The following is a 144179-nucleotide window of genomic DNA, read 5'->3' on the forward strand; positions in this document are numbered from 1 at the left end:
CCAATTGGGAGTCACTGAAGATATCAATTCGTTTAACCCCAAGGTATTTGGCCAAACGTAAGTCTGCTAGGAGGGCTTCATATTCGGTCTCATTGTTCGACACCTTGAATTTGAAACGAAAAGCATACTCTATCGCCATTTTGTTAGGGGTCGTAAGGACTAGTCCTGCTCTACAACTCTGTTGGTTGAACGAGCCATTAACATATAGACTCCATGTTGGGGCTGTTGGTTCTATTTTCTGAGCTTCCGAAGGTAATGAAACCACTTCTTTAGGCATAGAAACAATGTCAACAAGATATGTGAAGTCGGCGATGAAGTCTACCACTGCTTGGCCCTTCTCAGCTGGCTTTGGTTGGTAGGAGATGTCAAACTTACCCAATGCTATCACCCATTTGATCATTCGCTTGGAAGTGTCAGGACTTTGGAGTATCTATCGAAGGATGATTGGTAAGCATAATGATAGAGTATGCTTGGAAGTAAAGGCAAAGTTTTCGAGCATACATGACCAGTGCTAAAGCCAATTTCTCAATGTCAGAGTATTATGTCTCTGCATCTTGTAAAGCCTTGCTAGCATAGTAGACAAATCGTTTGACATTACCATCTTTTCGAATAAGAACGGAACTTACTGCTGAAGCTGATACCGATAGATAGATAATGAGAATGTCACCAACCTCAGGTTTGGAAAGCAAATGGGCTTTACTCACGTAGTCCTTGAGGTTCTTGAATGCCTCAGCACATTCATCAGTTCATGTAATGTACTTCTTACTTCCCTTAAGTGCTTTGAAGAAAAGAGCACATCTATCTGTGGCCTTAGAGATGAACCTAGTTAAGGCTGTCACCTTGCCAGTAAGGCTTTGGATGTCTTTTGAAGTTACCGGTTCCTTCATGTCGAGGATTTCTTTGATCTTCTCAGGATTAGCCTCAATGTCTCGTTGGCTTATCATAAAGCCTAAGAATTTTCCAAAGCCTACGCCGAAGGCACATTTGTTGAGGTTCAACCTCATTCGATACCTCTTCAGAATGATGAAAGTTTCAGATAGGTTGGTGATGTGTTGGTCAGCATGTTTGCTCTTGACTAGCATATCATCATCATAAACTTCCATGCTCTTCCCAATCTGTTCAGCAAACATTGAATTGACTAGTCTCTGATAAGTCGCTTCTGCATTCTTTAGGCCGAAGGGCATGACTTTATAGCAATATAGTCCCCTGTCAGTAGTGAAGGCTGTGTGTTCTTAGTCCGAAAGGTTCATGAGGATTTTGTTGTATCCTGAGTAAATATCCATGAAGTTCAGGAGTTCACACCCTGTCGTAGAGTCTATAAGTCTGTCAATAAGAGGAAGATGAAAGCTATCATTCGGGCATCTTTTGTTTAAGTTGGTGTAGTTGAAACACATTCTTCACAAGACCTTTTGGAGCTGAAGACTTTCTTTGGTTAGATTTTTCTTAACAAAGACTACATTTGCTATCAGGAAAGATGTCTGGAATATCCTTGTATGACCAGGCGAAGACCTCAGTGTTCTCTTGCAAAAAAGACATCAATGTCAACCGAATGAGTGGTGACAAGGTGGTGCCAATCTTCACCATGCGATCTGGATAATCTTTTAAGATAGAAACCTTCTCCAACTTTTCAGCGGGTTATGCTTGTTGGGTGAAAGAGTCGTCTCGAGGATCGTCAGGTTGAGTGTTGCCACCATGAAGATCCAAGTTGGCTTCGTCCGGGCTGGTCTTTATGACTTGGTCATGTATAGAAAGGGTTTCCTTGGGCACAGGCAGGTGTTGTTGCTTGACCGAAGTTTTGTAGCATGAACGTGCACTAAGTTGATCTTCTCTGATGTAACCATTGCCATAGGGGGTTGGAAATTTCATCAACAACATATATGTGGGTACCATGGCCTTGAGATCATTGATGTCTTTGCGTCCAAAGATGACATTGTATGCCATTGGGCAATCAACCACCAGGAAGTTAGTGGTAATGGTAGTTGTGTAAGGGCATGTACCAATGGTGAAAGGTAAGTGTATGTTCCCTAAAGGTTGCACGATATTACCGGAAAAGCTTATCAGAGGAGAAATCGAGCGATCGAGCAAGTGTTCAGCTACATTAAGTGCCCTGAAAGCTTCAGCAAACATGATATTGATCGAAGCCCCCATGTCTACTAGGATTCGTCGTACTTCAAAGTTGGCTATGTGAGCTTCCACAATCAGTGAGTCATTGTGAGGGTAGATGATACCACTTTCTTCCTCAGGGTAGAAACATATTGGATCCCAGTTAGGCTTTTGACACTTGCCTCCCCTGATGTCTTCTACGTGAAACACTTGGTGACCAGGCCTTAAAGCTCGTTCGCTGTTTTTCATGGCTCTGTTGGAAGATTCAGATATGGGTGTGCTGCCGCTTATGGAATATATCACATTCACTTGGTGTTGGTTATGGTTATCCCTTAAAGGGTGAAGGAGGAATTGATCAATTTTTTCTTCACGCGCCAAAGCTTCAATATGATCACGAAAGGTGATACATTTCTCACCGTCATGGCCGTTATGTTCGTGGTAACAGCAAAACGTGCATGTGTTCTTCGTGGGCTTGTAACCCGAATGCCTCGGCATTGGCTTCGATATCAGATGTGCTATGCTGGGGTAAATGACCACGCATGTGGTGTTCAAAGGTGTGTATGTCTCATACATCGGGGTAGGGCCTGTCTTGACACGTGTTTGGCCTACTATGTTGACTATCTGGGGATGGGCATTATCATGGCGATACCCTTGGTTATCACGATAGTGTCCCTTATTCCTTTTACTAAAATGAGACTGGTGATGATGGAAATCTTTCATTTTTCCCTAAGATTGATATGTCTTTTGACTTGGCAAAGTATTAAGTAAGGCAGGGGGAGGCACCGCTGCCGTTTAGAAGGTTGAAGTATTCTCATTTGGTTGAATCTGGCTTCCACTCCTTACTTGCTGATAAGGGGTGGCTGTGGGGGGTTTCCCTTGATATGTCCTTGCCTCGGTGGAGGCATGGTTGTAAGCATGTACCATCACCTCAGAGTAAGTCTTCCAATTGTTGGCATTGATTATGTACTTGAAGAAACAATCACGTAGGCCTTGAGGGTAGTCTTGTCATCTGCCTGAGCGCAGCAAGAATACTCATGGCTGAAGCGACCGACATACTCTCGTAGTGACTCATCCTGCTTCTGGCGAATAGTGTACAAGTCATCTGCAGAATGCAAGCGATCGATCTGGAAGATGTGTTGAGAGATAAACAGTTTCCTTAGTTCCTCAAATAAGTCTACTGTCTCAGGTGGAAGACTGCAATACCAGTTTAGAGCTCCGGCAGAGAGGGTAGAGGGGAAGAAAAGACATCACTCTTCGTCGGTGTGCATCTGATATGCCATGGTGGACTCAAAGAGGTTAAGGTGTTCAATTGGGTCATCCCTTCCAGTATAGAGTTGTAAACCAAGCTTTTGTTTTGTCTTCGCTTGAAGAGGGTGTCGAGAATCCTCCTTGTGAGAGGGCCAGGCCTGGGTTGGTTCCAGTTAGGTATCTCGGCCTGACGTTCGACCTTCAACTTGTTTACTTCCTCAAAGAGCTATAGGATAAGGAGGTCCTGAGTGGAGTCATGTACCACTGGAATTTTATTTCGTAAGTCTCCATCGCCTTTTGGAAGTAGGAAAGTTTGAGCAAAAGCGTGTGGTTTTTCTTTGGGCTCACCGTACTGACTTCTAGGGCGAGTCTATCGGAATACCTCAAAGTCCTTTGTACCTTCATGTTCCTCTGGGACCTGTCATTCATTTCCTATATTGGCAGCTGGCCTGGGTCATGGGAGGGGACCGAGTCTTTCAGAAACCCTTGGGTCATTGATCTTCGAGCATATGTGGAGGGGATTCTCTCGATGTTGCGTTAGGAAGTCTCAGCAGTCACGATAAACGACTTTTGATCCTTCCAACCCTTCTGCAAGGAGGTGTTTTCCTCCACTTCTCCTGCTTCGGGTCGAAGCAGCTGGGTTGAGAGAATTCTCATGTTAATCAATGTTTTGATGATTAGCTCGCTCTTCATTAGGGATACCCACGTCGAAAGAAGATTACCCTTCGTGTTGGGGGGCACCCAGATGATGGTTGATGTCCACAGGGGCAACGAGCTCATGTGTTTGAGTATGACTAGTTTCGTGGAGCGTCTCAAAGAGCTTCTCATACTGCTACTGAAGGACCTCATTTTTCATTGCTATCTTGTTGTTCTAAGCTTCTAGCTCATCGACTTTAGCTTGAAGAGCAACCCTTTTTCCTTCATTCTTTCGTTGCTTCGCACTAGGTGTAAGATGGGTGTCATTATGTGTGATGTGGCTTCCTTCGCTCCCCATGTTGGAGAGGGATGCCTGGTCAAAAGAGAGTGTACGAATAGTGAAAACCAGCTTGGCAAAGCTGAAGAGAGTGGAAATAAGTGTCGTTCCCACAGATAGCATCAAATGTTGATGTACAAAATCAGTGAGGACTTTGGTACAACAGAAAGTGTTAAGTTTGTGACCTTCACTAGATTGCTACGGTCACTAGTGTGGATAAGTATGTAAATGGATAAGGACAAGAAAGCAAACACAAGATGTACGTGGTTCACCTAGATTGGTTACGTCCACGGAATAGAGGAGTTCTCATTAATTGTGAAGGGTTTACACAAATACATAGGTTCAAGCTCTCCTTTAGTGAGTACTAGTGAATGATTTAGTACAAATGACATTAGGAAATATTGTGAGAGAATGATCTCTATTTATAGAAGAGAGTTTCTAATTTCATTCTGACATTGACACGTGTCGTGTTGTGATTGGCTTCTGATGTTGACACGTGTCGTGCTATGATTAGCTTCTGATGTCGACACGTGTCGCGTTGTGATTGGCCTTTTGGTTGGAGGGAAACTCTTCTGAGTCCTTGACGGTATAACGTTAATCGGTGCTTAGTAGTTTCGGAATTGGTCAAGTATGGTACAAACAAAACTAAATACATAATAATGATACTAATATTCAATTCTCTGGACGCATGTGCTTCTTTTTGTGATATAGCACATTCGATAAATAATAAAGTTGTAGATTTGCACATTAGATAAAACATCCCTTCTTCCTTTTGCCGACAAGCCGAATGATTATGAACTAACAATCCTTTTAGCAATATTTTTGCCAATTATTTTTTGCTTTTTCAGTTTTCTAATTTAGATTAAAAATTTAAGGATCTGTTTGGTATTTGATTTGGGTCTTATTTTTTAACTCAAAAACAAGTTTTGAGTCATGAATTTAAAGTTCTTGTTTGGTATTTGATTTGGATCCAATTCTCAAACCCACAACTCAATTTTTTTTCAAAACAAAGCCTTTTCGTTGAACAAAAAGTGTGTTTTTAGACTTTTTGGATCTTCTCTCACGTCTGTCTCTCTCCCAATCTCCTACGTCTGTCTCTCTCCCAATCTCCTATCTTCCCTTTTGCTTCTTAGATCCTCTCTCTGATCTCTCGTCTCAATTGGATCCCCCATACCAACCACCAGTGGTGCAGCCACGTCGAACGTTGGAACCTGCACGGAGAATCTCCGCCATTGATTTCGACTACCAAGTCCTGGAATCCAACCCAAAGCCATCCTCTATTTACAGGACCAATATCGTTTGTTGGGCGAGAATGTTGCCAAGATCAGAACCGATTTCATGAAGGAGCATCTTACCATTTTCCGAACCCACTTGGAAGCTTTCGCTCGAAAGCAGTAGGTCCCATTTTTCTTCTCAGTCAATCAATTTCAGTACGAAATAACCCAACTTTCAGATCAAAATTTCATATATGCACGAAGGTGGAGTGAGAGAGATGATAACAATGAGTTCATCAATGTTGGGCCTGGGTGTTCAAATTTGTTTCTTTTTTGAAAGAGCATGGTAGAAATTTTGATTAGTTTGAGACGCAAAAATTGCATACCAAACAAGATTTTGGATTTAAAATTTTTAAATCAAAACATGAGTTTTTAGAAGAAAAAAAATAAAAATTTTGAGTTCAGTTTTCAATTAAGATACCAAACGGGTCCTAACATTCTTGAGTGAGTTTCAATCATAAAACATACTTAATTTAGGTCTTCAATTAAGTGAAATATTAACATGTTTCTGTACTCCCATTGTCGAAAATGCAGTGTTGACGACCTGAATTTGTATGGCATTGAAAGCCTTTAGTGTCGTAATTTAGTCACATGTTCAGCAGATCATTCTTCAGATAACTTTGTTAAACTTTGTCATCAGTAAATTTATTCTGAATAGAGAATCATTTTGATCTTAAGGATGACATTTAGATATCCCTTGCAGCATTTTCCTTTAGTAGCTCAAATAATCTCATATCATCAAGTGGAGTTGCATGTTTGACGAGGCATATTTATAGTTATTAAGGACATAAGTTTAGTTATGCCTTTCCAGTAAAGACCGTACCGAGCTTTCATGATTCTTGATTTTCTTTTTACATCCTTTCAGATTAGATTGGTTTAGCCTTCCAATGTAAAGAGGGCAATGCCATGCCCTAATTGTCTAAAAATCGAGAAAGCTCAGTGGCTTTATTCTAATGGATGGAGTTCATTTCCGGAATTTAGCATGGATGAGCGGACACATGATGAGGATCTCTATGGTCTAAGTGATTCTGAAATGGTAAATGGTTTAGATCCTTTTTTTTAATTTTGAACTTCTAATGTTCTGTTACTTTTGTGGACATTCAATTTTTGCTGCATTTGACCGGATATCATTCAGCATTTAGATGCAGGGTCATACATACATTTTTACATGCCATATATTTTTGTGGAATACGCATATATGATAATGCCTCCTTTCACACAGTATGAACGAAAATAGATGAACGAAGATTTATTTATATTAAGTGTTAATGTATTTATTGAAATGTTTTTTTTTTCAAATTTTTTTAGACTGAGGAGGCCGAACAGTGGCTAAAGTACCTCTAATCTGTTCAAATGGCTACAGCTCATGTCTCTAAGCTTTGCTTCCACACAATACATTTAATGTCACAGCCCGTTCCGGGATTTTATATATCGGGGACGTAAAATGACGAAATTACCCTTGACGGGTATTAAGGTATGTGTATGTGTGACATATCTTTTGGACTAAATACATTTATTCATAAGTTTTTATAAAACTATTAAGTGGGATTAAAATGTTGGTTTGTAATTTATGTGGTTAGGGAGTTAGGAAAAAGAAATGGATGGTGAGGGGTTGTGATGGACCACACACACACTTCCTTCCATCTCTCATTCCCCCGTGTCTCTCTCTCTCCTCCCTCACGGCTTCCTCTCTCTCTCCCTCTCGAATTGTACAGACAAGCTAGGAACCTCCTATTTCTTCACGGATCGAAGGTTCTAAGGTAAGATTTGAACTCCTAGTAAGCTTGTGAGTTCGTATATGTGATTTGTGGAAGTTAAAACCCTCAGAATCGTCGTGAAACCCTAACCCCGAAAATGTGCATTGTTCATGCACATGTAAAATCTTGCATTTCAGGGAATTTCAAGCTCATAGTGAGCTTAAGGAGATCCTCACGAGCTTCGGGGTACTTCGTTGGTAGAATTTGGACGTCGGAGGACTTAGAACAGAGTTTTTCAAATTTGGCCGGATTATCGAGCTTTCTCAGGTAAAATCTAGTGGATTTTAGACCTTGAAACTAGCCTATCATGATTCTACATGTTGAGGGCTTCAAATTGATATGAAATACGAAGAAAACGGTTGAGAAATGAGGGAGAACAAGGGGATTGAAAAATCCCTAGTTTTCCGGCCACCGGAAAACACAGTCCTGCGAACCAAGGAAGAAGACGCGCTTGGGGGGCGCGTGTACCCGTGCCTGCCCTGGCGCGTGGGGGTGCGTGCCACGTCAAAAAAAAAATCTAAAAATTTCACGACGTCCGTGACGTCGAGTAGGTCGATGTGGTATATTCATATACCCAAATTGAGCACCGTATGAGAAGTTATTTCGAATTGTTGGTTATGTGCATTAATTAACGTTTTTATAGTTGTTTCGCATATAGGTGACACCTATCCCGAGGACGAGCGCATCCAGAGACGTCACGGGGGCTACGACCCATCGACTTAACAGTGAGTAGGCAGTTTTGTTTTCGTATATACCTATATACTATTAATTTTCCCAGAAATTGAATTTATATGAAAGTATGTTTTCAATTGCCATGCATGCATATTATGAATTGATATTAATGCATATATATGTGTGAAATGGTGTTTTGGACGCACAGATGAGTATCAGGTGAGTTTTATGTTAATCATGGGAATCATTGATAATGTGAATTGTGTTGAGAACTCATAATCTGCACCCTTGGAGTTAGTGCTTATATTATTCACCGCACCGCACGCTCACCTTGGATCCAAGTAGGTGCATGTCGTACAGACCCCGAGAGGGTTCCGACATGCTAGTCGTACAGACCACTAGAGGTGATTCCGACTAGTAGGTGACCTTAGATTACGCACGCAGATGATTGATGAGAGAAGCACTAGAGCGTATTATTTCACCATCATAGTCGTACAGACTACTATAGGTAGTTCCGACTTATGTGCAGTGTAGTGCCGTACAGGTCACAGTTGGTGACTCCGGCAGGGCCGTACAGGTCACAATGGGTGACTCCAGCTGGATGGGATATTGAGCTATAGAATCAGCCGTACAGGACCATTGTAGGGTCTCCGGTTGATTTATTATTTCACCTGATTTATATTGATGCATTCATATTATATTTTGGCATGGCGTGGCATCTTCTTTCTGAAAAGCGGTGAAGGATTGTGAGTTGAGCTTTTGATGATATATATATGTTTATATACTATTTTTCTGGGAAAGTATACAGGTTTTACAGTGAGAGGTTAGAAATGTTTTAAATGAAATGTTTTGGAAAGCTTTGGTTTTACTGACCCACTCAATTTTGTTTTTGCGCCCCTCCAGGTTCTAGCTAGCAGTTGGTGGCTCACGAGGTTCTCTTCGGCATTCTGACAGACACCCTGCATGTAGGACTCACCTACGGGTGTTGTAATTTAATTATAGTCCTACTTGACTGCACCTAATACCTACGCTCTGAATTGTGTGTTTTACTATATAACTCACTCTAGCACGCTAGTTGGTTTTACTGTTAGTAGTTGGTTTTTATTGCTTCGTATTTATTATATCCTTTGCTTTCGTATCGCACTTTTGGTTACGTCACACTCACGTGACGGCCAGCATGCCCTGATTTCTGGGTCGGGATGTGTCAGTTTGGTATCAAAGCCTAGGTTGCAGTCCTGTATAATTGTTAATGCTCTCATGATCTTTTGATGTTTTCTGTTAGAATTATGCCGCCTCGTAAGGAGTCACGCCGTGCTTCTAAACCTAATTTCCCTGATATAACTCAGTTGGGGGAAGCGATAGCCTAGGCCTTTCAGAATGCAATCCGCCCTCCTCCTCCTCCTCAGAGGACACCCCTGGAGACTATGTATAATCTGAAATTGGATCGTTTCATGGGTAATGAAGGTCATGAAGGGGCAGAAAAATGGCTAGACCATATTGAGATGACTTTTCAGGTGATGCAAAGTCAAGGAAATTTTCCTGCTAATAGATGGGTTGAGACCACTACTTGGTTTTTGGGACGAGAACCTGCAAGTTGGTGGAAAAATCAAACTCAGTTTATGCCCCCTGAGATGGCAGTTGATTGGGAAGTATTCAAGGAACATTTTAAGAAAAGATTTGTCCCTCTAGAGTACATTGATCGCAAGAAGCAGGAGTTCACTCGATTGAAGCAAAAGAATATGTCAGCACATGAGTATTACAGGAAGTTTATAGACTTGTCTCGTTATGATCCTGATACAGCTGGTAATCAGGTAGAGATGCTTCGCCGTTTTAAGCTGGGAACTAAGAGGAAATGGCGGACTTTTGCTAGTGCACTTCCTTGCAATGATTATCACGAGTTTTTCAAGATCTTGGTTCGGATGGAGGATTCTGACAACCTTCCTAGTGACAGTGAGGATGATAAGGACAAGAATGATGGTTAGAAGAAAGATGATAAGGGCAAGGGTATCTCCTCTCAGAAACCCCGTAAGACACAGAATTTTAAGAAAAGTGGAGCGAGTTCGAGTTCTTCCAGTGGAGGATTCAGTGTCACAGGCCCGAGAAGAGGTGGAAGATTTGCTGGCGGGCCCAGATTTCAGAGACAGAGAGATTTTAGTGGTGCTGGTGGTTCTGGTGCCGCCGTTGTAACTTCAGACATCATGGAGAGTGTAGGAGGAATAGTGGGGCGTGCTACACTTGTGGACAAATGGGACATAGAGCGGCACAGTGTCCCCAGAGTCAGCAGAGGCCTCAGTAGCCTGTTATGCCACCTCTAGCACCGACTCAGCAGAGCTTTGGTTCAGGCAGTTATAGTCAGACGGGTCGTGGTGGTGCTTACCACTACCAAGGTGATGCTACTCCTTATGCTCTAGGACAATATCAGTATTCCCTGGATCCTTATTCTCAGAGTGGATATTCCCAAGACCCTGGGGGTTATCCTTCGTATTCTTCTATGCCAGCTAGTGGATCTCAGTGGCACCAGGGAGATCAGCCCCGACAAGGAGAGGTTGCTGCCAATGGTGCAGCATCATCTAGGCAGTCTAATCAGTCATGGTAGGGACGTACTTCTCAGGGGTGAGGTAACCAAGGCAACAGAGGTCGTGGTGAACGACAACAAACTCAGGAACGTGTTAATCACATATCACTGCAAAATGCTCAAAACCATCCAGATTTGATTATGGGTACGTTAAATATTCTTGGTCATTTTGCTAGAGTTTTGATTGATTGTGGTGCGACACATTCTGTGATTTCTCATACGTTTGCTCAAATGACTCAACCTCACCATTCGCCTCTAGGATTTGATTTAGAGTTTGCCATGCTTAGAGGGGATAAATGTTATGTTGATAGTGTCTATCTTGGATGTCCAGTGATGGTAGAGGGTGTAGTTATGCCAGCTAATCTTATCCCGTTAGATATTGTGGATTTTGTGTGATTCTAGGGGCAGATTGGTTACATTATAATCGTGCCCATATTGATTGTTACGGGAAATCTGTTACCTTTTATCATCCTGGATTACCAGAGGTTACTTTTGTGGGTGAAAGAAGTGGGGTGAGACATGATGTTATTTCTGCCATGAGAGCAAAGAAGTTATTATCGAAGGGTTGTCAAGGATACTTAGCCCATGTGGTATTAAATGATGTTGTTCCTAGCATTGTAGAGGAAGTTGGAGTAGTCAGGCACTATCCTAATGTATTTCCAGATGATTTACCGGGATTACCGCCAGACAGAGATGTGGAATTTTCTATTGATTTGCTTCCAGGTACAGATCCTGTATCTTTAACTCCTTACAGAATGGCTCCAGCTGAACTGAGAGAGTTGAAAATTCAGTTACAAGAATTACTTGATAAAGGTTTCATTCAACCTAGTACGTCACCTTGGGGAGCTCCAGTATTATTTGTAAGAAAGAGAGATGGGACTCTGAGATTATGCATCGATTATAGGTAATTGAATCGGGTGACAATTAAAAATCTTTATCCATTGCCTCGCATCGATGATTTGTTTGATCAGCTGAAAGGTGCGTGTGTGTTCTCAAAGATTGATTTGAGATCTGGTTATTATCAGTTGAAGATTAAAGATGAAGATGTACCTAAGATGGCTTTCAGGACCTGTTACGGACATTATGAATTTCTGGTTATGCCATTTGGATTGACTAATGCACCTGCAGCTTTCATGAGGTTAATGAATGAAGTATTCCAGCAATATCTTGATAAATTTGTTATTGTTTTTATCGATGATATTCTGGTATACTCTAAGTCTAAAGCAGACCATATTCGACATCTTAACTTGGTATTAAAGAAATTGAGGGAGCACCAGTTGTATGCCAAGTTCAGTAAATGTCAGTTTTGGTTAAATGAAGTGGCATTTTTGGGGCATGTAGTGTCGGCACAAGGAATTCAAGTAGATCCTCAAAAGATAGCAGCAGTGGAAAATTGGGAACAACCGCGAACCGTCACTGAGGTACGGAGTTTTCTTGGTCTAGCAGGTTATTATCGACGGTTTGTTCAAGATTTTTCTATGATTGCTTTGCCATTAACGAAGTTAACCAGAAAGGATGTTAAGTTTGAGTGGGATGAGAATTGTGAGCAAAGTTTCCAGCAATTGAAATATTGTCTCACTCATGCTCCAGTATTGGTACTTTCTGATGATAGTGGTAACTTTGAAATTTACAGTGATGCCTCTTTGAATGGTTTGGGATGTGTTTTGATGCAGCATAATAGAGTGATCGCCTATGCCTCTCGACAGTTGAAGATTCATGAAAGGAATTATCCTACTCACGATCTTGAATTGGCAGCCATTGTTTTTGCTTTGAAGATTTGGAGGCATTATCTCTATGGTGAGAAGCGTAAGATCTTCACAGATCATAAGAGTCTTCAGTATTTATTTACTCAGCATGATCTTAATCTTCGTCAACGAATGTGGATGGAATTGCTAAGTGATTATGACTGCACTATTGAGTATCATCCGGGTCACGCGAATGTAGTAGCTGATACACTGAGTAGGAAACCTCAAGGTCGCCTCTATGCTTTGTATGCTTGCCGTGTTCCTCTTCTTGCAGAACTGAGGGCTACTGGAGTAAAGTTGGAGTTAGAAGATCAAAGAGAAACTTTTCTTGCCAGTTTCCAAGTCAAGCCAGTTTTGGTTGATCGTGTACTTGAAGCTCAAATGGTTGATGAAGAAATTCAAGAAATGATTCAATTAAGAAATGAAGGGAAAAAGAAAGACCTCAGAATTCGAGAATCAGATGGCATGCTTATGCAGGAGAACATAATGTATGTGTCGAATAATGAGGCATTAAAGAAAGAAATTTTGGATGAAGCACATTGTTCAACTTATGCGATGTACCCAGAAGCAACTAAGATGTACCATACCATTCGACCATTTTATTATTGGCCGGGTATGAAGAGAGAAATTGCTGAATATGTAAGTAGGTGTATTGTTTGTCAGCAAGTTAAAGCTGAAAGAAAGAAGTCTTTTGGGCGAATGCAACCACTTCCTGTTCCTCAGTGGAAATGGGAAAATATAACTATGGATTTCGTGTATAAGCTCCCTCATACACGAAATGGATTTGATGGTGTTTGGGTGATTGTGGATCGCCTTACCAAGTCAGCGCACTTCATTCCAGTGAGGGAAAAGTATCCCCTAAATAAATTGGCTCAGTTGTTCATCACGAAGATTGTGAAGTATTATGGAGTTCCAGTGAATATTATTTCTGATCGAGATCCAAGATTTACTTCTAAGTTTTGGGTAGCTTTTCAGGAAGCTCTTAGTACGAAACTGCTTTACAGCACTGCTTATCATTCTCAAACCGATGGTTAATCAGAAATGACTATTCAGACGTTGGAGGATATGTTGAGATCTTCAGTGTTACAGTTTGGTGATTCTTGGCATGACCGCCTAGACTTGATGGAATTTGCCTATAATAATAGTTTTCATTCGAGCATTGGTATGTCACCATTTGAGGCACTTTATGGTAGAGCTTGTCGTACACCATTGTGTTGGTCAGAGGTTGGCGAAAGAGTGTTTCAATCAATGCTAGCATATAAGTCAGAGTCACCTATAGTGACCTGTATGACTCATAGGCAACCTGTACGACAGTGTCAAAGTTGCCAATATAGCTCATCTACCAATTTCTACATACAAGTTGGAACCACTTAATGTGGTTTGTACGATAGGCTAGGTGTAACTAAATACGCTCAAGTGTTACAATCACATAAAGGCTGTGCGAAGTATTGCAAGTCACCTACGAGTCGAAACCACCTAATGTGGTCTGTACGACAGGTTGGCACCTACCTTGGATCCAAAGTGAGCGTGTGGTGCGGGAGGTGACCGATCGCGTGAACGCTAGGCCCTATCCTCGAGCGAAGCACTAACATTGAGGTGCAAGATAATGAGCATTAAATGCATAAAAACATAACCATATGCACTGAAATCACTATCAACAACATGTACTCACCTGTAGCTTATTTGGGCAACCGCATCGTCATTTGGCATAACCACCTTAACGTCCCAACATTTTTAATTGGAACTAAACCCAGTGATAGACCAGAATAAAATCATGGTTAATCTCTACGTTGTTAACCATCATAACTTCTTTCCTTAAAGAAATCAAGTACCATGTTAAATTTGGATTGTTTTATGGCTGCATCTAACTGTCTTGTTAAACTGCCTACGTACCCTCAAACGGGATCAAGTCATTCATAGTTCAACTTAATACTTCAAAGCATTCACAGTAACTATATGCCGATAATATGAATATAGATATACCATAATGCAATCTAAAACTCAACCATACCATAATATTTTAACATATATATATATATATGTATATAACATGGCATAATATGCATAGAACAATTTAAAAACATTTATGAAATTATCAGTCATATCTATATACGATAAAAGGAAAAGACCCACACACCTGAGGTCCGTGCTACGACTCCCTAGCACGAACATCGAGATGTCACGAACGATCCTCACCTAGAATAATTATTCAGTCAAGTCTCAGAACTCTTATCGATAGAACACATAACCTACATAAAACACATCTCAAGGACATTCTAGAATGATTTGAGACCCATTGACCAAAAGTCAACCGTCGGTCAAAGATCAATGGTAGGGTCCTCAACCCTACATAATTAAATCCGGATGATCTGCATCTCAAATTTCTGATTCGTAACTTCTAAAGATCGACATTATACTTCTAGGACATCATACTAAAGTTTCATTACAATCCAACGGTTGGATCTCCGCCAATTGCCAATTCAAGTGGCGGTCAACATTTTATTTTACGAATTTTCAAATCTACTTCGGGAAGATCCGTATGTCAAATTCCCAATCCGTAAGTTTCTAATATCCTAAATATTACATACTATAATGTACTAAAGTTTGGTGACGATCCAACACTCGAATCGTTAATTCACATAATGATCAAGTAGCGGTCTTTATCGAAACTATGTTCAAACGATGAGATTTCAACAATCGGACTACACATATGGAAAATGGGGTGTCAAACTTAGCTTAGGGAGGTCAGGGGGTGACTCGGCTCACACGCCACCGCACACGGCGGTCGGTTGCCCCGATTCGTCGGAAAATTCAACTATCTCAAAAAATTCTTAGATTTTACAGAAATGAAGATCTCAAAAAGTAGAGCAAATTGTATACTTGTGGCCAAGTCCAATTTGGCCAGGAAAAGCTCCAATTTCACTCAAACCCACCGGAACCCTAAACTTTGGGTGTTCTTGATTCGTCTTCAAATCAACTCCGACGCTCCAACCACCGATTGGGCATTTTTCTAGGCATCAAGGGAAGTCTAATGATAGTGATAATTGAAAGAAAACATTTTAGAATTGGTGGATTTCGAGCATGTCTTCTGTAGCATCCACGAGGTATTATTCGTGAATTCTCCACCATTTCATGTCAATTTTGGCTAGAATTAGATGTTAAGATATAGTGATGAGGTTTGGTGATGGTGAATGGGTGAAAATTGCCTGAAAAATGGGTGAGAATCGTTGAAAATTGCTTCTAACCCAGTGGCACCGCCTGTCGGGTACGTGGGTATACGGGTGAAAGGTATGGAGGTCTGGGTTGGGTGCCACTCATCTCTCTCCTTTCCCTCCTTGATCTCTCCCTGATTCGTCCCTCACTTCTCCATCTGCTTCGATTGGTCCTTCTCCTTACTTCCAGGTTGGGCAGCCAATGCCCATTCTTCTTTCTCCTTTGTTTCTCTTCCTCCCCGATTCATTTCTTTCCCCCACTTAGCCACACACATGTGGCCGAATAATTTAATAGTATAAAATAATATAATATAATTAAAATAGTTATTTCTTCAAAATACTTTCGGGTTCGTAGCTCCATAAAACTTTAACCGTAACTCCAAATTCATTTTTGCTTGCTCTTACGCATTCGTATCGTCGAGTACTTCAGGAACACGCTAAAAACAATTAGTACGTCTCACTATACGTTGGTCAACGAAAGTCAAAACCTTCACCTCTAGGGCATTTTCATAAATTCACACTTTTAAAATTCATAAAATCATAGAACTAGGGACAGGTTGTCACATTACCAATGAATACTATGCAGTGTTTCCTTCTTCCAAAATCTTTTTGTGAGGAATTGAATATGATGATAGCCAAGTTTTGGTGGAGCGGAGAACCTGGGAAACGCAAAATTCATTGGGTGAACTAGCGAACCTTATGTAAATCAAAAGAGGAAGGGGGTTTGGGTTTCAGAGATCTCTATGATTTTAACATTGTTATTCTTGCGAAAGAGGCGTGAAGATTTATCATGCAGCCTCATTCGTTAGCTTTCACTCTTTTCAAAGCACGGTATTTTCCTTCCATAGATTTCTTGAATGCATCGGTGAAGACAAACGCATCATTTGTATGTTGTAGTATTGCAGCCACTCATCCAGTGATCTTGAAAGGTCTACGTTGGCAAGTGGGAGATGGTTCGTGTATAAAAATTTGGGGCGATAATTTGTTGTCGAGAGAGAATTATTTCAAAGTTTTCACTCCCCCTTCGTTGCCGCAACTACTTGAGGCCACGGTGGAGAGTTTGTTTTTGGATGGGACATGAACTTGGAACAAAAACCTGCTTCATCGATTGTTTAGCTTAGAAGAAGTGGAAGTTATTCAGAGCATTTCTCTCAGTATTCGACGTATGTTTGATAGACAAGTTTGGCATTATGAACGAATTGGTATTTTCTCAATGAAGAGTGTTTATTACTTGGCAAAAAAAGAGGTGGATGCTAGAACGTCGAGTTTGAATTCTCAAGATTCGTTAATCTGGAAGAGACTATGGTATGCTTGTGTTCATGGTAAGGTAAAAATATGTGTTTGGAAGGGGTGCTTGGATTCTTTACCTACTAGAACAAAATTTGCTAGAAAACGTATTGTCAAGGAAACAGAGTGTTTATTTTGCTCTGGGCATCCAGAAAATCATCGAGCATGTGTTGAGAGATTGCTCGATGGCTCGGGCAATATGGTTCGCAAGTTTAGGCATTAAAGGCCGAAATAATTCATTAGTATGTTTCAAAGATTGGGTAACTAAACTTGTTCATGATTCATCCAAGTTGACTTTTGACTTGGTGTTGACAACTATTTGGAGTATTTGGAGAGCTCGCAATGATATTTTGTGGAAAGGTACAATCTCTCATCCGCGTGATGTGGCTTTAAGAACCGAGGAATAGATGCTTGCTTTTAGGCACTATCACTCCCCTAGCAAAATGGTATCGATGCAAACCATACAAAAGTGGTCTCCTATTGACACATGTTGCTTAAAGTGTAACTTTGACGACGCTTGGGATGATAGATCGAGGAAATGTGGCATTTGAGTGATTATTCGCAACTGTAGTGCTGAATTTTTGGCGGGCCTCACGGCTGTTGAGGAAGATGTCGGTTTGGCGCTACAAGCAGAGCTCTTAGCAGCTCAGCGAGCCTTGCAATTTGCTTATGAAATAGTTTCATGCAGCTCATGGATCTCTTTTAAAAGGGATTCCAGCTTGACCCTTGTAGCAATGAATAGGGAGGGCGAAGATCACTCCATTTTGGGTCCTATCATCAATGATAATCGTATTCTTCTGCGTAGTTTTGTTCATACAACGACAAGCTTCATTCGATGTGAGGGGAACAATGCTGCCCATCGTTTGGCTTGGGCAGGTTTACGAGGAACATGAGAGTTGATCTGGGCTAAGAACCATCCTGATATGCTTGCTAATGTCCTAATTGATGAGAGTTCTCATCGCAACCTTAGTTGATGTTGATGTAATTTTAATGGTTTCTAAGGATAGCTAACTATAATTAAGTTGTTTGGTGTGGGACAATATTTTTCCTTTGACCGGGTTGAAATTCCCAACAAGGTTTTTTATCGATGCCCTTTTATGCACACTATCCTTTGCATTGTACGTTTTCTCATCTTTAATGAATATTGTACTTCTTAAAAAAAAAGCATAAATTTAAAGTCAAATTAAGCTTAGGAATTTTTCAATAATTTCAAATAATGGCATATTATTTGAACTCCATTAAATATGGTATTTATTGTGATACAGTAGTTTATCAATGTGTGACAAGGACATAATAACAGTAATAATTTTATGAGGTATGTAAACATGGATCATGTTTGTAATTATGCATTGAATTTGTTAAAATACATTAATATTTACATTATTAGGACAAAATGATCTAAAAAGTTAAGGAAAAATTATAAGAAACACGCATAGCTGAATGGTTTACAACTACCAACTTAAGATTAGTGAACCTTCTAAGAAGTCTTATTAATTCGATATTTAGAGAAGTAATTTGAAGAATTAAGCGTAATTTGCAAAAATATCTTCCTTAAAACATGTTTTTTTCTTCAAGTCATTAAGAGTATGTTTGGTACTCTATTTGAATCCAATTTTTTAAACTCAAAAACAATTTTCAAGTTTTAGGCCTTAAAAACTTGTTTAGTAGGACTATTTTAAAAAACTGAACTCAAGACTAACTCAAAAATATAGTCTATTATCTAAAAACATAAAAAGTGAGTTTTTAGAGTTTTTAAACTTAAACTCACTCATTTCTTTTCTTTCCCTCCTCCACTCTCACTCCAAATCTATCTCTCTTTTCTTCTTTCTCTCCTATCTTTTTTTTACCTTTTTGTCTCTCCTTCAATCCGCTCTCTTCATTCTCTTGGTTATTTCTCTCTCCTCTTCCTCTCTATCTCGTCCGATCCTCTCTCTTATTTCTCTTTCCTTCAATCATCTCTTACTTTATTTCCTCATCTCTCTTCTTTTTCTCTCTCTCATGTGACCCCCTCTTTTTAGATCTATTTGTTTAGTTTAAGTTGTAAGATTTAAAAAAATTAAATTGCAAACCAATCAAGTTTTTGAATCTTAAAAGAAAATTGTTTTCAAGAAATCTTCTTAAGAAATGTTTTGAGAAATGATAAAATTTTTCAAATAGGATACCAAACAGACCCTAAACTTTCTCCTAATTTTATGGCTGAAATTTTGAACTCTTCTAGAGGACATAAATTTTTGAGTGTGCTTGAATTAGAGAGTGGTACATCACGTTTCACTATATAAATGGTGAAATAGTGTTAAAAATTTAACAACTTAAAACTTAAAACTTTTCTACACTTATATAACGTAGTACATATTTGTGTTCCGTGCACAAAAGAAAATTTCTTTCAAAGAGGGACTTTAGCTGCCAATAGTAACGCACATCATTTATTTCATCTTTGACAAAAAAAAAATCAATTATTGTTATAAATAGGCAAAATTTATAGAGAGATAACCTTTACTCGGTGAAGGAACGAATCAGTTGCAGAGTAATATACCGACACAAGCTGTTGCAGAGGAAGTAATGTATATTATTGCTATTAGATATATTTCTCTTTTCTTTCTTCTTCTCATTCACTACCCTTTGCACAATTGAAGTGCTCTATTTATAGAGCTACTTCAATGGAAAATTACAAAACATTACTATTTAGCTTATGAGTATATAGTATACACATGTGATACTTTACTATACACATTACTATACACATGTGGGCAAACATACCCATTATTTACAACACTCCCCCTTAGATGCCCACATATCAACATCAGTTGCCTCATTAAAACCTTGCTTGGAAAAACCCTGTGGGAAAAAACCATAGCGAAGGAAAAAGAGTACAACTATACCCGGATGGTGTTGAGCATGCTTAGGTTGCCTCGTTAAAACCTTGATAGGAAAAACCCAGTGGGAAAAATCCTAAGCGAAGGAAAAAGAGTACAACATGCATGTATCATGGATGCTCCCCTGAATTGTATCTCCCCCTGATTCCGCATTCTTCAAATATGTAAGCCGACGTAATCCGATTCCCTGTACCAACTTCTGAAATGTGCACTTTGGTAGAGATTTGGTGAACAAGTCTGCTAAATTTTCATTAGAACGGATTTGTCTGACTTCAATAACTTTAGCCTTCTGAAGCTCATGTGCGCTGAAAAATCTTGGAGATATGTGTTTAGTCTTATCACCTTTGATAAATCCTTCCTTCTTCTGGGTGACACAGGCTGCATTATCTTCATGGATGACAGTTGGAGCGTCTGTCTTTGAAGGTAGACCACATGAATTCCGGATGTGATGGATCATTAATCTTAACCAAGAACATTCACGACTTGCTTCATGTAAAGCAATTATTTCCGAATGATTGGAAGATGTTGCAACTAGCGTTTGCTTTGTTGATCGCCATGAAATTGCAGTATCTCCATTAGTGAACACATATCCATTTTGTGAGCGGGCTTTATGCGGATCGGAGAGAAAACCAGCATCTGCGTATCCAACAAGGATTTGTTCATTTGTGGGCTTGTCTGAGTATAAGAGACCTATATCTGTTGTCCCACGAAGGTATCGTAGAACATCTTTGACTCCCTTCCAATGACGAATTGTTGGAGCAGAGCTATACCTGGCTAACAAGTTAACTGAAAAAACTATATCTGGTCTAGTACATTGTGCTAAATACAATAAAGCACCTATTGCGCTCAAATATGGTACTTCTGGACCAAGGACCAGTTCATCATCTTCTTTTGGACGAAATGGATCTTTCTTAATGTCCAAAGAACGAATGACCATTGGGGTGCTAAGTGGATAAGCCTTGTCCATGCCAAATCGCTTCAGTATTTTTTCAATGTAAGCTGATTGATGGACCAAATTCCACTAACACAATGCTCAATCTGCAGGCCTAGACAATATTTGGTTTTCCCAAGGTCTTTCATTTCAAATTCGCTTTTCAGATATTCAGCAGTTTTGTTGAGCTCTTCAGGGGTTCCAACTAGGTTCATATCATCAACATATACTGCCACTATAGCAAATCCAGTATTTGATTTCTTAATGAACACACAAGGGCAGATGACATTGTTGGCATATCCTTCTTTAATCAAATACTCACTGAGACGATTATACCACATTCGCCCAGATTGTTTTAGCCCATATAGTGATCGCCTTAATTTGATTGAGAACATACCCCGTGGTTTGTTAGTTGCTTCAGGCAACTTAAGTCCTTCTGGGACTTTCATATATATGTCAGTATCTAATTCTCCATATAGATACGCGGTGATGACATCCATAAGTCGCATGTCAAGTTTTTCTGAAATCACCAAACTTATTAAGTAACGGAACATAATTGTGTCCATTACAGGAGAGTATGTCTCTTCATAATCAACTCCAGGTCTTTGTGAAAAACCTTGTGCAACGAGTCGTGCTTTATATCTTGCAATCTCGTTTTTCTCATTGCGTTTCCTTGTGAACACCCATTTGTAACCTACGGGGTTTACATCAGTTGGGGTTTGGACTACTGGTCCAAAAACACTTCGCCTTTCCAAGGAATTTAATTCTGCCTGGATTGCATCTTTCCACTTAGGCCAATCTTGTCTCTGTTTGCATTCATCAACAGAGCGGGGCTCAATATCATCACTTAATATAATTTCAGTGGCTATTGCAAATGCAAACATGTCATCGATGATTATTTCATTTCGATCCCACAATTCATTAGTACATGCATAATTTATGGATATTTCTTTGCTTTCATGTACTTCTGTCTCTTCAGGGACATGTGTCTCATCAAGGACATTTTCTTTTTCTGGAAGTACAGAGTCACGAATTGTGGATTTATCATTCAATTCCTTTTCTTGAATGATATCATTTGGGTTCAATTGGGCCCTCATCTTTCTCTTTCGAGGGGCTGAATCTTTTGAACCTAGGGGTCTACCACGCTTCAGGCGTGCATTGGATGAATCATTCGCTGCCACTTTATTTTGTCCAACAGGGACATCAATTCTTGCAGGTGCGTTTGCAGCCGGTATATATGACTGTGTCACTTTCGAAGCATCATTAAATGCATCTGGCATTTGATTAGCAATACCTTGAAGATGAACGATCATTTTTACTTCATTTTCACATTGAGTGCTTCTTGGATCAAAATGAGATAAGGTGGGAACAACTCATGTTAGCTCTTGTCGTTCTTCTGGAACGGTCTTTTCTCCCCCTAACGACGGGAAAACTATCTCATCAAAATGACAATCAGCAAAACGAGCTGTAAACACATCACCAGTCAAAGGTTCCAAATATCTAATGATAGATGGTGAATCAAAACCCACATAAATTCCCAATCTGCGCTGAGGTCCCATTTTAGTTCGTTGTGGTGGTGCAATAGGCACATAAACAGCACAACCAAAAACTCGTAAATGTGAAATATTTGGCTGATGTCCAAACACGAGTTGTATTGATGAGTATTGGTGGTTGGTTATGGGTCTCAATCTAACCAATGATGCAACATGTAATATGGCATGTCCCCATGTAGAAACTGGCAATTTTGTTTTCATGAGCAGAGTGCGGGCTATTAATTGAAGCCGCTTGATAAATGCCTCTGCTAAACCATTTTAAGTATGGACATGAGGAACAGGGTGTTCAACATTAATGCCCAGTGCCATACAGTAATCATCAAAGGTTTGAGACGTAAATTCACCAGCGTTATCAAGTCGAATGGACTTAATGGGATGATCTGGGAACTGTGCTCGCAACTTAATTATCTGAGCAAGAAGTCTCGCAAAAGCTACATTTCGAGTAGACAATAGGCAAACATGTGACCATCGGGTAGATGCATCAACCAAAACCATAAAATATCGAAATGGTCCACAAGGTGGTTGAATAGGTCCACAAATATCCCCTTGAATTCTTTGCAAAAATGATGGGGATTCATCATCAACCTTTAGTTGTGATGGTCTAATTACCAACTTCCCTTGGGAACAAGCCTTGCAAGGATTATCATTCGAGACATTAATGTGTATGCTCAGTAATGGATGTCCATTAGAGTTGGTAATGATTCTACGCATCATGGTAGATCCTGGATGACCTAGACGGTCATGCCAAAGCATATAAACTTTTGAATCAATGAACTTCTGGTTCATGACAGTATATGCCTCAACTGTCTTTATGTATGTACAATACAATCCACTCGATAAACCATGCAACTTCTCCAATATACGCTTCTGGGTATCGTTGGAGGTAATGCATAAATATTCCACATTTTCTACACTTTTCGTTTCAAGGTGGTATCCATTTAGACGTATGTCTTTAAAACTCAACAAATTTCGAATGGACCGAGTAGCATATAATGCATTCTTTATAGACAATATTGTTCCATTTGGTAACATAATCTGGGCTTTTCCTGAGCCTTCAATTACATCTGATGGTCCTGATATTGTTGTTACCTTTACTTTTGCAAGTACCAAATTCGAGAAATACTTTCGGTCTCGAAGTATTGAATGCGTGGTTGCGCTATCCGCAAGACAAAAGTCTCCGCCATTGATCTTGTTTTGAGAACAACCATAATTTTTATCCATGATCTCTGAGTAAAGAAAAAGCAGTTTATTCGTACTGGAATACTACTTTTATTGAATTGAAAATGCGAGCATTAAACCACAGGTACAAATAACATGAGTACATTAAACATAAATAATTCAATCGGACCCATAAACTTCATTCCCTCTTTCATTAATAAAGTCTGTAGCATCCAGGTGGGTTGTGTTTAACTGTCCTGATAAATTGGTCACTGGATCAGGGGTTTCCATTGGTTTAGCCTGGTCAAGGAAATTGATCTCGACACCCTTTTCCTTGAAGGAGGCTTGATATAGTTCTACTAGATACTTTGGGGTGCGACAAGTACGCGCCCAATGTCCGTTGCCACCACACCTATGGCAACCTCCTTCATGACTTCTAGGAGTGTTCACATGAGCTTTTCCTTTCTGGCGATTGGTATTTTTAAAGCTCGGGCCTGGATTATACCTTGGAACCTGGTTGTGAAACTGGACACCATGGTTCTTGCTTTTCCCTTTCCACCGACCTTGCTTGTGGCCACGTCCTCGTTTGTAATTATTGCCACGGGAGGATATGGTATTTCTTTCAATGGAAGCAACATTCACTTCTGGGAACGGTGCTGATCCAGTAGGTCGGGAATTACGGTTTTTCATGAGAAGCTCATTGTTCTGTTCAGCTACCAGGAGCACAGATATAAGCTGGTTGTATTCAGTGAAGCCTCGCGCTCTATACTGTTGTTGCAGTACCATGTTAGAGGCGTGGAATGTGCTGAAAGTCTTTTCCAATAACATCTCCTCAGTGATAGTATCCCCACAGAGTTTCATCTGAGAGGTAATTCTGAACAACGCCGAATTGTACTCAGCCACTGATTTGAAATCTTGGATCCTCAGGTGTGTCCAGTCATAGCGAGCTTTTGGAAGAATCACCGTTGTCTGGTGATTGTATCTGCTTCTCAAGGCATTCCAAAGGGCTAACGGATCTTCAACCGTTAAGTACTCGCTCTTTAGTGCCTCATCAAGATGGCGACGAATAAAAATCATGGTCTTTGCCCGATCTTGAGAGGATGAGCTGCTTTCTTCCTTGATGGTATCTCCAAGATTTGCTGCTTCCAGATGGATCTTGGTATCCAGTACCCATGTAAGGTAATTCTTTCCAGTAATGTCCAGGGCAGCAAAATCAAGCTTTGCCAAGTTTGCCATTTTCTTTTCTGAAAGAAAAATGAGGTGTGTAAGAACTTGCAATAATATGTGTACTGGAGAAATATATTGTTAGAACTTCTGGTTTTTACAAATTTTTGATCTTCAGGCCAAAATGATAAGTACTCGAAACTTCAGGCTCGAGATTTACACAATTAATGAGAAGGGCAATTGTACCGCTCCATTCTCATCGAAATAAGTATAGGATGGGTGATTATTTCGCACTACTTTAAACAGCAAGAAAATTTAAATATGTAGAGCAAGGTGGACGATTATACCGCACCACCTAAAATTGCGATAAAATTTAAATATGCAAAGCAGGGTGGACGATTATACCGCACCACCTAAAATTGCGATAAAATTTAAATATGCAAACCAGGGTGGACGATTATACCGCACCACCTAAAATTGCGATAAAATTAAATATGTAAAGCAGGGTGGGTGATTATTTCACACCACCTACAATTGCGATAAAATTAAATAACGGGAAAATTTAAATATGCAGGATAGAGCGGGCGATTATACCGCTCCACTTAAAATTTGCAGTAAAATTAGATCTGCAATCCAAGATAGGCGATAGAACCGCACAATCTTGGATTGCATAAATAATCAGTGGGTTAGTAGTCAATATCTACACCAAACAAGAAATCAAAGATATAAGTGACTCTTAGTTGGAGAACTAGAAGTAAACATGGTGCAAACAGTTCTTCGCGAGGGTATACCCAGCAATTGAGGGAGAGGAAGAAGAAGAACAGTAAAAACCTTAAAGGAAACATTTTTTTTTTTCTTTCGGTGAAAGGAAATGAGAAATGATTAGAGAGTCGTGCTGATAACGTGTTATAAATAGGCAAAATTTATAGAGAGATAACCTTTACTCGGTGAAGGAACGAATCAGTTGCAGAGTAATATACCGACACAAGCTGTTGCAGAGGAAGTAATGTATATTATTGCTATTAGATATATTTCTCTTTTCTTTCTTCTTCTCATTCACTACCCTTTGCACAATTGAAGTGCTCTATTTATAGAGCTATTTCAATGGAAAATTACAAAACATTACTATTTAGCTTATGAGTATATAGTATACACATGTGATACTTTACTATACACATTACTATACACATGTGGACAAACATACCCATTATTTACAACAATTATTTCATTTTTCAGAATATTTGCAAAAAGGGACAGTTATTAATTATCGTAACAAAAAGACAAGATCAAAACGCACCTGAGCTTGTCGTATGACACACTTTGTAAATTCAGAAAAATAAATAAATAAAATAAAAAAAGGAGCACCTGATAGCAGTACCACGGTACCATCGCCGGCATTGCACAAACTTCCCACTGGGTACACGCATATATATAAACGTTCACACGCCTGCTGCTTCTGGCTTCCAAATAAGATATTCCCCATTTGGTCCTTTCAAACCGCTCGCCTCTCTCTCTCTCTCTCTCTCTCTCTCTCTCTCTCTTTCTCTATCCTCCCCCTCTCTCTCGCTCCGAGGGTTTGAGCTTGCAAATCCTAATTTGACCAACTTCTATGGCAGTGCTCGGGCGCCGATCACACTCCGTTTGCGCATTCTTCAGGTCGTGATCTCCGGCTGATCGTGTCCGATAAGCGGCGGTTCGTTTCGCCACCATGTTTGAAGCACACGTAAGGCTCGTCGTTCCTTTCTTCCCGATTGTTATCTTACACCATGAATTTGATTGTATAAGCGCTCTGTTGAATCTGTTTGATCGGTTTAGCTTGTTTAATTGTTGAAATTTGCAGAAAGCCCTTTGGTTACTGGCTTTGTTGGATTGGAATAATTGTATCTGTGATTTTTTTTTTCTGGTGTCAGGGAAGGTGTAATGTGTATATCAAGTGTATATATAAGTGATTATTCATAGAACTTGGTATTATTGCACTTGAAAATGATCGCTGTGTGAATTTGACGACGTTACGGTGAAGAACCGGCTTCTTTAATATTTTTAAACCCTGAGGACTGTAATACCAAGTGATTGTTCTTCTGGTTAACATACACTAGTCTGTGCATGTGGAGAATTTTGATGGTTAATGCTCGCTAACTGCGACAATGGGTTGAGCATTTCATGATTCAAGTGTCACATACTCGCAACTCGGCTTTTTATAGTTCGCTTAAAGAGCATTACTCTCTCTATCTATGTCTTTGTGTATGTGTGTGTCGAAAATATATAAGTTGCTAGAGTAAGAATATTGAAAGTTGAAGGAACAGAAGGGGCGGAAACTTAGAATTTAAAACTGGAAGTTTTTTGAGCTTAAAATCCTTGTCAGATTCTTGTTGAGACTGAAGATGATATATTATGAAGGTTTTTCATCATTTATAATGAAGCGAAATTATAATTTTGGATGACCTGCAAACCTGCATAACCCCTACAATGTTCAATTAGTACAGCTATCAAAGATACTATTAATAAACAAGACTCAACTAGGCCTAGCAAGAAATTCACGGACTGCCTAAGAAACAACAGTCTTCCAGTTCATATTCAGCAGAAGAAAGGGGTATCTGTGAAATCATTTGAAACCATAGTGCATGGGAAGTCCCAAATAAGACCATATCCCATAAGGAAATCACTTCCAACCACTGTTGTCTCAAATAGTTTGTATTCCAAAGTCTCTGGTAGATGAGATGAAAATCTTGTTTATGCATGTAGTTGTTCTTTCTCTATAATAAACTAATAAAGTTATGTTTATCATATGGAAAAGGATTACATTTAAACATTAACGGACATGCATGCTTGTTCGTATATAGTAGCTCTAGATGAAATGATAACTTATAATGTTTTATTGGTAGGTTCTGCATTTACTTCGAAGATATTTGGGCGAATATGTCCACGGACTCTCAGCTGAAGCTTTAAGAATCAGTGTCTGGAAAGGTTTGTATTATGACTTAGTGGTCATTTCTCTGTATTTTCTCATCCTTCCTACCTAAGTTCGAAGATTACTACATTTTACCTTAATGTTTGTGAAACTTTTAAGCAACATGCTTACCGTATTGGGAACATGTCAAGTGCAGTGGTTTATAGTGACTCGCTGATACTCTTATATATCCTCAAATTAACAGGTGATGTTGTTCTCAAAGATTTGAAGTTGAAGGCAGAGGCCTTAAATTCACTGAAACTTCCAGTCACTGTGAAAGCTGGTTTTATTGGTACCATTACATTAAAGGTATCAAGTGGCTTAAACCTTCTCCCTGGCTGGGTTTATGTTCTTAATTGCTGCTGATAGTATGTCCACATTTCTTTTCGATGTTCTTAATGTCCTCTTTCCTTGTAGGTTCCCTGGAAAAGTTTAGGCAAAGAACCTGTCATTGTTCTCATTGACCGTGTATTCATTCTTGCTTATCCACTTACTGATGGCCAGAATCTCAAGGTACAGTGATATCCTTATAGTGGAAAAACTTTTAGTTCAATTGCATATTGCTGGAGGTGTATTTTCTTATGGATTAAGATTACCTTGTTTTACATTACTATCATCATTAAATTATTGATTGTTACTAATTTTGTTGTGTAGGAGGACAGGGAAAAACTATTTGAATTCAAACTTCAACAGATTGAGGTAAAACTCAGTGTTGTCTATGTATGCTCTATCTATTTTTGATTGAGGTTGCCAGTATGGTTTTGATGGACATATCTTTCGTCCCACCGGTAGTAGTTCTTTCAGAAGTAAAATGTGTGTTTCCTATAAAAAAACTGGTAAAAGTAGTAAAGGTGAAGGTTTATTGTGAGGAACAGAATTGGAAGATCTTTGACAATTGACTGTATGGTATAGGCCTGTGACTGACTATTGACTAGTTAACCTAAAAGGTAAAAGAACACACTAGGTGAATAAAAAAATAATCAACTGATCGAGAAAATAATGATTGAAAAAGAAAAATGCATACCTATGTCCTGCCTAGTGGGTTTTCTTATACATTCACATTGAAATTTAGTTGTGGTGTTAATGTTCATTGGTTAGGGTATGTAAATTTGTTTCTTAAATATTATTTATAGATAGATTTTGATTTTTGCAGAGGAAAATTTTTCAGATGTACTCTCTGGTCAAATATTTAGAAATTTTTTCATATATTGCATGCAGGAAACAGAGGCAGCAACTCTTGAAGCAATGTCGAAGTCAAAGCTAGGAAGTGTATGATGCTTAATTTTATTAATATTACATTGGGCATCTATTTTTGGTTAAACTTGTTATGCATCCTTAACCCTTTTTGTAGCAGCTCTCCTAGTACATTATGGCTTACTTATAATGGGCTTTTTGCCACATATTACTTGGATCTGGCTTTTTTCATTTTTCCTACATGAAACACAAAATATGGCTTTTTTGGCTCATGGAATTTTTAGTGAGGCCACGTAGCTCATAATAGGCTTTTTGCAAATCCACAAACAAGATCAATCTTGATGGCATGCACTTCTGATTTGTTTTTCCCTTTTCATAGCCAAAAGATTGGTGAAAGTGATGTTGGTTGGCTTTTTTTGATTGAGATATATGTTTATGGAGTTGGGTAATGTTGAAATCTATGAAATAGATATCTCCCTTGAAAGTAGTGATGGGGAAGGAAATCAGGTGGTGCTTGGTAGGAAATTCACATATGTTTGACATGATGAATTTGTTAAATATGTTACAAATAAGTGTCTACCTCAAAAACTGAAGGCTTTATGCAGGAAGTTCTTGTAACACTTATGCATAAATCAAAGTAGTATTTTGTGCTAACACCCGCTTACATACAAACTGGATTGAATTAGCACCCCCTCTTTGTTTATTAAGTGAATAGACGGTGTATTTCATTCCCATTCTTCGATACAAAATTTAGCAGTTCAGTTGACAGCTGACTATTTTGCAGCCACCTCCTGGGAATTCATGGCTAGGTTCCCTCATTGCTACTATTATCGGAAATCTGAAAATATCAATTAGCAATGTACATGTTAGATATGAGGATTCAATCAGGTTGGTAACTTCCTTAGCTTCTTTTGAAGTCTGAAATCTTCTATTTGTTTTGTACCCAGTTTATTTCTATTTTTTGCTCTCCAGATGTTAAATTTTGTGTCCTTCTATTGTTTTCTAGCAATCCAGGACATCCATTTTGTTCAGGTGTTACTTTAGCCAAGCTGGCTGCTGTTACAATGGATGAGCAAGGGAATGAAACATTTGATACCAGTGGTGCGCTTGATAAGTTGCGGAAGGTTAGCCTTGTCTTTTATTATTTAGGATCCTGGTGTTTATGAGAATGCTTATCTGTCGAGCATGGAGCACTATCTTTTTAATTTTCTGGACTACTTTGATCTTTGTCAATACTAAGCCATCTAACAAAACAAGCAAGTCCACATACAGAGGCCAACTGAATAAACCAAAAACCCGCAATGGCACTTTTGCACAAATAATAGATCAATGAAGATGAATCACACTGTATCGAACATCCTTGAAAGGCTTAGAAAAGGACGCCCTACTTTGTAGAATTGTTTTCATAATTGTAACAATGTCCTGTGTTTTGTGGTTTTCATATTTATTTGTATGTTTTATGCTTTTACATGTAAATTTGATAATCTTATGTTGAATACAAACAATCTCCTTGTGACAGTCCTTGCAACTTGAGAGACTTGCTATGTATCATGATTCTGATAGTGTTCCTTGGAAGATAGATAAGGGATGGGAAGATCTCACTCCTGAGGAATGGATTCAGGTTTGTTCTTATGCTGCAGTTTTACTAGCCCCTGTACTCTGCTATATTAAAGCATCTACTTTTGGTAATGTTGTCTCGCCTAACCAAATCTATTTACTGCCTAAAAGTTCTGCTAACTTTTCTTTGTATCAATATGTACTAGATCTTTGAAGATGGTATAGATGAACCTGCTGATGACAGTGGAATGGTGTCTAAGTGGGCTGTGAATCGCAAGTATTTGGTGTCACCTATAAATGGAGTTTTAAAATATCACCGCATTGGAAATCAAGAAAGAAATGATCCAGAGGTTCCGTTTGAGAAGGCTTCCCTTGTGCTGAGTGATGTTTCTTTGACAATAACTGAGGTGCACAATGTTTTTCCCTTTAAAATGTCTTATTTTCCGGTATTATTTTATTCACCCTCTCCCTTGCTTCTTCCCCTCTCAATGCTTTCTTCTAATATGTAAGTATAGAGTAAAATTGCTTTTCTCAGCTCTCGGAGGAAAGTTAGAGGTGTTAGTTTTCTCTTTTCCACAACCCATAAAATTTGTTCTTTTTCGTACTTTCTTGGTGTGCAGCTGGAGTGCTATGACTCATTTCTACTGGTTTTTTTTCAGGCCCAATATTATGATTGGATAAAACTATTAGAAGTTGTTTCAAGATACAAGACTTATGTTGATGTTTCCCATCTGAGACCTTTGGTGCCAATTTCAGAGGGTCCGTATTTGTGGTGGCGCTATGGTGCTCAAGCAACCCTGCAGCAGAAGAAAATGTGGTAATATATATTTTGATAAAGAAAATGTATCTATATACTCTTTTATGGTCTGTTTGTAGCCTGTTTACGGCCTGGTAGATTGTCTTAATTCAAGGTTTTTTTGTCAGCTTCTCATTTTTACAATATGCCTTTAAATTTTATAAACAAAAAATACTGGAATTGAGTTAAGGGTTGTATTTGACTTTTCAAATATTTGGTGAAACTTCTCACAACATTCTTTTGGACGTATATTGCAAATCGTGATGTATTTTTATGAATTTCCCATGTTGGTTCTGACAGTCTTCACACTTGTTTTCCTGAATCAGTTACCGATTCTCTTGGGACCGCATTCGAGATCTTTGTCAGTTTCGCCGCCGTTACATTCAGTTGTATGCTGGTTCACTGCAACACTCATCAAACGTTAATAATGCAGAAATTAGAGAAATTGAGAAAGATCTGGATTCTAAAGTAATTCTTTTGTGGAGGTAAATGTTTTATTGACCTTTTGACTTCATTGCTATATATTAAAATTGATTGTAGATTTTAGGGAATGCATATATTCCATATTAACCTTGGCCTTACACCTCATATTTGTTATTTTGGGTTCAAAGGAACCACAGTTGAATTTGGATTGGATTTGGATTGGATTTGGATTCTATTATTTAACTGTATGGATTAGTAATTTAAACCCATTTGGTATGTTTATGAAATTTGCAAAGTGATTAGCTTTTATTCCCTTAAATTGTTGGAATAAAATGCCAAAGCAATAAGATTATTATGTTGAATTAAACTTGGAATTTAGTCTTGGAATCCGTGAGGAATTACTTATATTTGTTGATTTAAATTAGTTAAACTTGAGAAGGTTTTGAATTTTGCCTTTAATCCAAATGTTACCTTTGAATGTCAGTGTAGGTTTCAATGGGGATAGTGCAATTTTGTCTTGCGCTTTTTTATGTATTCCAAGATTTGTGAATCTTGCTTCTCCTTTATCTTATTCTGAAGTACTTTACTTGACCATAGAATGTGCAATTTAAACAACTTTACTTTCCATGGAGGGTGTACCAAAGAGGCACAAGAGGATTTCCTATGTGTTTATATAAATTTTTAGCATGTCTACATATTTGGGGTATTTATTTTCTGGGCTTGCTTGTTTAAGAGACCGCTTACCCTGTTCTTGTAACACTTATATGTTAATAAATACCATAAAGGTACATTCAATTTATGATGTTGTGCTCATTTGATGTTGTGCATGTATCCTGTAGGTTACTTGCACATGCAAAGGTAGAATCTGTTAAATCCAAGGAAGCAGCTGAACAGAGGTCATTCCAGAAGAAAAGCTGGTTTTCATTTATGTGGTTAGTCAAGACTCCGAAATGCTCCATTGCAATTTCTGTGTTCTGTGATTGTTTGTTTCTGGGTCACCTGCTGTGCTTAAGTTATTTTGACCTCTATTTTTGTGAAAGCTCTGTGTGTAGTTTTATCTACGTACACTTCCCAATTTGTGTAGTGCCACTTTTTTTCCCTCAGGCGTACACCTGCTGAAGATTCTGCCATTGTGGATGCTTCTGAGGGATCACAGTTAACGGAAGAAAGATTGACTAAAGAGGAATGGCAGGCAATCAATAAGTTACTGAGTTATCAGCCAGATGAAGCAGTGACAGCACATTCAGGAAAAGACATGCAGAATATGATCCGGTTTTTGGTAACTGTGTCTGTTGGTCAAGCAGCTGCTAGGATCATTGATATTAATCAAACGGAGGTTTTATGTTGTAGATTTGAGCAACTTCAAATCTCAACCAAATTTAAACATCGAAGTACCTACTGTGACGTGTCCTTGAAATTCTATGGTTTGTCTGCGCCTGAAGGCTCACTTGCCCAGGTTTGTTTCCATATAAATGTCAGAATTTGATTTAGCAGTAACAGGTTTTAAGTTGGCGATGGGAGAATGTTAATGTGAATTGTAACTGTTTTGATGTCAATATTTTCTGAATTTAGTGAATTTCTATAATTTGAAGTGGTTTTAATTTGTTTTAACAGTACTTAATCTCCGTCCTCCCCTCTATCTACTGTTCTTACATGTGAATTTCTGATATTAATCTGACATGGAATCAAAATGATGCTATGTTGCGCCGCTGCATCTTGTTTTTAAGTTACTCATCTTTTATTCCTGTCCTTTTTTTGGCAGAGTGTCTGTAGCGAGAAGAAGGTGAATGCACTAGCCGCTAGCTTTGTACACTCTCCAGTTGGAGAGAATGTTGACTGGAGGCTGTCAGCTACAATATCTCCCTGCTACGTCACGGTGATTGTCCAATCTTTGAATATATATATACACACACACACGCGCGCGCACGCAGAGAGAGAGATTTTGTATTTGTGTTGGTCTTCTTGACCAACCTCCTTCTTGTTCTCCTCTCTTAATACTACTGGGCATTGGTTTTGAATGAGTTCAGGGATTATTCTCTTTCACATATAGTGTGGGATATGTTAGCAGCCGTAAAATGAATTTGGTTGAGGTTATGCTACTTGTAAATACATCAAGATTTTGTATTTGTGTTGGTCTTCTTGACCAACCTCCTTCTTGTTCTCCTCTCTTAATACTACTGGGCATTGGTTTCGAATGAGTTCAGAGATTATTCTCTTTCTCATATAGTGTGGGATATGTTAGCAGCCGTAAAATGATTTTGGTTGAGGTTATGTTACTTGTAAATACATCTACTTGAGTGGTCTTAGCTAGTTTATGATGGATTTCTTATCCACTATTTTGCAATTCATGTTATTATTGTAATAAAGTGTCATCGTTTCTTCTAAAATAAAAAAATAAATAAAAAGAAGAAGAAAAAGAAAAGAAGAGAGAGAGTGGAACCTAGTTCAAATTACTATCATCTTGAAGTGGTTACGTGCATGGATCCCTAAGGCTCAGTTTTGATTTTCTTTGTATGCTTCCCCTCTTTCTTTTGTTCAACATCTTTTTTACATGGAGCTTCCTGAATCTTTTCTCGTTGCAGGTTTTGATGGAAAGCTTTCATCGATTTTTAGAATTTGTGAAAAGGAGTAATGCAGTTAGTCCTACTGTCACGTTGGAAACTGCAACTGCTTTGCAGGTAATAATATCACCATTGTTAGTGTATTAAAAGCGTAAGGCGTGGGTGAGGCTTCCGAGGGATAGCCTGGCCTAGGCGTGAGGTGAAGCCTCACGGGACCTAAATTTTTTAATATATACATTGAGCGTACACATAAACTATATTAAAAAAAAGAAGATTATTAATCAATAATCACCTTGAGCACACACATATATTATAAATATATATACGCACATATAACAATGCATGCAGACAACACACACATCCATTATATAAAAAAATAAAAATCAGAAAAAAAAGGGAAGAGTGACGATAGTGCAAGGAAGAGGTATGAGCATGGTCTAAAATATCCATAATATCCCGATATTTTCATCGAAATTTCCGTGTTTTTGGACTACCGATATTTCCGATATCTTCGATATTTTAGACCTTGCTAAGTCACTCATGTATCTTACCATGCAATGTATAAAGTGTAAAATATTGTACTAATTCATTATATATAAATGATTATGGTGTGTTTAAACTTCTTTAATTAATTACTACATATTTTCTACACTCACAATGTTTGCCAGCTCGCTATATAATCAATTTAAATCAGTTATATCTATCATGCAATGCATTTCCTTCTAATTTTTTGTGATAAACTAATAGATAATTGACTAAATAAACATCCTGCAAAGTTTCAATAAAAATTTCCAAGTTTTTCTTACAATTTCCGTGGTTTTTATTCAATTTTTATCGATATCGATAATATCCCGATATTTCCATCGAAATTTCCGTGTTTTTAGACTACCGATATTTCCGATATCATCGATATTTAATACCTTGGGTATGAGGCAGTTATAACGTACCCAAATTTGGGTAAAAAAGCCCCTGAGGCGCCCCTAGGCGGTTCCGGCGACACCTTCCACCCACTCCCTCAAAACAGAGGCGGCAACCCTCACTCCCAGCCTCAGAGGACGCCTAGGCGTGCCCTGAGGCGAGCCTTTTAAAACATAATGTGATGTATGTTTAACTTTAATATGAATTATACTCGTTGACTAATCTTTTATCATTCATTTCTACGAGCAGATGAAAATCGAGCAAGTAACTCGTAGAGCACAGGAGCAGTTTCAAATGGTATTAGAAGAACAAAGCAGGTTAATATACTGTATGCTTAATTCTTATTTCACTTGGTAATATATACCTCTATTTGTTCAGCTTTTATATGCTAAACATCATTGCTTTTCTATTTCTTATTCTTTTAATACTTTGTACAGAGTAAAGCAACTGAGTTTTTTTCCACATTGCTCTTATGTTTACTGATCCTGTTTCAGATTTGCTCTTGATATCGACTTAGATGCTCCAAAAGTAAGAGTTCCTATCAGAACTTGTGGCTCTTCTAGATGTGATAGCCATTTTCTTTTGGATTTTGGTCATTTCACGCTGCGCACAAAGGTATGCCTCTTTTTTCTAATGACCTTTCCAAATTGTGCCTGATTGATTTGCATTACCTGAAATGATAAGTTAATCATTGCAGGATAGTCAGCATGACAAACAGAGGCAGAACTTATATTCTCGGTTTTTTATAACTGGAAGAGATATTGCTGCCTTTTTTATGGATTGTGGTCCTGACTGTCGAAGTTGCACTTTGGATGTACCAGATTATGATAATCACCCACCTTTATCTCCTACCCCAGACAATGTTGAGAATTGCTATTCTCTCATAGATAGGTGTGGAATGGCTGTACTTGTTGACCGGGTAATTTGCCATATTTCTCTCCTGCTTGTTAATATTTATATTATTTGGTGTCCAAGTTTTACTCTGGTTCATTATTAGTAGATTTGTTGCTAACCATACCTATGCATCTTTGAATTTAAGATCAAAGTGCCCCACCCAAGTTACCCGTCAATGCGCATCTCAATTCAAGTGCCAAACCTTGGGATTCACTTTTCACCATCGAGATTCCAGAGGCTCATGAAACTGTTAAACATATTTACATTGGAAACTTGCAGTCAGCCTGCTCTTGATGATTTTCAAGCAGGAACTCCATGGAGTCCGGCAGATCTTTCCGCAGAAGCTAGAATTTTAGCATGGAGGGTATGTCGTCATTCGAAGGAGCAAGTTGGTAGTTTTATTTGTATTTCGGCGTCTGATGTTATTTTTCCCTGTATTTTTCCGATTCAGGGGATTGGCAATTCTGTGGCTACCTGGCAACCATGTTATCTTGTGTTGTCGGGAATAAATCTTTATGTGCTGGAGTCTGAAAAGTCACAGAGTTACCTGCGACACTCAAGGTTACTTCTCTCTTTCTCTCTAGGTGAATTTTAGTACAGAGGGAGTATATATTAGAAATACCAGAAAGTTACTGCCAAATTTCCTTGATAGATGGTAATAAAAAAGGAAAAATGAGACTAGTCAATAATTGGATCATGTTCCTGCATTTCTGCTTTGCTGTTGTGGATAACAGAAAATCACGATTTTTTTTTTTTTTTTGCAACTGAGAAATGAAGGACGAGATGATCCATTGTCGCAGCACTATCTACATACAACCCAATCAACCTTCCAAATACTGGACCAGGGGAAGGAAATAGGCATCCCGCCCCTTAAAACCTTGTAATAAGGCTAACATGAATAATATTCCCATGGCCAGGGAGCTACTACAACTTAGCAGCATCCGTCCTCCCTATCCTTACAGAGTATAAGTAATACAAAAATGTATAAACTGGCTGTAGTTCCCTGTCGTGGGTCAACATTTTAAGGGTTGGAGCCCACTGAAATCCTCCATTTGACTGAGTTCCAAATCATATAATTGGCGATAAGATAAAGCTCTGGAGGAGATCCTTCAAGGCGTACTGCTCCATCGATTACGCCAAAGCTATATCTGCACCCTTCACCCGCATCAGTGCCATAACATGGGAAGAGGTCCACCTAGACTTCTTCCCAATCATCTTACAAACTCTATAAGGCTCCATCACCTCATTTGTATGCTATTAACCCCATCCAAACGCATTTACTGCACAAATAGCTTTTCTTACTCTCTGCCCTACAGTTTGGTTTCTTTTTCGAGCAATATGAAATGTTTTGGTTGTGCTTTTCTTTTGCTGTTATCTCCTGCAATCAAATGTTTTATGCTACTAACTGAAAATTTCTAAATTTGGATGGTACAGCATGGCTGGTAGACAAGTATATGAGGTTCCCCCAGAAAACATTGGTGGTTCACTGTTTTGTCTCGCTGTAAGTTACAGGGGAATGGACAATCAAAAGGTATGTCAAATTTGTGGGAAGTGATAGTTTACTGTCTGAAGGTCAAACATCGGAATTGAATATTTATGTCTGTGCTTTCGACTTGACATCTGAATTATTGGATTGTGGAAGAATTATAGTTATGTTTATGTTTATTTTGTTCAAGCCTTGCTTGGGGCTGGGCATATCCTTCCTTATTCAAATATCATACATGTTATGGATTTGTATTTCTTTCCAGGCTTTGGAGTCTCCTACTACCTTGATTATAGAGTTTCGGGCTGAGGACGAGAAGGCCATTTGGTTAAAAGGGCTTATACAAGCTACATATAAAGCTTCTGTATGATATAAGATCTCTATCTTAACTTAAAACTCCTATTTACTTATCTCCTTGGTGGTATCTATAAGTTTGTATTTATTTTGCATTTAGGCTCCCCCATCAGTTAATGTATTGGAAGAAACAAGCGATCCCCCTGAATATGGTGAACCCCAGACTACGAATTCGAAAATAGCTGACCTAGTTATTAATGGGGCACTGGTGGAGACAAAGATATTCATATACGGAAAGGTTGGTTTTTCTTTTAGTAGATTCATTGTGTTAAAGTATCTACAGCATCCTGCTTCCCATCATTTTTGGTTATTTTGGAAAATGATTATCACCTATGGGGCTTACTACTGATATTTAGAACAAAATGAAAAATACTTACAAGGCTAATGATTAACCAAATCTGACAGTGTTCCCTTCCTACTTTATTGTGCAGACTGCTGATAAAGTTGTTGAAGAACATGGCGAGACTCTTATTCTTGAGGTTCTTGCCAATGGTGGAAAGGTTTGTTGCTAGTTTATACTTCATTTATGATTTTATTAAGGGCGAATGTGGAATTACATGAGATTTTTAAAGTAAAATGTCAAATGCGATTGTTGACCCTGTTCATCATTGTTATTGTATTTGTGTGTTTGATGACTTGTGTATTTACCCTATATTAGTTGAATTGATAGGGAGGGTAGCATCAGAATAATTGGGCTATTGGCGGGGAAGGCGTTTCCATGTTTGGAACATATTTCGTTGTTCTCTGTGTATCAGATTTGATATAGTTGATATTTCTGTTTTACATTTCTTGGGGTTGTGGTATTTTGGAACATACTGTAACAAGCGTCATTCTTCTACATTACTCTCCAGTTTGTTTGTTATCCCCACTATCTTCTTGTTATCATGTTCAAGTGTGCTTAGCTCATTGTCATGCGCCAGTGTATTGGTATTAAATACTATGCCATTTTGTTTTACAGTTGCACATGATTCGCTGGGAAGCTGACCTGACACTTAAGATGAAACTGCACTCTTTAAAAGTCAAAGATGAGCTTCAAGTTCGTCTGTCAACAACCCCCCAGTATTTAGCTTGCTCCGTGCTAAACAATGACAATATAGTTTCTTCTCCTGGCATAGTTGATCCACACATGAAAGAAATGTCTGCTTTGCTTCATGAGGATGATGATACTTTTACAGATGCTTTGCCGGATTTTATGTCTATCTCCGATACAGGCTTAGGTTCACAGATAATGGATATGGATGCATGTGCAACCACTGAGGACATCAATGATGATACTGGATTTGCATCTCCACGGGCCATAATTCATGAAAAAAATTTGGTTAAGGAAAAGGTCATTTCTGGTGAGACATTTTATGAGGCGGAGGGCGGTGATAACTCAAATTTTGTATCTGTTAACTTCTTGACTCGGAGTTCTAGCTCGCCTGATTATAATGGTGTTGATACCCAGGTACTACTGACATGAGCAGTCGACTTTAGTTATAGTCCTGGATCTTTGTTATATTGGTTTTATTTGCAATGCAGAACTAAATTAATGAAACCTGTGTTTCTTACAAATAGAAAAATCTTAATCTTCAATGCTAATGCTTTGTACTGATCTTTTTTTTTTCTTCAGATGAATCTCCGCATGTCAAAATTGGAGTTCTTTTGCAACAGACCCACTCTTGTTGCTTTGATTGATTTCGGCCTGGATTTAAGCTCAGTGTATGATGCAGAAGGTAGTGCAGACATGACTAAGGTTCCAGATGATAAACATTTTATGAACAAAGAAAAGACTGAAGAAAATGGGCGTGTCAAAGGGTTGCTGGGTTATGGTAAAGGTCGTGTAGTATTTTATTTAAGCATGAATGTTGACAATGTGACTGTGTTTCTCAACAAAGAGGATGGCTCTTCATTTGCGATGTTTGTGCAAGAAAGTTTCCTGCTGGATCTCAAGGTGATGGGAATATTGTGATTAACAATTATTTCGATGTGTTGGTTGAAATTTACTACTGTGTGTGATGTTTTAGGTATCAAATAACTATATTACTGACTTGAGTTGTTTGTTTGTTAAGGTCCACCCGAGTTCTCTTTCCATTGAAGGCACCCTAGGAAATTTTAGACTTCGTGATATGTCTCTTGGAGCAGATCACTGCTGGGATTGGCTTTGTGATATACGTAATCCAGGTGTTGATTCCCTTATCAAGGTACAAATAACATCAATTATCAGCTATTGCATTGCAGACATGATTCTTTTTTTTTTGCTGTGATATTTATTTTGTTATGAAAATTTCATCTTTTTATTTGTTTTGCAGTTCAAATTTAACTCTTATAGTGCTGAAGATGATGACTATGAAGGATATGATTACAGTTTGTGTTGCCGACTTTCTGCTGTCCGCATAATTTTCCTCTATAGGTTTGTTCAGGAGGTATGTTTGGCATTGCTCTCAATCATTTGGATACAACATTCACATGGGTGTGTTAATTTGTGTAATCTAAATGCTTGAAGTTTATATTTTCAGGTTTTATTTATATTTGTTCTTTATTTTGTAATTAACGATATTCCATTTTTGAAGTATCACATACTTTTTTGGACATGCTAATGCAGATAACAGTGTACTTTATGGAACTTGCCACCCCACATACTGAAGAGGCAATCCAACTTGTTGACAAAGTTGGAGGCTTTGAGTGGCTGATTCAGAAATATGAGATTGATGGAGCTACAGCATTGAAGCTGGACCTGTCACTTGAGACTCCAATAATCCTTGTTCCAAGGAATTCAAGAAGCAAAGAGTGCGTGAATTTGGATTCTGTTTTTACTATATAATGCACATATTTGGGTTAATTAGATAGTTGGGTTGTTGTTTGATGAAGAAGTTGAGAACTGCATGGGAATTTCCGGTCGAGAGTTTATATAAATATTTTGAAAATGGCTATCTGGTTCAAGTTTCAAAAGTTGGCAGATGAATAGTTTTCATTAATTGGAGGGGCATGGTTCTAGTGTTACTGAAGACTGCTTGATTTTTGGTCATACTGGTGGTGCTGCTCAATATTTTGTCGCTTTATGTCTGGATCTTGTATTTTCAAAGTTAAACACGTTTGTTATAGCAGTACTTAAGATTGACATTTGTCTCTATATTTGATCTAATTGCAGTTTCATTCAACTTGATCTGGGACAGCTAAAAGTCACAAATGAACTTAGTTGGTATGGTTCCCCTGAGAAAGATCCTTCAGCTGTCCATATTGATGTCCTTCATGCTGAGGTAGGTGATTTTTATTTCTTTTTCTTGGACATTATCACTGAAATTACTGAACTAATTTTTACTCTGACATAAAATTTCAGATAATGGGGATCAACATGTCTGTAGGAATTGACGGTTGCTTGGGCAAATCAATGATACGAGAAGGCAAAGGACTTGATGTTTATGTGAGGAGAAGTTTGAGGGATGTCTTCAAGAAAGTTCCAACATTTTCTCTGGAAGTGAAGGTAACTATTGTGTGTGAGATGTAAAATATTTTATTGAATTTATGGGTGGATAGTTGATACATGTGGTGGATGATCTTGTGGGGGAGTTCATCCTGTATTGATTGTTAGTTGATACAGTACAAGATGATATTAAGTGCATGGGGTCATAATATTGTTTCAAACGGTGAACATACTTGGGAATTGCTGAGCGTTTTGGACCTATCCTTTACTTTTTTAGTACTCAATATATGGCGATCTAACTTATTCATCCTCCTTTGAAAAAAGAAAAAAAACCTTAGTCATCCTCCATTTGCTCCATTGTTGTGATCACATGTTTTAACTTTGTATGATTCCCTACATTATTGTTTCTATAGAGTGATGTTTCTATTGAGGAATGCCTCACCTTGTATTTCAATGATCCAAACCATCTAATTTTAGGTTTTCAAATATCATCGTTGCAAAATATCAGTCAAATCCGAAACCATTTAACCACTTAATTAAATGGTTGTCATTTAATGTTTCCTTGAAATAATGTATTCTATCTTCTTGGCTACAATGAGATGTCTTAGTGGTTTCGGATTTGTCTAACCTTTTGCAAGGATGATCGTTGGGCGGGACCTACAAGGTATTCCGCAATAGAGGGGACTCTAATTATATATATATATATATATATATATATATTATATATCTAAACTACATTAATAAAACCCTCTTTGTCAACCAAAAGAGGGTAAAAAGATAATTTTGTCTTCTACCACAAAACAAAATCATGGGCAGTAAAGTAAATTCACACAAACTAAATTTTACAGTGTTTTTTTCAAAGCCTCACCCAAGGGCGATCCAAAAATTCTTTAATTTTGAAAAATAAAATATAAAAAAAAAGAAAACTTCTCTATCTAATCCACATTCCTTTTTTCTCCCTTTCACCTTCCCATTTTAAAATAAAAATAAAAATTATTTTCACACACAAAGTGTGGGGCATATGCTAGTATATATTTATGCATACAAATTGTTAACTTTATTTATACCCTCCAAAAAGTGAAACATATGTGGACAAGAAATCGAAGTTTTGTTTGCTCCGATTGTGATCTTGTGTGTTCTGTATTCAAATCTTGAACCCCTTAACTATTCTTTGCCTTTGCTTCTGCATGTGGCCTATACATGGTTTGGTTATATTAGGTGTGCATGTTTGGGTGTTTGCTTATTCAGCTTTATTTTATTTTTATTGTTCAAGTATTTTTTCCCCTTTTTATATGGCTCCATAGTTGAATGGGTTTTGCTTTCCTGAATTTCAAATTGGTCTTGAATCGATGCTCTTAAGGCTTTTAGTTAATTGGATTTTATTCTGTTATCATGCAGTGTCATATTTTTCTGCTGATTTGTACCCTTTGATTGTCTTCTACCAGGTTGGATTATTGCACAGTGTCATGTCTGACAAAGAATATAAAGTCATTCTGGACTGTGCATACATGAATTTATGCGAAGAGCCAAAGCTTCCCCCTAGTTTCCGTGGTGGTAAATCTGATTCAAAGGATACAATGAGACTGCTGGCTGATAAGGTCAACATGAACAGTCAACTCCTACTATCAAAAACTGTTACCATAGTGGCAGTTGTGATTGATCATGCCCTGTTGGAATTGTATAATGCCATCCATGCGGAGTCTCCTTTCGCTCAAATTGCTGTGAGTATTTGCATCAATCACATTTAAATAGGGTTCGTTTTGAATTGTGTGTACTTAAGTCCTGTTTTAGCTCTCTGAGATGTCAACTTTCATCTTGGTGTTAAGATTTCAAACAGAGTTGTTTGTTGTTTTTTTGACATTGTATGACTGTTCTGATCGTTTGGTTATCATCTTATGTACTTGTTTCATAGAAAAAATAAAAACAGAATCTTATGTAATTTGTTTCTGTTTAACAGATCGAAGGTCTTTGGGTATCGTATCGGATGACTTCATTGTCAGAGATAGATCTCTACATAACCATTCCGAAATTTTCTGTTGTTGACATTCGGCCCGATACAAAACCTGAAATGCGCCTAATGCTTGGATCATCCACTGATGATTCCAAACAAGTTTCTTCTGGAAGTTTGCCCTTTTCCTTGAATAAGGGGAGCTTTAGAAGAACAGACTCTGATGCTGGATTTTCTCATGTGGATTTACCAATATCAACAATGTTCTTGATGGATTATAGATGGCGCAAATCTTCCCAATCATTTGTGGTTAGGGTTCAGCAACCTCGAGTTCTTGTTGTAGCTGATTTCCTTTTGGCTGTGGGTGAGTTTTTTGTGCCTGCATTACGAACAATAACTGGTAGAGAGGAAGTGATGGATCCTACGAATGATCCCATTGGTAAAAAATGTAGCATAGTATTCTCTGGACCCATTTACAAACAGACAGAAGATGTGGTGCACTTGTCTCCAAGTAGACAGTTAGTAGCAGATTTTTTGCACATTGATGAATATACATATGATGGATGTGGAAAGACCATCTATTTGAGTGCGGAAATGGACGCAAAAGAACTCCATTCAACTAGGCCTCGGCCCATTATTATAATTGGACATGGAAAGAGGTTGCGATTTATGAATGTCAAAATTGAGGTACAGATCCGTCCTTTCATCTGTGACAAGCAGTTGACGTTTTTTTTCAGTTGTTTTTAATGCAGCATCAGAATATGGTATGCATAAGATTTCAGTACTATTTAGAAGGTGTGCAATTGGTGTGGAGAAAATGTTTTCCGATAAACTTCACAAAACATAGGTTTAGGATTCAGAAACCAGAAAAAGGACTATATAGAGGTACAAAGAGCATTTCACAGTGTAGTCGGGAAAAGACGGAAAAAAGTGTCAAATTTTTATATGTGACCACACGTGTTGTTTTGTTTTACTTATTTTATTTTTAGTTTGTTTTTCTCATCCCTCAGTAATTGGCATGTGTTCCAACTATTGATTGACACTTTCCTGTTAATACATCAGAATGGTTCTATTTTGAGGAAGTATACACATTTGAGTAATGATAGCAGCTACTCAGTATCTTCAGAGGATGGTGTGGACATCATGTTGCTGGACAGTTACTTATCTGATGATGACAAGAAGCATTTAGAAGACTTGCATAAATCGTCAGACACCTCCAACATTTCTTCGGATTCTGAAAGTGATCCAAATATGATCCCAAGTTTCAGTTTTGAAGCACAGGTAAGTAATTTATTATCAACATAACTGTTTTGCAAAGTAATTCATGGCACCGCTTACATTGAAATTGATAAACTGATTGAAATCATCGGTAGATTATTATGTGGTAATCTGTATGCTATGCAGTGCTTCCACAAGTTACTACTTAAGTACTCATTAGTTATAATGCGATCATTATCTCTAGCGTATATATATATAAATATATATATATACAGGGAGCTTAAGGGGAGGGATCCCCATTTTTTCAAAAAAAATGGGGACACGCTCCCCACCGTTAGATTGACTTTAATGAAATTGTGTGGTTGAGATTAAAACACAGGCCATAGAATCTCAACCACAGGATTTCATTTAATTCAAATCCAACGGTGGGGAGCGTGTCCCCATTTTTTTGAAAAAATGGGGATCCCTCCCCTTAAGCAATTCCTATATATATATATTTTTTTTATTTGCTTATATTATGCTGATAAACTTTTGTGCAGTTAGTTGATTTTGATGTTCTGTTCATTTGTGGATTACTTATTTTGGCTTTTAGGTAGTTTCTCCTGAGTTTACCTTCTATGATTCTTCAAAGTCTTCTCTGGATGATTCATATGGTGAAAAGCTTCTTCGTGCAAAGTTGGATTTTAGCTTCATGTAAGAGTTTCCATATTTATTTTTCACATACTTTTTCACTTTTTCGAGGGAAAAGTTAAGGGTGCAATAGAAGTTACTTTGAAAGCTTTGGCATACGTGAACTTTTAACGCTAATTATACTTCTTAAAGTATTTTAAGGAAGTATTACGTACAAAGAATTTACACTGATTGATCTACGTAACCTGTTAATACAGGTATGCATCCAAAGAAAATGATACCTGGGTTCGAGCCCTGGTGAAAGATCTTACAGTTGAGGCTGGTTCTGGTCTTATTGTTCTTGATCCAGTGGATATATCAGGGGGTTACACTTCTGTGAAGGACAAAACAAATATGTCTTTGTTATCAACCGATGTTTGCTTCCATCTTTCACTGAGTGTTGTGTCTCTTATACTTAATTTGCAAAGCCAGGCAACATCAGCATTGCAATTCGGAAATTCTATGCCATTGGCTGGATGTACCAATTTTGACCGAATTTGGGTGTCCCCAAAAGGTATTTCTCATAACTTCTCTGGTGAAGTTTGATATCTTAATTGCACCATTTCTTTTCATCAGAATGGTTTTCATGTCAGTCATCAAAGACTTGACATTTTTGTGTATTTATGCAGAAAATGGATCTTCTTACAACCTTACCTTTTGGAGGCCTCGAGCACCTTCAAATTATGTTATACTGGGAGACTCTGTGACGTCAAGGTAGAATTAAATGGATTATCTTTTTGAGGACACAATAATTTCTTAATGAAATGGACATTACAATCTCTAGACAAGCATTCCACAGCAACAGAGATGAAACTAAAAGGTCCTATTTTACAAGAAGAGTCATCAAAGAATTTGGCCCCATGCTGCATATTGTTGTGTTTTATAACTGTAATTTATACAGATGAGTTCCCAAGTAGTAATAAATTAAAAAGGAAGGCAATGTGAATATCATAACTATGAGTTAATCTGGAGATCTTGTTTGTATGCGTCATGGTTGTAAAGGTGGACTTCTTTTCCATCACATGTACTTTTTGAGCTTATTCACTCAAATCTTGAGAAAAATAAAAATCTGTAGTTGTAGGTTGCCATTAGGTAAAAACTTCCCAGCCATGTGCTAATGCTCCTTTATCATGAGAAATTAGTACTCTTGATGACTTCCAATGAAGCTTGTTTAATAACAAAAAATTGAGTGCTGGCATAAATTTTATTGCTTGAAAGCAATTTACATATGCTTGTGCCCATGTAAGCATGATTTGTATTATTTTTATCTAGCTGTCTGGAATTAAAGGAACATAAAGTAGATGACCTAATTAATAATATATGGATGGTTTGGGTACGGCTCATTGTATTTTGTTTACTTTCTTTATTATTGATCTATTTGGGGAAGATACTCTCCTTGTTCGTTCAAGTAGTTCTGTTTTGTGTGAGTGTGTTTGGATGCTATATTTAATTATTTTTGGTTTCTTGTGATGTCTTCAGGCCAGTTCCCCCTTCACAGGCGGTAATGGCAGTGAGTAATGCGTATGGGCGTGTGCGTAAACCAATTGGTTTTAATCTCATAGGTTTGTTCTCTGCTATTCAAGGATTTGGTGGGGCTGATTCTGATGTTGGTGGTGATTGTTCTCTTTGGATGCCTGTAGCACCACCCGGATACACAACATTGGGTTGTATAGCAAATATAGGGAAAGAGCAGCCTCCTAATCATATTGTTTATTGCATACGTTCTGATCTTGTTACATCAACAACATATTCAGAATGCTTATTTTCTTCTCCATCAAATCCTCAATTTGCATCTGGATTTAGCATCTGGCGCATGGAGAATGTTCTTGGATCATTTCATGCCCATTCTTCTACTGAATGCCCTCCTGAAGACAATTGTTGTAACCTCAATCATCTTCTTCTTTGGAATTGGAATCGGCATCAGTCTTCTCCTAAAGAATCCGCCTCAAATTTGGCTGTTGATAATAACTATGCAAGTCAGCAAACCAGAAACCAGACTGGAAATTCTTCTGGATGGGATAAAGTCAGATCAATTTCAAGGGCAATTAATTGTTTTATGTCGACCCCCAACTTTGAGAGAATCTGGTGGGACAAGGGTAGTGATCTCCGCCGACCAGTCTCAGTATGGCGGCCCATCGCACGTCGCGGCTATGCCATATTGGGTGATTGCATAACCGAAGGGTTAGAAATTTGATCTTTGTGTTTTCTTTATCAGGTTTAGTCAGTTGAATTTTTTTTGTTATTGTAAGTTTTGTTAACCAGCACGTGTTCTTCTTTCTTTCAGCTTAGAACCTCCAGCTGTGGGCATAATTTTTAAGGCTGATGATCCTGAAGTATCTGCAAAACCTGTACAATTTACTAAAGATGCCCACGTTGTAGGGAAGGGTTTTGATGAAGTATTCTTTTGGTACCCAGTTGCTCCACCTGGTTATGCATCTCTTGGATGCATAGTCTCCAGGACGGATGAAGCCCCATGTGTTGATACAATTTGTTGCCCTAGGATGGATCTTGTTAACCAAGCTAATATTCTTGAGGCGCCAATTTCAAGATCTTCAACTTCAAAGGGATCTCAATGCTGGAGCATTTGGAGAGTTGAAAATCAGGTTGGGTTTCTATCTTTCTTTATTCTGTTTATTTAATTTTGTGTGTGAAGGGAGTGGGCCTGGGAAGGGATTTGAGACATAAACTAAAGATCTAACCTAAACATAACTGGTGGCCACAGTCCATACAAGAAATTAAGTTACATTCAGCTCAAAACCAGCACCTAATCATGTTGAATGACACTAAAAGAAGTATCCTAGATTTCTTGGTCACAAAGTTCTTCAAGAAGCTAAATATTGATTCTGGCCCCAAAAATTCCACTGCCCTGCCTTGTGATCAAATGTCCTGTTATTTCTTTCTATCAAAAAATAAATAAATAAATAAATAAAACAGAAAGAAGTCAGCTTGTTAGATGAATATTTTGTTATTTGTAAGTCTAAATCTGTCATGTAAGTATGCAGCTGCCATGCCTGAAGTTTGGTAAAATTAGAAGAGAACAGTAACTTGTGCCTTTCATATGAAGTTTTTATTTTTATTTTACGTGATGTGTTTATTGTGTCATAACTGAACAAGTTTTTACATAATTGTGGGGCGCTCTTCTGTTTCTGCAGGCCTCCACTTTTCTTGCACGGGCTGATCTGGAAAAACCGTCAAGCGGATTGGGTTATGCTATTGGTGATTCCATGAAGCCAAGGACCAGGGAAAATATAACTGCAGAGGTGAAGCTGAGATGCTTCTCTTTAACTGTTCTAGACAGCTTATGTGGAATGGTATGTCTTATAAACACATTTCTAAGTCTGGAAACCGATGTAAAGATGGTTTTCATTTTCAAACTGATATTGATTATATTTCGATTTTTCAGATGACACCACTATTCGACACGACAATCACCAATATCAAGCTTGCAACACATGGTCGACTGGAGGCTATGAATGCAGTACTGATTTCCTCAATTGCTGCATCAACCTTCAATACTCAATTAGAAGCATGGGAACCACTTGTGGAGCCTTTTGATGGAATATTCAAGTATTATATTTGCTCTTTCTATCTGATTTTGAGTTCAATTAAATTTTTGTTTTACTCAGGAATTATTTTTGTTGACTTTTTCAAGGTTTGAAACTTATGATACTAATGTGCACTCACCATCAAAATTTGGGAAGACACTGCGAATTGCTGCCACCAGTATCCTTAATTTAAATGTCAGTGCTGCAAACCTTGAAACTTTTATTGGGAGTGTTCTTTCATGGAGAAGACAATTTGAACTTGAACAGAAAGCAATGAAGATAAATGAGGTAATACCTAGGGTTGATTTATTGTGTACCTATGCGTCCTGTATTTTCTATTCTTTGTGATGGGGGGATGGGGATGTGGGTGGGAGGGTGGGGGTGAAGTAACAATACTTTGAATACCAAATTGTGTCTTTGCAGGAATCTGGTGGTCTATGTGGACAAGGAGAGGACCAGACTTTATCTGCATTGGATGAAGATGACTTTCAGACTGTAGTAGTAGAGAATAAACTTGGGTGTGAGATCTATGTGAAAAGAGTTGAGGAAAATGCACACAAAGTGGACCAGTTACATCATGGTGACTACATTTCTATATGGGTGCCGCCTCCAAGGTTTTCTGATAGGTTCAACGTTGTAGATGATTCTAAGGAATCACGCTATTATGTTGCTATACAGATCCACGAAGCCAAGGTTGTAACTGGTTAAATTTATTTTTTTCTTACCTTAAATGTTTTATCATTTTGTTTCCTACGCTCAAGAGATAATGTTGATTCTTTGTTTGCAGGGTTTACCTATTGAAGATGATGGTAACAGCCACAACTTCTTCTGTGCTTTGCGCCTTGTTGTTGATAGTCAACCAACAGATCATCAAAAACTTTTTCCTCAAAGTGCAAGGACAAAATGTGTTAAGCCTGCGGTTTCAAATTTCAATAACTTGAATGAAGGTACAGCGGAATGGAATGAACTTTTCATATTTGAAGTTCCTCGGAAGGTATCTGACATGGTTTGTGCTGTTTTTTACTCTTTCCTCCCACTCTTTTATTCTTTAAGTTTCCAAGCTTGAGTGTGCAAGTGTTGCAGGGCCCAGCAAAACTGGAAGTAGAGGTGACAAACCTTGCAGCAAAAGCAGGAAAGGGTACGTTCTATTGGCAACCTTCCCTGAATTATGCATTCTTTCTTGTTTTGAACTTGCATTCACATTTTTTTATTCTTGCACTTAGGTGGTTGATTCACATGTTTATCTAGAATTAGTAAACCTTGTATTCAAGAGGGGATTGAAATATTCAGCATATAGAATATCTTTTCCCACAGCTACTACATATACCATTTTGTATGTTTATGGTCACATCTGATGGCCTATCTGTTGCTGCTCTGAATGTGTTTTTCAGAATTGTTTTTCCCAAATCCGAGCTTCACTTTGTACTACTGCTTTCTTTTTCCAGTTCATTTATTAATCAGATGTACTGTGTACCTGACAAATGTATCATGATTCTTTTGAATCATTTCTGTTTTTCTTTATATTTTTTGGTTGGATCTTTTGGGCCTTTTCATGCAGAAGGATATGATACTACATAATAATAATTATTTATCCTGCTTTCTTTGCTACTTCTTACTGAATAATAATCATCTAGAGGCAAATTTCTCATGCATTTATTATGGTCTCAATACAATGATACAGGTGAAGTTGTGGGTGCCCTCTCATATTCTGTTGGGCAAGGTGCAAATATGTTGAGGAAAATAGCTTCAGTTAGGGTGTTCCATCAAGGTCATGATGTTCAGAACATAGTATCACATCCACTAAGAGGCATGGTGAGCATGTTTCACCTTATTTATGCATTGATTGGTGTCATTGGTTGTGCACATGTAGTTAGGAATTGACTTCTTTTTCATGTTTCTTTGATGTTGTGCTTTAAAGGCTCAACATAACAGTACTGAAGACATGGACGAATGTGGATGCCTTCTGGTTTCAACTTCTTATTTTGAGAGGAAAACAACTCCAAGTTTTCAAAGAGATTTGGAGGCCGAAAATGCAACCGATAGAGACATAGGTTTCTCTGTCGGACTTGGCCCAAATGGTGTTTGGCAGAACATTCGGTCATTGCTTCCATTGTCAGTTGTCCCAAAATCATTACAGAATTGTTTCTTGGCTTTGGAAGTTGTTATGAAAAATGGCAAGAAGCATGCAATTTTCAGGGGTCTTGCAACAGTTGTAAATGAGACCGATGTTAAGTTGAAAATTTCAGTATGTCATGCATCTCGAATTCAAGGTCGTGATTCCTCTCTTGGAAGAAGCGATAGCATAAATCCTGGGAGTTCTTTTATTTTGCCTTGGAGAAGTACATCTAGTGATTCTGACCAGTGCTTACAAATATGTCCTTCTGTTGATCATCCTCAGCCTCCATATTCATGGGGTTCTCTCGAGGCAGTGGGTACTGGTTATACGTATGGAAAGGACCTGACTGTTATAGATCAGGTTTCACTTTCTAGACAATATACTTCAAAGCAGGAAAATAAGATGCCAAATGTTACCTTCAAGTTGAATCAGCTGGAGAAGAAGGATATACTTTTGTGTTGTACTAGTACCGTAAACAAACAGTTCTGGCTTAGTGTCGGGGCAGATGCCTCGGCACTTCATACTGAACTGAATGCACCTGTTTATGACTGGAGAATATCTGTCCATTCTCCTATGAAGTTGGAAAATCGCCTTCCCTGTCCAGCTGAATTTACAATCTGGGAAAGAACACGAGACGGAAAATGCGTTGAACGACAGCATGGTATTATCTCTTCACGTGGGGGTGTACATGTATATTCAGCAGACATTCAGAAACCTTTGTATCTTACGTTGTTTGTCCAGGGTGGTTGGGTCCTGGAGAAGGTACTAGCTCTGTCTAAATATAAGCAACATGCTTGTTATATCTACATACCATTGTGAGTTTAATAACTATGGTTGTTCTGGCAGGACCCCATTCTTGTTTTGAATCTTTATTCCAATGACCATGTCTCATCATTCTGGATGGTTCACCAGAAAAGTAAAAGGTTTGTGCTTCCGAGAAAAGATTTCTTTGATATTTTTTGTTTGGTTTTGTCAAAAGTTGTTATTGTACTGTTGTTCTCAAAAGCTCAACCTGTTAGGATATAGGCAAATTCATATAATATTCAACACTCCTCCCTTGTGGATTTCTATCAACCAGCAATGTACATTTGGAGGTTTTAATTGCAAGGATTCCAACTCAGAATCTCTTCTTATGCTATGTTAGGTTTTTACACTGGGCCAAATTTTGTTATACTTTAGTCTTTTTAGGTTAAATTGAATATGTTTTGGTGTTCTCAACTTTGTTTATGTTCCTTATATGTTGTTATGTTTTGGTGTCCTTATATATTTCTCTGTACTTGTGTGTGGGTGTTCCACTACTAGCGACCCCCAACTAGCTGTTATGCTGGAAATAATTTTTGTATGATGTTTCCTCATATGTTTTTGTTCTACACTTTTGTACCATTTATAATGTTCTACTACTAGCGACCCCCAACTAGCTGTGGTGTCTGAAACTCTTTCTTATTGGAAAATTTAAACATTTCTTGTAACTAATATAACAAGTATTTTATTAATTATCATATCCCTGATCTCCATTACTATATATTTGCAGGAGACTGCGTGTGAGTATTGAACGTGACATGGGAGGAACCACTGTTGCACCCAAAACAATAAGATTTTTTGTTCCATACTGGATTACTAATGATTCATCTATTTATTTGGCATATCGAGTGGTAGAAGTAGAACCTTCGGACAATGCAGATACGGACTCCCTAATGCTTTCTAGGGCAGTCAAGTCTGCAAAAACAGCCTTGAGAAGTCCCACAAACTCTATGGACAGGAAGCATTCTGCCACAAGGAGAAACATCCAAGTACTTGAAGTTATTGAGGACACTAGTCCTGTTCCTAACATGCTTTCTCCACAAGATTATGCCAGCCGTAGTGGGGCTTCGCTGTTTCCATCTCAAAAAGATGTGTATTTGTCCTCACGAGTGGGGCTTTCTGTTGCCATTCGTCATTCAGACATTTACAGTCCTGGGATATCTCTTTATGAGCTGGAAAAGAAGGTGATTTCAATAGAGCATCAAATTGGCTTACGATATTCATTTTCCTTCTCATGAGTATTGCTTCACAGTTGCTGAAATTTGTTCTCTATTATATGATCTTTGAACTTTCTTTTCCAGGAAAGGCTTGATGTAAAAGCATTCAGTTCAGATGGATCCTATTACAAGCTTTCAGCGAGACTGAGCATGACCTCAGACAGAACAAAGGTTGGATTTAAATATCTTGTGACTTAAATCTTTAATGTTTCACGACTGATGAACTGCTAGGAAGAATGTGATGAGGGACTTACCAAATTAGTCTGTAAAACATTAGCTCTGAAGCCTGTTTACAGAAAATAAGATGACCCTTAGCCTAAAGAAAAATGATGAATGATTCTCTTCACCAGGCCATCTGCATGTTTAGAATGGACAGAAGGTTCCTTACTCCTTAGTCCTTAGTAAAAGCTGTTGTTGTTAGTCCCAATTTTTTGCGCACGATGGTACTGATAAGCTATGCATTTGTCAAGTTTCTTTGGTATATGGTAATAATAATAAACAACTGCTCAATGGTTAATATTCAGGTTGTGCACTTCCAGCCCCACACCTTGTTTATTAATAGAGTTGGTTACAATCTCTGCCTGCAACAATGTGATTCTCAGTCCGTGGCATGGATTCATCCCATGGATTCTCCAAAGCCTTTTTGTTGGCAGTCTAGTGCCAAAGTTGAACTGTTGAAGGTCAGTGAAGTTTTATAATCTCTCATGTTCGCTAATTATGCATGAATAGCATACATTGTCTGAATCCCGTATGGGATTTATTCTTCTTATCAGGTGCGGGTGGAAGGTTACAATTGGAGTGCACCATTTAGTGTTTGTTATGAAGGTATCATGCGTGTTTGCTTGAAGAAGGATGCCGGAAATGATCTACTTCAAATTCGAATAGCTGTAAGAAGTGGAGCAAAGAACTCAAGCTATGAAGTTGTTTTCCGTCCAAACTCTTCCATGAGTCCTTACAGGTAACAGTTCACTATGTCTTATGAAATCTTGTGAAATGGAAAGAGATAATGTAGTTATTAAGGTATCATAGGATAAGAAAAATAATTCTTTTTGACCAGAGTGAAATTTTGTTGAACTTGTAATGTCTGTTCATATGGAAGTTGTCTTAGTGGAGTTTAGAGATTACAATTTCTCTTCTATCTTTAGGGATTTGTTAGCAGCCGTTAACCGATTCAGTCTAGCTTTTCCTCTGTTCAATTTGTTTTCTTTAGGGGTCCTTGCTAGTTTTCTCCTAGCTCAGGTTTTTCCACGTGGTTTACATTTTCTCTTTTATAAAATTCTTTCGTTTTATAAAATTCTTTCGTTTCCTTTCAAAAAAAAAAATGGAAGTTGTCTTAGTACAGTAAAATAAATACATAAACATGGTTTATTCTCCTTTACTTGTATACATGTGTTCTTTTGTTTTTGGCCCACTGCTGATAGTTTTCTATCAACAGGATTGAAAATCGTTCCATGTTTCTACCCATCCGAATTCGGCAAGTGGATGGTACTAACGATTCATGGAAATTTCTTCTTCCCAATACAGCAGCTTCTTTTTTATGGGAAGATCTTGGCAGAAGACGTTTATTAGAGATCCTGGTAGAGGGGGAAGACCCATTAAAATCAGAGAAGTACGATATTGATGAGATTTCTGATCACCAACCCATTCATGTGGGAAATGGGCCTTCTAAAGCTTTACGTGTTACTGTAATAAAAGAAGAGAAAGTGAATGTCATCAAGATCAGTGACTGGATGCCAGAAAGTGATCCGTCTGGAATCTTGAGTACAAGCCACTCATCACCTATGTCTCAGCTTTCTATACAGCAACAATCACCAATAGTCACTGATTGTGAGTTTCATATTATCATTGAGCTTCCTGAGCTTGGAATATCCATTATTGACCATACACCCGAAGAAATCCTGTACCTTTCGGTTCAGAATCTTCTTTGTGCATATTCAACCGGCTTAGGTTCTGGAATCAGTAGGTAAGTTTGCTATCAATTTTGTGGCTTGGAGAACAATTTGCTTAATTTATTAATCAGTGGGTGCAGTCTTCTTAACTCTTGAAAAGCTGCTGTGACCTTGAGTGTTGTTGTAATGATATTTTTTTTGTTTTTTTTTTGTTTGTTTTTGGTGTATTTATTAGATGCTGTTAGTAGAATTAGGTATATTGACATCTTGTCCTCTGTTTTGTACAGTTTCATTTTATTATTGATAGTTTATTTCCTATCGGGAAAAATAGGAAAAGAACAATTGTTATTGTGCATATATATTTTTTTTAAATATTAATATGTTATGAAATACTTTATGTGTGTTGCAGACTATTTGAATATATTGCTATTCAAAAGAAAACATTATCGCTTAACATTTAGGCTTAATTGGTAAAATAAGATATATAATATACTAGCAGTCAACAGTTGGTGTGATAGGCTTTCATGTTATGAGGTCCATGGTTCAAGCCTCAGCAGATGATTTGTTGTTAATTCCTGTTAACAGATCTATATGAGAATCTCTATTCAGAAGCGTAAATTTGGCTTACTTAGCAAAAAGACCCTTAGGATGCTATTGTTGAATCTTGGACTGTTTATGTTTCTCTTACAACGGCAGGTTATTAAATCTGGAGTCTTCTGTGTCCTGTTTTCAGGTTCAAACTTAGAATGCGAGGGATACAATTGGATAACCAGTTGCCCCTTACTCCAACACCTGTTCTTTTTAGACCACAGAAAGTTGGAGAAGATACTGACTATATCTTGAAACTGTCAATTACAATGCAATCAAATGGGTCACTAGATCTATGTGTCTATCCATATATCGGTCTCCAGGTAAGTATAAGAAAGTTATCATTTTCCAATAGAAGGTTTTCTGATATTTTTTCTCCAATTTATATTTAATTATATGCAACTGATTATTCAGGGACCTGAAAACTCTGCCTTTTTTATAAACATTCATGAGCCAATCATTTGGCGCCTTCATGAGATGGTTCAGCAGGTCAACCTCAGTCGGTTGTCTGATACTCAAACAACTGCTGTTTCTGTTGATCCAATTATTGAAATTGGGTATGCCAGGACTTCTAAAATTGTCTTTTCATAGCTTTTCACTACATTTAGTCATAATTCCCTTAAATAATGTTACTTGTACTTGCAGAGTGCTTAGCATTTCCGAGGTTCGATTCAAAGTGTCAATGGCTATGTCACCTAGTCAGCGGCCAAGAGGTGTCCTCGGATTTTGGGCATCTTTGATGACTGCATTGGGGAACACTGAGAATATGCCAGTAAGTGTTGGGATTCTACCTCCTGCTGTGCTGTGATTTCATGGTGTTTTTTTTTTAATTTTTTTATTTTCCTGGAGTTCATCCTAGAAGATTTTCGTCTGGCCTAAGTACTTACATTTGTTATTTTAGGTGAGGATAAACCAAAAGTTTAATGAGAACGTGTGCATGAGGCAGAGTTCAATGATTAGCATTGCTATTTCAAATGTTCAAAAGGATCTGTTAGGCCAACCTCTTCAATTGCTATCTGGGGTTGACATATTGGGCAATGCAAGTAGTGCCCTTGGACATATGAGCAAGGGCATGGCTGCCTTATCATTTGATAAGAAGTTCATTCAAAGCCGACGGAGACAGGTTTGCTTTAGTTTGTCATTTGAATTAATATAATTTCACATAATTGCCTAAAATAGAATATAATTAATGGCAAAGGTTTTTTTGGTTAGGCCTGTGCACGATTTTTTATCATACAGACAATTTTTTATGGTTGCAACAGTTTTACGTTCTTATGATACATGTGAGGGATATAAAACAATTATTGGTCTACATATTTTTGTGGGAAGTTGTTATTGATTTTTTAAATTAACAAGTTCAAGTAAATTTGTTTTTATATGGTAATGAAAATAGCAAATGCAATGCACTGTACTCTCCTTGGGTTGTACTTTTCCAGCTCTTGCTCATTGCAATTTTGACACTGATGAATCTCAGTATTAATTTATAGCTATAAGCTGGACTATTTTTATTTATTTTAAATTTTACTTCAAAACTTTCACTTTTCAGGAAAGCAAGGGTGTAGAGGACTTTGGGGATGTTATCAGAGAGGGAGGCGGAGCACTGGCAAAAGGCCTCTTTAGAGGAGTAACTGGCATATTGACAAAGCCGCTTGAAGGTGCAAAAAATTCTGGCGTTGAGGGTTTTGTTCAAGGTGTTGGGAAAGGATTAATAGGTGCAGCTGCACAACCAGTGAGTGGGGTTCTCGATCTTCTGTCAAAAACTACTGAGGGTGCCAATGCGATGAGAATGAAGATAGCATCAGCAATAACTTCCGATGAGCAACTCCTCCGCAGAAGGCTGCCTCGTGTTATCGGTGGTGATAATTTGATTCGACCGTATGACGAGTACAAAGCACAGGGACAGGTACTAGTTGTTTGACTGCTTTCAATCCGCAGTAAAAAATTCCGTCAATGTAACTTGGTTTGGTTTTTATTGATACCACCTTCACTGTTCATTCTGACTCCAACTTTCATTTTCCTGGTCATGAAGGCCATATTGCAGCTGGCAGAATCAGGTTCATTTTTCCTCCAGGTTGATCTGTTTAAAGTACGTGGGAAGTTTGCTCTATCAGATGCTTATGAAGATCACTTTTTACTCCGCAAAGGAAGAATTCTTCTAGTCACTCATCGAAGAGTGATACTTTTGCAAGTAAGTTAGCAGGATTAGAATCATTCTGAGTGCTACTATCAGTCCTTTCCTATCTTCTATAAGCCATACTCAAAATTCACCAAACAATGACATTTGTACCTTTTGTCATTCAGCAACCCTTCAACGTAGCTCAGAAGAAGTTCAACCCGGCTAGGGATCCATGTTCTGTATTGTGGGATGTACTGTGGGATGACCTGGTGATAATGGAGATGACACATGGGAAAAAGGACTACCCAAAAGCTCCACCTTCACGGGTCATTCTTTACTTACAAGATAAATCAGAGATGAGGGAACAAGTTCGTGTCATAAAGTGCTTCCCTGATACTCCCCAAGCACTGGACGTGTACTCTTCAATTGAACGAGCAATGAACACTTACGGACCAAACAAACAAAAGGTTAGATTGCAACGCCATACCTCTGAGCTATGCAGCATCATTGCTTTGACTTTTAACTTTGTCAAGGTTGGTTGACCATGGAATGCTAAAATTGTATATGCAAACTAAAGAATTATTGATAATACCGTACACCCTTGCATTGGTGTTTGTAACACATTGCAAAAGTTAGTGATATTCTTCCTTTCCTAGATAGTTTCTGTTTTATTTTGTAACGAATTTTCTTGCTTTGCAACGCTATTCAGAAAATGCTGAAAAAGAGTGTGACAATGCCATACGCGCCAATTGTTAATAGCGCCAGTGCTGAAGCTACACCAAAAGATCTAGGGTCGCCCAGACTGATGCCTGCATCAATTCCTCATAGCTCAACTTTTGGTAGCCGCTCCAACTGATCTCGAGATTGTTGGTGAGTAACCATGGTGTTTGGGATTTCTGCTGTGGTTCAGTCACAATCCCGCATGCTCAGATTTTCGTACCATTCCCAGGTATTCTAATAGCGATCATTGCATGAAGAATTATTGCAGCTATCATAATGGTAAAACGAAATGTCTGAGAAGTCCAGTTTACATTAATTTCTTAGGTTTACGACAACGATGGGGTTGTTTCAAGCAGGTGTTTTTTAAGAAGCCGTGTAAAGGACCAGTGACGAGACATGCCGACTTTAAGTTTGCCATTAGTTACCAGAGCTCTGCTATAATTATGTACAGAATGTCTTAGAATAGTGGATGTATACGCACCGAATTACTGAAGGTGATCAGGCCGAAGAGCATGAAAGCCGATAGTAGGTCCGGTGCCATATTTACATGATGCTGTATAATTAGGCGTAGGAAGTAAAATCCTAGTGAGTGCACCGTGTTTTACGTATGGCGTGTAGCGCCTTCGGACAAGTAATAGAACCTCACCTATTCAACTATATGAGCTGTAATTTGGTTTTTGTATATCATATATTCGCTTCATGCTCATTCGATTACGCTGGGGAGTCGAACTATCTCGTAGTAGTTGTCACTTGCAATCCAAAAACAAAGAAAAGTTTAAACTAATTACTGTTATTGATGTGATTTACTCTAAAATCCCACACTTTAGTGGTGTAAAACCAATTATTCGCTAGGATTTTGTCGTTGATGTGAACTCGGATGGATGACTTCTCCAACTGAGAACCCTACGTTACACAAATTTATTGAATCGGAGGTAGTATGATGGCTTCCAAATCAGTTCCCTTATCGTGCAATATCTTTAAAAACCCAATCGTCTCATTTTCCCTATGATGGTTTTAACATTTAACACAAAAGAATCCGGATCCTTTTTATGAGGATCTCAGAGATTCGTCAATCATATCTATTCATTGTATATCGTACGGTTATATATTATTTTAAATATTTTTATTTAAAATTAAATATAAACCCTATTTGATAAAAACTGACCATGTATAATTATGCAATCTTCACGTTCCCGCCCAAAAGAAAGCATAACCTAACTTAAGCGGGCGTGTTGCTGTCTTCGCAGAAAACCCTCAAATCCCCTGTACCTCTACTTCGTTCAGTTCCCGTGGGCGACTCTGTCTACTCATTCACCCACCAATAAAAGTTGCACCTTTTTAATTTTTTTTTTTCTGTATTTTTAACTTTTTCTGGGTTCGGCTTCTTCTGTCATCCCACTGTCTATTTATATACCAAAATAATAATTTTATTGATGAGAATTGGAAAGTGAAAAAGTTGGTGCTCTACTACCGTTCCCTCTTTAATTCTGGTTCATCTGAAGATGAAGATAGGGGCATTTACAGATGTCTTGAAGATTGGGGCTTCGAGACCAAAATATCAACGCTCACCGTGACTAATGCTCATCGCTATGATTGATTGAGTTTGTGAAAACTCGCATCCAAGAAAAGAAGGTAAGCTCTTTTGTGTGTATTGCTGCGAGGAAATAATCAACAAGATGGTGCAGGATGCATTTTCGGAGATAGAAGAAGTCATTTTCAAGTTTCGTAGATTGATGTCGTTTAATTTTGTATATCCCTTGTGGTATCTCGCAAATTCCAAGTTAAAGGAAGCTCTGGATTGGCGGTCTAAGGGAGAGTTCTCTCCAGAGAATGGGATTGATCCTAAAGGCGTACCATCACCTGAGGAATGGAAGGAAGTTGAAGCTGTTCATAAGATTGTAGAGAGCATATATGAAGTATCATATGAATTATTCGAAGCCAAAAATCTGACTGCCAATGTTTATCTTTATCACCTATGTTTGTACCGTGCTTGACCAATCCTTGACCAATCCCGAAATTACTGAGCACTAGTCAACGTTATATCCAGAAGAGTTTCCTCGTTATATCCAGAAGAGTTTCCTTCAACCAGGAAGTCAATCGCAACGCAACACGTGTCAACATCAAAAGTCAATTATAGCGCGACACATGTCAACATCAGAAGCAAATGCCCGAGACTGGTGCTGTGCGGCTGTGCCTGTGGGAGAAAGCTGCAGAAAGAGTATGAGGTCGTCTGCTGTGATCTTCTGGGGGGCTTGGTGGTTTCGGCAACATCCAAAGGCTTTTTTGTTTTTCTAGATAAGATCAGATTGACCTCTTCAATGTCTTTCATGTAGCAAACAAATTGTCAAGAAGAATTTAGTTATGCTTATGAGCAAAAATTATTAACGATTTTGTAGAAAACACTTTTACTTATAAGTGCTTTTTTTTTAAAAGAACTTTGGTTAGAAGCACACCAAATTGCTAAAAAGAATCACTTTAAAATGTAATAGTGCTTTAAGCCCGTTTATTAACGATTCTGTAGAAAGCACTTCCACTTATAAATGTTTTTATTTTTTATCCACATAAAGTATATTTTTTGTCCGTTTATGGTTCAAATAAAAGTACTTGTTTTATTACTAAATGTTGTTATAATCGCTTTTAATTATCTGAAAACGTTTCTAAACCTCACAAATTAGTATCAAAAGAGTTACGCTTGCATCATTCTCAAATTGGAGAAATATTAGTAAGATTGCTCTATTAGAGTAATTCTCAAATTAAACAAGATCATCGTGGTATAAGATGAAATCAAAATACAATAAAATTCTATATTTTTTATAAAAAGTCTTATACGGATAACTTGGTCGGATGTCATTATTTTTGCAAAAAAATTCTTACGAATGACGTGGTGGAGTAGTGGATGAAAGACAATGGAGCATTGTGGAAAAGGGTGACAGGATGACCTGTGGCTGTAAGCTCACCCCCAACCCCACCCAACCCAACCTCCAATTTTGGACCATGAGAAGTGTGGCACCAAATCAAATAGCGATCAGACACTATCATTCTTCTACCACACGCCACATGTATTTTTTTTCCCATTTTTTTTCTCATTTTCTGGGTACCAAATTTTTTTTTTATATTCAATTGCAAAGAAATATTAAAAACCTCTATAAATTATTTCTCTTTAACGTTATTTTCTATACTAACATTATAAAATATTTTATAAAAAATATGAAGTAACAAAGAATCTATAAAAAATTCTACTTTTAAAAGAGTCGTCTTTACGTATCTCCTTCTCTTATTTGTATGGTTATTTACATTCGAATATTTGTAGACCGACAGACTTCCCATTCCTGTACACTTTTAAGTTGACGTGACATTTGGCATGTTGCTTGATGAGCATTGGCCAGTTTGGATTGGGCAGATAAGAAGAAAGATTGGCCAATCCCAAATATCCAATGTCTTGGATTGTAAGATTGCTTAATGGGTAGGCTTTCAAGTTTGAGAAATGCTGAGGCTCTTTCTAAAAATATAAGGAAAACTAATGAAAAGGGCTTGAAAACTTTGAGTTTTAATGATAAGGACAAAATAAAGGGTAAGTGAATAGTACCAGGATTGACTTTTTAGTGTAAAAATGTGGTTTTTCGTTAAAGTGAACAGTACCGGATGCTTTTCATTAAAGTTCCCAATCTATACTGTTTATGAACTCTCTGTCACTGCATTTGTCTGCAATTTTTTTTACAAATCATACCTGCTATCGATATAGCTCACTAAATAATAAACTTCTAGGTTACGAATATTTGTAAATTTTATTTGCACTCTCCTTGGGGAATTGGTTTGTGTACTGTATTTGTGACATATACATTATTGTGCATCTATTATTCTCTGTGAATTGTTATTAGACTCTATAAAAAACAAGCTTAGGTGAAATTTACCGATACACGCAGTCTTTGCCTTGAAAAGTTTATGTCGAAATTTGGACTTATTATAACACAATAAAGAATAAATATTATATGAGCAACCTCAACTGAATTTTTCTTTTGAACGAACACTATACCTCCTTTTGAGCGAGCTTGCAAATAACATTCAGCTAGTTCTTAGAACCCGAAGTTCAATTTCTCTTTCGTTCTCCACGACATAGCGGTATTTTAAGGTTTCTAATAATTTACAATTTATTCTAGGAAACTTTAACGAAAAGCTTCCGATACCGTTCACTTTAACGAAAAATTACATTTTTATACTAAAAAGTCAATCCTGATACTATTCACTTTACCTTTTATTTTGTCTTTATCGTTAAAACTTAAAGTTTTCAAGCCATTTTCATTAGTTTTCCTTTTATTCTAAAGTTGTATGATCCATAAAGCACCCAAGGGATTTTAATTTATAAATTCATGCTTTGGTGATCTACATAGCAATTAGCATGCAGTATATCCACACACAAAAACAACCTCCACCTTACCTTGTAATGGATATGGATGCCATTGCCAAAGAAGTTAAATGTCGGAATCTTGATAGGTAGGCTAGGATGGTTGATTATCTGTCTGGCTAATCTCCTTTTAACTTTTTGTTAAATATATTAAATTAATAATTAACAAAATAAAATAAAAGTAAATAAAGTAGGGGAAAGAGGACTTGTGAGTTAAGTTAATTTGATTAGTATTGGTCTTAAACAACAAATTAGTGGAATCGAGTGCTAAATGCTTACCCAAGCCACAAACTTTAAATCCAACAAGGCAAACAACTAACAAAAACGAACTCTCGTACGCAACCTTTTGGTTATATGATTTAAAAGTAGGAGCATTAATAAAGTTCCGTAGCCATTCCACTTCTTTTAATTAGAAAAATTAGTTACTGTTGAAACCAAATTCGAGTACCATTGTGTGTGGACTGTGGAGGAGATGCACAAATCTAGTTACTTGTAAAAGAACAAACACACATAAGACAACTTTGGCACCAGTGGGGTACTGGCCAAAAACTCGTCAACCGTCAAGTTAGTAAGCGATATATGAGACTCTTGCAGTGGGTAAACGAATAGAGTATATGATAATTGTGTTACTATAAATGAATTCTAGATCAGTGTATTTATACTAGTTGGAGAGACTTTTAGAATATGGAATCTGTATTAAAAACGGGAGAATCCTAAAGGATACCTAGATATAGATATTGCTTCCTTTTAGGAGTGTGACCACTTGCAGTACAAGTCAATTGAATCAAGTTAATGGTCAATTTCAGCGAAGTCGACAAACTTTGCCTTACTTCCCGGAATGCAGGATGATGATGGCATCGCTAGCCCGTTTGTGCAACTCAATTCAATCGAAATTGTTGAGTCCCTGACCGGACTTGTGAGTAAAGTGTATTCCAATCGCTTTACCCTGACCCTAAGAATATTGATCCACATTTAACTAATTATTGAAAGAAAATACAAATAAAATAAAAACGTTCCAACATAAATGACTGCACTTTAACGGGACATGCATATCGGATCCTTGTGTGAAATGAGGGAGGAATTTCGGCTTCGTTTTCTTCATGATTCATAAATAATGGATTCCCCCTAATTTAATAATCTTAACTTGTTGTCAATTTCAATGTTTCATTATTTGCATTGTACATCATGCTACATGTGAATTAAAAGCGAAGATAATAAATTTATGTAATGATATTGCTTATAGCTATATAAATTTAAACCAAGATTTTGTGGCTAAATTGTACATATGATTGTGTGATATTAGTCATATATAAATGTTACTCTCGTGGTTAAAAACCCTTTCAATAATGGCAGTCCACACCAAACTTTCTATCCTACTTTCCACAAATTCGAAATAATTTGTGTATCAGTTATATGTAGTGACGGATCCAGAAGATATTATTAGGAGGGTTAGTAAAAATAATGCGCAATTTTTTAGGACAGAATAACATGAAAATTGGCATTTCATTGAGCTTTGTAGGCATGAGATCATTTGCCAAGTCATATTGCACGCCTGTCAACAGATGCCTACAACTTCCTGAGCAAGCCAGTTTACTGATGTCAATAACTTTTGAGCGAGGAGGCCGACATATGCCAACATATGCCTAGTGTGTCTGTTGATAGATGACAATAGCAATACATACAAAGCAATGCGGCTAGCAGTTACCCTACTCAATGCCTATAGAGGCAATTTGTCAAGCAATTAGAGGGTAGATTTTCAAAGGGCATCGCTCAGCTCTTCCCTAGAGTATTTTTGAGATTTGAAGAGTCATGAGTTTAAGTGTTAAATGAGTTTCGATAGCATAAATTACTCGTAAAAGTGACTTGCATGTGCACAAAATTGGACATAACTTAAATAAAACTATCAATTAAGACTAACAATGGTAACAGACTTAATCACTGTATTATTACGAATTTTTCAACCACATGACTAACACTGACATATGAACTACGCCATATGGATAATTTGTAAAATTAGCACAGAAAAGGCCCTCCATAACCAAAATTCCCAAAATATTACAGTTGATATAGATAGGGTTAAATAGTAATTTCAACAATTTGCACAAATTTAATTTCGGAAAAACAATTTACTTTTACCGAATAATAAGCGGCGTCAATGTTAAGGAAAGTGTTTCCCAAAACAAATATAAAAAAATATAAAAAAAAATGAAAAATGAAAAAGGAAAGCGCGGTTTAGGAAAGCTGTCACTCCGTTAAAAGGAATCGGTTTCAACCAGCCGCAAAGTAAAACCCAACGAAAGGGTAAAACCGTCTACAAAACCATTCAACTGCTTTCGGGCTGTCGATTAGTATTACATCTAACAGTATTCTTCTTTCTTTATATGTAAGTAATGGATTTTAAGTTCTATTTTTGTCAAAAACGAATTTAAAACACATAATTGTTAGTTTATTATAAAACTAAATTCTTTATTTTTTTTTTAATATAAATAATATCGATTGTTAAAAAAAAAAAAACCGGCTGCCTCAACAATTTACCCGCCAGGACTCACGTGTCAAACACGCTTCCTAATACAATGCACCCCGAACCGGACTCGGATTCCCGATACAAATATAACCCCGACTCTCTCACGCTCCTTCTCACATTTACACGCACAACAGAAAAATCCGAGAAAATCAGAGAGCGATCGAGAATTCGAAACCCCAAAGCCCAAATAGAAACCCTAATTTGCTCTCCCTCTTCTTCTTCACTGAAAAAAATCTGTAATTTGGTTCTTTTTTTGACGGTACGACGGCGTTTAAGAATGATTGTGAGCCAGAAAATGGTGGCTGAGGCGGAGGTTATCTGCCAGAAGACGGTGCTGGACATGAAGTACCGCGTATGCGTGGCCAAGGAGCACAACCTTCAGATCGACGTGGCAGCGTCCTCGCCTTCCTCTCCGAGCTTCAACGAGGTTCTCGTCGCCGAGACGATTTCATCTGAGATTTCTCGCTTCGAATCGGTATGTTGTATTAGCTCCGTTTGACTTCGTATGAAGAATTAGTGAATTATTTGCTGAGTTCAGGGTATTTTTTAATTGGCTTTTTTTTTTTTGTGTGTGGGATTTGTTCGTTTGTTTTGCTTTTAATTGGTTTTTTTTTTTTTTTTTTTGGTGGGATTTGATTGTTTTGTTTTTTCTTGGATTCTTCTGTTCGAGATTAGTTTTGTTTTGCGAATTCGAACATAATTGGCATGGGTTCTTGAATTTTTGTGGGTTCAGTTGGGGTCTACTGAATTAACTGCTTCCGAGGGTTTTTCATTTCCTTTATTTTTTGGAGATTTGATGGTGTTTTTCATTAGCCTGGAATACCTTTTCCTGATGAACTCTGGCGAAATTTTTTTTACCGAATAAGTTCTAGTGGTTTAGCTTTACAGTAAATTCCATGTGAACTCTGATTTGGTACATTTTTTTCTAATAGAATTGATCAAAATTGTGTACTTGGTAGATTTATGCTGTTTGTGGAATTTCGAGTCTGTATGAACCCGATTAAATCGGGTGAGAATTTATATACGAGGATTTCGAAACTGATTGTCTTATATGGTTTTCTCTATGCTGGAATTTCTGTTTAATGGGTTAGTCAGGAGTTTCAGGAAGTTTAATGGGTTAGTCATTGGGTGATCGAATTCTTCTTTGTATAACAATTTGATTTGCTGCTTAATTCTTGGGAAATTCTGACAGACAATCAACAGCGTAATTAAATATCAATTGCAATGAAAGAATTAGAGAAAACGAATGAGCCTTTACATATAGCGCTGTTAGACGAAACTTTTGAGATGCATGGAACGTGTCTGCTCACCTACTTGTTTTCTCTTTTACCAGGTTCTGAGTTGCACAGAGACGATTAATAATGCAGTAATGGAGTCTTCTGCAGTCAAGTTTGTCCCGAACATTCATTCAGGAAGCCACAGTGACATTGGATCAAGGGATTCCATGGATGACGAACACATTCGGATCGATGATCTATCTGCCCATGTGGGGCCTCGCTTCAAGTGTCCCTTTCCAAGTGCATTTTATGCGGTTTTCGATGGTCACGGAGGGCCTGAGGCAGCTGCTTATATCAAGAGGAATGCCATGAGCCTATTCTTTGAAGATGCTGATTTACCGCAGAGAATGGATATGGATGCTGTTTTCTTCAGAGAGTTGGAGAATTCCCACAGGAAAGCATTTCTACTGGCTGACCATGCCTTGGCTGATGAACAAAGTGTGAGAAGTTCGTGTGGAACAACAGCATTGACTGCTCTTATACTTGGAAGGCATTTAATGGTTGCAAATGCTGGTGATTGTCGAGCGGTTCTTTGCAGGAAAGGAATAGCAGTTGACATGTCTCAAGATCATAGACCTAGTTACTTGCCGGAACGTGTGCGAGTTGAGCAGTTGGGTGGTTACATTGATGATGGATATCTTAACGGTTCTATCTCAGTCACCCGAGCTCTTGGAGATTGGGGCTTAAAATTACCATTGGGTTCCTCATCGCCTCTCATTGCCGAGCCAGATGTTCAGCAGGTTATGTTAACAGAAGATGATGAGTTTTTTATCATTGGTTGTGATGGCATCTGGGATGTCATGTCAAGCCAATATGCTGTGAGTCTGGTTCGGCGTGGGCTGAGGCGGCACAATGACCCCCAACAGTGTGCCAAAGAACTCGTCAAGGAAGCACTGCGCCTGAACACATCAGACAACCTCACAGTTATTGTTGTGCGCCTCTCTACTCCAGAACGTGTTGAGTTCCCTCGCCAGCGCCCGAGGTTGAGAACCTGCAGCCTCTCGGAGGAAGCACGCAGCCGGCTGAGAAGCTTGTTAGAAGGCAATTGAATGTAAATAGTAGTCAATTCCTATTTACTGAGTCCTAATGGGAGATGCAATTTTTATCTCTTTGTGGCTGTTTCAGATTTTAGGTTTAGAAACAAGGCAGCCGCCAGTTTTGCTAGAACAGGACTTGATTGGGTTGTTGAGGTTGTGGATTGTAGCGGTAAAACGGAATTTACATTTGACCTTCGTCTTGTTTTTAGATGAATTGGGTTAATTTACATTAATCTTAATTTTCTGATTATTTTAAATAATTGAATTTGTGTTGAGTGAACTTTCTCTTCATCGCTTTTAGTATCTCTCTCTCATTACGGGACACAAATACTAATAGACGAGTGATGTCCTCGATTACATGTTAGAATCTCTCTGCTTCCAATGAATTTGGCGTTGGTATTGTTTTAATTGGCAGAAGACAAATAACCTCATCATCTTTTGGGGGCAATTGTTCCTCCACCAAACATCCAAATTGGTGATATGCTGAGAGTCTGTGAGGCTCTACCATTTTCTCCATTTTGCATTTTTTGCTACAATTTTTTATTTAATAAAAAAAATGTCAGCACAAATGAAAATAAATTAGTATATTATATTGATTTAGTTGCCACCGCATGATTGTTCTTCCAATTTATTTAATAAAACATGGGAAAAAAAATATTAGTAGTCATAAAGGATAAGCGTAGAACAGCCGTATTAATCACAATTACAACCATCACGATCAGACGGATACAATCCCATCTCATTTCTAAATCACAACTATATTACAACGTGTCCATTAATTTATGGAAGACCAGGGATTATATATCCTGGACCTTAGCACACTGTATCTGAAAAACAGAATATATTTAATTAATAAAAACAGAAAATAATTGTGAAAAAGGCCAAAAACACATAGTAGCCAATAGGCCATAAGATTAGGGGCTCATTAGGCCCTTTACCAAACGCAGCAGAAACGAAAAGCGAGAGGTTTAACAACGAATCGGAATTTCGAGAGAGTAATGGCGATGGCGAGCTTGGCGCGGCGGAAGGCCTACCTTCTCTCCAGAAACTTGTCCAACACGTCATCGGAGGCCGTCAGGTACTCCTCCCTCACGTCCTTCTCCAGGGGCTTCGCCTCCTCGGGATCTGACGAGAACGACGTCGTCGTCGTCGGCGGCGGTCCAGGCGGATACGTGGCGGCAATCAAGGCCGCGCAGCTCGGCCTTAAGACCACCTGCATCGAGAAGCGTGGTGCTCTCGGCGGTACCTGCCTCAACGTCGGATGCATACCCTCCAAGGTGCTTACTCCTACAGTCCTGTACTTGCCTGCTGGGGGTTTTTTTTTCTGGGTTTTTCTTATCAATTTTGTTTGATTTGTTTGGTTCTTAGTTATATTTGATTGATTTTACTGCTGCTCAGATCTAATTGTTTGAATCAATGGTGTTATATTTGATTGAATCAATGGTGTTATTGTATGGAATCTCTGTTGATCGATTGTATTTATGCTTGATAATATTCATTTCGATTCAAATTAGTTAATATTAAATTTTGATTGAATCGAAAAAATTTCAGCCAAATTATGGAAATTTATTGCGTTTTGTGCCCTAATGGGATACCTCAGAAGTATATAAAAAGAAATTTACTATATAATCCATTAGCATTTGCAATTGAAAATTCTCTAATGTTTTATGAATTACATATGCTCTTTTCGGGTTGTTTTTCGTGTAATTAGAAGTGTTTCTTATTCATCAAGTGATATTGGTATTGGCTGCATGTGGAATTTATCTCTAATGTCGTTCGCTTTTGTGTCCAGGCGCTTCTTCATTCCTCTCACATGTTCCATGAAGCTAAGCATGCATTTTCGCATCACGGAGTGAAGTTCTCCAATGTCGAGATAGATTTACCTGCCATGATGTCCCAGAAAGACAAAGCTGTTTCCAATCTTACCCGAGGAATTGAGGGGTTGTTCAAGAAGAACAAGGTCACATATGTTAAAGGTTATGGAAAGTTCATCTCCCCGTCCGAAATTTCAGTGGACGCCATTGATGGTGAGAATACAGTTGTGAAGGGAAAGAATATCATAATTGCCACCGGTTCTGATGTGAAGTCTTTACCCGGAATTACCATTGATGAGAAGAAGATAGTATCATCCACAGGAGCTCTGGCTTTGCAGGAAATCCCAAAGAAACTTGTGGTGGTTGGAGCAGGATATATCGGCCTAGAGATGGGCTCGGTTTGGGGCAGACTTGGTTCTGAGGTAACTGTTGTTGAGTTTGGACCTGATATTGTCCCATCAATGGACTCGGAAATCCGCAAGCAGTTTCAGCGTTCCCTTGAGAAGCAAGGGATGAAGTTCATGCTCAAAACAAAGGTGGTCGGAGTTGATACCTCTGGAGATGGTGTGAAGTTGACCCTTGAACCAGCATCCGGTGGTGACCAGACTTCTTTTGAAGCTGATGTCGTTCTTGTCTCTGCTGGTAGGGTTCCATTCACATCCGGGCTTGATTTGGACAAGATAGGAGTTGAAATGGACAAGGGAGGGAGAATTTTAGTGAATGAGAGGTTTTCTACAAATGTCTCGGGTGTTTATGCAATCGGAGATGTTATTCCTGGACCTATGTTGGCCCACAAGGCAGAAGAGGATGGGGTTGCATGTGTGGAGTTCCTAGCCGGTAAGGTTGGCCATGTGGATTATGACAAGGTCCCTGGGGTTGTCTACACGCACCCCGAGGTTGCATCTGTTGGAAAGACCGAGGAACAAGTGAAGGCCTCTGGCGTTGCATACCGAGTTGGAAAGTTCCCTTTCATGGCAAACAGCAGAGCCAAGGCAATAGACAATGCTGAAGGACTCGTCAAGATATTGGCCGAAAAGGAAACAGATAAGATATTGGGAGTTCATATCATGGCATCCAATGCTGGAGAGCTCATTCACGAGGCGGCCATAGCCTTGCAGTATGATGCATCGAGCGAGGACATTGCACGCGTTTGCCATGCACATCCGACCATGAGTGAGGCGTTGAAGGAAGCTGCCATGGCCACGTATGACAAGCCCATTCACATCTAGAAAAGTCATTACTTGATTAATCTTCGTTTTCAATTTTTGTTTTTAAGAATCTTGGAACGACTTGGTAAGAAGTTTCCATTTAGTTGTTTTAGCCTTCATTGAAGGTGGCAGATAAAAGCGCTTGAAAACAAGGTTGGTGTTTTGTTCACTCTTTGGCGATGTTAAGGGATTAACTCTCTATGCTTTCTCATCTCACTGTGAATAACAACATACGGATTGTTACCCATTTTGTGCGGTTTAACTGCCTAGTATTTACGTCTTCTTGTATGCTATGGGTTAAGTAGGGCATCGGATCTCTTGCTTTACGTCTTCTTGTATGCTATGGGTTAAGTAGGGCGTCGGATCTTTGCTTTTATCGTGTCTTGATACTCGACAACCGATAACGATACAGCAGGGATAGGTCAGGTTTCGATTCAAACTACGCGGATGGAGATTAAAACTTAGGTTCATAGAGGGAACTCCGCTATCTTAGCCAACTTGGTTACGCCTGTGTTTGCAATCGGCAGCTGATTTGTATGTGTTTTGTCCTGATTTGTGGCCTAATGCAGTACTCAGTGAAACTAGCAACATGATGAATAGTCCAGTTAGAACTTATGAGATGAACCGTTAGTTGACATATGTTATTTCGACAAATGAAGGGAAAGAATTGAACTCACTCATTATTCCCATCACCTGACGCTGCAAGTTCCTCATCTAAGAATCGAGACCTACAATCTCACCCGAAAAATCGGATTAAGATCAAAACATTTCGCTAGTTTACAATTAACGGCCATTCTCTCCTCTCCTTGAAAATCCAGGAAATGTTGAAAAAACCTCAAGCAAATGCACAATACCCCGTAAAAATTGCAGCAGCTGCCCATCCTCCCGCGAAAATTCCCAGTTGGGAAATTTGAAAATGTCAATCGGACGCAACCCTAAATCTTTTGCAGTTATGGATCCTCCCGCATATCTGGCTTCCTTTTGGCCTGCACGGCCAGCCGTGCATCCCTCTCCCGTTCAAACTCTCGGAAATCTGCTCGCTGCAAGAAGTTTACCTTGTCTAAATATTGGTTTGAACTCTTCTTGTAAGATTCCAACTCTCCCTCCAACCCTTTCTCTTCTTTAAACACCCCCCCCCAGTCCTTTTTCGTTTTGTCAAGCACACTGAGCTTTGGCTTCTTCTTAATCTGTTCGAGGAAAGCATCGACACCTGAAGGTGCAGGAGCTTTCACCCTTTCGGATGTTTCCTTTGAATCAGCATCGACACGCTTCTTATATTCAATTTCTTGACCAGCAAAATCCCGAACCTCCGTGATCTATAAAATGAAAAACACCTAGCTGTCAAATATGAAACATAAGTTTACCAATAAATTCTCAAAAATGAATTGTGGCACAAAATCAGGATTTTTTAAACTTCAAACTTGTCTGTAGCATTAGATACAGACGATGATTGATCGCGCCAATCTAATAATTACAAGTTTTGGTCAAAGAACCAGCTCCAAGAGATTCAAGTTAAACAGGAAAACTCCTGCCAATCACAGAGACTAGTTAGGTGGTAAAAGTGGTGTGTAACAACATACATATATTGACATGTGTGGTAATGGATTGGAAAGGAAATTAAGAACCGTGTATACGTCTTTTGAAAAATGATTCTCAAGAAAATTAAACTAGTGAAAGCAGAAGGTCCATCTACTACGTTTCACATACGAAAACCAAATTTTAGCGAGACAGGTGTCCCGACAGAACAGCAACAAACAGGTGATAAAACAATGTGCATACCTCAACTTTCCCTCTGCCAGATGTTGCAACTGCAGCATCCTTAACTTCTACAAAAGCAGCAGCAACAAGCCTCCTGGCCTCGTCATTAGATTTATCCTGCACACCATTGTCACCGGAGCTGTTCGGCGAGACACTTGATCTCTTCCGTAATGCATCTTCTTTTGGGGACTCTGCCTTCTTTTGTGCTAGGCCCAGATATCCCAACCAATTCTGAGAAAAAATCGACGTAAAAGATCAAATTCTAGCCAACTACAATTTTATGATTCCAACACAGAGAGGAAGAATGAGGAAATTCTCACATTAGATGACTTCTTTGGAGTTTTATTCACAGATGAAGAAGACTTGTTTAATAAATCCTTGAATTGCTTATTAGATACTCCTTTATTCATTTGCTCCCACACGGCATCCGCTCGAGCTTTTACATCTATCAAGATAGGAAATAATATTAGCTCTTCTAGACCTATGGTCAATGACTTTACGTGACCAAACAGCAGAACAGGAATTGGATAAACCAGCGTTTGTGAGTACGAAGAATTACTGATCTGTTTGTTCCTGTTTTGTCTCTAAGCCTGGAAAAGGAGCAGCTCCATTGGTAGACTCGACCGGTAAAGTATCCTTTTCACCAGCAGTACCTGAACAGAAAACCCAACTGCTTAATCATAAGTAAGAAAAAGCGAAAAACAAACTGCAGCTAAACTGCCATTGAGAGAAACTCGAAAAAGAAAATAAATTCGAGAAATATAAAAAGAAAAATAATGGGTAACCTGAACTGGAGGCGCCGAGAGCGGCGGCGGCGGCGGCGGACCTGGTGGTAGCCATCCAAGAGAAAACCAAAAAGTGCAGAGAGAGTCGTTGGTGGTGGTAGCAAAAGAGTTTTTATTGGGTTTCGCTCGTGGTTTTTTCAAGGGTTTAAAGCACTTCCAGCCATATTCCAGAATGCTATAACCAATGATCCCCCCAATTTAAATTTAAATGTAAATGTAATTAATCAAAAATTTGTCCCGTGAGCGATTGCGTTACCATGTTTTTAAGGTATTTTTGTCAAACTAAACCCTCAACGTAACGAGGGTAGTGACAAAATTTTCCACGGAAGAAACAAAATTAAATAGTTTTATTAGCAAAATATGTCAATATCCTCGTCACATGACAATTTAACGAGGATATTGACAAAATTTTCACGGAAGAACAAAAATGATTTACATGAACAAACTCAGAGACCACTTCTATTCATTTCCATTGTTAGGGACCAAAGTGATGCATTTTGTTTAATCTCAGAGACTATTTTGGCTAAAAGTGGTTGGTTTGACAAAAATATCATTAAAAAGATGGTTACGTGATAGCTCACGTGATAATTTAACAATAGCGTTGCCATATTTTTTACGGAATGACCAAAATGATTTACGGTGGATAAACCCAGAAACCACTCCCATCAATTTTTAATATCAGGGATCAAATTAAGGAGTTATGTCAATCTCAAAGACCATTTTTGGTTAAAAATCCTGTATAGTATAATGAACCTAATTATTTAAGTAATGTTAGGCACATCAGATTTGTTCACCGAATTTTTTTCAGTAATAATGTGGAAGTGTGTGATTGATTTAATTAGGTTAATTCTAAATTTTATTTTACTAAACAAGATATTGATACATGCATTGACACATTATTTGGTAATCAAATTTAGTAGCAAATATATCATTAAGGAACGGTACACAAAAAGAAAAACTAAAAGCTATTTCAAGTTATTTTCGCTTTCAAGATCTTGATTTCCCTTTCTATATGTCAAGCAAAAAAAAAAAAAACATAATCACGGTAAATAAGAGGTTTTAGATTTGAATCTCACGTATTAATTTATATATAATAAAAAATAAAAAATAAAAAATTTTAAAACTAAATAATTATCAAACAGACGGTACAAATAGCTTCGGGGAATGAGTAATGTCACTGGAACCTCATTGCATGCAGTGACACCATGACAATCACTTTACACTTTATTAGTAACGTAAAGGGAAAGCCCAAATTCAAGAAATATTCTGATTAATCTTTCTATTTAGAAAGGAACTTCATCAACATAGCCTGTATTTCGGTAGGGTTTTTTAGGGTCATGACTTGCTGATCTGGTCCTGCGAGGGTGCGTTTGGTACGTGGGACGGGACGGAACAGAGTGGGACGGATCTGTTTCGTCCCATGTTTGGTGCGCTTAAATTGTGTAGAACGCCTGTCCCACGGAACGAAAATGGGTTAAATTTTGGTTCCACATACCCCCCCTGGAACGGGTTGTTCCATCCCGTGGAACACAAATTTATAATTTTTTGGACAACAATACCTCTCATCTTTTTCATTAATTCCACTGTCTACCCTTCCTCTCTCTCCCGTAGCCTCCCTCTCTTCGAATTCGATCCCAGCAAACCCATCTGAACCCAAACCATGGCTTCCGGTTCAGTCCCTTCGCGCTCTACCTTCTTCTCCGGCGCCGTCACCTCCGCGCTCAACCTTCTTCTCTGGCGCCGTCACCTCCGCGCTCCACCTTCTTCTTCGACGCTCCGACCTCCTCGCCGAGGCGGTACCAATCAAGATCCGTTGACGGCAGTGAAGACTGAAGAAGATGGTGTTGTGGGTAGACAAGTACCGACCCAAAACCCTAGACCAGGCAATTGTCCACCAAGACATCGCCCAAAACCTCAAGAAACTCGTGCAACTCTACCCCTCCCTCGTCGATTTCAATTCCCAATTTCTACGATTTCATAACCCTAACTTCTTCTTGTGCACATTGCAGAGCAGGATTGCCCCCATTTGCTCTTTTATGTCGTTGGGCATTTTGTTCAATTTCACTTTTTTTAGTTTAATTTTGTAAGTTTTACAGTAAAAATGGTTGTTTGAATACGAACTTTCGAGATTCAGATCTTCTGTAGATTGATTTTTATGGGTTTGATTTACTGAGATTGATTTGTACTGGGATCAATCTGGGCATGCGAAGAACACGAAACGTATGGAAGAAGAGAAAGCAGAGAAACGGGAGAGAGAGGGAGAGTCAAATAAAAAGGGTAAGTTAGTCATTTAATCCCGTTCCGTTCTGTTCCATCTTGCTAGTACCAAACATGACACGAAATCTTTGTTCCGTTCCATCCCGTCCCGTTCCGTCCTGTCCCGTTCCGTCCCGTCTGCGTACCAAACGGTACCCGATGGAACACATTTTCTCCAAATTGGGAAGGAACAGCTTGGCAAAATCATGGTGGGCAGGATGAACTGCATACTCTGCCATCCCCTCCACACTCTCAAAGGTGGTCTCAAAGACATGAATGTAACCTTCCTCCTCCTTTTCAATGCTCAGCTCCTTTCCCCTGATTAAAACATTCTAACGGTTAAAAAGTTCAAAATATTTATAAAATCTCTGCAAATAGATCACATCAGACACTAACGTATTACACAATATTTGGTTTGTTGAATGATATGACAATTTCGTATTTGTTGTTAAAAGTCTACAACTTAGTCTTAAAAACAAAAATAAAAAATATAACATTGTTACGTATTGGAAGGAGCAAAGATACGAAGGATTAGATATGAGATAAACAATCCCTCCTCGATAATCACATACCTTAATTTTTTTTCTTCAGATATGTGAAGGTATGCGAGACCTCCACTTAATTATTATTATTATTTTTTTTTTTCACGTAGTAAATAGACCAATGAGAATCATATTCATTCATTCTTTCACTCTTTATAATTGGGTAAAAGGGAAAGAGATCTTCTCCAGATGTTTTCCTCCAAAGCCCAGATCAAATGATCCGGACTCTTGAAATTTGATCAAACGGCAAAAAATTATTATAACTTTCATGGGCTCGGATTTCAAGGATCGTTGGATCAAAGTTCAAGAGTCCGGATCGCTGGATCAAAGTTCAAGAGTCCGGATCGTTTGATTTGCAGGCTTTGAAGGAAGAGATCCGGAGATGATCTCTTTCCGTGGAAAAGAATTAAGAAAGAGATTAGGGAGGAGGAGGTATTGTGTACCAGTGGAAGGACTTCATGGGCTCAACGAGGTTGACCAGGTTGGCAAAAGATTCGATGAGCTGCTCGATCTGGCTCTCTGATGTTCCTTCTTTGAACTTTGCCATCAGAATATTCTTTAACTCTCCTCCCTTTGCTTCCTCCATCTCTCAAACTTCTCTGGTCATCTGTTTTGGTCTAATCCTTCTTCAACTCACCATTCCTGCTATATTTTAACTTTCTTTTGTCGCCTTCAAATAAAAAATAAAAAATATTTTGTTTTTGTTTGCTTGTATAGTATAATAAAGGCATCAACTTAATAATTTAAGAGCCTTCATACACTAAACTTTATTCATTAAATGATATGACAATGTTTGATTGATTTCAATAGGAACTTTATTTTACTAATAAGTAAGACATTGACCGGGTTCGTTAATGATCTAATTAGGCCTAATCTTTTTTTTTTTTTCCCTTTTTGAGGTAAAGGCCTAATACTATTTGGGTGTGTTTGTTGCACCGTATTATCTCGGACTAGACTAGCTTCAAGGACTAAGTTTGCCGCCTCTGTTTCCTCGCGCCTCTAAATTTTATGAGAAGAGGAAGAATTTTTATTGGGATTGTTATTTTTGTTTTGCTTTTTAGTTTCGGATCTAGGCATGGGTAGGCTGAGTTTCAAATCTGGGTTTACGATCTGGGCATGGAGGCAAATGGAGTTGCAGAGAGGCATGCTTTGCAGACGACATTGTGTGCACACAACACAAGTTCAGAGATGGGACTAGCAATCCCAAACGTTTTGGGGTGCCTTGCTAGTCGGCACGAGGCCGACTTAGTCCTATTAAATTCCGACCCGCTCACACCAAACACTGGACTAGTAAGCCAATCTAGTTCAGTGAAACTTAAGGAGGCCAAACAGGTGCCCTTTAGGTACAGACTTGACATTGTTTCATTGGCTCCACCAGAGAAAAATTTCTAAGTCCACCACTTGACTACACGATCTTCTTAGGCCATCTCTAACCGAAAGAGGGTCAGAGGACTCTCTTTAGCTCTATAGCCCTCAAAGAAATTGTATTTTAATAAACAGTGCCATGTCATATTTTATACTATCTCCAACCAAGGGGGCCAAAGGGCCATATGCCAAACATAGCCCTGTGACAAAAAAATCTCCAACCGAGGGGGCTAAAGAGCCATATGCCAAGCATAATTTATTATTTCAATTTAAAGACTACAACAATTTAAATTTAAATACTACAACGTAAATATTAAAGACTACAACAACTTAAATTTAAAGACTATAATCATCATCATCATCATCATCATCATCCACCATTGTAGGAGTATAGTCAGATCTAAACAACTCCAGTCGGGCTATAATTTCCCTCTTTTTCCTATCAAAATATGTCTTACTCATTGGAGTGTAATCCGAAGTGTTTTTTTGCATGTTCCTATCATCCATCTCTTCTTGTATTTGTTTTGCCCGTTCTTCGTGCCTACGGTTCCTTTCTTCTGTGGCAATGACATTTTGCTCCGCCATTAATCTGAATGAGGCTGCCATTTCCTATTGAAAGGCGTAATCATCCTTTGCCTTGCCCTTTTCCTTTAATTTTTGGATCTTGTTTCGTCCCGTAGCCCTAGGTATGGAACCTTCACCAGGAGACGGATTTTCTACCCCTGTTTCTTGAATGGTAGGAGATCCATCTTCATCCCCATCTGCATTTGAGGATGCATTTCCGAACACCGGTGTAGGACCAATGATAGGAGCATATTTATGCGATTTAGTTAGCTTATTTTCTTGCAATTATGTTGTTAGTCTTAGTCATTCATGTACTTTAAGCCATTTTCGTGTGTTTATAGGTCCAAAGGATTAATGAAGCAAATAAGTGCATTTTGGAGCTTTTTGGAGCAATTTTGGGCTTGGAATAAATATCACATGCTTGGAACTAAAGGAATTGACGAAATTGAAGACCTAAAGATGAGGATTCCTAGTTGAAGTAGGAAAGTTAAGCCAAGGTTTCCTATTTCGGTTTAATCTTTCCTAAATCATCACAACACCACTCCATTTTACCCCCCATGCTTTGCATCATTACTTCACTTTCACCTTTGAATCATTTCAACACCACTCCATTTTACCCCCCATGCTTTGCATCATTACTTCACTTTCACCCTTGAATCATTGCACACACACTCCATGTCACCCTCCATTGCCTTGCACTTCCTCTATAAAAGGAAGTGTGTAACATAAATTTAAGTCATATTTTGTTAGATCATTCACTCCCATTTCAACATAACCTTCATCCAAACACATCCATTCATCATCACATCCATTCCTCCATACAAACAAACCTTCAAACACTCACCAATACCTTGTGCCGTAGCAAAGGAAGGAAAGGAAAGTGCTTGGACGTGCTTGCTGTCAACTTGGATCGTTGGAGCATTTAGGTGTTTTCTTTCTTTTGTTTCCAATGTTTAAATTCATTTTCTTTCGTTTTGTTGTGAACATGAGTGGCTAAACCCCTCTTGGCTAGGGGTGATTTCAAAGCCATGATTATGTGTACAATATGATTATGTGTACAACATGAATTCTTGCACCTGAACCAGAGCAGTTGAATTGGCAAGTTCAGTTGTAGTGGCCGAAGGGCTAGCCGCTCCAGTAGTGCTGGACAAGAAAGCCTTGAACTCGACTTCCCATGAAGGCTGCACACAAGAAATCAGTTTAGGTTTAAGGACATCACGAAACAACATAGCAAGAAGGTTTGTTTTAAACCTGCCGAGAGGAGACTTCGGCCACATCTTCAGGTTCATTGCTCGAACCTAAAGAACTTAATGGCCGAGCCCAGTGTCTTAGACTGCTTCTCAGTTCACGCGACCGATGAAGGTTATCTACGTTCGATGGCCATTGAGGCGGCCAAGAAATATAGATAACACCCTTCAGCGCGTAGAATTTTCGATGAAAAGAATGGGTAAGCACCTGACATTAGGTATCTTCCTCGTTTAGAATTCTAAGGCAGAAAAGTAACCAAGAGAGAAGCAGTATGGGTACTTACGAAGGCCGAAGTTGCTTCTTGGGAAGGAATGTTGAGGTCCTCGTCCTGCGGGTGAATTGGCGTTTCGACTGACGCTTCCGGCTCTACGGCGGGTTGTTTTCCACCGTCGGCTGCAGAAAGGCCGACCCGTATAACCACCTCGTCCTGGTCCAGTGGGCGAACAGGCGTTTCTACCGTTGCCTCTGGATCCACGGCAGGTCGTTTTCCACGGTCGGCCGCTGAAGGACCGACTTGGACAACCGTTTCGGGCACATGAGGAGTTTGATCGCGTGGTTGGAGGTGACTCACCAAGGGAAGTTCGTCACTCCCATCACTTTCTCCTAGAACGACCGCTGTTTGCTTTGGATTTTTGGGACGGGTTTGTTCAGCCGAAGGGATCGCCTCTTCCAAGAAAGGTGCAGCGACTGGCCCCGAAGCTACATGCACATCGACCGATGGAGCGACGGCTGCTTTAACAACTTTGGAAACAGGCCGTATTAGGGTGGTATCCTTGGCTGGAAGGGGCCGTTTTTCTGTCGAAGCAAGGACAACGGGGGCAGAAGGGGAGACACTAGGAGTCGTTGTCCCCGTGGTCTGGCTGGAGATAACATGAATTTCCCGTTCTCCTTTCTTCGCCAGTGACTTGACCCGTTTGGCAGGTCGAGGAGGAGGGTCGATAGTCGTCTCAGCTTCTTGGCGAGGCCGCTCTCCCTTCTTCGTTAGTTTCTTGACCCGTTTGGCAGGTCGAGGGGGGTCGATAGTCGTTTCGAATTCTTGGCGAGGACGTTTGCTTAGCAAGGCCTGTGCGGTGGTCTTAGCCTTCTTGGAGAGGGTCGATTTTTTCTCAGTTGCAGCTGCAGCGACCACTTCGCCCTTTTTCAGCGACCGACTACCTGAGAAAGTGAAAGCAAATCAGTAGCGTTCAAAAGATGAAGGAAGAAGATGGAAATAAACCATTACCTTGGGATTGAGGGGCAGAGGCCTTTGTAGGTCAATCACCGAAGATCTTGTTCAGAACGTCTTCGACCGGTGTGCTGAAAAAGTTATGGGTGTAGTCTTCCCACCACTCGCAGAAAGTATTGGTGCTGAGTGTTTCTGGAGTGATCGGTCGAAGGCAGAAATTTTGGCATTGCTCTTGGAACTCCCTCTTGGCGATATTGCATTCCTTATCTGAGGAACCAGGTTCGCGTCCACGGCTTAGGACGGTTCGTGAGGAGAGAAGGGGGACCGGGTAACCTTGGAGGTAGCTAAGCTGTCGAGCAAGGAAGTTAGGATGGTACACTTCCCAGCCTGCTCGGCGACCATCACAGCCGAGAGGTAAGTCGCAGATGAGTACGAATGACCCCCAGGACTGATGAAGGTCGGCATCTTCGTCCGCACCCCACACTGATGTAGGAAGCTTGATTGATGAAGGGTATTCTCGACGACGACATATCAAGAACTCGTCGTTAGAAAGGTCGTCGAGGGCGAAAAAGTATCTAAATACCTCTTCGGCTTGGTAAGGGGGTGTTGGTCGGGAAGCTAGCTGAGGTCCAAGCACTTCCGTTGGCGAGAAATCAATGATTGTTGGCCGAAGAGAGGCGAAGTAAACTTGCAACCAGAGTTGAAAGACCCAGAGGTGACCGTTCTGGTACGGGCTGATCTTGTGAAGGGTCGTCTCGGCCAAGCAGCAGAAGAGATGGGCGAGAATGTTTGACCTAAGTGACAGAGTGTGACCACTAGCCAGGGCTTCGGCCATTGGCATGTTCTCGACCAAGCATTTGTTAGATTTGGTACAACAGATATATTTGTTGTACCAATAGAAGAGGAAAGCCTCGTGTTCCCTTTCTCGCAGAGCCTCTTCTCCTTGGCCGGCAAAATAGAGATAAAGGGTGTTGTAGTTGAAGAAGTTCTTGTGAAGCTTTTGAACGTCTTCTTTCGAGGGTGTTTGACCCTCACCGCTCAAAGTCTCAAGGGCTTGTTTGTCGAAGAGCGTCTTCAGGTCAAGGTTCGACGGGTACCTAGAGAGGGCAACATCGATGGGGATTCCAGATGCTGAAGTCCCTAAAATGGCGGTGATATCAAGAATGGTGGGACCAATGGGACCGAGAGGGAGGACCATGGTGTTGGTGGCCGAACACCAGAAGCATAAGGCTGCTAGGAGAAGCTCTTTGTCGAGGACGACGTCCATAGATGAGAGGAGAATGGCGTCGTAGATGCCTAGGGCTTTCCATTGCTCGTCGAAGAGTTTCTCTATTCGTACAACCCAGGCTGCCCAGGTGGTAGTGGTCGAGGGCCAAAAGCCTTGAGGCCTTGCCAAATCCCACTTCGACCATTCAAATCCTTGAAGCAAGGATGACAGTCAGTGTTCTTGGAGAAGTCTGGTGAAAGTTGGTGGCGCTGCCGCTTTGAAAAGGGGACCAAGAATTTGGTGAGTGGTGCTCATATCATTTTCAAAGCGTATGGTCTTGATTGAACTTCGATCAATAATTTTCTGGCATTGGTCACATTATTTCGAAAGCTTGGAGATGAAGGAAGCCATCGTGAGAGGTTTGAAGGTAGGAAAAGAGAAGAATCGTTTGGATTAGGGTGAAGACGAAGACCTGGAGAAAGAAGATTTTCTGGAGAGTAATGGCGGAAAGTTGAAAGCGTAGAGTACAAATGAGAGAATTTCAGTATTTATAGACTAGTAGGAAGGAGAAGGTCAATCGTTTGAAATTCAAAATAGGGGGTGAAATCGGCCGGAGGATTCGCTAATCATTATGAACATTCAGGGAATCTGGTTGAAAGAACCGAGGATTTCGTATTTTGGGGCGCACGATTGTGTGTGACGGCAGGATTTATGATGAAAGGACATTTTGGCGTCTGCACGATGTTGGATGATTCGTGGATCAAGGTGGCGTGTCTGAGTTCAGCAATAAGATTGGCATAATGAAACAGTTTAGTAAGCCGCACGCTTTGAGTGTCATTATTAGGAGGAAGTCGATTTGAAAGATGCCACGTGGTGGATCAGTTGGCAGAATCAAGAACATGCAATCGTGCTCCATTAATGCGTCTTGGAAATAGAGTATTTGGATTTCTAGGGTTAGTTTCGCTTCTTCAAGGTCGAAGCTCGACCAGAGTATTCAGGCCGAAGACCTCAGAAGCGAGGGGGAAATGTTTGGGCCCAAAATATTAGTTTGGGCCGAGTATGGAATCATTTTCAGCCTGGAAGGCCTTACGAAAGGGTTACCATGAATCGTTTAGTTTGTGGGCTTCCAAGACCTAGGTCGGTTGAGTCATGCTGTGAGATGAGTAGTCGAATCCTGGTGCAATAAGGAGTCTCGGCGAGTAATAACACGGAAGTGAATCCAGATCGATAAAGGACTGGGTTCAAAATCATAGTGAAAATAGGACTGGCCGAGTTGGGTGATGCAAGGGCCTGCGAGTCGATTATGATACCACTATTTAGCACACTATACGATATATGTTTTATGAAAGGTTTTATGGCATGCTAGGGTTTTTAGAGAAACCTATCACATATTATGCTATTAGTTTTCATAAAACTTTGGGGGTTAGTATGTTGATAACAGTTTCAGTATTATATATATATATATATATATATATAATCAACTTGGTTCACTCATGTTTGTTTTACGCCCCCTCAGGACATAGGAACAAGGCGTACGATCCGAGATACGAGGTTTTCCCCTACCAGTGACATCATATCATCCTCTCTACTTTGACATCTATTGTAATAGCTCTTCTCTATTTTATCTTTCGCTTGTACTCTGGATTAGTTGTATGCTCTGAACATGTCATGCATTATCATTAGATTCATTGTTGACAGTTGATTATTATTATGGTATTTTGTAAGACGTATATTTGAGTATTACTTTGCGTAGTCACGCACGAAATTTATACACATGTTTTACATGTTCTTAGCATATGCATTCATTAAATGGCTTGCGTTACCCTCAGGTGTCAGCCAACACGTGGCCATCCTAATGTCCCTTTGACATCAGGATCGGGGCATGTCAAGTACACCCTAAAGCCCAACCCCAAGGTTGAGCCCAATTTCATTCTCCATGGTCCATTACTCCAATTATCTATTCTAAAATTGAGGAGGGATTTGACTGTAGCTTAGCTACAGTCAAATGTTTGTCACTTGATTTTGTTTTATTTACACCAATACCATCATATTTGTGCTTGAGTTGGAGGGTAATTATTAAAAATTAGGAGGGTAATATTGTCTCTGAACAGATTTCGTATATTTACAGTTTTGCCAGTTTTGTTGTGAGATGGGCCCTTGATTTTGCATTATTTACGTTTCTGCCATTTTCAGAAGGCAAGGGCTGCACATGCAGAGAGGGAGATAGGCGTGGGATGGCAGGGAGGGAAAGAGACATGGAGGAGTGAGGCTGCCAAAAAAGGGGTTAGGGTTGATTTTTTCTCCTCAAATCAAGGGTTGGTGTCGGTGATTGAGTGATTGAGAGATTGAGAGATTGAGAGAGACAGTAACACACGCCTTCATTTCCCTTTCTCAAAGTGAAACCCTAGCAGCCACACCACCAACTCTAGCCGATCTCTGCAATAGTGTCGGCTCCTGCTTCCGAAAACCCAAACCGCACAAACCTGGCCTCCATTTCTGTAACTCGGAGCTTCGTCTCTCTGGGTCAGATGGACTGGCCTAAACATCAAATTGTCATCAAATGGTGGAAATAGTGGAGCGGTAAGTTATCTAGATTCTCGAGGTTCTACGTTGTTGTTCTAGGACGTTTCTGCATCAGTCGTTTCTCTCTTTTAGTGTAAGCATGTGGTTATACTCTTTTAGGTGTAGGTGTCTGATAAGAAAGCAAAGGCCTGGTATGCTTCCAAGGGAAACATACTTTGAGACTTCTGCAAAACAGGGCTGCCATGTAGATGATGCCTTCCAGTGTACAGCCAAAAACGCGCTGAAGAATGAACCTGAAGAAGAAATGTAACTACTTTTTGCTTAGCTGATTTATCATTTTGTTTTCCAGTCACTTTTCCCCAAAAGTTTCTTCTTTTTCAGCTTTGAATTTAGTCCCTCTCCAATTATTTTAGGAAATATCTTATACCATCGGGACCCTAATTTGAGATAAGTTTCTGAATGAGTGAATACAATTCTATTGTTGATCAATTTAGAGTAATTTATTTACCAGTCAATTAATTTCCATCAAATCGTGATGCTAGGTATAGATAGCAATTATCTTCCTATTTATTCCTGTCCCATAACAAGTTGATATGTATACCCACTTTTAAAAAGGAGGAGAAGTACCTCTTGGTTGTAGTTGCTTTTGATTATTGGTAATTATAGTCAAGTAGGATTCCCTTGCCTTTTTAATAAAAGTGTTCTTGCATTCAACCCTTGGAGGTATGAGATTTACCACATCGTTTAACACACTTTTGCCAGTTAAGGGAGCATTTTGCTCTTCAACTAAACCAAGATCTATTATTACCCCTCTTAAATTTTTGGAGAGGTTGTAAGCATGCACCATGAGTAAAATTTGTGAGAAAACAATGGTCCCATTAATTAAATGGTGAGAGATCATTTTAACAAGCATGATTAATGTAGTTAATTAGCACTTAGCATCAGACAAGCTCTTTTTACAGATGATATATTTTTCATTGGTAAGGAGTCTAATCTTACGTGTGTACTTATCCTAAGCACTTAGGAGTGCTGGCCATGAGGTTTTATTGCATGAATGGATGATGAACGTGATATGAAATTCATGACAAATTAATGGAATTTACTTTCATTTAACAAAACTTTATTGTGGTGAATAATAGGCCTTCATAATTAAGATCTTTCATTTTATATTTTATTTCTGTTTGCGTTCCAGGTATTTTATACATTCTTTCTCACTCAGGTACACATTGATGGGAAAGAGGTGGCTCAAAAGCGAAGAAACATGGTGACTTTGAGGAGGAAAAGAAAAGAGGAGAAAACACGTACATTCTTCTTCCTTTTTCTTTCTGTGTGTTTTTGGGTGGAGGATGTGAGAGGTTGTTGGTGTTTGGCTTCTGTGGCTATGTTTGACCGTGTTTGTATTGATATTGTTATTCCTTTCAGGTTTGAGAGATTAACAGAGAAAGCGTAAGAAACAGATGAAGGGAGGAGATTGAGCTGAATGATCTCGGTCAAGCAACAATCGTAATTGTAAGCTCAAGAGTAACTCTTTTTGTGTTAGTTGAATGTAAGAAATTTTTTTCATTTGTTATTTCACTGTTCGGCCTCTGTTCTTATAATTTAGGGATTGATAGATTGTATTTTCCCTCTCTCTTGGTTCCTTTCTGCCATTTCTTTCTCTCATTGCTTCTGAAGAAACCTAACTGCACGTTCTTTTTTTCCATTTCCAAGCTTCTGTTATGGTTTATACTGCTGTATTTTCTCTTTTTGATGAGGCTTGATGTGTGATTAAACTAAATTATGTTTTGGGTTTGTGTATACTGCTAATTTTCTTAGGATTCTTTCTGTCAAAGTTTGTAATTTCTTAAAAAGTTATTTTTGGGTTGCTGAAACTAATTAATTTGATCAGTGTGATTTTTGGTGATTAGGAATTTAGGACCTTGGTAACTTGATTGATTATGAATTTGTGGGTTTATCTCCTAATTAGTATTCAAATTTAGTGCATATATAAGTCCATTTCTTAAGAGGGATCTATTTTGATAAGAAACAAGACCTTTCAATGTGTGGTTCAAACCGTCAAATTCATAAGTCCAGATGTAACTATATTCTTCAAAAGACTTGGCTAACTATGGTTTTACCATTTGGTTATTATCTTAAACATTTTGGTATTTACTCAAAAGCATTATATACTCATTTTCTTAGTTAGTTGACTTAGTAATTTCCTATTTGGGTTTGATCTAGCAAACACACACCCAAGGCTGCATAAGAAGAAACTTGGTGATGCCAAAAAAATCTTGGTGCATGCCTCCTAATTGAGATCTGCTTGCTTACTTAATCATTCAGTGTGGTGTGTTTGTTTACAATTTAATTCCTTTTAATTGTGGCCGTAGCACAATTACTTGAATATACAGAAATGAAAGGGATGGTTTCTTGCGATATCTGTGTCCATATGGATTATAGCTGAGTGTAAAAAAATGATGTGATGCCTGCCAGAAATAACAACTCTTTGAGCATCCTAATTTGTGGTGTCTATATGGATTATAGCTCATTGTAATAACAACTCTTTGAACATCCTAATTTGTATGTGTTTGTCTGAGAGCAATTGATTACTACAAAGTATAGAAGTAATTCTTTCTTCAGTGAAAAATAAAAGGAAATTTTTTACAAGGGTTTCTTCTGTCAAAATTGAGCATGTTTGAGAATTGCTAATGGATTTACTATGTTTGGGAATTTTAGGAATTTATATCATTGGAGGGCGAAGTTGGTTCCTTGACATTTTGAGGTATATCATTATACACCCTGTTTTTTTATTCAAGGCTTAATCAAGGGGATATCCTTATTTTTGGACTTTCTCCTCTTTGAAACAGAGAGTTAGACCTCAATTGTTTGTGGATTCTCTAATTTCTGTGGTGTTTGATGTGTATTTTTTGGTTTTAGTGTTTTATGGATTTTTGGAATTTGGATTTAGGCTAAACTATTTGCACAGATTTTTTTTATTTTTTTATCATTATTCATTTCCCAGTGAACTACTATTGCTCAAACAATATGGAACCAGCCGAGTAAGAAATAAAGGCTCCACATCATTCTTCGGTATTCTTTTTATGGTTTCTATTTCCTTGCTGAGAAAGGAACATTTGTGGAACTGGATGGGAACCTTCATTCTTTGTCATGTAACTTTTTAACAAGACACTGCCAATGTTGTGGATGACATTATTTTGCTTTGCTGGCTGCTAATTTGTTGTGTTTAATTCTTCTTTGTAGCTGAAGTTTTCTTTCGCAAAGCGTTGACCGACTGTTGTAGTCATATCTGCGTTTCATTTTGTAAACTTTTTTCCATACTTCCAAGTGTATGTTTTGGAATGGTGAAATTTTTGTGATGGTTTCATACTCTGCTGTCTTCAATGCACTGTCAAATCTTATTCTAAGGATGTTGTTTGAATATGATTTGTTAAGACATCCCATGATTCACAATTTATGTGTCTTTCTGTTGAAATTATTCATCCATGTCCTACATTACGATTTCAAAATCCGCAGCAGCGCGCGGGCAATTTTTCTAGTATATACTAAAACTCAAACATCTGGTTACTGTTCTAGGGCAGTGCGCGGACTAAAATGCCCCTGCTTCTTTTTTGTTATTTCAACTTTGCCCTTCAACATTTTTGTCCGGTTCCTTTTCTTTCCTGCTTTCTTCAGTGATTCCTTTTCATTGCTTTTGGTTCAATTTTTTTCCCATTTCTTTTGCTTCTCTTCTTCCGTAGCCGTTTGCTCTCTCCTCTCTTCGCCTCTGTTGGTCCCAAAGTGGATGGTTTTGCGGTGAGTTCTTCTAATCTTGCATCTACTACTTTTTTATGCAACTGTATGGATTGTGTTCTATTCAATTTTAGATGTTAGAAGCTTTTAATTTTTTTGGGTTCAATTTTAAATGGGCTTGCTTTCAGAGTTTTCGTTTGATGACAGAGATGGGGTTTTTGGGGAGAAACTTTTAATCCGTGAGTTTTTTTAGTTTGGTTGTGTTGTGGGTTTTGAGAAATGGATTTTCGATTTGTAAATGGATTTTATATTGAAATTGTTTCTCTTCTCATTTTTTGTGTTTTTTTTTTTTTGTGCCATCGGGTTTTGCATATGGGTGTATAATCAGGTTTTCTTTTGAATTTCAGGGGATTCAGGTTTTTATTTTTCTGGAACTTTTGTTTGCAGCTTTGGAAGACATTTGTGCTTAAGGTGAGAAACTTTCGTTGCTCGCTTTTGGGTTTTGTTGTAGAATTAATTTTTTTTTTTTTAAGAGTTACATTCGTGGGAATTCATTTGTTCTTCTTTTTTCCTGCATCTGAAAAATGTCACATGATGTGGGTTTATAATTAAATAAGAATATCAAAATGGGTCTTCTGTGCAAATTTTCTTTTTCTGATTTTATAGAACCGAAGAGGATGTTAACAATAACATTATTGTGTGATATGCGATCTAAAGTTCTTTGGTGAGTTATTTGGTTTTCTTGCCACATGGGATTTTATTATATATTTTTTTCGTGGTTTATGCGTGGTTCTCTGATGTGTTTTGATTTTTGATTTCAAGAAAAGTTAAGGATACGATCAAACGTTTACTGGTGAATTTTCTATTTTTCTGATTGTGTGTGATTTAATTTTTTTCAAGCTTTGGGTGTACTTTTCTGATCTGCTTTGATTTTTAGTTGCAGCAAAAGTTGTTGCTCGAATTTTCCAGTTTTTATCTGCAGCTTTGCAAGCTCTTTATCAACAAGGTATATAATTTTTATTCTTTTTCCTGAATCGTTTGTTGGATGGAATCATTTTTTTGTTTTTGGTGAGTTCTTCTAATCTCGCATCTGGTACTGTTTTTTTTCCGACTGTATAGATTGTATTTTGTTGAATTTTAAATGGTAGAAGCTTCTTGGGTTCAAATTAAATGGGTTGTTATCAACATCGAATTGCTTTCGAAGCTGTTTGGCTACTCCCTTAACGCCCTTTTTCCTTTTCTTTTCAGCTTCTTCGATCTGCAGCCCCCTTCTTTTTTTTCCTTTTCCAGATTTAGCTTTTTTCCCCTATATTGTATCTTTTGGCTGATTTTGTGGGTCTTGGTCAGTGCTGTGGGCATTGGTGAATTCCTAGCATGTTTATGCATGCAGTTTTTGTTATAATGTATGGATTGTGTTTTGTTCAATTTTAAATGTCAGAAGCTTTTAATTTTTTTGGGTTCAATTTTAAATGGGTTGTTATCAACCATTGAATTTCTTTTGGAGTATTCATTTGATAAGAGAGATTATTGGGAAATTTCTATCGTGTTTATGCATGCATTTTTTTGTTATAGATTTGGAAGAACATAGCATTACAGGGTGTTGAGGGTTTGCTGGCGGGGGAAAGTAGCAGCGTTAAGATTTTGCAAGTGAGATATTAGGGTGAGAGAAAAACGGGACAAAGAGCATCGAAGACGCATTTGGGATTAGGGGTAGCAAAACAGGGGAAAAGAATATGACAAAGGAATGGACGCTTAATTTTTTTCTTAACTGGTTTGGGATTTTGCTTGCCTTTGGGGTTGTTGGTGTCAAGCCATTTGGTGTCAAGTGGTGTCTGTTTTTTCATAACTTTTATTACTAATTTTTATTTCGTTTGCGATTTTGTGTCCTGGGATTTCTGAATTTTATCGTTCATTGTCGGTTTTTTTAATTTTTTTTGTCTTCATTTGTTTGTTTAATATGTTGTGTTTGTGCTGGGACGCCATTTTGCAAGTTTTCTTTCCATTGGGACCGCTACGTTTTATAAGTGATGCGGGTGAGGTTTAGATACTCAAAACACTCCATTTTTTTTCCAAATATGCGCGTTTGGTTCTCTTCGGTTTTAAATGTTTAAAATTAAATGGTTATTTTGATAAAATGGTTTTTTAGTTTTTCTTATGTGTTGTGATCAGGAATTCAATTGGATTGGGTAAAATGCTTTATCAATTTACGTTATAGGGAATTTTGTGTATTATGGTCTGTGAGTTTTATTGCTCATCGTTTGTTCTTTTTTCTTTGTTTGCCGGTTTCTTTTGCAAGGGATCACTATAGTTTGGGCATCTTTTCGAGTTTTAAATTGCTTGAGGGTAAGATTTAGATAATAAAATTCGAAACGAGGCGTTACTTTTCTTTTTGGAAACTAATTTAAAAGTTCAGCATGGATAGTTAACTGTGTTGAAATGTCTTGATAAAACCTGAACCTTTTGTTATATGTGAATGTTCATTCCTTACTACAAATATAATAGGCATAGTGGTCTAAAAAATTAAAACCCACTGACACATGACATTAGAAATTCAAACCAATTTCTACTGTTACCATTACCTTCTTTCATTCAGATCATCAGCATGTAGTTCAAATCTAGATCAAACCTAGATGAAATTCAAGTGATAAGATTTATTGTCATTGTTTCAATAATTTACATTGTTTTAGTACCCAGGTTTACAGCATGAGTCGAAGATCCAAGAACATTTTGGCAGACTTTGATATTGAAGACACTAATTTTGCTCCTTGTTTTGTACTTTAATGTCCAACTTTTTACATGTTTTATACACCGACACCCGCAGCAACGCGCGGGCACTATGACTAGTCACTATCTATAAGGGACAAAGCCTTATAAAGTGAGGAAACCTCTTGGTAATGGCCAATGTGGGACAACAAAATTTCTACTCAAAATTTCTAACAAAAGTCCCATATTGGTGAGGGAAAGGAAGAATTTAAATAAAATTACCGCTCTAACTAACACCGTATCTCCACTCTAACTAACACTGTATCAGTGTTGTTGGAGCGAGCCATCGGCCCGTCGACCTGAAAAATTCAACCATGAGAATTCACTTTCTATTAGAAATGTGATTTTTTTTAATAATTTTTTAATAATCCTTTAGCCTATAGGGTTTATATATATATATATATATTTTTTTTTAGGGAACTTTAACGAAAAACTCCGGATACTATTCACTTTAACGAAAAATCACATTTTTACACTAAAAAGTCAATCCTACTATTCACTTACAACACTTTTTTTTCCTTTTCGTTAAAACTCGAAGTTTTCATATTATTTTCATTAGGTTTTCCTTTATATATATATATATATAATGTGCTTTAGTTAGGACAAGTTTTAGTTCACCATCTTTGAACTCTATGACAATATCCCTGTTTGAGTCAAATTGACCAATATCACCCACAATTAAACCAGCAATTTCATCACATGTAGGTTGTCCATATTGTTTATCATCATTTAACCGCCTACCTAATATAGATATTTTCAAAGAAGGGAGAGAATTGTTTTCAAATTTATCTCTAATTGTTCGAAACATTTGAACCAATTCATTCAATTCATTGAACATGTTGATTAGACGTTCAACAATATTCTCATCAAGCTTCATATTTCTTTCCTTACAATTAACAGCATTAAGACGATTTCCAATTTCATTAGCAGTGTCATAAACATACAGTTGAGCAAACTTTGGACATTCACCATCAGGGGGTAACAAAGAACCCATTAAATGATGTACTTGACCACTAATTTTGAAAATGTAAGGACCTGATTGATTATTAACTGTGTGATCAACTGTAGCTCCCAATGAAGTGAATGCAAACATAGAATTATAAGCTCTGATGTTCTCTCTAAACAATAAACTTTTTTGGCCTTTAGTTGGGTCAAGCAAATTTTCTAAAAAGTGAGGAGTAGGCAATGGACGTGGGAGCTTGACTTTTCCTTGTTGGCAACAAAGAGAATAAAGGGGCTCATTATTCTTTGACTTCTGTTTTAGAGACTCTTTTATCCAAAAATATGCACCACAGTAGATGCATTTATAATTCTTGTCTCCCAAATCCACATATTTCTGAACATTTCCTATAAAAATATGTGAAAAAGAGAGGGAAAAAAAGTCAATCTATTAGTAGTATAGTCATAAATACTTAACCAACCCAATGAAAGTGTAAGTTAAAAAGATAGTTTACCTTTTTTATTTTTCTGAAAATTGGCTTGACCTTTACTAATTTGATTCGGATTATCACAAACTTGTATGCCACTGGAAGAACCAACAATATGGTCTTCTTTTCGTCTTTTGTTATGAGGTTCAAAGCTTGGTTTATCACAAACTTGTATACCACTGGAAGAACCAACAATGTGGTCTTCTTGTATCATTCTATTCAGTTTGCTATCTCTGGACCTTCTTAACATGCCTTGTAAAAAGTTCAAACTCCAAACAACAGATAATGGGCAGAGAACCCTAGGAAAAAAAGTCAATTATTAAATAGTTGACTATGTAATCTACAATCAACCAAAACAAACACATAAAAGTCACATTTCAAAACTATCATACAAAAACCAATACCAATAATGTTTCAGAAAATCTTAGTTGACAATCTTTTACGATTGAAACCACACTATAAAATGTTAAATCCTTATGTAAACATACAATCCAAAACGAAGACAAATTTGAAAGATTTGAGCCTTACCTAACCACCAATAAAACCAAAGGCGTAGAAATAAGATATGCAATTGGATTTCAACTGTAGCAGCTACTGCTGTCTAAATTTGAAGCTGAGAATTGAACAAAATAGAAAAATAATAAGTTTAGTCCTACCAAGCAATAGACCACAGAACAAAAAAAAACTTAAAAACATATAGTTAAAAAGTAAAAACATAAACAGGTATGAATATTAAGTGAACCAAAAGCAGAACAAACCCCTAAAAGTGCTTAACTTCATGTGGGTTTTCTAGTATTTTATCAATAATATCAAATCAATAAAACCCTTGATGCAAATCCAATCCGATATTGAAAACAGATGAATATAAGAGAGAAGGAAAAAAAACACTTTTATTGGGCCTCATATTTACTGCATTTACAAATGTTCACATGTCAACCATTTGTCTACAAAACAGAGATTTCAGTATTAACAGTGTAAAGAACTGAAAATTACAATTAAGATCAATGTTCTCCTCCTTTTTCTCATTACCATAAAAGGCAAAAAACATAAAGGTTTCTAAAACTCTAACCAGCCATCTGATTTCTTCCCAAAAATAAATACATTTTAATCCAACATTCATAAATGCATAATCAAACAGGGAAAATATTGACAGAAAACATACGCAAAAATAATAGCACCACGATAGCTATTTGCAAATCTGTGATTGAGAAACTGAGCAACCAAAATGCAAAATATACTGTTTGCCAGTAAAATCCTAACAGAGGACCACAACTGTTCCAAAGGAAAATCATTAGAGTTTGATCGAAATTAACCACTCATATCTCAGTGAATAAAACTAAGCAATGATGCAGGAAATCAATTAGAAGCTTGAGATATACAAAAAATTAAATTTATCGACCAACAAAATTGGAGCTATTCCCCTAATTTTAACCATTAAGAATGTAAAGAATTGAAAATTACAATTAACCATTATGTACTTGATAATCACAAATGAGGTCATAAGGTAAAAAAAGCTAACCACTCAAATCTCAGTACTAAGCAATGATGCAGGAAATCAATTAAAAGCTTGAGATACACAAAAAATTAAATTAATTGACTAACAAAATTGGAGCCATTCCCCTAATTTTAACCACTAACAGCATAAAGAATTGAAAATTACAATTAACCATTATGCACTTGATAATCACAAATGAGATCATAAGGTCCAAAAAATTAACCGCTCAACTCCAAACTATGAAATACCAAATTAAACACAGAAATATCACAACCCCAAACCCAAACAGAACCCCAAATCAATTAAAAAAAAAGCCCCAACCCATATTAAAAAAAATGCTCCAACCCGTGTCTCTCTCATTTTTCCCTTCCCTTGCTCTATACTCTTTGCCAGGAAAATCCTAACAGAGGACCACAACTGTTCCAAAGGAAAATCATTAGAGTTTGATCCAAATTAACCACTCAAATCTCAGTAAATAAAACTGAGCAATTGCCAAACTTGAGTCTGTTTTCTAATCTGTTACAAAAGATTGTAACCACATTTTAATCCAACATTCACCAATGGGCAGCCAAACAGGAAAAAAAACAAAAACACAAAAAGCACAACGAATAAATCAACCCTCAGAAAGTTTTTTGGTAGATAGACTAAATTAATATTGGATTTTACTTTAATTTGGTCGCTGGAATAATTAACCTGGATGACATGGGATACAAAACCTACTATCAAGAGATGCTACCTTTTTTATTTTGTCTTTATACCGATCAGCAACAGCGTTTAAATATTTTTAGTTAGTCAGTGAAGGCGAATTTTTTCAAAAACCTGGAATCATGACAAAAAAAAATTTAATATCACAAAGATGGAAAAAATTGCAGCCTTAAATAACACGAAGAGAATCACCACACGGAGATAAGATTGATTAACAAAGATACATTTGTCTACCGAAGTCCAATAAAATACATCCAGAAAAGGATTCCTATGATTGTATAGGATTCAAACCACACCGTGGCATGTATCAGATCAAAGGAAGAGACATAAAAGCTCTAAGGGAGATGTAAAATACATGCATGTTTATGGAATTCGAAGAGAAAAACCATATACCTCAATTTTTTCAGATGATCAGTCACCCTCCCCCGATTAGAAACAAAACCCCCAAAATCACAAAAACGAAATTCAAACACAAAACCTATTTTTAAAACATGATATGCAAAACACTAAATTACCACCCAAATCGGGCGAAGAACTCACAGAAGACCACGAAGCAGATTTTGACATGTAATAGGTGTAGAAGGTACCTGCGGTGATGAGGAATAGATGATGATGATCTGGGTTTTTTCAATTGGACAGATCTGGAGCAAAGTTGCTGGTGAAGAAATCACGGAGAAAGCACAGAGGAAGAGATGACGAAGCAAAGATTGAAGAGCGCGAAGCGGAGATCGAAGAGAGATGGGGAAGCTGAGTGAGGGTTCTGAAGAAAACGAAGCAGAAGGGTCCAGAAAAGAAGAAAAAAGACAGGAAGCGCGTGACTGGTCCAAACGAAATAAACAAAGCAAGCAGGGTTAAAATCGGTATCACACTGCTCTATGAACAGTGTTTCAGTTCATTTCCTCTTTTAGTATATACTAGCTAGTAATGCCCGTGCGTTGCTGCGGGATTACAAATTGATCTTATAGCAGTGTATAAATTTGAGTTAGTATCAGTGTAACATTAATTAATCTAAACAAAATTACCATAGTGAAGGAAAAAAATTTATTTGCTATAGAAAAATTATAGTTTTGATACCTTACAAAGGTAATTTGTTTTAAAAGATTGAAAGCCAGCGGTTTTCAATCTTGAAATTCCACAGCATCCTTTGACTTTGAAAAATAGCGACCATCATCGGATAGAACTATTGTACCACCTACAGGAAAGAAAAAACAATGAGTTACTGAGATATTCTGATACACAAAAAGAAAACACTTGACACTAAATGAACAAAATATTCAAACATGGAAAGCACATCATGAGGGATAATCTATCATTTTTGGCCAAGTGAGGAATGATATCTTGAGTACCGAGAGAGAAAAAAGTAGTTCTACATTATTTTATGATACCTGTTGGGTTAGTCTTGTATTTCACTTTATTTATAAAATCAACTACTGATATGGTTACAACCTTGACAACATCACCCCTAGTATTGGATGTCCATCTAATTTATCTTAAATTTCTTCTTCAATCTTGGATATACATAATGTTTCAGTTTATGTTTTACCACACAAAAAAATTGTGAGACTAAATGGGTTTTATAAATAGATGATAAAACTGCATCTCAGTAGAATCTAAGGCAATGAAAATTGAATATTATTTACCATCAACTGACATGCAAATTTAAATGCAATAATCACATCTGTCTGAGAAGTGTATTTCAGCTTAGAAAACATGTATGCTGTGTGTGTGTGAGAGAGAGAGAGAGAGAGAGAGAGAGAGAGAGAGATGTACCTTCTTGTGGAAAGCAAATGTTCAGGGCTGGACAAAAAGCTTTCGAGATATGTACTTGAGTTTTCTGGTGAAGTTCACACATTCAGTATTGAAATTCATATATTCATATATATATATATATATATATATATATATATAACAGAGTAAAAGAATTCTAAGATAAAAAAATAATGATTAACTTAAAATGATCACACAGCTTCCCAATAGTCATTGTTCTAGGCTTTCCCAATTTTGCTGAAAAGCAAAGTTTTTTGCTCGGTTGAGTGTTTGTGAATCACGCATAGTACTAATTAATTCTTCAAAGCATGAATATCCCAATGTTCCTTCAGTTTAGTATAGAACTGCCCAAGGTAATTGTAAACGTTACTTCGATAACAGAGTTAGTGTTGTAGGACTCAGCATAAGGAAAAATCAGAAAGATGCAAATGCAGAAAACTAAATTAGCACCTATAACACATGGAACCTCACTTTCTCACAGTGGCTTAATCTGTCCTCCACCATTTAAGTAACCTGTTTAATTCCAGTTAATATTACTTCCAAAATCCCAAACCCACATGATGGATAATTCAACATATCAAACCACATATTTATTTTTTGAAGCATTAATAAGTAGAAAAATTTACAACCACCAAAATCAAATCAGGATTGAGAACCTGGAATTTATTATAGAATTAGGGATCCATTAATACAACCATGCCTCAGTCCAAAACTAATTTTTTTTATTTGGCCTAAAATAGAAAAAAACCCAAAACTTTAAATTCAAATATTAGACAAATATATTTGAAAAGGATAAAGATTTTAGAGACAAAGTGAGGACAGAGAGATGGGGGAGCACCTTGGGCAAGGAGGTGGTTGACAGATTTGTTGGAGGAGTCAGTCTAATTTTTCACAATCTCCTTCAAGCTTGCACCAACAATTAAAAACAGACAAACACAACATGATTGCAGAACGTAATTAGAAACGATCTAATTTTGGGAAAACCTGAGGCTCGAACGCACGTCCAATGACAATTACTGCTTGAGTTTAGTAACATTAGTTAAATACAATACAATGTTTGCTTGTATAATCATGTTTAGTGATGCATTGGAATGCTCTCGAGGAAACAACTAAAGAAAATACATAACTTAGTATTCGATAATGCACATTATAACTCATTTTTATGCAGAAATTAAGGTCCCATTTGATAACCATTCTGTTTTTGTCAACTTAAGTTTACTTCTCAAAATGTAACAGAATGCAAGGTTCTCAACTCAAACACACTTAAGTTGACATCTGCAGGTGTAAGAGTAGCACTATAATGTAACAAAAGACTTAACACTACTCAAAAGATTGCTGTTGAAGAATCCATGTTGTAATTAGCACTAATCACGACACGAATACACTAAAGTCGAAACTTAAGTAAAAAACTATGGAAAACAGATGCATAATGACAGGGAGACATGAACCTTAAAAGCAATCAATACCTTTAACTCTTTGTTCATAAGCAGCTTGGTAACGCATCATTAAAGCTGCAGCCTCTCCGTTTAAAGCGTCAGAAGGATTGGGATACAGCAGAAGTTGTGGCAACAACACTTCAAATACGTTTGCAAGATCTGGAAACACAGGCAGATGTAAGAGAATAAAACTTGGATTTCGGTACTTTCCCCATGCTTATAAGAGAATTTATTGTAAGTTTGGTCTTACAGGGTACAAATAATGATAAACCGACTATAATCCTACCTGCACAAATACAGTTCTGTTCCAACACGGTTTCCTCAGAGGATGCGGCTGCTGCAGATCAAGTTCAATCTTGATTCTGTTTTGTATTTAGTTCACATGCTGCTATTTATTTGTAATCCTACTTCTACACGTATATCAATTGTAATTAGTGCAATGACCAAACAACAAATTCCATTAAAAAAAAAAAAAACTAACCAAAAAAATCAAATCATAAATCTCAGAAAGCCCAATGCACAAAATTGCAGAAATAGGGAAGGAATCATAATCAAAACAAATGATACAAACACACACAGAGAAAATATATACTTTTATGTACTTAGCTACTATAAACCGCTCATTCAATTGCCTCATTCCCTTTTCCCCTACTAAATAAAAAAGGGGATATCCCAGAATTTAAATTCACGCTAAACCCATTCCCTTAGGCCCCGTTTGGCAGCTCGGACTGTACTGACTATTAATTGTAGGCAACCCAGAAACAAAAAAAATGAAAAACTTATTCTCAGTATCCAAACAGCTCAAAACCCAGAACCAAAAGAAAAAAACATAATACCTTTGCGGGTTTGGAGCTCTTTTCTTATAATTGTTACAGTATTGGTGTTGCGGCTCAATTCGTTGTGTTTCCGTCCGTATCAATCGAAGGTGGGGCAGCTGGTTTGGGTGAAGAAGAAGAGGAGGATCCGAGCCTACAAACAGAATCACAAAAAGCAAACATAAACATAAAACCCATCTGCAAATCTAAAACCCCAAAAAAAAAATTAAAGCACCCACACTGAGAAAGCTGTCAAACTCACCAGGAAACGCCAACGTTTCTGGGTAAAAAATTGAATCGGATCTAATTGCACCGTTGTGGATAATTCCTCAGATAAAGATGGAAGGTTGGAGGGCGAGAAAAATCGCCATTTTGGAGACAGAAAGCTAGAGTTGAGAATGGCGAGAGAGAGAGAAGCGAAAGCAAAGAAAAGTCGAAAGCAGGTCCAGCGATGATCGACGCGTGGGAAAATGGAAACGGAAGGGAAAAAGGGAGAAGAAAAGTGGAGGAGCAGGCGTTGCACAGCGATGGTCGACACGTGCATCCAATGGGCAAAAACGTAATCTCACTGTTCAAAGCAGGTCACAAAGGAGGAAACCAAGAAGAAATCCAGGGGTAAAACTGTCATCACACTGGTCATCCACAGTGATCAGGGGGTTTGAGTTTTAGTATATATGATGATATAATTTGTTATTTGCTTAACTACTCAAACTCTCAGTTGTGGCCTTGAAGAAGGTCACTATATCTTCTTGTTGTGGTACCAATATTTGATAATATTTGGTTGCAAGGGTACCGAGATCAGTTACTGATGCACCTCCAACTCAAATTACACGGTAAAATAAAAACAGTAAAAAATATAGGCACTGTCACTAATTTCTGATGAAAAATTAGCGGCACCTAAAGCATATGAATTTCTTGGAAGAGAAGCAAGTATATGGACTACTTCAAAAACTTCGAGTTAAGTAACACATATAAAATATCATAATTAGTAACTCCAAAGAAATGCAACCATAGGGTGGGTGGAAGCAAATTTAACAGTGCATGATAACATGGTTTAGCTGACTAGCTACACTATTTGAGAATTTCCATGGACGGTGACCTCGGCCTCTACCAAGCAAGTATCCTTTACAAAATCGCCCTTGCCGGCCTTACTGAAAGTGTCCAGTGCAATGAAGTGAGACCAACCCCAACTCGGACTCGAGGCATCAAACCATTGATTAGTAGCTACAGGAAGAGAATATAATTATTTCACTTATATACATATACACACACACACACAAAATGTATACCTTCATGAATAAGAGCGCATTGTATATATATTATTAGAATGTGCGCGTCCAATCTAATACCAATCAATTAGCAATAGCATGCAGAGACTTGAGATTATTTAAAATATTTAGGCAAAACTTCCTTTCTCGATGTGGAATATCTAAACGTAGTTAATTATATACCCACAAAATAGTTCAACCTTTATTTACGTGTAGTACCTTTCTGACAATGATTAGTCTTGCGATTCATTCGATAGACAATGCGCAGGGAAAACTCCACACACGTTTTGGAACGAGGAGGGAGGGTTTCCGGATCAGCCAATGCTAAGAAAAGAGAAATATGAGTACCTTTTCCGTTCGAGTCTCCCTTAGGATGGAGCACTATCTTCCTGTAACCACAAATAGTAAGTGAAATTTAAGGACAATGCCTCATTTATAAGTTGATTTGATCTTCAAGAGCAATGCTTCATTTTGAGCACTTAATCTGCTAGACTATATTTCAAATTGCATAGTGAAATTGGCTAAAACAAAAATTATTGATGTTGGTGATGGCCCATGCTTGGTCATGTTGGTGGAGCAATATTTAATACTAAAAATATTGAGTCTCACATCATATAGTATTACAAAATAATATACCGTTTATAAGTGGGAGGTGCACTACTAATGTCATTGGGATAATTTGATAAATGTCACATCTAATAGATAATTAAGTTATTGACAATATAGTGATGTCAGTGGGTGGGTAGTGGTGATGTTGGGTCAAAAAGGTTGACCATGATGGGCACAAGGGTATTAAACGAATGACTAAGCCTTTGAAATGTGAGTTGGCTCTAGTGAATGAATAATCAATGGGCTCTTGAAAATATGTGTGAGCTCAAACATAATGAAATTGACCAGTTTTTATATGAGAATTGGTTTCCGGTGTGAAAATGTGTGGATCTCTCGTGATGAGGCACGTTAGAAAATGTAGTCCGACGCTGGAAATATAACAAAATAATATACATTATATGTGTAACAAACAATAAACAGTTTATATGCTAGAGATCCCTACTAGTATTATAAGGGATATTATATTCACACACCCCAAATTACTTCTCCCACATCCTTTTAATTTTTTAATATTTTTCTATTAAGTGTTAGTAATGTGTAGAAAATTTAAAAAAGTAAAAAGGTGTGGGAGAATTAATTTGGGGTGTGTGAATATAATCTCTCCTATTATAATTGTGTTGGCAATAAGCCATTCTAGGACTAATTAATTTCTTTCCAATTTTCATGCAGTTAAGTTAGAGAGATGCACGTACCATTTCTTGTTTCCAACAGTGAATGGTTCCGAGTCAAGTATGGCATCTAACTTTGAAAAGTTCTCAACGTTCCAAACATGCTTGTACGTAAAAGAATAATAGCTCATTGATAGAAACTCTGCCTTGGCTGCTCTTTTTTCTTTACAAACGAAGACCTCAGCTCCAACCACGCAGTCGTCATTTACCAGATAGCCATTGGAAGCATCAGTAAATTCTTTCAGTGAGATGAGTTTATCAATACCGGCATCAAGCATCGCCCCATGAAAGCACTTTTGCTTTATATTACGATCTAAATGCACCAAGAAAATAAATATTAATAAGAAAGACCATAAAAATGATGAGTAATGTCAAAAGGCACATGAAGGAAATTGAGATTCTCTCGTGTGTGATCATTCAAGAATAACACTTTGGGTACATATATTGGGTGATGTGGGAGCATGTGTTGGGCTCAACACATTTGTACATTTGTTCTGATGTATTATGAATGAAGTTGATATTTTACCATAAAATCAATTAGCAATATGTATGAGGATAACCCAATTCCCTCAAGCTATGTTAGGGTAAGCGGTTTTAATTCAAGTCTACAATGTTACTTAGATGGGATAAGGAATGTCTTATATGAGTTGAACAAATTAAAGCATGTGAGAGGAATTTGAAACTAACACCTTCTAAGTAAGTAATGATTTGCAAATCCCTCTCACAAACCTTTGTAATACTCATGGAAGGCATTTATAATAGCTCTATCTATATTTTATGGTGCATTATTCGTGGTTTCCTGATGGTATTAGAACGTCTAACCCAAAATTAGATAGTGATGATTGGAGAAATAAAATTTTATGCGTACGAGGATTACCACACAAGTCACATATCCCACATCAACCGTATCTTTAAGAAAAGAGAAGAGTTTAAATACCCTAACCTCAGACCTTTTGTGATAAAAGATCACACCCGACGGATTGTGCAGGTGGTAATTATCAAGTTGAGTACAATATCGATGTTGTTGGAAATATCGGTATTGTTGGAAGTGGCCGGTTTCTCTTATAATTTTACATATTATGTAACCGCTTATTCTGATTAGTGAAGTTCGGGACATTATGGTAGCATATGCAATTACTTTCTCGAGGTGGGAGAAAAAAGAGGTTCGAGCCATTGCCAATCAATATACATGGTTTGCTTTGCTATGAATCTGTGGAGTGCTTTTACTATGGACCTGTAGAAATTTTTACCATAAATTCATGTGCTTATCCAGAAAGTATTTTTTAAGACTAAAAAACGCATTAAAGTTTTATGCAAAACATAATCAAAAGCGCTTTATTATTAGGAAAAACTTTTAGCCATTCCGAAACAAATTCAAACAGACCCTTAATCATCAGATATGAGAATGGGGATTACCATTTGTATCCTCCAGCTTCAAATTCCGTTGATTGATGTCCATGTGCTGAATGTTTCTTTAGCACTGAAAACGACTTTATTTTTTTAATGTAATGAGCTGGAGGTGAATCTGAATATGATCTGGAAACCCCTGTAACAAAATAATATGCATGGAAACACAAGAATAACGTAAATATACTGATATATATATATATATATATATATATATATATATATATATGCACACAGATATGCAGAGAGAATCTTACCATGGTTCAAACTGTGCGTGATAAAATTGAACAAATCCATTTTTTAATAGTAGATAATCGGGTGCGAGTAGCAAATTGACTATTGAATTAATTTTTGTACAAAGTTTACAATATATATATATATAGGGTTAAACGTAACCCAACTGTAGCAGGAATCCTAAAATACTTACAATTCTAAATTACTTGATATACAAGGAAACCGTAATTAAGGAGTAGAATCCCAAGATGATGATTCTACTATAACAAAAAAAATGGGAGTGTTTATCTGTTTCTCAAGAAAAAGGTTTTATACTCCAACGTCCTTTGATGTCAAATATTGGATCCGGTCAAGAAAGAAACCGAAAAAACAGAGATTAAGAGAATGATCAAGTTATAAGTGTGGAGCTATTTATATACACTATTAGTACGTATTAGGTCAAATGTTCTTTTAGTTTCTTCCGCTAGCTAGTTGATATGATTCCTGATTTTGTTAGGCATTTGAATATGAATTTGAAGACATTCGTTTTCTAAGGATTCGTTTTCTAAGGATCCCCATCTTTTAAGAAATGCGGACTACTTATAGGGCCTACTTCGTATTTGTTTTATTTACCAATCCGAAACCATTTATCCGTTTGGTCCAGTAGTACAAGTTGTTGTTTCTCACTCTAAGGTCTTAAGTTCAAATCACATTGAAGACATTTTGAAATCATTTTTTCTATGTTGTCGAAAAAGTTGGTCAGCCGGTCACCGAAAAAGTTGGTGCCTGTCGCAGGAAATTGATCGGCCGTAGATAATGTCGGCGAAAAGTTAACTAATAACAACAACAACAAAGCCTTTTCCCACTAAGTGGGGTCGGTTATATGAATCCTAGAAAGCCATTGCGCTCGGTTTTGTGTCATGTCCTCCGTTAGATCCAAGTACTCTAAGTCTTTTCTTAGGATCTCTTCCAAAGTTTTCCTAGGTCTTCCTCTATCCCTTCGGCCCTGAACCTCTATCCCGTAGTCACATCTTCGAACCAGAGCGTCAGTAGGCCTTCTTTGCACATGTCCAAACCCATTTTGTGTACGTGTTGATGCTTCACCGCCCAACATTCTGTGCCATACAGCATCGCCGGCCTTATTGTCGTCCTATAAAATTTTCCCTTGAGCTTCAGTGGCCTACGACGGTCACACAACACGCCGGATGCATTCTTCCACTTCATCCATCCAGCTTGTATTCTATGGTTGAGATCTCCATCTAATTCTCCATTCTTTTGCAAGATAGATCCTATGTAGCGAAAACGGTCGCTCTTTGATATTTCCTGATCTCCGATCCTCACCCCTAACTCATTTTGGCCTCCGTTTGCACTGAACTTGCACTCCATATATTCTGTCTTGATCGGCTTAGGCGAAGACCTTTAGATTCCAACACTTCTCTCCAAAGGTTAAGCTTCGCATTTACCCCTCCTGAGTTTCATCTATCAACACTATATCGTTTGCGAAAAGTATACACCAAGGAATATCATCTTGAATATGTCCTGTTAACTCATCCATTACCAACGCAAAAAGGTAAGGACTTAAGGATTGTTGATGCACAAAATCAGTGAGGACTTTGGTATAACAAAAAGTATTAAGTTTGTGATCTTCGCTAGATTGCTCTGGTCATTAGTGTGGATAAGTATGTAAATGGATAGAGACAAGAAAGTAAACACAAGATGTACGTGGTTCACTCAGATTGGCTACGTCCACGGAGTAGAGGAGTTCTCATTAATTGTGAAAGGTTTACACAAGTACATAGGTTCAAGCTCTCCTTTAGTGAGTACAAGTGAATGATTTAGTACAAATGACATTAGGAAATATTGTGGGAGAATGATCTCATAATCACGAAACTTCTAAATACCGAAGTGTGGTATCGTCTTCACTTGCCTTATCTGTCTCATAGGTAGATGTGGCATCTTCTCTGGAAGTACTTTTCCTCCATCCAGGGGTGGTATCTTTAACTGGTGGAGATGCACAAGGTAATGTATCAATTTCACATGAAGCTTACTTGTAGTTTCAGGCTTGGTCAAACGCGATACAAACCATGTAGTAGGAGTCCCCCAAGTCGCCGAGCTAGGGGATCTGCTGAAAGAGGTGACAGACAAGGTAAGCAATCAAAGTTCCAAGCAATCAGTCCCAGGTCAGAAGTTTGATTTCGAGTTCCGGCTGATTGTTCTCATTCTCCCTATCTTGCAGGCAACATGAAGGATAAAGAGAAGAAAATGGAGAATAGATGATATGAGATACTTTTGCTTTTGACGGAGTAACTTTCCACAGGCTTATTCTTGTACTGGGCTGGAGGGTTTTCGGGTTTCCTCTAGAGTATAAGGCCGACTGAAGAATTTAAGGGTCAAAACAAGTCCATCAAATCTAGAGTACGTTCGATCCTGCTGATATGAGATACTTTTTCTGTTGACAAAGTAGTGGATGTATCGGCACATGTTCTGTTACGCTTGTTTCCACATGCTTCCTTGTATCATTCTCACTTTCCCTATCTGTTCCTCAGGCAGACGTGTTATTTTCTCTGGAAGCATAAGATGTTGAAGATATGTACTCGAGAGCAATGCCAGGTAAGTAATCAGGTAAAGGGTTCTAGGCAGTAAGTTCTTGACTGGAAACTTGATTTCAAGTGCTGACTGATTGCTCTCTTTCTCCTTGTCTTGCAGGTAAGAACAAGGCCAAAGGAAAAGATAGGGAAAAAGCATGATATGGGATACTCTTGCTTTGAACCCTGATGATATGAGATATTCTTGCTCTGGTGTAGCTTGTTTACAGAGGTATTATCGGGGGGAAAGAAAGCTGAGTATTTCGAGAGGCTTCGTTGGGAATGCCCTCTCAGATATGATGAAGGGTTAAGCATTTTTGCAGGTCTGTCTGTTCGTTGAGGATGGAGGTTGACATATATAAGAGTCTCCCTAACAACAAGTAGTAATGCTATTCATTTACCCTGCTTGGTCATAGCACGGTAGTGGGAGCTGCCAGCTTCATGTGTGTTAGAGCATTTTGAAAAAGTGGTATGTGGTATCTGAGAAGCTAATGTTGCTTGTGAAGATTACAAACAAGTTTTATCCAAAGAGATCTAGCTCTCGAAGTTGAGAAAACGGTGCCTCTTCGGTTTTCAAACAAGCAATCTTGTCAGGGATCTGGCTCTCAAGATTCGGAGAACGGTGCATCTTCGATTTTTTAGAAATCAATCCTACTGGGAGTCTGGCTCTCGAGTTTCGGAGAGCGGTGTCTCTTCGATTTTTGAGAAAGTAATCATGTTGGGAGTCTGGCTCCCTAGATTCGGAGGAGCAAGCAATCTTGTTGGGAGTGTTTTCTCAAATGTGAGTAAAGGTTGGGCATGTTTGCTAGTCTACCTTGCCACAGAGCACAGAGGTTGACACACAGGGACTTTCCAATTATCCAGCAGTGGTGCTGTTCCTTTACCCTTGTGGGTAATAATATGGTAACTAGACCTTCAAAATTTATGTGTCTAAACTTTGTTAGTGCTGTTTCTTTGCTATTTTTTTACCCTTCTTGGTCATAGCGATGTAGTGGGAGCTGCAAGCTTCACGTGTCTAAACTTTGTCAGAGATCTTTGGCAAAGTTATTTGTGGTACCCATGAGCTGATGGTGTTTGTGGAAAATGGATGATTGAATAGTAAGATTCACGTGCTTTCTACTTCACAAAAAATCTTCAACAGAATGCCTTTAATTTCAGCAAAACTGAGTGTGCATGTGACAGGTGCTGACAAGGCTGAAAAAACAGGTGCCTCTTCGATTTCTAAGATTGGCCCTCGTGGTCTCTGAGCAGCCCAGCTTTTGAGAAAGCAAGCGCCTTTTCGATTTCTGAGATCAGTCTTCGTGGTCTTTAAGCAACCTAGCTTTTGGGAAAGCAAACGTCTCTTCGATTTCTGAGATTGGCCCTCGTGGTCTCTGAATAGCCCAGCTTTTGAGAAAGCAAACGCCTCTTCAATTTCTGGGCAGGCGCCTCTTCGATTTCTGAAGCTCCGTCGAGTGCAGATTTTTATAGAGGCTGACATTAAGTTCCAAAACACACTTGAATCTCCACCAGTAGAAGCTCCCTTCTTGCACTTCTAAGATTTTGATTTGTCTGACCTCTTCTCTCTTCAACACCTTTGAAAATATCTGGCCCCTCCGACCGTCGTTTTGACTTGAACCTTGTTGAAGAGGTAGCCACGCCTTCTCCAGACAACATATGGCGCCCATCCTTCTTATCCCCTACTGATCCTCTTACTGTTGGGGATTCCGTGATGAAGAATGATATGACCGCTGCGGTGGTGGCCAGGAACCTTCTCACTCCCAAAGATAACAAACTACTTTCCAAACGGTTTGATGAGTTGGCTGTTAAGGATTCTCTGGCTCTGAGTGTTCAGTGTGCAGGTTTTGTGTCTAATATGGCCCAACACCTATTTGCTCGAACCCACCAAGTTGAATCATTGGCGGCTGAAGTGATGAGTCTCAAACAGGAGATTAGAGGGCTCTAGCATGAGAATAAACAGTTGCACCGGCTCGCACATGACTATGCTACAAACATGAAGAGGAAGCTTGACCAGATGAAGGAATTTGATGGTCAGGTTTTACTTGATCATCAGCGGTTTGTGGGTTTGTTCCAAAGGCATTTATTGCCTTCGTCTTCTGGGGCTGTACCGCGTAATGAAGCTCCAAATGATCAACCTCCGATGCCTCATCCTTCTAGGAATCTGTCCAGTACTGAGGCTCCGAATGATCCCCCTCCGGTGCCTTCTCTTTCTAGGGCTTTACCGACTGCTGAGACTTCTCCTAAGCAACCTTTTTGAAGGCTCCCTCTTGTTTGTTTATTTTGACTCATGTATATGTACATATTTGTAACTTATCAGAGATATCAATAAATAAGCTTTGCTTCATTTCAACGTATTGTGTTAAATACACCAAAGCCTTCTTCACTGAGTGGGGTCAGCTATATGAATCTTAGAACGCCATTGTGCTCGGTCCTGTGTCATGTCCTCCGTTCGATCCAAGTACTCTAAGTCTTTTCTTAGAGTCTCTTCCAAAGTTTTCCTTGGTCTTCCTCTACCTCTTCAGCCATGAACCTCTGTCCCGTAGTCGCATCTTCTAACCGGAGCGTTAGTAGGCCTTCTTTGCACATGTCCAAACCACCGTAACCGATTTTCTCTCAGCTTTCCTACAATTTCGGCTACTCTTACTTTACCTCGGATATCCTCATTCCTAATCTTATCATTTCTCGTGTGCCCACACATCCAACGAAGCATCCTCATCTCTGCTACACTCATTTTGTGTACGTGTTGATGCTTCACCGCCCAACATTCTGTGTCATACAGCATCGCCGACCTTATTGCCGTCCTATAAAATTTTCCCTTGAGCTTCAGTGGTATACGACGGTCACACAACATGCCGGATGCACTCTTCCACTTCATCCATCCAACTTGTATTCTATGGTTGAGATCACCATCTAATTCTCCGTTCTTTTGCAAGATAGATCCTAAGTAGCGAAAACGATCGCTCTTTGGTATTTCCTGATCTCCGATCCTCACTCCTAAGTCATTTTGGTAGAAAAAAAATGATCAATAACCCAAAAAGTCATCGAAAAGTTGACCGGCGGACCAAAAATGTCATCGAAAAATTGGTTGTGGCCGAAAAAATTAGCCAGAAAGTTAGCTGGTCGGCCACTGCTAACCCAAAAAGTTTGTGGGTTTGAGCAGTAATCATGTAATTATATAGTGCTATTCAAAAAATAATTTTGGTTAACTTTTTCATTAGTACCTAAACTAAAGATATGATATTTTTCCTAAATTTTTTACTTAGAAATGGTATTGAAACAAAAAAGCCCAAAAAAAATTGTGTCCAAGTTGTAAGGAAATAAGAAACTTATTTATTTCAATCCCGACTAATGATAGGATTAATGGCATGTTTAATTACTTGTTATGAGTATGGGATGGAATAAGATAAGAACGAATGTTGATGAGAAAGAATGGGAATGGGATAAACACCCACCACCCCGTGATTATCCCATACCTTAATTTTTCAGGTATGTCGTACCAAAATCAACAAGATATCCACTTATTTATTCATTCCCTATGTTAGTAAGTGCTTGGTCACTTAGTACTACGATGTAATATTCATCTTCACTTATAAGTGAGAGATCTTAGGTCCAATTTTCGCCAAAAACGAATTTGAACCACATAAACTCTTTCCTTCCAATTCCACTCCTCTTTGTAAACCATGTGAGAATGATACTCATTCCTTGCAAGTGAACCATAGCCTGATGCATGTTTAATAACACCATAGTCCGCGAAAAGTGTCAACTTTACGACTAGTAAACATTCCTCATATCCAGCAGAATCAAAAAGCCCCAGCTACGACTAGAATCCTTCGGACTTTGGCCTTGTGTACCCAAGATTGATTAGCTTCTGAACCAACAATTTTTCAGCATCTGCCTGAAATCACAAGAACAAGGGGCAAATGATTCAGTGAAAATAGCTAACAAAACGTGCAAACACAGACGAATCCATTCCTGCATATATGCAAACGACAAAGAAACAGACATCTGATAGTCTCGTGTTCATGTGTGTATTGTTTCTCTGTGTTCGACACAGAGAGGGTACAAACCTCAAGCATGGGACTATTCTTCGGAATGTTGCAAGGCAGAATTATACACTGAAAATAACCGCATGTCAGACCATGGAGTAGGCGGGGAAAAAAAGATGATGACAAACCCAAATTATCCAAACAAAAATTGATAACCTACCTAATCTTCGAGCAATGCCCGACCCTGTATTATCAGAAGCCCCACCGAGTATGGATGTAACACCCACTGTACTGTTCTGTAATCCATCAACGGTAACGATTGCAGTTAACTAAATTTAATCCCAAGCAGCACAAAGAGGTCCGAATTCACAAGTGTAAAGAGAGATCATTTTGGAATAACTTTAACACCAAATTACCAACTTACAGGTCTCATAGGTGCTGCTGCATACAAATGCCCAAATTTTGTAGAGTTGCAACCAATCCATGCATATATCTACACTCATAATAATCAGAAATTTTTACCCAATTCAGATTTTGTTCAAAGTTTCAAACTTCTAAGAATGAATTAACAACAGATGCAAATAATCGCCTACTTTTTCTAAGCAGAATGAAAGATCCAATTTTTGCAGAGTTGCAAATCATTCCATGCTTACACTCACAGTACCCAGTGCACAAGGCTTCCGCTTTACGTAGGGTCTGGGAAAGGTGAATGTCGGCTAGCCTTACCCCTATTTATGGAGAGGCTGCTTCCAAGTTTCGAACCCGAGACCTACCGCTCATGGGTGAAGGCACTTGCCATCGCACCAAGTGCGACCTCTATGCTTACACTCACAGTAATGAAAAGAAAAAACTACCCAATTCAGACTTTGACCAAAGTTTTAAACTTGCCCACAAATAATGCCTAGATTTTCCAAGAAAAAAAAAACAATTACCCCAATTTTGCAGGGTTGCAATCAATCCTTGCATATAACCACTCAAATTAATGAGAAAGTTGTACCCAATTAAGAATTTGTTCAAAATTTCTAACCAACAAATTTAACGAATTTTGTTGCCCGAATTTTGACTTGGGCAGTTCAATTTAGCATTAAATTGAACAAAAAATTCTAGAGGAAATTGAACAAAAAAGGGGAGAGATGAGGATGGAAGACGAACCTGCTTGGGAAGGCGGATGATTTGGAGGTGGAAGGTGGTTTCGTTGACGACCTCACTGAAGCACGTGACTTGCACGCCACCGGCATCGTCGTTGTCGTCGTTGTCGATGTAGCTCAGACCAGTCGATTCTTTGTGTTCGGAAATTTGAGCGGAGCTAAACGCACTGTTTGGAGCGCCGATGTCTAAACTACCATGCGCCATTGCTCACGGAAACGAGCACAGTGAGACTGGGAGAGTCACAAGGCGGTTATAGACGGGCTAAGCCGGTTTTCACTTTTTTCATTTGAGGGTAAAAGTGGTTAATCCTCATATTTTATATATATGTGTTCAGTTCTCTCTCTCTCTCTCTCTCTCTCTCTCTCTCTCTGAGTCGTTCTCTCTTCTGAGAGTTTTTCTCACCTCTCTGTGTGAGTTTTTTCGTCGTCAATTTTTCTCCTTAGCCATCAGCCCGAGCTCCGACAAGGGTCGTTGTCTATCCTCTGTTGTCCTTCCTTGTTCTTCTTCCTCCCTTCTTCCGTTTCTATCTACCCTCACCTTAGTTTTCCTTCCACTTCCATGTCTCTCATTTATCCCTCTTTCTCTGTTTTCCCAATTCCTTCCCGTCCCAATTTGGGTGGGTTCCATCCTTCCTTGTTGCTTTTTCTTTCCCGATTTGCAACCTCTTTTCTTCCCAGCACTCGGTTGTGTTTTCTTTGGAAGGTGCGCAGAGTTTTTACTCGGGTGTACACACCTTTGTTTGCCTTTATTGGCATTGTCGTCGGTGGATTCTAGTTGTGATCGGCACGGGGGTTGTTGCAGGTTGTTGGAGTCACCAGATTCTTTGTTTCTGGGCGGTGGCTGCTTGATGACGGTTCGGGGCATGGGTTTGCGCTGGCGTGGATGCTCTGCGGTGTTGGAGCACTAGTTTTCTTAAAGGAAAACTAATGAAAAGGGCTTGAAAACTTTGAGTTTTAATGATAAGGACAAAATAAAGGGTAGAGTGAATAGTACCAGGATTGACTTTTTAGTGTAAAAATGTGGTTTTTCGTTAAAGTGAACAGTACCGGGTGCTTTTCGTTAAAGTTCCCTTTTCTTAATGCATGGGGCTTTGGTTGGTCGGAGTGCTGGACGGATTGTGATGGGGGCTCTCGACTTTTTCCACAACGGAGGGGATTGCAAGGTTCTAGGGAGTTCTATAGCTTTGTCTGTGTTTGTATTGGGCTCTTTTGGTGTGTACTGTTCAGGTCCACTGTTTTGTTTTGTACTTATGTAGTTTGTGGACCTCTCTGTGTCTTTGTTTGGCCTTGGGCCCTGAAATACAATGTCCAGTTTTTCAAAAAAAGAAAAAAAAACTTGTAATGCAACTTCGTCATTTGATTCTTTACTTTTATTTATCCAACACAAAGGTGAGAGAAAAATGAGGATGTAAAAATTAATTCCGTAAAGTAATAAACATGAAAAAGTTAAAATACATTCATTCATAACTGAATGATGACATTTCAAAAAACGTTTGATTTTTTAATTTTTATTGAACGATAACAAGTCTTAAACTCGAACATCTTAGATTCAAATTAATAAACACATGGATCCTAGATTTTCTCTTAGCCCAATCCACCCCCTTCCCTCATAGTAGACTATCACCCTCCCCTTACATGTAGAATATCGTTGTTTAAAAATAAAAATTACTCACTTCCTCATTCTTTAAAGATTTGTATAATTTTTGTGACAAATATTTTCTTTTGCTTATTCCCTCTTACTTGTTTAAACTTGAAATACTCAAAGGGGCAGAAAACGGAAGGAAAGGAAGGAATGCAACCATTTACTTTCAAAACAAGAACACACTTACCATGGTTCATCACATTAAGTCACAATAGTTGAAAAGATTGCAAAACTGATGAAATTATGCGGTCTCATCTTGCCAAGGTAAACTCACAATTCACACTTTTTGCCTTTTTGGCCAAATCATAATACACACTTCGAGGCTTGAAAACTCATACAAAGAGCCGCGAATAAGAAACTCTTAAGCTTCATCCACGATGCACTCAATTGCTTGCTTGCAAATTTCGGTCATTGTTGCCTCAGGGCCATAAACCTGCATTGAGAAACGATGTCAGGCTTGCAGCCTGTAACTTATAATCTATTTGTGTTTTAGTTCACCCCTTTAACATTCTTCAAGAGTAAAGGCTTGTTAACAACTGATATCAGATGTCAAAACCAGAAAGTCATCGCATACCTCAAGAGGAACTCCGAGTTCTTCCCCCAAAGCACTCATCTTTGCCAAACCAGTTTGATAATTTGGACCGCCTTTTCTCACAAATATATGCATTCTTGCCGCTTTTAGCTTGGATTCCTTTGATGTCGCAAAAGAGAAACGGTTTGAGCATACAAAACAGAATAAACCAACTAGGCCTATCTATCGTATATGATATGAATGTCAAAATGTGGTGGTACCTTCTCCCTTAGGGCTCTAATAATTCCATTGAATGTAGCAGCTACGTCTGTGAAATTAGCTATACCACCTCCAATTATTAGAGCTCTTTTACAACCATCTGGATCAGCTGTGGCACACTGCAATATATGAGAATTTTATTGGCAGTTAGTGTATGCTACATGTAATGGTTGCAACTTGAGTAGTCAGACGAAGTAAATACGAGTGGAAGTGTGTGTGAGCAAGAGAGAAGAAAGTGGTTTTCGTAAGATAAGAAAAGCTTCTTACATTGATCACAACTCTTGCATATTGCAACAGTTGGAGCTCCACTATACTCTGCATAATTTCCAAGTTCTGAAGCATAACCCAAATCTCCAACCTAATTCCCATAAAGATGCCAGAATATTACAACAGGCCATGGTATGAATTTAAAGGTTCCCAACGTTCAAAGAAACGGAGGGGAGAAATATCTATGGGTGCACATTCAATCAGAAACGATGAATTAAAGCCAAAAATGGAGACCCAAAATTTTGAAAGGGCTGCTACAGGGACAGTATTGCTATATGGTTGCAATACATCAGGCTACTCACAGTATCAGCGTAAATTACACTTGCACCCCCTCCAGCTACCATGGTCCAGATGCGTCCTTTTGGGTTCAACACAGTGAATTTTAAGGATGCGCTTGTCTGCAATATATATGTTTAACTTTAGTTTGAACAACTCTTAAAAAGTGCTGATCCTTAAAAGAAAATTGAAATTTATCATAAATTTATTTCCGCACAAGGAACGGTTAGGTTTTTACCTTTTCATCCAGAGAATGAATAAACGTTTCTGTAGGACTTAAGACTCTGCCGAAAGGCAGTGGAAACTCCACACTGCCCCATCTGAATAGTATTACAAATATTGTCAGAAGGAAAAATCAAACCAAAAGTAGTTAACTAGAAACTGGTAGAACTACAGTATGGAAAATCTTCAAGAGAAATATACTTATTGTTCTTGAAGGCAGCAGTGTCATCCAGCTCCCCCCTCATATCTAATGGACAAGGTTCACCGTCAACCAAGGTAAATGGGTTCATTTCCAGGAAACTAAAATCCAAATCTGCAAAAGAAAATCAGGAATGCAAACTTCCTCAGCAACAAGAGCATGTACCTAACTAATCATTACATAGCTAATCACAGTATTACACTGTACTATACGTTTAGTAATCCATATTTGGACATTCGTACCCTGGAATACAGAAAATACGCCCTTTATGAAATCTCCAATTTTGTCTCTGACCTGTAAGCAGCAGAATACATTAAGCATATGTCCCAAAACCGACAAAAAAGTTGAACACGCAGAACATAGTAGTAATAAAACGATGATGATCAAACGGATTCACAAGAAATATAGCAAAAAAAACTGGTTCCCTTTGCACTAATGGTAGAATTGTTCTCATCAAGTTCAAACTGAAGGGCAGCAACCTCTTCCTGTAAATGAAAATTGTTCTCGCTGACACCATCTCAACGTGTTCGCAGACTGTTTCGGTTTGTTCCTGGTGAGACAACTGTAACAGCTAATCCTCTTGAAAGTGGCTATTAAGTAACCTCACCTCCTCAAGGTCCTTAGCCATTTTGTCCAGCTAAGCTTGCAAAGCCTTCCTCTCAACGTCTTCACTGATCGTCATTATCATGCCCTTGTTTTCTTTGTGTAAATCACCTCATTTCAGAATATGACTTTCACATTTCAGCTCAGATTGGATTTCTAATTTGTCCTTGTTGCATGTCCATGTATCTGCAGCTTTGATGTAACATAATTATTAAATGAACCCGCAACAATCTAGCATCCATTTACTCTTTTTTGAGTATCATCACCTACTTTTAGATCCACATGAATCGCATGGTTTTGTACAACCTCATCACATACCTGAGTGTAAGATGCTATTTCATCTTCAGAGTCACTTCTTATAGACAAGGTTTCAACCTGAAAAGTGGTTGCCAATCATAAATTTGATTCCGAGAAGAAGGCAAAGTGCAACACAACGTGATGTCTATGTAGGTTATAATCTGTCTAGAACTAGTTGCTCTCCAGCTCATTTAAAATGAATAACATGCCGCAGAATTTCTTCTCGCTGCCGTGAGCGAGTCTTTCTGTTTTCTTTTGAGTAAAATGAAGTGTGCAAGAATGGAAGTGGCAAATTTACCAAGCACAAGGTAGAACAGTGAAACACAACGTGATATCATGGCATGGATAGCTTTTGTTTAAATGCACAGAAAATGAACTGGGATATAGCAACGAAGATAAAAAAAAATCATGTAAAATTGAAAATAACTCCAGTATTTAAAGAATGGTCTCCGATGTAAACTAATTGGATACTAGGTTGGAAACAAATTGTTATATCTCACTTACCATTGAATATTTATCTGATTGCCTGAATTCCTCAGTTTCCTTGGAGAAAGAATATCTGACCTGCATATATGCAAAGATTGTCAATCAACTACATATGCAAAGGTTATTAATTACATCGTTTAAACAACAGTTTCTTTCCAACTATTTATAGGCTATCCTCACAGAGCCCGAGGTAGCCTGACTGGAGTTCATATGCTTTTGCAGTTCTAGTTGTATACCTTGGAAAAAAGGTTTCTTCTACCTTATGGCATTGTCGCCTAGGTCATCCTACCTATCTAATAGTCAAAGCAGCTCTTGCTAAATCTCTCATTGATTTCAGTTGTGATTCCCAGTCTCAGATGTGTAGTTCCTGTTTACATGGAAAGTTTACTAAACTTCCATTTCCTACTTTTGCATCAAAGTCTATCATTCCTTTTGAGGTTCTACATACAGATGTATGGGGCCCTGCTCCTTGTTTGTCAATAGAGGGTTATAGGTATTATGTGTCATTTATCGACGAATGTACTCGATACACTTGGATTTTTCCCATCATCAATAAAGTTGCCTTCTTTGGTATCTTTGTGCAGTTTCATACATTTATTTCTACTTCATTTGCTGCACATGTTAAAGTTTTACAAAGTGATGGTGGTGGGGAGTATATAAGCAACATTTTTCAATCTTTTCTTAGAGATAAAGGCATACTACATCAAAAATCTTGTCCTTACACTCCTGAGCAAAACGGGCTAGCTAAACTGAAAAATAGACATATTGTTGAAACAGCTCTAACTTTGCTTCAACAAGCCTCTTTGCCATCTGAATTTTGGTACCATGCTTGACACGCCCCGACCCTGATATTCCCTGAATACCAAAATAGACACGTGCTGGCCGACACCCGAGGATGACGAAAGCCATTAATTGATACAAAAGCTAAGAATAAGAAGTAAATAAGAGTTAGAAATTTAAAATACAATGAATTAAAAATTTTAGGAACGTGCTCAGAGCATACAACTAAACCTAATCACTAAAAAGAATTAAGATAAAATTGAATGAATAAAGAAGTGGGTCCTACATCGAGAGGATTCAAAGATGCTGTTGCGGAAGTGTCTTGACGTCGGGATTAGGAGCCTTGATCCTAAGTCCTTAATGGGGGCGCAAAACAAAGGTGAGTGGACCAAGTTCATATATATATAATAATAATAAAATAGTTATCAAGATACTAACCCTCACAGTTTATATAATGAAAACTACTAGCATAATAAATGATAGGTTTACTGAAAACCTTAGCATGCCATAAACATCTCAAAAGACATATCGCGGAAAAACATCATATAAATCATCACGTAAATTATCTCATAGATCGTCTCGTAAGCGTGGTGTACTACTAGTAAGATCACTGAATAAATATAACTCCCGGCCCAATGCTTACTCCGTGGTCTCTGCGCCCATAGCCAGAGATTACCAACTCCCGGCCCAATGCCTGCTCCGTGTCCCTCAGCCCGTAGCTAGGGATTATTTCTCCCGGCCTAAATGCCAACACCAGATCCTCGCCCCAGGCGGCATAGTGTCCACTAGGTACGCACAAATAGTTACTCCTCTAAAAAATAACCACTTCATAGTATAAAGTCATCCATCGTCTATACTATAAAGAGGGGTTTCAAAAACATGTTCTAGCATCCTATCGTCATCCATCAGATAGTCTACCAGTTCATGGTTTTTATAGAAAATAGGATATATTAAAATATAGCTCAATATAGGCCAACAATTAATTCCTCACCAAAAACACGAGACGAAAATCAACATATTCAATAAACATGCTTAACATAAAATCAAAACCTAAACTCGTAAGGCATGCTATTCATTTATGCAATTAACTATAAAATCATGTAATTTTAGAAGGGGTCCACTCACAGTACTTGGTTGCCAAAAGTTGCGCCACTAGTGAAGACGGAAACGTCACAATAATTGTCCCTAAGCACACATAAAGAGTCCAATAAATAAAAATATATAATAGTAATTGAATTTGGGAAAACAGACATTGAAAACAGATTCAAAACGTCGAATTACCCTAAGAAGGGTCCCGGACGAAAACCCAAAAAGTCAACCCTAAAGTCAACGTTGACCGGGGGTCAACGGTCAAATTAGGTCTAACGAGTTTTAGGCTTGAATCCGGATTAGGGTTTAGGTTTAGGGTCCTAAGGTTTTTGGTTAAAAAGGGTTAGGGTGAAAAGGGGTGGTTTAGGCTTAAACCCAAACTCACACACACACACCCACGGCACACAACACACACACACACGTACACCACACACTCACACAACACACTCACGCAGCGCACACACACACACACACACTCACCGCCCAAAGGCCTTACAACCAAAGGGGTTGGGCTTGGCAGGGAAGGCCCAAAGGGCTTGGGTTTTGGTGGGTCGCCGGACCCAATGGGAGAGAAAGCCGGAAATCGGCCGGAAAATGCACAACATTTAAACGGCCATAACTTTGTGAAAACTCAACGAAATCAAGGGAGACAAAAATGAAAGTTGTAGCCCTCGCAGAGATGAAGAGAATGTTACCTCACACGACATCTAACTCGTCGTGGTTTGTCCGGAAAATACCTCGAAATCCTCGAAGGTCGCTAGACATTGGTAAGATTCAACTGAGTATAACTTCTTCAATACTCAACGAAATTGAGTGAAATAAAAAGGAAAGTTATACTAATCGACGAGGCGAAGAGATTGATACCTTGCAGGTTGGCCAACTCACCGTGGTTTGACCGGAAATGGCCTCGAAAGGGGCGGTCTGAGTTGGAGCTGTCCGGGTTTTTACTGTCCTCGCAGCAACTGAGAGAGAGAGAGAGAGAACGAACTGATGATGATGATGATGACGCCGTTGACGTCGGAGAGGGTGGTGTGGTGATGGGTATGTGTTCATGGGAGGACGAGAAGGAGAGAGACGAGGGAAAGAGAGCTCGGGTGAGAAAAAGAGAGAGAACTGAGAGAGGAGAGAGGGAGACCGGAAAACAAAAAAAAGATAAAACAAGGTGGGTCCCACTGGCTCACCAATTAAGGCTTTAAAAAAATTTTTAAATAAAAATGGGGTTGGGGTGTTTCAATGATTGTGCTACTGTCACCTATTTTATTAATAGGATGCATACTCCTACCTTGAAAATGCAGTCTCCTTTTGAAGCCTTATAACATTCACCACCTAGGCTAGATCACTTAAAGATCTTTGGATGTGCATGCTACCCCTCTATGCAACCATATAAAACAAATAAGCTGGAACCTAAGACCACCAAGTGCATTTTCTTGGGATATGCAGCTCAATATAAGAGATATATTTATTATTCTGTCAAAAATAACAAATTAATTGTGTCTAGGCATGTCTTGTTTGATGAAACACACTTTCCTACACCACACACCATCACTAATCATGTGTTTACATCTTCAGTTCCTTCATCTTCGATTTCTACTTCTGTTCATCCAAATACCTTTGTGTATACTCCATCTATACCTATACCATTGCCACATGTCTTTGTACCACCTTCATCTTCTTCAAATCCTCATGTTACTTAGTCATTACCTCTCCATCATGGTGATCTTGCCTCCACTGCCTCCACAAGCTCTGAGACAGCAACAACACCAGATTCTGAGACTACTGTGCCACAACATTTTGAGCTTCATCCAGACACCACTACATCTTAAGTTTCAACATTACAACTTGTGTCACTTCCTCCACATACCTTACTGTTAATGTATACTGAAATCCTGATCTGCAGTGAATACTCAAACAAGAAAAGAAGAAGAAAGAAGAGTTCTAGAGAGAGAATGAATGTTTAGAGAAAGAAACTTTTGTATTGATCTGAATTGAAGATTACAGTAATCCAATATCATCTTATATAGTTTGCACGATTTACATCAGTAACTATATCAGTTAGTTATAACACCTCTAACCAACATAACCACCAATAGTCTATTAGCTAAGCTGATGTGGCATTGCCAGCTGTTACTACTGTCAACATCCCCCCTCAATCTAAACTTGGGGTGCCAAGCTTCAGATTGTAGCAATGTCTGATAAATGCAGGACTGTGAAGACCCTTTGTTAGAACATCGGCAGTTTGCTCATCAGTAGGAACATAGGCTACGGCAAGATCGCCTTTTTGTACCCTCTCCCTTACAAAATGATAATCGGTATCCAAGTGTTTGATTCTGGAGTGAAACACTGGATTCGAACTTAATGCAATAGCTGACATGTTATCACAATTAATAACAGGTGGTTGAAGTAAAACACACTTCAAATCCCTCAAAATGTGTCTAACCCAAGCTAGATCGGCAGCGGTATGGGCAAGGGCTTTGTATTCAGCTTCTGTAGAACTTCTGGATACTGAAGTTTGTTTCTTTGATTGCCACGAAATAGGATTATCTCCAAGAAAAACAATATATCCAGTTACTGATCTTCTGGTATTAAGATCCGCAGCCCAATCAGAATCAGAGAAAGCCGTGAGATGTATCTGTGAGTGTGAAGAATAGACTATGCCATGTTGCATCGTACCATGAAGGTATCGAAGAATCCGTTTTACAGCACCAAAATGAACTTCAGTTGGTGAATGCATGTGTTGACAAACTGTATTCACAGCAAACGCAATATCCGGTCTAGTAAACGTAAGATACTGCAAAGAACCAACAATGCTTCTGTATGAACTAGGATCTGAAAGTAACTCTCCTTCTGTCACATCATTTGATTATGTGGTTTACATGGTGTATTAGCAAGCTTGCAAGAATCCATACTTGCCTTATGAAGTAAATCCTTTATGTATTTCGACTGATTTACAAAAATATCTCCATTTGGTTTATATTGAATCTGTAAACCAAGGAAATATGTCAACTTCCCCAAATCCTTCAAGTCAAACACAGAAGAGAGTTCTTGAACTACGAGTTGTACTTTAGTCACACATGATCCAGTCAATATTATATCATCAACATAGAGCAATAGTATGATGATATCATTGTTATCATTTTTGATGAACAAACTGGTATCAGATACTGATGCAGTAAACCCCATTGTCACCAAGTAGCTTGTAAATTTTGAATTCCAAGCCCTTGGGGCTTGTTTGAGTCCATATAGTGACTTGAGGAGTTTGCATACATAATCGGGATGACTTGAATCAACAAACCCTTGTGGATGTTTCATATAAACTTCTTCTTGTAGCTCACCATGCAGAAATGGATTTTTGACATCAAGTTGTTTCAATTCACATTTATTCATTGCAGCCAAAACAAGAATGAGTCTTACAGTTGTATGTCTCACAACTGGACTAAAAGTATCTGAATAATCTACACCATGCTCTTGAGAAAATCCTTGAGCAACTAGTCTTGCTTTATACCTTGATATAGTACCATCAGGATTTCTTTTCACCTTATACACCCATTTGCTTCCTATTATTGATCTGTGAACTGGTGCAGGTACTAAATTCCAAGTACCTTGAATTCAAAGTGAATCATACTCCTCTTGCATTGCATGTTGCCAATGTGAAATAGATGCTGCTTGTCTAAAGCATGTAGGTTCTAATGAATCTGCAATCTCTGAAATAAAGGAGAAACCTCCCACAAAAGGATAATCATTTGTTATCTGCAAAGTGTTTAACTCTGGAAACGTTGCAATTAAGGCTGCATAATTTTTCTTTAGGATGGCACCAGACTTCAACCTTGTCACCATTGAATGTTCATTACCATTCTGTGCTTGAATATCATGTGATACAATTGCTTGAGAAATTGGTAACCTTGAATCTGGTGGACTTGAGAAGTGATGGTGAGAAGATGAAACCGGATTATCAGAATGCTGACTGACTGCAGATTCTGAAGATTGAGAATTTCCTGAAGCTACTGGATCTGAGCCTTGAAAATGTGAAATGACTTTTATAGCTTGTGCAGATCCTCTATCTTGATGCACTGGAGATGAAGTAATCGTATCCCTTGGTAATTGAATCGCAATAGGCCTTGAATTCTGGAAAGATGAAGAACTAGACTGTGGTATCTTTGATACTTGTATATTCCGATAAGGAAATATCTCTTCATCATGTACAACATGTCTAGAAAGAATTAATTTCCCTGAACCAATGTTATAACATACTACTCCCTTATATCCCATCATATATCCCAGAAATACACATTGAGTTGTTCTTGGTTCAAGTTTATTTGCATTATAAGGCCTCATGAATGGATACACTGCAGACCCAAAAATCTTCAGAGTTTGAACATCAGGTTCTTGTCCAATTAACACCTGATATGGTGATTTCATATGCAATATTTTACATGGCATTCTGTTTATTAGAAATGCAGCATGTGAACAGGCATGAAACCAAAATTGAGCTGGTAACCTTGCTTCTGTCATGAGTGTTACTGCAGTCTCAACCACATGTCTGTGTTTCCTCTCAGCAAGTCCATTTTGCTGAGGGGTATAAGGACAAGAAATCATGTGTTTTATACCCTTTGTATCAAAAAAATCAACAAACATTCTACTTGTATACTCTCCCCCTCCATCAGTTTGTAAACACTTAAGTGAAACACTGAATTGAGTTTGTATAAAAGCACAGAACTTAACAAATATGGAAAACACTTCAGACTTGTTATTCATTGGAAAAATCCACAAACATCGTGAATATTCATCTACAAAGCTCACATAGTATCTATAACCCTGTACAGACACCTTTGGAGATGGCCCCCATACATCAGTGTGAGCTTTCTCAAACAAACATGTAGCAGTATTTTGTCTTACTAGAAACGACTGTCTTCTCATTTTACCACTCATACAAGAAGAACATATGGACTCACAACTATCTACTTTGACACTATTATTAAACTTCTTCAGCATTACAGCAAGCACCTCCTCTGATGGATGTCCTAACCGCTTATGCCACCTCGACACTTGAATCTTCTTTCCAATAAGGCCAGCACCGTGCTCTAACTTTGCAGCAAAAGACTGTGCAAAGACATTGACTGGAATTGAAAACAGCTCCCCATCATCACTTGTCCCTGTGTACAGTATCGTCCTTGTTGCCTTGTCCTGTATGAAGAAGACAACATCATCACATATAAACCAACATCCATTATCTCTGCATAACTTCTTAACAGAAAGTAAATTCACAGTGATTTTAGGTACACATAGCACATTTCTTAACATTAAAGATTGTTTAGAAAGAGGAATGCTTGTGGAACCAATATGTGTTACTTTCAATCCTGTACCATTCCCAATTGTAATAGTTCCATCACCAGTATAAGGAATAACATGATTAAGATGATGTAAATTTGCAGTCATGTGATGAGTTGCACCTGAATCCAATATCCAGTTTTCTTCAGCAGTAAAACCAACACCAGATCCTTCAGTTTGAGTGACATTGGCTTGAGCTGTCATAGCTGCAATCGATGGTGGTGGTGGAGGATTTCCCTGATATGCAAAGTTGTTCCTGTGAAAGCATTCAAGAGCTATGTGCCCCCTCTTTCCACATATCTGACAGATTACAGAACCAGAAGACTGTGAACCTCCACTCTCAGCTCTATAGTAGCAGTTTGGTGCAGTGTGTCCCCTTCTCGAACATATTTGACATTCAGGTGATACCGAGTACTTAGAGTTGGTATTCCCATTCCAATTGGACTTAGAATTGCCATGGCCAGCAGATGAATTAGTCGAGGTGAAACCATTACTTGTAGATTCATAACCTGCAACACTCTTACCACTTCCAGAGTAACCATTATTCCCAGAGTAACCATTATTCCCATTTCTGTTATGAAACCCTGATGCAAACCTGGAATTATGATTCCCACCTCCAAACTTTCTATTATTAAAATTTCCTTTCTGTGAAGACTGAAAACCTCTACTACCATTACCATTTCTAATTCCTGAAAAACCATTTCCTCCCTGAAAATTACTACCAAATTGATCATTAAAACCATTTCCTCTCTGAAAGTTGTTACCGAATGTAGCATTGCTGAGACTACCTTGAGACCTCTGAGAATTGGAACTCTCACCATGTTCATACCCTTGAAAGCCTTGTAATCCTTCACCTTGAACAACCATAGCAGACATAGAACTAGATAAAGAATGCATTCTAGATTCAATACTGCCTTCGGCTACAAGCAATTGTGCTCGAAAATCTTTGATAGACATAGGAGAATCTCTGGCCAATACGACTGTCTTAATCATCTCAAAGTCAGCGGGCAAACCAGAAAGAACAGCAATGATGAAATCATTATCGGTATCCTTTTCTCCTGCAAATACTAATTGATCCCTTATCCCCTTTAGTCTCATTAAGAATTTATCAACCGAATCACCACCTTTCTGAGCAGTATGCAATTCAGTTTTAAGTTGATTCACACGAACCATTGAGACAGAGGCAAATCTTTCTTGCAAACATTTCCAAGCTTCATAAGATGTTTTACACCCAATCACATGTTCCATAGCATCATCTGAAAGAGTTGCAATTAGCAAACTTAACAAAGCTAGATCCTTTTTCACCCAATCTTTGTAAGCAGCATTAATTTCATTTGTGACCCCAGATTCTGTAGCAATCACATACTTAGGTGGACATGGTGCTTCTCCAGTAAATAAGTCAAACAAATCATACCCCCTCAACACAGATGAAAATTGATAACTCCATTTCACAAAATTATCATCTTGCAACTTTACTGTCAACATCCCTAACAGATTCTCAATTCTAACATTAGATTCAGCCATCCTCACACACTAAAGATTATCAAAAAATACAACCCAAGATTTCAAACAACAAGATATAGAATCACAGATATCAAGAAATACACCTCTCTTCGGCAATCGGCCTTTAATGAAGAAAGAGAACAGAATTGCACAAGAACTACACTCCGGCAATCGGCCTTATGGAGTTTACACCGAGATAATGGCTTCGGCCTTATATCTCAAATCAAGATTGTAGAAAGATGGCATCGGCCTTTTTTACTTTCGCACAAAAAACTCAACAAACCCAGAAGAAAAAACCTTGAGACATTTTCACAAACAGATAGAGTGCAGAAAACATACTGTACTTGCAAGAAATACCAAGCCTCCGACTGAACGCACAACACTGATTAAACTACACGAAGTCACCAAGAAAGATCTCCGGCAATGATAGCCACCATGAGCAGAAGACTATAGCCACGTACACGGCTCTGATACCATGTTAATGTATACTGAAATCCTGATCTGCAGTGAATACTCAAATAAGAAAAGAAGAAAAAAGAAGAGTTCTAGAGAGAGAATGAATGTTTAGAGAAAGAAACTTTTGTATTGATCTGAATTGAAGATTACAGTAATCCAATATCATCTTATATAGTTTGCACGATTTACATCAGTAACTGTATCAGTTAGTTATAACACCTCTAACCAACATAACCACCAATAGTCTATTAGCTAAGCTGATGTGGCATTGCCAGCTGTTACTACTGTCAACACTTACATCCTATGCAAACTAGGTCTAAGTCTGGGATCTTTAAGAAGAAACAAGCTTATGTTGTTGGCAAGGCTGAGTCTAACACAGAACCAAAGTCTTTTGTTATTGCTTCCAAGTCTGTTCAGTGGCAAGCTGCCATGAAGGAAGAAATGAATGATTTGCTACAACAGAAGACATGGCAACTAGTCCCACTTCCTCCGAATAAAAATCTGGTTGGGTGCAAATGAATATATAAAATCAAGAGGAATCCAGATAGTTCAATTGTAAGACACAAAGTTCGGCTAGTGGCAAATGGGTTTTCTCAGGAAGATGGCTTGGACTACTATGTAACATTCAGCCTCTTGGTCAAGCCAACTACAGTGAGGTTATTATTATCTTTGGCTGCCGCTTATGGTTGGAAACTCAAGCAGTTAGATGTTAAGAATGCATTTTTGCATGGTTTTCTTGAAGAGGAAGTTTACATGGCACAATCTCAGGGATTTATTGACAAGGATTATCCTCACCATGTGTGTAAGCTAGAAAGGTCCTTGTATGGGCTAAAGCAAGCTCCCCGAGCATGGAATGACAGGTTCACCACCTTCCTAATCTCTTTGAGTTTCAAATCATCTTATGCTGATCCTTCTTTGTTTGTCAGGCATGATGGAAAACATATGGGTGTGTTGTTATTATATGTGGATGATATCATCCTTACAGGTGATAGTACAGATTCTGTTCAATCTATAGTCTCTCAGTTGACAACTGAGTTTGATATGAAGGATTTAGGGGTTCTTCATTATTTTCTTGGCTTACAAATTGAATATCAAGATCAAGGCTTGTTTGTTCATCAGTCTAAGTATGTACAAGATTTACTGCATAAAACAGACATGCTGCAATGCAAGCCATGTGTCACTCCTTGTGATCCCAATAAAAAACTGCTGAATCATGGCAGTTTTTCTTACTCAGATCCCACCAATTATAGAAGTGTTGTCGGGGCATTACAATACTTAATGTTTACTCGACCAGACATTACTTATTCTGTGAATCAGGTGTGTCAATTCATGCATTCACCTCTGGAATCTCACTTTGTTGCTGTCAAGCAGATTTTGAGATATCTTAGAGGTACCTTGGGATGGGGTATATGTTTTTGACTTGGTTCATTAGCATTGAAAACATAAACCGATGCTGATTGGGCAGGTGATCCTAATGATCGAAGGTCCACTACGAGGTTTGTGGTATTTCTTGGCTCCAATCCTATTTCTTGGCTCTAAAAAGCAGCACATTGTTAGTCGATCATCAACAGAGGCCGAGTACAGGGCCATGGCGACAACAACTGCAGAAGTGGGTTGGTTGCAGCAACTTTTAAAAGATTTGCACATTGACAATTCTTCTCCTCCTTTACTGCACTGTGATAATATTTCTGCCATGGCATTAGCCATAAATCCTGTGTTGCATTCTAAAGCAAAACATCTTGAAGTTTATTGTCATTTTGTGCGTGAACGTGTTCAGCAAGGAACCATTTCTCTCTAGTTTGTTGCTTCTGCAGAACAGTATGCAGACATATTCACTAAAGGGTTGTGTTCTCCTTTGTTCACTAGTCACTGTTCCAATCTTATGCTTGGTTGTTCTAGGTATAAGATTGAGGGGGAATGTTAGAGTGTAAAGGTTGGTTAGATTGTGACAAGTGTCAATTGTAAAAGAGTGCCATGTGTCAGCTTGTTATTCAGGTCTTTATGTTAGAAGTTAGTTATATGTGAGGTATTTATACTGTAAAAAGGATGGTATTCATTCGATATAGCAGAAAGTGAAAGATTGTTTCCATCTCTCTCTCTTCTCTCTCAAATATACTCTCTCTCTAAGTTTTCTTAGCTCTGTTAACAGTAGGTTCCCTTTTCCTGATCAAGCAAATACACTCTGAAGTCAACATTTACTTCCCAGTCAGGCTGAAGTGAATCTGTTCGAGCCATTTCCAAGTTGATAGAGATGTGGTGTTCCACATTTTTCTTCTTGTTTCCATATGGGAAGACCACCAGTCCTTTGATGACCATAACATAAATACACAAGTTACAGAATAATATATACAGAAGTAATAGAATAATATACAAGACATGAATGTTTTGTAACTTGGTTTGTTTAATCAGCAGTTATGTACAAGAATATGTACTATCATTTGTATCCTCCAGCTTCAAACTCGTCCGATTCACATCTATGATCCTCTGGAAGTTCTTTTAGCATTGAAAACGACTCTAATTTTAAAGTGTAGTGAGTTGCAGGTGAAGCTGAATATGATATTGAAATCCCTGAAACTGAATAGTGGCAACACAACAAAGCATCTGAGTCCCTAAAATTACGAAAAACCAAAACAATGCTTGAAACGCACGCAAAGAATTAGAGGCAAAGAAAGTATCTTACCACCTTGACCCATGGCAACAAAAATTGACCAGCGAACGTTGCAGGAATTGTGATCAGGTTACAAACTGAAAGATACTAAACTAGAAGAATATAATGACATGCAAACTCTACTCAATGAATAGAGCGTGCGCTGCACGTTAATATTTATATAGAAAACAAACACAAGTCTAATTCATACAAGAATTATAATTCATACAAGAATTATAATTCGACATGATACAAAAACTCCAATGAAGACTAGGACTCCTTATTCCTGCAGAACTAGACAACAGCAGTAGCAATGGCAAGTTAGGACCCAACAACAGCAGAAAGCATAGGTGATGCAGACGTCTTTGGTTTAACACATAAGACACAGTTTGTTACGTGTTTATATATTTTTTGTTCTTAAGTCCTCGTCTAAGTGGCAAGTGGTGGATAGTATCTCTTAAAGTCACTGCTTCCCGGGTTCAAATCCTCTTTCCCCACAATTTAGATAATTTTAATATAAATTCCATCATTTGTCAAAAAACAAAAAGAAAAAATCGGTGTCTAAGTGAGTTTTGAATGTCCTTGTTAGTATTTGATTGAGTTGGGAGTCTTTAGTAGATTAGGGTTAAATGAACCTTAACCTATTTTCATGCGAGTGGAACGGTAACGTTATCTAGGTCTCAGGAACCTTCATTATATCATCTTTGCTTCAGGAGGTATTGACTAACTGATTGCCAAATTAGTAACTACCTCTCTGCCTCCACCGGGCAGCTATCATTTGCTAAAGTCCCCTTGTGTTCCTGAGCTAATTTGTGCACTGTACTAAATGGAGTCCAACTCCAAATCGAATTCGATTGTCGGTTACCGTTGGTTTAGAAAATTGAACTTTAATCCAAATGCATTAGAATCTTAATCCGAAAGTACTTGGCCAGAAAATACTCGATAGACATAGATGAATTAGTAACGATGATAATAAGTGCGCCCATGATCCAAACGGTGTTTTCACACCCCTACATTTCAAGCACAATTAAGCAACATTAAGGTGAGAAACCTAAACAACCTTACATCAAGCACCACAATCACTTATTTTTTAACCAAAAGAAATATTAGATGAGAAAGTTGCCGCAGGGGTTTTAGAGAAATCTTTATAATATGGTAACGCTGGTATTTGTTCACAAAAGAAGGTTAAAACTCAGAAGCAAATACATCCCACGGATCAAATTTTAATTATGGCAAGCTGACTATGGTGCTTTAATTTAGTAGTTCCAAGGACTGTGACCTTTGCATCCACTATGCAAATATCGTTCATCAAAATCCCCTCGTCTGCCTGATCAAAACTGATCACTGTGATGTAAGTTGGGAACTCCCAATCCGGACCAAAAGCGCTGAACCTGTGAGTAGCTTCAAGAGGAAAATCAAATCGTTTGTTCCCAATTTTGCAGTTCCATTGAGAAGTGTAGATATTGAAATATAAAAAGCAAAAAGCTTAAATGCTAAAATTGTCCTTGTGTTATAGCCATATGGTCAATTTAGTCCCCGTGTTTTCAATTTGGCCAATTTAGTTCTTGTGTTTTTCTGTATTAGCCAACTAAGGACATTTCTGTGACATCCCACATCGCCTAGGGGAGTGATCCTTAAATGTATATTCCCATCCCTACCTAGCACGAGACATTTTGGGAGCTCATTGGCTTCGGGTTCCGTAGGAACTCTAAAGTTAAGCGAGAAGGAGGCCAGAGCATTCCCAGGATGGATGACCCATTGGGAAGTTGCTCGTGAGTTCCCAAAAACAAAACTGTGAGGGAATGGTAAGCCCAAAGCGGACAATATCGTGCTACGATGGTGGAGCGGGCCCGGGATGTGGTGGACCCTGGCCGAGATGTAACAAATGGTATCAGAGCCTAACCCTGGCCGTGGTGTGCCGACAAGGACGTCGGACCCCTAAGGGGGGTGGATTGTGACATCCCACATCGCCCAGGGGAGTGATCCTTAAATGTATATTATCATCCCTACTTAGCACGAGGCCTTTTGGGAGCTCACTGGCTTCGGGTTCCGTCGGAACTCTGAAGTTAAGCGAGAGGGAGGTGAGAGCACTCCCATGATGGGTGACCCACTGGGAAGTTGCTTGTGAGTTTCAAAAAATAAAACTGTGAGGGAATGGTAAGCCCAAAGCGGACAATATCGTGCTACAGTGGTAAAGCGGGCCCGGGATGTGGTGGACCTGGGCCGGGATGTGACAATTTGCTATTTTGACGGAATATGGTAACGTCGTCAGTTAGGATTGACGGTTACCGTTGAGTTTTAACGGAATATTCCGAGGAATATTCCTAATGGCAGTTAGGGAATCCATAGGATTCCCTGCGCGTGGCGGCGCGTCTTGCCGTGCACTCGCCGGCCCGTGAGTGGTCGGAAAAATATTCTAAAAATATGGGGATGTTCGTGGAGTTGTGTAGATCATGTTGGTATATTCATATACCCAAATTGAGCATTGTATAAGAAGTTATTAGCTAGTTTCGCCTATGTGCTTCAAAATAACGTTTTTATAGTTAATTCGCATATAGGTGAGGCTTATCCCGAGGACGAGCATATCCACGGGCGACTCGGGGGCTATGACCCTTTGACATACCAGTGAGTGGGTTTTTGGTTTTCAGTAAATATTTATATACTTGATATTTTCCTAGAAAAATACGTTTGAATGATAATATGCCATAAATGCCATGCATATGCAATTATATTTCATACATGAATTGGTATGTGATGCTTTATATGTATAAATGTGGTGTTGTGGAGGCACAGGTAAGTGCAAGTAAGTTATGTTTGGTTATGTGAATCATCGATGATGTGATATATGATATGTGATTGAATAATGTTGAGCTCATAAAACTGCACCTAGGGTGATTGTGATTTAGCTAGAGATATGATACAGGCCTGTTTATTATGTCACCTCCCGCACCATATGCTCACATTGGATCCAATTTAGGTGCACAGTCTTGTCGTATATACCTTATTTATGGTTCCGACTCGTAGGTGACTAGCGATTTATTGCCTGGTTATTATGTGAGAGTAGTAGTGAGCATGATTATATTACAACCATTATCGTCGTACAGACCTTTGCATTTGGTTCCGACTCTTGTGTAGTATTTTGCCGTATAGGTCATTGTAGTGACTCCGGGTAGATTGACTTTTGAGCTATGAATTCAACCATACAGACTACCACAGGGGTTCCGGCTAACATGTTATATATCTATGAAATTATTCTTACCCGAATTGCTTATTCTGTTATATCTTGGCATGGCATACATATGTTTATGATTATGTGAAGTATGATTTGAATTGATATATTTACATATTCATTTATGTATATATTTATATTCTGATTCTGGGAAAAATTATACATGTTTTACAGCGATGGGTTAGATATGTTGATAAATAAAATGGTTTTGTAAAACATTTGTTTTTGCCCACTCATGTTTTCTGTTTTGCGCCCCTCTAAGTTCTAAGTAAGCTTGCTGTTGGTGGCTAGGGGACGTCGGCAGTTCTGACCTATCTAAATAATAGTAGGACATTCCTGGTACTGTGTAATTAGTACTTGTCCTACTGGACTGCACCTAAACTTATTATGCTCTGATTAGGAGTGTTTACTGTTGTAACTAACTCCTATCACTTCTTGTTTAATAGTGCACTTTAGTATTTGGTTTTTAATTATTCGTATAATTTCTATCTTTATTGCTTCCGCACTGTGCACATGGCTACGTCACTCTCACGTGACGGCCAGCATGCTTTGATCTCAGTCGGGGTGTGTCAGTTTGGTATCAGAGCCTAACCCTGGCCGTGGTGGGCTGAAGAGGACGTCGGGCCCCTAAGGGGGGTGGATTGTGACATCCCACATCACCTAGGGGAGTGATCCTTAAATTTATATTCCCATCCTTATCTAGCACGAGGCCTTTTGGGAGCTCACTAGCTTCGGGTTCTGTAGGAACTCCGAAGTTAAGCGAGAAGGAGGCCAGAGCACTCCCAGGATGGGTGACCCACTGGGAAGTTGCTCATGAGTTCTCAAAAACAAAACCGTGAGGGAATGGTAAGCCCAAAGCGGACAATATCGTGCTACGATGGTGGAGCGGGTCCGGGATGTGGTGGACTTGGGCCGGGATGTGACATTTCCTTTAATCTCTGTTAAAAAATTCAGAAGAAAAATTATAAAAGATATAATTACCATTTCTCTTTACAAAAAATGCAAATCAATGAGAAATAACACATATAAGAGAAAAAAAAACTTCTAATTTGAAAAATTATTAAGGATAGGACATAGAAAAGAGAGAGGGAAGTAACGTGTGGGAGGAAGTCGGAGAGTTGGGAGGAGAATAAATTTTCTTTTATTTTTAAATTTTATTAATATTTTAAATCAAATCAATAATGTTAATAGTTTATGAATTTTTTTACAAATATTAGATGAAAATATCCTTAATTGGCTCACGAAATAAACACAAGGATCAAACTGGCCAAATTGAAAACACATGGACTAAATTGACCCAATGACTAAAACAGAGGGACCATTATAACATTTAAGCCAAAGCAAAATATATAGAAACCATACACAACATATTACACAGAAAAAGGACCACTATGTACCTCTCCCAAAGCAATGCTTGGAATGCTTATGATCTGCGATGCACAAGGAAAACTTTGTAAAGATTTTGGAGCGAGAATGTGGTCTTTCTGCATCAACCAATCTTAGGTAAACTGCAAGATGAGTACCCTTTGCATGACTATTTCCCTTGGGATAAAGTCTTCCTGCAATAATCAAAATTAAGGAAGAATATTAACTACTTTGGTAACCTCCTTTCTCTACAATAATGTCATTTATAACTACATTGACATTTACGCCCCTACAACACATGACCAATATTTCATTGCAGGAAAATACCACCGACCCTGGTGATTTGGTCGAAATTATGCTGCCACCGACCATCGCCAGACTTTACCACACCACAACGGGTGGGGCCTCACATATGAAATTAAAGTGGAAATAGACTTAACCCCGAACCTCATGGTAAATGAAGAAAGTTGGGTTCTACCATAAAACTAATCGACTATGCAGAGAATAACCGAACTTACTTATAAGCCCATACAAAGTCCCACATCCCATCAATGTAGGATTCATTCTCAACACTCCCCCTCACTTCTGGAAAATTTTCAAGCCTGGCACGTAGACAACACAACTGGGTGAGGTGGAGCGCATGTGACCTTTTGACTTCACATGTATGACAACTTGCTCTAACACCATGCATAAAGTTAGGGTTCTACCATAAAACCAATTGGTTATATGGAGAATAACCTAACTCACTTATAAGTCCAGGCATGGTCCCGCATCCAGATTCATTCTCAATAGTAAATACATCTTACTAGCTCAGCTACACCAACTTCTTTTGAATATTGTCATGTTATAATTATGAGTAATACTAGGGGACTAAATTTGTAAACAAAATTTACAAACTAAATGATGTGTCACCAATAGAAATGAGCACGTTTATTAATGGCGGTTAAGTAATAATCCAATCATCAACTTTCATATCTGTTGGAGCGAAAAATTTCGAGTACTCAATTTCTCCACCAACAAGTAATCTAGAACACGTTGAGAAGCCTTAAACACTACTGTCGGTTGTCAATAATGAGAATGGAGGACTTGCAAAAAAACACTTTAACGCTCAAGTTAGTGTTTGTTCAGGATACTTATAAAATATAGAACGATCTCATACCTCTCTCTCTTTTCCACCCCCTTACGCTGGTGGGATTATTAGCCTTTTATAGGCATTCAAGTCTTGGGCTCCAAGTCTCATTTTCCTTCTATTTCTTCATGTTCCATAAAGTGGATATCAGGTTGCTTGATTGTAGTTCCACTCCCCATGTTTGTTGTTCTAGTGACTTGGTTAGTGGAGGAGTAATTTTTGGCTCCCACAATGTCATTTAGTTTACCAAGTCTTGTCTACAAATTTAGTCTTCCTAACATTACTGTATAAGCATATCAAAATTCCTTTTGTTTTCTTTTCGTGAGTTGTTTAGTAGTTTATTTCAAACTTACAACTACAACAAAACCAACTTAATTTTACTGGGAGAGTTCGAAATTATTACAATTATTTAGAGGAGGGGGAGTTCGAACATGGAACGCATAGGTAGAAACCCAACATCTTATTCACTAGGATATTGGACCACAAGCAAAATGATGGATAAATTGAAGTCACCGTTGAGAAGTGATATCAAAATAAAAACATTAGATGTAATTTTTTTTTCTTTCCAATCATATTTGTTAAGAATGATGAAGTCTTTGAGCAAGTGACATCAAAATGATAACATTAAAGGTTTTTTTTCCCCATTCACATTTATTAAGAATGATGAATAATTTCAAGTCATTGTCGACCAATGCCATCAAAATAATAGCATGAATACATCCCCAGATCGAGTTTTAGTTTTACAGCAAGCTGACTATAGTGCTTTAGCAATTGCAACGACGGTGATGTCTGCCTCCACTATGCAAGTATTGTTGATCAAAAATCCATTGTGCACCTCATTCAAAGTGGCTAGTGTGATGAATTACGACCAACCCCAACTCCTTTGGGAAGCGTTGAACCAAAAATTACCTACCAGTTTTTAGGGAACTTTAACGAAAAGCTCCCGGTACTGTTCACTTTAACGAAAAACCACATTTTTACATTAAAAAGTCAATCCTGGTACTATTCACTTTACCCTTTATTTTGTCCTTATCATTAAAACTCAAAGTTTTCAAGCTCTTTTCATTAGTTTTCATTTTAGTAATTGCTGCACTCTATTTCAAGGTTCGAATAATTGAAAAGTGTGCATCGAAGCTTCCTTGGTTTTTATATTCCTTTCTTTTCATGTATTTTTAATTTTTTTTATAGTTAATATATGTGTAACTTTTTATTTTCTTAAAATTCTCCTGTATCATTGAGATTAAAAAAAAAAAATCATCTTCAACGAAAGGAGACTATACGTATGTGTGTGGTTACATTACATATAACATAAAACGCATTAATAGAGACACTCTTTACCTGGTCGACAATAATGATGCTTGTGATGCATTTGATCTACAATGCGAAAGGTTAACTTTGTAAGGATTTGGGTGCCAGGTTGTACAGGGGCGGAGGGACCATAGGACCACAGTAGTCCTAGGCCCATCCTGCTTTTGTTTATAACTAAAAATTAGTACTACTTATTATTTTATTATTTTCAGTTAAATCATTCCTATTTCCTAGACAAACTATCCGGCCCTCTTTAAATATTTTAAGAATATCCGGCCCTCTTTAAATAACCCTAAAGCCTACCTATAACCTATTCCAACTTCCAACACTTCATCTTCCATTCATTTTCCCAATACTAAAAATTAGTATTTTATTATTCTCTAATTCTAGCCGACTGTTGCTCTGCTGCTAGTTTGAAAAAAATAGTCAGAACACTGCTTCTCTCAGTCTGATCCCTCCCGTGGTACACAAGCCGTACACTGCTTCTCTCATCTATAGCATGTCACAGTCTTCAACCAGTCTATCAATTTATCAGTCTTCAATTTCCATGATCCTCAAGAGTATGAACTTCGAATCTCCATAGTTGTCATTTTCAATTTTTTTTTTACAATTTGCTAATTCATATATGTTGTCATCTACAATTGTAAATTAATTTAACAAATAATATTTTTTTTTGCAGATTAAAGAATTCAATTATTCCACCATTCCATAAAAAAGACATTGAAGTTTAGTTAATCGGTCAACAACCCAAAGTATGTATTTTACTCTCAATTCCTGTTACAATTTTTTGTTTATAAATTATGATTAAATTGATGTCTTGCAATTTCTCTTAACTATTGCCTAATTTGTTTTAGTTTGTAAAATTAGCATATATGTTCATATTTCTTTTAATTTAAAGTTAGTGAGTCTATGTTTTTTTACTTTTCAGTTATGGAAAGATATTTCAAAAGAAAAACACAACCTGAGATATTAGAACCGTCTCCAAAGAGTCCAAAAAACAATGAAAGTAGTTCAAAACAAACTTGTGTGGATTCTATTCTATGGAAATTAACTCGGAAACTCTCCAATATGATCCTTTTCATATATATACTATGATGTTTTGGTTACTTTTCATATATATACTATGATGTTTTGGTTAACAGTTTTGTAACTACTATCGATTTAATTTTTTTTTAATATTTGTGAGAGGCCCCTCCTAACCCGAAATCCTGGCTCCGCCACTGAGGTTGTAGCTTTTCTGCTTCAGCCAATGTTAAGTAAAGTGCAAGATGAGTACCCTTTGAAGCACCATCTCCCTTGGGATATATATGTATCTCCCTGCAATAGCCAACAAATTAGTGTAAAGTAAAACTCCAAATCACATACAGGTTTAATACAAGATGCATTAAGTTTCATATATCAATCTAAATATATAATTGAAACTGCAAGTGTCGATCTCCTTTCGTTCCTGGTGAGGGAGAGAAGAAAGTAGATAGTAGTTTTTATCTTAAAAAAAAATGCATGCTTAGTTTACCATCTCTGGTTCGCTGCGGTGAATGGTTTGGAGCAATAATATCCATCTTTTAACATTGAAAATTTCTCAATCTTCCAAACATGCGTGTACTTCGCAGCATTATTGGTCATTGATATGGACCTCCCGTAGCCTGCTCTTCTTTCTTGACAAACAAAGACCTCCACTCCAAACACACAGGTGTCGTTAATGACATATCCATTGGAGGCATCAGCAAGTTCTTCAATGGAGAGAAGTTTATCAAAACCCACATCGGGCGCCACCCCATGAAGGCACTTCTGCATTATCTTATCATCTAAGTACCGCAACACCAAAAAAATCAGTACAATTAAGCGATGTGTTTTGCATATAATGAAATATTAACTGGTTTATATGATCTGTGTGAAGCCAAAAACAATCACAAAGCGACACGTGGATTTTTGGGTGAAGATGATAAATTTACCCTCGAGGCATACCGGGTCTCCTACATGCGAGCAGTGGAGAATCATCCATCAACCAAATTAGGAGTACCCAAAATAGGTAACAAGTTCAAATTTGTCTCATCCATCCTCATTCCATAACCTCCAAAAACCTCCCAAAATATTTCTTTTATTATGATAATTAGCCAATTAATATATTAATTGCTAATTGAATCACCAAATAACTCCTAAATTCAACCTAAATCAAGAACCCTATCCCTATAAATAGGCTCCCATTCTCACAAAAAACCGAAGTCCTCACTCTTGCTAAAATTCTCCAAAGCTCTCAAACACTTTTCTCTCAAAATTCTAACTTTGGCATCGGAGGTTCTTCGGCCAAAGCCCCCCCCACCATTCATCGTGGGCGCGTGAGGCTCTTGGCCTTGACCTAAGGTGTTATTTGTTTTGTAGGTGCAATTTTGTCCAAGATCAATGAGGAAGAAATTTGCATCCACAAATTGGTGCTTTCATTGAGAGTTGAGATCCATACTCGTAGAAGACTCTCGCATAAAAAGGTTTTTCTCTATTTTCTAGTCCATTTGAATATTTTTCATACGTTCTTATTATTAGAACTTTTTATTTGCAAAGGTTCTTTGATAAAACGTATAAGAAAAATATGATGGCTAGAAATTTAGAAAATTCCACAAGTGAAAATTCTAATACTCAAGAAATGGGACCGCGGCGATCCACGAGGCCAAATGTGGTCATAGGCGGAGTGGTACCACCACTACGAGGTTCCACCATGGCCTAAGCCGTGCCATCCAAGCTTGCACGGGTCCGAGCCCAAGCCTTGCATTCGCATGCATCACGCACTGAGCAGCCTACTCCCGTCGAGCAGCCCACCCCTGTAGCCCAGCCTGCTCCCGCGGCCCAGTCTGCTCCCGTGGCTTTCCAAGCAGCCCAAGTCGACCTAAGACTATATCAACTATCTAGACCTACCATTGAGCCGAGGGCATTCTCACCACATTTTTTCACAGATTTGACATTTCCCAACTCAAATCTCGTGCCCAGAGTCTACCACCCTTCCACTGCCTAATGAGGCACATTCATTCCAAGCTCTTCCAATCCAAGTGGCGAACAACACTTATCTCAACAAGTCATAGAGTTGACGAGCGCCCTTGCACAGCAAGCGACTTTGGTGAACCAGCTCTTGCAGCGCACCAAGATGCAACGTGCCCCAGACAAGGTCTCCCGAAGTAGGACAAGGGTAGACGAAGAACCTCTCCAGCAGCGTCTCGATAAGCAGCCACTCGATCAGCTACGAACTAAGCGTTCGAGCAGTGTACATTCTTGATTGGGCCCTCGAGATAACGTATACTCCCGTCTTAGTGCGCGGAGGAGCGTGCACTCTCGATTAGGCACACGGACGAACATACATTCACGGTTGGGGTCACACTCCGATAGTTAACATGAGCAACCTTTCAGGTGAAATGTTCATTCGTAGCTAAGCCCGCAAGAAGCATCATCCACCTCACATCGGAGTAGGCAGCACGACGGACGGAGAAAAACAGTCACTCAATACTGCTCAAGTTCAACCGGCAGCCTGCGAAGAACTCGCTTGCCTGCTAGGAACGCGCTACACGCACAACATTCTCAGCATAGACAAGCCAAACACATGGAAAAGTAGCCTAGACCAGCAAGTCACGGTTGGGGGCGGTCGAAAGGTCCACTACCTCAACAAAAGCAAATTCATGAAGAAGTAGATAGACTCTTAACTAAGCGATTGCGCACTTTCTAACGCAACGAGGTCATTGACGAGGCACTACGACGGAAGATAACCAACATAAGCAGGTCACCCTTCACAGATGGGATCAAGCAGGCAGAGCCTCCACTCGAGTTCAGCATGCCACATTTCATATCTTTCAAAAAGGATGACGACCCGGAGAGACACTTAAAGCACTACCAAAGCGCAATGATCCTCTATCGAAACAACGATGATCTCATGTGCAAGATATTCGCCACCACCTTACAAGGCAAGGCGCAAGATTAGTTTTACACCCTGTCGCTATAATCCATCAGGAATTTCTACGAACTTTCTTTGGTTTTCACCAAAGAATATTCATCATGTCGCTCGATCAAAAAGAAGTTCGACCATTTGTTCGACGCCAAGAAGAACCCAAAGGAGTCGCTTCACGACTATGTGAGAAGGTTCAAAGTAGAGAAGGCAAGGATAGTCAAATGCAACGACTCGATAACTAGAGCAGCCTTCCAAAAAGGACTTCCAGTAAACCACCCACTGTTTGGAAAACTAATAATGAAAGAAGATCTAACTCTGGCAGACTCTTTCATTCTGGCAGAAAAGCATGCTCTTGAATATGAAGTTCCCCACTACTCTGAAAGAGATTCAAAGTCTGACTGGACGAGTAGTCGCATCTGAAGCAGAAATAAGCTCTACCATCATACGAGAAGAGCTGGGGGCCCGACTACCTGTATTCCACAGTTTAAAAGCTCTCATTGATGCTATCAGTTGTATTCCACAGTTTAAAAGCTCTCATTTATGTTATCAGAAATTCAAAAGCTAACTTTGGCTATAGTTATTGCAACCTAGAAGCTCAAGTTTTACTTTCAAACGCATGCAGTCATCCTTATGACGTACTATTCCGCCCAGTCTAGACGCGCGACTATAAAGGCGTAGACCCTGGCGGATGCAAAGTTTTCTGACAAACGCAACAACTCGACCCAAAAGACACGCCAAGGGTAGATGAACATTGGAAGGACACACTCGGAAGCAAGTTTTGTCCTCATCACCCTAAAGGATTCTACATAGAAGCAACATGTACCGGCAGTTGAGTACCACTTCCTGCTGTACACCACATGGCCCTAGCCGACCCTTGCTCAATGATTCAACTCTAGATTAGCCCAATACCGGCAGTTGAGCATTTCCTACTGCATGTGACATGGCCCAATCTCCACAGCTCCCTACTGCGCCTTCACACCTAGCCTAGGTGACGCAACAGAGTGGGCCAACGATGCCCCGAAAGTAGCAGAGCACACTCTAGTCGCGCCTGCTTCACCCGATGGAGACTTCTGACATTTACACGTCAACGGCACATCTAACTACAAAGATTCAAGAGCAGACGTGGTCCTTGTCACCCCAGGTGGTTCGATGCCCGAATGGGCGATCATTCTAGGTTTCAAAGCATCTAACAATGAAGCAGAGTACGAAGCCCTACTAGCAGGCCTTCGAATGACAAAAGACTTGGCGGTGAAAAAGCTTTCAATTCATTCTGAATCCTAGCTAATCACCAGCCAGACTACTAGGGGCAAAGGCATGATGATCATGGCAACCGATTACTTCACCAAATAGGTAGAAACGGAGCCCATGACGATCATGATTCAGATGGATATAGAGCGCTTCATATGGAAGAACATCATTTGCTGATTTTTTCTTCCAAAAATATAGCATCAAGCAGCACATGTCTACGTCAAGATATCCTCAAGGCAATAGGCGGGCCAAAACATCCACCAAGATAATCCTCGACTGCCACACGAAATCCTCACCAACAAGAAAAGAAAATGGCCACACGAACTCCCTAGATGTATATGGGCATATCGCACCACCAAATGACAAGCAACTGAAATAAGATGGCCATAAGCTTAGATCAGGCAGAGGAGAAATGCAAGCAGACTATCACCCGCATCACAGCCTACCAGCAGTAGTTCCTCTCCAGCTACAACAAAAGGGCCAAGATCCGACAATTCTAGCCTGAAGATCTAGTCTTAAGAAAAGCCCTCATCAATGCTCGCAGAGAAGGCTTCAAAAAGATGGATCTCATCTGGGAAGGTCCAAACAAAATCAGCAAAGTAGGCGGCAAGAGTAATTACACCTCACCACCATGAAACGATAAAAAGATCGAAAAGCAGTGGAGCGCCTACGATCTAAAGAAGTACTATGTGTGACCTCCCGCTACATCAAAGCCTGAAAACTCAAGAAGCTCGACGGGCACCACCTCACAAGCTAAAGACTATCTAGTTGTTATGCAGTTCCTACCTTATAGCTAAGTTCTCGTTCGTTTCACTCGTTATTCAATGAGGAATTCAGAAGTAATCACAACTTGGCTCAGCTGCATGCTTACAACAACTGATCATTCCTGCACTTCAAAAGAAGACTATGCCCTTCTTAAGGACTCATCGCAGGAATTGCGCCCCCCGATGGACCAACCATGCTCTCCAGTGCGAGAGGGTAAACTAATTGCTCTCCAGTGCGAGAGGGTAAATCAATTCCCCGACACCCATATGAGTCAGCTCTCCAAGACGGGAGGATAAACTTTACACTCCGAATATCCAGACGTGGATGAGCCTGGTTGCCCTAGTATAACTAGATGCACGATGGCTTGCGCTGGGATTCCTAGAAGTAGCCATAATGGTCTTTTTCAAGGCTTAGCTAACTGAAGGATTTTAGGTCTCTTGGCCTAATCCGTGGGGAACCGGGCCCTAGAGACGGAGGGGGCACATTACGCAGTACACCCTACAGACGGCTGCCCTGGAACCCTAAAGCTGATACCAAGTGCACTAAGGTAGCCTACGGATTCGGAAGACTGCCTACGGCTTGCCCTTCGAGCAGTAAAGCCAGGCTAGACTTATACAACCGCACATTCTTGTGAAAGGTTAAACAAGCTAGCGCGCATATACGAAGTTTTATCCACTGCCAACATGCTACGTAGTCGATAAGCTTCACCTCTGCCAAGCGCGGAACAACCTACACCAAGTCCTAAAGTGTTGTGATACTTGCTACGCAACCTACGGAATTGGAGAAAGTCAAGGTTAACAGGTTAGTGGTTACGCGGACTTGTCTACTTCTGTAAGTAAGGCATCCGGCTGCTAACCTTATGGCTAACAACTTAGCAAAGTTCTACACCAACACCTACGGCTGCACAGACTACACGAGCTCGTCTGCTTATAAAAAAGTAGCATACCTGCCACTGGTCTATTAAGTCTAAAGGTTAAGGCATGAACAAAAGAAGCGAAGGAAAACATGTTTATAAACAACTAGCAAAGGCCGAATGAGTTCAAGTAAAACAAGAGCTACAACGAAAAACAAAGAAAATCCTAAAGGCTACCTAAACTACTACACTACAACAGCTTGGACATCCCACGACTACTCGGTCGCCATACTTTCAGCAGCCGTAACGCTCTTAGCAGCGGCATCATCCGGCGCTTCACCCCTGGCTGCCCCAGCCTGGTCACTAACTTCACCAACTACTTCACTAATGGAAGCCTCAAAAGTAAAAGTAAGCAAGTCTTCCGGAGAAATAAAGAATGTCTCAAAACCTCAAGTCCATCATTCTTACCCTTCAGCTGCTTATTCTTCTCAAGTAGACTAAGGGGTGGTTTGGGAGTGAGGTGCTTAAAAAAAAAACACCCATGAAAAAAAGCTGTGAGGGTTTTAGGTGTTTGGTAAACTGAAAAAAAAGGCTTATTTTGGAAGCTGCTGTGAGAATAAGTTGAAATCAAAGGAAAAAGCTGAAGCTGCTATTTGTAGCTTTGGAAAACTGGCTTTTTTTCAAAGCACACGGAGCTACAGTTCTCCTTTAATGAAAAGACCCACTATCAGACTGCTTTTCTTTTTCAAAAACACTTTTACAAAAAAATTTACCAAACGCTCTGCTGATTTATTTCACAGCCGCTTATTCTCACAGCAGTTTTTTTTTAAAGCACAGCAATACCAAACCAGCCCTAACACGAACGCGCTGCAGCTCATCCACTTCCTTCTTAGCATAAGCAGTAATCAACTCTTCATCATTTGCATAAGCAGCGAAACGAAGCTCAGAAATTGCAAACTTAAGATCTTGAATCTGAAGTATGTAACATTCAATCTCCTTCTCTGCACTTTCATACTTAACTTGGATCGCGTCAAGCCTAGTCTTCAAGTCAATGATCTCGTGGCGAGCAGTCTCAAGCTGCATAGAAGTATGGGCAGAAATATTAGACCCCTTCAAAGCAACAAGCTCAGAATCCAACCTCTTGTTCTCCTCGACTGAGGAATAAGATTCAGCTGCCACAATCTTCGCCACCTCCTTGACAGCCTTGCTATATATGCATCATAGCAAGTAGAGCAGTCCTTCTATATTGGGTCGTATGCTTCGCAAAGGAACTTGGACAACCTTTGTACCGTTATCAACAAACTTGGCACAAGCGTCCATGACTTCAAGCAGATCTAGTTTTAAAAGCACACAGATCTCAGCAGCCTCCCCAGAAGCAGGCTTAGTGGATTTCTCACAGTTGCCCACGCGAGCAATATCTTCCTTCCTAACAGGCGAATCAGTCTCAGCAGCAAAGGGAGTGAGCCTTGGCGCCACTTTAGCAGCAGAGTCCACCTTACCACTCTTCATAATAGCAAGTATCTCCAAAGGTGAACTAGACTTGGCTCCCAACGAACGTCCTAGTACAGACTTCGGCAATGGGGGCATAATAAAACCTTTACGCTGAGCAATCTTATTAACAATTATACTAGCCATTCTCAACATGGAAGGCGCCACATGCACAAATCTAGCAGCCTCATTTTTCTTCCCATTGGAAGAAGTCATGCCAATCACAGGCCTCTCGACAGCAGACATATCATCATGAGTAGTAGAGGAAGTCTTCAATTTTTTCTCAACCGACATCTCTTGAGTAGGTGAGGAAGATTTCTTCTTTCCACCTTTATTCATAGTAAGCTTCACGACAACGATCAGATGAGCCAATGCATCCGCCTTGATCCTCTTTGTCTCATATTTGGGAGTAGTCCACCTTACTTCTGACGAAGAGAACTAAGCAATCAACGCCATTCACGAGACTCGGCAAAGGAGATTAACTCTACATTCTAGCAGGCAGGAGGCCTGCATGCCCAGCATTCTAGCAACCCATGAGGCCATGAGGCCCACGACCTCTTCATTTCTTTCAGTCGCCAGCCTAGCCCGAGTAAGGTCTAAGAGCCCAAAGGACATGAGCCATGTGGCTCACTTAGCACTGCGCCCCAGCGCCACAATCCGCGACCCTAACCGCACAAGTTACCTTTGGCTTTAGCCAAGCCAAACAGCCCAAACAGTGACCCCTGCCACGAATCCTCCTTGGCCCATGCCGAGCCAACTCCTGGCTAAAGGCTCTATCTGCTCAATGTCGTCCGTGAAGGGTGACTTGCTTATGTGGGTCATGTCTTGTCGAAGCGTTTCGTCAATGACTTCGTTGCTTTAGAAATGCAATCGCTTAGTTAGGAGCCTCTCTAATTCTTATTGGATTTGCCTTTGCTGGGGTATCGAAGCTCTCAACTGCCCCCGATTATGACTTGTTGGTCTAGACTATTCTTTTATGTGCTCAACTCGTCTATGTCGCGGCTGCGGTGCATATAATACGTTCCTAACAGGGGAGCGGGTTACTCGCAAGCTACCAGTTGAACTTAAGCAGGATTGAGTGACTGTTTCTCTCCGTCTGTCATGCTGCCTACTTCGATGTAAGGTGGATGATGCTCCTTGCGGCCCTAGCCACAAATGAACACTTCATATGGAAGGTTGCTCATGTTAATTATCGGAGTATGGCCATAACCGTGAATGTATACTCATCTGTGGGCCTAACTGAGAGTGCACGCTCATCCGTGAACTAAGACGAGAGTATACGTTATCTCGGAGGCCCAGTCGGGAGTGTACACTACCAGAACGCTGTTCGTGGCTGGTCTAAAGGCTACCTACCGGGACGTTGCTGAAGAGGTTCGTCATTTTCCCTTATCCTACTTCGCGACATCTTGTTTGGAGCACGCTGCATCTCGGTGCACTGCAAGAGCTGATTCACCAAGGTCGTCTATTGAGTGAGGGCGCTTGTCAACTCTATGACTTGTCGAGACAAGTGTTGTTTGCCATTTACGTTGGAATGGCTTAGACTGTATGCGTCTCTTTGAGTAGTGGAAGTGTAATGGACTCCGGGCATGAAATTTAAGTTGAGATATGTCAAATTCGCGAAAAAATAGGGTGAAAATACCCCCAGTTCAATCGTCGGTCTAGAAATATGAAGTCGAGACTGTTGAACCAATCATAGACTGGTTTGGGGTGCTAGGTAGATCACGGGTTGGACCTCAAATACGGGGCGGGTCTCCAGAACGGGTCGGACCGCTGGTGTGGATTGAGCCACTGGAGCACGCGTACGCTAAACCTCTCCTCATTTCAGCGCAACTTGGGCTTTACAGAGCCCTTTGGGCTTGTAGATCTTAGGCAATTGCAGCTGCAATTTGAGCCAGCTTGTGCTAGGCTCCTTTGTGGCGCGGGCCTAGGCTCACTGGTACAAGGTAGCATGGGTCTGGGCTTGCGACTGCAAGGTGACGCCTTCACCGTGGGCTTAGGTCTCGCCATGAGCTGTCACGATGGTTGGTGTCGTGGTGGTTACCATTGGCATAGCCACGGTGGTGCCCCGTGGGGGTGGTGCCGCTCCATTTGTCATCGCGTTGAGCTTCGTTGATCATCGTGGTGGGGCTACATTATGTCCTCCATCATTGGATCCAGATCTTTAAACATATGAAGTTCCGTTCATCGTGGTTTTCAAATTTCTCGTTGTTGTACTTCTCTTTTACATTTATTCAAAGAATTAAAAAATTCTAGGAATAAGAACGTACGAAAAATCTACGCATGAACGAGAAATGGAGAAACTTTGAATGCAAGAGTCTTCTTCGAACATGTGAATCAAACTCTCAATGAAAGCACCAATTTGTGGATGCAAATTTCCGCCGTCCTCTCCTTGGACGAAAATACACCTACAAAATAATAACACCTAAGATTATGGCAAAAAACCTCACGCTCCCACGATGAAAGGGAGGCTTTGGTCGAAGAATCTCCGATGCCGAAGTTAGAATTCTGAGGAGAAAGTGTTTAGGAGTTTGTGGGTAGCAAATGACTTAACTTTTTAGTGGGATAATATGGTTATTTATAGGGGAGTGGCGGGCTCTATTTGGAGAATAGTTGCGGGCCATATATGGTGTAATTGGGTGAATAATTGCAAGATATTATGTGAAATAATATCTTGCAATTAACATGGCAATTAATTCTAAATTAAATAGG

The 144179-nt window shown here is 38.7% G+C and overlaps 8 protein-coding genes and 1 pseudogene across 43 annotated transcripts; 3 read left to right on the top strand and 6 right to left on the bottom strand.

Annotated features, from left to right (window-relative positions):
- Window positions 1–23541: 23541 nt before the first annotated feature.
- On the bottom strand, window positions 23542–24771 carry LOC139192994 (uncharacterized). Its single transcript, XM_070815946.1, has 2 exons — window positions 24687–24771; window positions 23542–24605 (listed from the first exon to the last, which is right to left on the bottom strand). Exon 2 carries the CDS (start codon window positions 24595–24597, stop codon window positions 23542–23544), a length of 1056 nt encoding a protein of 351 aa, XP_070672047.1. The 5' UTR covers window positions 24598–24605; window positions 24687–24771.
- A 1133-nt stretch (window positions 24772–25904) lies between these two features.
- Window positions 25905–58666, top strand: LOC103432188 (uncharacterized). 3 transcript variants are annotated; one of them, XM_070815540.1, is made up of 63 exons: window positions 25905–26248; window positions 27408–27489; window positions 27678–27781; window positions 27890–27985; window positions 28127–28171; window positions 28691–28741; window positions 29451–29554; window positions 29673–29790; window positions 30186–30287; window positions 30430–30630; window positions 30883–31040; window positions 31346–31504; window positions 32282–32374; window positions 32547–32898; window positions 33205–33318; window positions 34025–34120; window positions 35171–35238; window positions 35416–35536; window positions 35619–35840; window positions 35961–36179; window positions 36267–36376; window positions 37250–37346; window positions 37564–37662; window positions 37753–37890; window positions 38084–38152; window positions 38611–39099; window positions 39265–39585; window positions 39704–39835; window positions 39944–40057; window positions 40237–40421; window positions 40783–40891; window positions 40972–41115; window positions 42501–42776; window positions 43013–43690; window positions 44066–44284; window positions 44814–44914; window positions 45109–45404; window positions 45520–45604; window positions 46370–47071; window positions 47175–47493; window positions 48043–48201; window positions 48294–48457; window positions 48543–48723; window positions 48859–49128; window positions 49223–49441; window positions 49519–49573; window positions 50117–50247; window positions 50354–51313; window positions 51398–51474; window positions 52083–52536; window positions 52654–52740; window positions 53094–53249; window positions 53343–53527; window positions 54005–54532; window positions 55192–55369; window positions 55461–55603; window positions 55692–55818; window positions 55948–56169; window positions 56593–56949; window positions 57076–57234; window positions 57348–57629; window positions 57872–58111; window positions 58207–58666. In XM_070815540.1, exons 1-62 carry the CDS (start codon window positions 26234–26236, stop codon window positions 58016–58018), a joined length of 12444 nt encoding a protein of 4147 aa, XP_070671641.1. In that variant the 5' UTR covers window positions 25905–26233; the 3' UTR covers window positions 58019–58111; window positions 58207–58666. The 3 variants fall into 3 exon arrangements, with proteins under 3 accessions (XP_070671641.1, XP_028951673.2, XP_070671642.1); XM_029095840.2 differs by having other exon boundaries at window positions 49223–49429; XM_070815541.1 differs by having other exon boundaries at window positions 58189–58596.
- A 6207-nt stretch (window positions 58667–64873) lies between these two features.
- On the top strand, window positions 64874–67402 carry LOC103432165 (probable protein phosphatase 2C 13). The gene is made up of 2 exons (XM_008370342.4): window positions 64874–65283; window positions 66142–67402. The coding sequence occupies exons 1-2, from the start codon at window positions 65086–65088 to the stop codon at window positions 67132–67134; spliced, it is 1191 nt and encodes a 396-aa protein (XP_008368564.1). The 5' UTR covers window positions 64874–65085; the 3' UTR covers window positions 67135–67402.
- Window positions 67403–67965: 563 nt separating this feature from the next.
- LOC103432166 (dihydrolipoyl dehydrogenase, mitochondrial) lies at window positions 67966–70391 on the top strand. The gene is made up of 2 exons (XM_008370343.4): window positions 67966–68399; window positions 68915–70391. Exons 1-2 carry the CDS (start codon window positions 68121–68123, stop codon window positions 70163–70165), a joined length of 1530 nt encoding a protein of 509 aa, XP_008368565.1. The 5' UTR covers window positions 67966–68120; the 3' UTR covers window positions 70166–70391.
- A 365-nt stretch (window positions 70392–70756) lies between these two features.
- Window positions 70757–72823, bottom strand: LOC103432186 (uncharacterized). Its single transcript, XM_008370360.4, has 5 exons — window positions 72688–72823; window positions 72462–72555; window positions 72223–72347; window positions 71924–72133; window positions 70757–71460 (listed from the first exon to the last, which is right to left on the bottom strand). The coding sequence occupies exons 3-5, from the start codon at window positions 72310–72312 to the stop codon at window positions 71095–71097; spliced, it is 666 nt and encodes a 221-aa protein (XP_008368582.1). The 5' UTR covers window positions 72313–72347; window positions 72462–72555; window positions 72688–72823; the 3' UTR covers window positions 70757–71094.
- A 2128-nt stretch (window positions 72824–74951) lies between these two features.
- Window positions 74952–98098, bottom strand: LOC103417234 (stress-response A/B barrel domain-containing protein HS1-like). 34 transcript variants are annotated; one of them, XM_070815553.1, is made up of 14 exons: window positions 97957–98098; window positions 97716–97848; window positions 97166–97289; window positions 96910–97038; window positions 96282–96349; window positions 95626–95787; window positions 95447–95510; window positions 94751–94868; window positions 94264–94494; window positions 93708–93790; window positions 92639–92748; window positions 92005–92089; window positions 91504–91775; window positions 90505–91396 (listed from the first exon to the last, which is right to left on the bottom strand). In XM_070815553.1, the coding sequence occupies exons 13-14, from the start codon at window positions 91724–91726 to the stop codon at window positions 90591–90593; spliced, it is 1029 nt and encodes a 342-aa protein (XP_070671654.1). In that variant the 5' UTR covers window positions 91727–91775; window positions 92005–92089; window positions 92639–92748; window positions 93708–93790; window positions 94264–94494; window positions 94751–94868; window positions 95447–95510; window positions 95626–95787; window positions 96282–96349; window positions 96910–97038; window positions 97166–97289; window positions 97716–97848; window positions 97957–98098; the 3' UTR covers window positions 90505–90590. The 34 variants fall into 34 exon arrangements, 27 of the variants coding, with proteins under 27 accessions (XP_070671664.1, XP_070671665.1, XP_070671666.1 ...); XM_070815554.1 differs by lacking the exon at window positions 94264–94494 and adding an exon at window positions 95894–95956; XM_070815563.1 differs by lacking the exons at window positions 90505–91396; window positions 91504–91775; window positions 95626–95787 and adding exons at window positions 74952–75261; window positions 75929–76155.
- Window positions 98099–98760: 662 nt separating this feature from the next.
- On the bottom strand, window positions 98761–100517 carry LOC103423640 (MATH domain and coiled-coil domain-containing protein At3g58210-like). The gene is made up of 3 exons (XM_008361730.2): window positions 100264–100517; window positions 99182–99351; window positions 98761–98918 (listed from the first exon to the last, which is right to left on the bottom strand). Exons 1-3 carry the CDS (start codon window positions 100515–100517, stop codon window positions 98761–98763), a joined length of 582 nt encoding a protein of 193 aa, XP_008359952.2.
- A 7326-nt stretch (window positions 100518–107843) lies between these two features.
- On the bottom strand, window positions 107844–109906 carry LOC103432183 (uncharacterized). Its single transcript, XM_070815567.1, has 5 exons — window positions 109583–109906; window positions 108855–108923; window positions 108651–108726; window positions 108512–108559; window positions 107844–108339 (listed from the first exon to the last, which is right to left on the bottom strand). Exons 1-4 carry the CDS (start codon window positions 109781–109783, stop codon window positions 108525–108527), a joined length of 381 nt encoding a protein of 126 aa, XP_070671668.1. The 5' UTR covers window positions 109784–109906; the 3' UTR covers window positions 107844–108339; window positions 108512–108524.
- A 1449-nt stretch (window positions 109907–111355) lies between these two features.
- On the bottom strand, window positions 111356–112881 carry LOC103417265 (ATP-citrate synthase alpha chain protein 3-like; annotated as a pseudogene).
- Window positions 112882–144179: the final 31298 nt, after the last annotated feature.

The sequence above is a fragment of the Malus domestica genome, chromosome 16 (assembly GCF_042453785.1).
Source record: "Malus domestica chromosome 16, GDT2T_hap1".
Lineage (NCBI taxonomy): Eukaryota > Viridiplantae > Streptophyta > Magnoliopsida > Rosales > Rosaceae > Malus > Malus domestica.

Excerpts from the sequence above, each read along its gene's own strand:
- LOC103432188 (XM_070815540.1), top strand. Across the intron at positions 34,121-35,170 it reads AAACTGCAACTGCTTTGCAG|ATGAAAATCGAGCAAGTAAC; the intron begins GTAATAATATCA and ends TTCTACGAGCAG. Across the intron at positions 45,405-45,519 it reads AATTTGGGTGTCCCCAAAAG|AAAATGGATCTTCTTACAAC; the intron begins GTATTTCTCATA and ends GTATTTATGCAG.
- LOC103432166 (XM_008370343.4), top strand. The coding sequence starts at position 68,121 with ATGGCGATGGCGAGCTTGGCGCGGCGGAAGGCCTACCTTCTCTCCAGA. Across the intron at positions 68,400-68,914 it reads TCGGATGCATACCCTCCAAG|GCGCTTCTTCATTCCTCTCA; the intron begins GTGCTTACTCCT and ends TTTTGTGTCCAG.
- LOC103432186 (XM_008370360.4), bottom strand. The coding sequence starts at position 72,312 with ATGAATAAAGGAGTATCTAATAAGCAATTCAAGGATTTATTAAACAAG. Across the intron at positions 72,134-72,222 it reads CTCCAAAGAAGTCATCTAAT|AATTGGTTGGGATATCTGGG; the intron begins GTGAGAATTTCC and ends ATTTTTTCTCAG. Across the intron at positions 71,461-71,923 it reads CTGGCAGAGGGAAAGTTGAG|ATCACGGAGGTTCGGGATTT; the intron begins GTATGCACATTG and ends TTCATTTTATAG.
- LOC103432165 (XM_008370342.4), top strand. The coding sequence starts at position 65,086 with ATGATTGTGAGCCAGAAAATGGTGGCTGAGGCGGAGGTTATCTGCCAG. Across the intron at positions 65,284-66,141 it reads AGATTTCTCGCTTCGAATCG|GTTCTGAGTTGCACAGAGAC; the intron begins GTATGTTGTATT and ends CTCTTTTACCAG.
- LOC103423640 (XM_008361730.2), bottom strand. The coding sequence starts at position 100,517 with ATGCTTGATGCCGGTATTGATAAACTCATCTCACTGAAAGAATTTACT. Across the intron at positions 99,352-100,263 it reads ACTGTTGGAAACAAGAAATG|GAAGATAGTGCTCCATCCTA; the intron begins GTACGTGCATCT and ends TTGTGGTTACAG. Across the intron at positions 98,919-99,181 it reads GACTAATCATTGTCAGAAAG|CTACTAATCAATGGTTTGAT; the intron begins GTACTACACGTA and ends CTCTTCCTGTAG.
- LOC103432183 (XM_070815567.1), bottom strand. The coding sequence starts at position 109,783 with ATGGCGCATGGTAGTTTAGACATCGGCGCTCCAAACAGTGCGTTTAGC. Across the intron at positions 108,924-109,582 it reads TCATCCGCCTTCCCAAGCAG|ATATATGCATGGATTGGTTG; the intron begins GTTCGTCTTCCA and ends TTATGAGTGTAG. Across the intron at positions 108,727-108,854 it reads CAGCAGCACCTATGAGACCT|AACAGTACAGTGGGTGTTAC; the intron begins GTAAGTTGGTAA and ends GATGGATTACAG.
- LOC103417234 (XM_029095617.2), bottom strand. The coding sequence starts at position 91,726 with ATGTTAAGAAGGTCCAGAGATAGCAAACTGAATAGAATGATACAAGAA. Across the intron at positions 91,397-91,503 it reads TTTTCAGAAAAATAAAAAAG|GAAATGTTCAGAAATATGTG; the intron begins GTAAACTATCTT and ends ATATTTTTATAG.
- LOC139192994 (XM_070815946.1), bottom strand. The coding sequence starts at position 24,597 with ATGGCAAACTTGGCAAAGCTTGATTTTGCTGCCCTGGACATTACTGGA.